Genomic DNA, 116,393 nt, shown 5'->3' with positions numbered 1-116,393 from the left:
TAAGGGGGATTTTATTCATTTATAGTTTTATGATTTTTGTATGCAAAATAAAACTTTCATTTTTATTTTATTACCTTTTCATCATTTACTTGTTATGTTCAAGGAAGAATAGTTTTAATTATTTCTTTCTTGCAAGGAAAGTAGTACAATTATCAATATAAAATTCACAAAATTTATGAGGCGTGGAGTATAATCAAGAAATGAGATTGTAAAAATTTCGGAATATTTTTTATTTGGTGTTTCCATTACCTCCAAAAATCACCTTTTCATCGAGAGTTAATCTTGTAATCTTAAATTTTATGAAAACTTCAGTGTTAAAGATGTTCATTGATATTAAGGCATCTACTTTTGCAATATGTCTTGTGATATTTAATTGTATAAATGTGTGTAAGTGCAGGGCACCAATAACACTAAACTTCATGATGAAGTTTTTCGAATAGAGCGCCACATTAACCAGTAGCAGCCTTGCTGATAGTAGTGGTAATGTTTTGGTAGTTGATAGACTGCAGCAAAAATCAAAGACAACAAACGGCAGCGTACAAAAATAGCCACAAGCGTATGCGTCAACTGCAAAAATGCGGTATGGAATGGTGTTGGTTATGATATAGTGGAAGATCCAAAAAATAAAGACCATATTATTGCTGCAGCTGTTTCATCTACAGCTCCTCGGCAACTAGCCACTCGTACAGACATACACACACACACCTATAAACACACAGCAAACGCAAGCAAACGAAAACGTAATACAAACATACATAAAAAAGTGGTGTGCTTTCTTTTTAGTAAAACACACAGAAAACACATTTCTTTCATTCGAAACTTACAAGTTTCATTCAGTACGCGACCATACGACAATACGGTCGTATTTGACGGGCTTAAAAAAATATCATCCATTCACATTGATTTTTACTGCAAAACGAGAAGAAGTTGAAAAATGTTAAGAAAAAACTAGCAAGTGAAAGAAAATTGTGGAAAAAGAAAAAATTGAAAAAAATATATATATTCAAAAGGAAAAACTTGTGATAAAATATACGCATGTGGTGTGACTTAAAGCTAATGTGAAAGAATAAGAGAAAAATAAGAATCTACGGCACAAAACTAATTGATTTTCTATCCTCAATTGGGAAAAACAAGAATATAAATAAAGAAAACGGTAGTTAAATCGTTTGCTATCACTATTGCCAAGTGTTATAATGGTGCTTTTGAAATATCAATAAATCATCTGAGAAGGAATTACTCCAACAGCAATAAATTTACACTAAAAAATCAAGGATTATAGGCCGGTATTCAGTTTGAGAAAGTGTACAAAGGTAATTAGTTTTTCTACTGTAATCAAAAGAACTGTGTCAAAGCTGTCAGCTGTGTCATTAAAATTTCCTTCATGAAGTTTGTAGCCTAAGTCTTTTGATTTTCTTTACAAAACATTATGACATATGACCTTCATCGGACATTATTAATTTCCCTGAAAAATGGATGAGATTTTCTTCGGAGAGCCACCGTGGTGCAATGGTTAGCATGCCCGCCTTGCATACACAAGGTCGTGGGTTCGATTCCTGCTTCGACCGAACACCAAAAAGTTTTTCAGCGGTGGATTATCCCACCTCAGTAATGCTGGTGACATTTCTGAGGGTTTCAAAGCTTCTCTAAGTGGTTTCACTGCAATGTGGAACGCCGTTCGGACTCGGCTATAAAAAGGAGGTCCCTTGTCATTGAGCTTAACATGGAATCGGGCAGCACTCAGTGATAAGAGAGAAGTTCACCAATGTGGTATCACAATGGACTGAATAGTCTAAGTGAGCCTGATACATCGGGCTGCCACCTAACCTAACCTAACCTTCTTCGGGGGGAATTTATTTTATTTATGTTATACTGCAAATGAAATATAGGATATTCCCAAAGTGCAATCAAATTCCTCAGAGTTGAACGTTTTTGAGGTGGTAGATTTATTCCAATTTCTACATCAATGTAAGAATTCAAATTGTATAAGATTTACATAAGAACTATACTAAAACTATCAACTGTATCACAAAGACTTCCTTAATGAATTTGTGATTTAAATCTTTTGATTTTGTTTACAAAACTATAGAATTAGAATTTCAAAGTATACGAAATTTTAAATCATATCTATAAATGAATGGTGTTTTATTTCCTCTCAGAGAGGATACTGCCCTAAACTACCATATATCGGTGGGATATATGGTAGTTACATTTAGTCTTACTGAAAAGGATGATGCAATCAGAGGGAGTTTTTCCATCGTCGTGAAATGGTTGCACTAAGATAAATCGTAGACCAAGAAACAGTCGAAACAGAGAAGTGTAGCGAATGTACTTCGAAGAAACCGAAGACTGTTCTAAACGGTGTTGGCCACCATTGTCTGGGATTCTCAAAGTACGCTTTACATCGATTTTTTGAATAAGGGTAATACGACTTATTTAGTATTTATTTCATCATCCTCTTTAATCTAAATTAGACTTTTGTTTGGTAATCAAGGAACAGATAGAAATATAGAAGAACGGACAGCAAGAACCAGGAAATGGCACCAGTTTGGTTTGGAGTCTAGGATCAAAAACAGGATATAAGAGTGAAGATACCGTTTTTATCTTAAGTTACGTTCACGGCAAGTTGTTCCCATTTTTTGTAGTTAACAGAAGATGTACTTCAAGAAATTTTAGGTGTTCTTGAAAAAAGTCAATTACGTCTAATAAATTTTCTTGAATTTGTCGACGAATATTTACTTATTTTTGTGATGCCAACTTTTGTAATACTGTTTAGTTAAAATTTTCTAAAAATAATCTACATTTTCTAAAATTAACCAAAATTTTTCTTCCTGGTGGGTTCATTGTTTTTTCAGTGAATCTATCGGTAAATTTAACTTATTTTTATTGCAAAAAAATATTTGTTTTTTTTTTTTAATTTTCATAGCTTAATGAAATCTTGTTTTTTAATGTTTGAGACACATATTATAAACTAAAAGTGGGAATAAACTTCAATGACCGTAGGCATAAGTCAATACGAACTAAAGCAAACAAACATTTTTCTACGATTCCCAAAAGTAGTAAGAATGAACTACTGCATGATTACAATGGTCATGATTTGGCGCCAATGATTTTCTTCTTTACTTTTAGTTCATTTTACAACAGGGCATTAAATTTTTCTGGTTTTGTTGAAATCTCTAAACACGAAGTACCATTTAGTTATTCTACCTACTTGCTTTCGGTGTACGATATATCATATTTTCTCTATTGAAAATTGAAGATTTTATTTATAAATGGTTCCAGACTTTCATTTTAGACTACATGGGATTTTATGCTATTCCACAACATGATGGAATATTTCTATAAAAATTATTTATTTGAAATGAATTTGTTATAATGAATTTAAGCCTTTCGAAGAATAACAGGTTGGCTGATAAGTCCCCGGTCTAACAAAGAAAAACACATTTTTTTGTCAAAATTCGTTTTTATTATTCAACATAGTTCCCTTCAAGAGCGATACCATGATTATAACGACCTTCCAATTTTTTGATACCATTTTGGTAGTACTCCTTCGGTTTTGCCTCAAAATAGGACTCAGTTTCGGCGATCCTCTTCATTGCAGCCAATTTTTTCCCTGCGAGCATCCTTTTGAGGTCTGAGAACAAGAAAAAGACGCTGGGGGCCAGATCTGAAGAATACGGTGGTTGGGGAAGCAACTCGAAGCCCAATTCATGAATTTTTGCCATCGTTCTCAATGACTTGTGGCACGATGCGTTGTCTTGGTGGAACAACACTTTTTTCTTCTTCATATAGGGCCGTTTTGCCGCGATTTCGACCTTCAAACGCCATATAATAGCCACTGTTGATGGTTTTTCCCTGCTCAAGATAATTGATAAAAATTATTCCATGCGCATCCCAAAAAACAGAGGCCATTACTTTGCCAGCGGACTTTTGAGTCTTTCCACGCTTCGGAGACGGTTCACCGGACGCTGTCCACTCAGCCGACTGTCGATTGGACTGAGGAGTGTAGCGATGGAGCCATGTTTCATCCATTGTTACATATCGACGGAAAACTCGGGTGTATTACGAGTTAACAGATGCAAACACCGCTCTGAATCATAAACACGTTGTTGTTTTTGGTCAAATGTGAGCTCGCGCGGCACCCATTTTGCACAGAGCTTCCGCATATCCAAATATTGATGAATGATATGACCAACACGTTCCTTTGATATCTTTAAGGCCTCTGCTATCTCGATCAACTTCATTTTACGGTCATTCAAAATCATTTTGTGGATTTTTTTGATGTTTTCATCGGTAACCACCTCTTTTGGGCGTCCACTGCGTTCACTGTACTCCATGCTCATTTCACCACGCTTGATTTTTGCATACCAATCAATTATTGTTGATTTCCCTGGGACAGAGTCCGGAAAAAGTTTTTGCTTCCACCGTATTTTTTCCCTTCAGAAAACAGTATTTTACCAAAACACGAAATTCCTTTTTTTCCATTTTTTCACAATAACAAAAGTTGCTTCACAAAAGACGCTCTATCTGACAAACTAATTGACTTACAGACGTCAAATTTTGACACAAATCATTTGAAGGTTGGTACTATATAAAAATAATATGCATTTAATACTAGCGACGCCATCTATGTGTCAGACCGGGGACTTATCAGCCAACCTGTTATTTCTAAAATGATTTCGCTAATAAACTTTTCTATTAAAAAATGTTGCAGTTCGACCTCTGATTCTAAAGTACACACCTGTTTGCTGTTTCAGCAAACAGTGACTGCTTTCCATTTTTCGAAAGACTTTCTGCTGTTTTAGCAGATTTTTCTGGTGTATGTACCAACAAATTTCTTTGGGTGTAGCATTACTGAGTGTACTGATATAATGCACGAAAGTTTGTTGCTTAAGTCTTTTGTTTTTCATTCATAAAGAGCTAGAAGTTGTGACCTTTGCCAAGCACCAAGTTTTTCTTCTTACTTGGTAATGAACATAAATGGAATATAGAACCGAAGAAAGATATAATACATTTTCCAAGAATATAAACACAAACTTAAATGTCTTAAATGGAAATTGCTGTACAAATACTGAAACTTTCTTAAGGGATTACTTTCAAGATACACTGACATTTGATATTTTAGTAATGTTTTTAATTTACATTAACCATTATGTGAGTTTCCCTACCAATTCTTGGAAAATTAGCTCGAAACTGTTATATGGATTCTAAATTTTCTCTACTATTTTGTTGTTATTATAGCATTCATGTCTTTTCCTCGTTTTATTTTTAATGAACCGCTTTTCTTGTGGTTTTTCTCCGTTTCAATTGCACTGTTGTTGTTGATTTTCATTATATTGTTTATTTTATTGCACTTCTGCATTCTTCAAAATTTAAAGATTTGCGTGAGTTCCTCATAACAAATTAATTTTAACATACTCTAGGCATGAGGCATCACCTTCATCAGTGGCCACTTGTTGTATGGATGTTCGTGTTAATTATGTTTTCTGGGTTGTTATTGCTTTTTTATAGTTTCCAATCATACACAGAGACAAACTGGGGCATTTTTAAAGATTATGAGATTTTTTCATTTAGGGTTTTCCGTAAAAAAGCACATACAATTTTAGAGACTAAAGAAATCGAGCGATCTTGTCTCTTTGATATACTGGTTTCCAATATAAAAAGATTTATTTTATTTAAAATATTGACTTTTCATATTTTCTGCGGTGTAGATGTAGTAGCCATTCCATTTTTTCTGATTAAGTTACTGTTATATGGTTTTATTCACACAGTTTAATACTTACATTTGCGCAGTCGTTTAATGTTATTTAGTTTATTAATAATAACATTAATATATTTCAAAATGTGGGGCAAATTAAGAATTTTCGAAGAGGCAAATTATTGTAGAAACAAGTATTCTATGGAACTGTTTAGTTTTTTTCCATAGAATTCTCATTAAACCATAATTAGATCTTCAAATAGCAACTCAAGCTATACAGAAGACTAATTGATGGACAATGCGGTTGGCATTGGTGAGTGTATTCAGTCATAAATCTCACTTTCGTAGTACAATGGATACCTACACAGAAAAAAAATATCACTGAAATTATTACAATTTCAAATTTAAATTTTAAAATAAATTTCAATGGAAAATTCAATTTATTCAACTAATATTTTAATTAAGATAACTATCAATCAGAAAAATTACTTGTATCAATTATTTTTTTTTTGTGCCTGATACTATCATTTTTGTGGTTGAAGAAATTTCAATTAAAAATGAATTGGATCAATTAATTTCGTGATTGCAGACAAACAATTTTTTGCTGTGTAGGTTGACTGATCACACAGAAAAAAATATTACCAAAATCGTTTCAATTAAAAAGCGGAATGAAGTTAAACATGTAGTCAATTAAAACATTAGCTGATACTATTAACGTTTCAATCAAATTGGAAAATATAGCAAATTTTTAAAATGATGATTTTCAATTAAAATATTAGTTATCCCAATTCTTATTTTAATTAAATAAATTAAAAATATAATTGAAAACTTTGCTCGGAAATAATTAACCAGCAAAAAAATTTGGAAGTTCTTCCAAAGGCACAACTTTAAAAGCCCTTCCAGAAGATGCACTCCCAATGATGTTCTTTATTTTAACTGCACAGGAAGTTTTTTTAATTCAATTTTGTATAACTTGGTTTTTTCATACTTTTAATGAGTATTTTTAACTTTTTTTGTTTCAAATTGGTTAAAAACAGTTTAAGAATGGTTTAAATTATGTCGAAAAAAATTCTAAATCCAATCTGAAAAAATTTTGAATTTTTGAAAATATTTAAAGTCAAACGTTTCAGACAAGACTAAAATTATAAAAAATTGTAAAAATTATTTATTTTTATAATTTTATATCACAGAATTTTTTAAATTACATCCAAAATATTGAATTCGGATCACACCTAAAAAAGTGATGCAAATTCAGTGGAACGTCTTTTGAAATGGAGAACTTCCATCCTATGACAAGCCTATGTTAAATTCATCGCTTCTGCGTCAATTTTGCACCACTTTTCATTACTTTTTGGCGACGCTTTTTTTGCTGGGTAGTTACATACTATTCATGGGATTATTAAAATTTAAATTGACTATACAAAGAATAATCAAACTAAAATTATTACCGAAAAATTCATAAGAAAGTATAAAATCTTTATAAAATTACAAGAAAATTATTTTATTAAAACAATAATTTTAAATAATAATATATACCATATATAATGGACTGTCTCAATTAAAACACTAATTGAATCCTGGGACCAAAATCAATTAAAGTTTTTATTTCTAATTAATTTTGTGATTGGTACAATTATTTTCGTGATTGAAGGAATTTAAAAAACAATTGGATCAATTATTTTCCTGATTGAATAAAAAAAAAAAACACAAAACATTAACGATGTTGTTGAATTAATCTGAAACATTTCTACGGAAAATGGATCAACCCCAGAACCGGTACGTGACTAGTGCCTGGTGTGTATGGACCAATCCCAGTTCTGGTCAAAACTTATGGAAGGAATCGGTCACTTTAACATGGGTTTGTCATGAACGGGGTAAATTTACACTTTAGGACATGACTTGGGCTCATTCCAAAAGACACGTCCTGACACAACTTAGTAGGACTACGTCATAGACAGGTCCTCATGACGTCATAGACAGGTCCTCTGGAACAAACGCTTAGGAAAACTTTATTTTGAAAATCCTGATCGCATCAGAAAGTAAAAACTTTGGGAATATGTTGAACAATAGATTTTTTCAATAAATGTGTAGATTCAATAAGATTTTATTAAAGACAGTATAGAAATTAATAAATTATATTAAAATTTAAAAATTGCGCAAAATTCGCATGGTGGGTCGGTTAGTAGCAATTTGCCCCAATTTCCCGTAAGAGGTAAATGGTCTCTTTTTTAAATATATTTCTCAATTCCAGACGATTTCGCTTAAAAATTAATTTTTCATTTCCCATTTATCTATCATGCGAATGGTTCTGTGTCTGCCACCATTTTTAATCTTTCATAATACCGATGCCCATAATATCTATACACCCAGATAAGGAGTATGACCACCTCACATATTTCAAGAGGTCCATGTTACTTTTTCACGGCAATCATGTAGCATTTTTGTCGTCAAACATAACATGCTTTCCGAAATCAGATACATAATTTGCGAGAAAATAACATGGTGTCGTCAAACACGTAACATGTTTTCAGTGAAAAAGGAACATTTTGCTCTTGAAATATGGTTGGGTTGATCATATTCCTTCTCTGCGTGTATTTACAATATTGATAAAACATACTTATCGCTTCTTTAAAATTTTTTATTAATTTATTTATAAATTTCTAAAATTTAAATTTTATATATCTCTTAAACCACTTCATCTATTACGCTAAATTTTTTAGCAGAAAATATGACAGCACTATTTTTCTAGACCAATTAGATAACGATTATTTTTGCAATTTTTGTAATTAAATAGCAACTGTGTGTTGCCTAGTGTTATTTTAATGTAGATTGATTTCAATTCCAAAAATTTTTAATTAACCTTTTTGATCTCAATTTCTCATTATGGACATCACATTAATAACCTATATAATTAAGTACTCATTTGCATAAATTTCTTTTCAACCACACCTTAGTTTGTGACACAAAAATTTTAAATGAATTATTTTCTCCAATTGGCATTTATAGACTCTCCGCTTACAGACACTATTAATTTAATAATTCTTTAAGAGGCCATAATTTCTTCATTAAAAATATTCAAGAGAAATTAATTTGCATAAAATTGTTAATAACTGAATTATGGCACTACCATATTGAAAAAAAGAGAAACAGACACACAAACATATTCCACATACCATGAATTCATTGTCGTGGTCTTTCTCCATTTCCTTTATATGAAACTAACAATAACAAACATACATACCTTCAAGTGTGAATAGACTTCATATGAAGACTGTTGGTACTTTTCTTTACTGCTTCAACACCAGAAGTGTAAAAATAGCAATGAAAGTAACAGTGCGTGTTTGAAATTCTTATGATTCACTAAAAATTTAAAAACAAAAAGCAATAATGAAAAAATACTTTAAAGCATACCTACTTATTTCAATTACTTCCATTGGTACTTAGAGCAAAAACTAAGTAAAAAAACTCATCAATGGTATAGCAACAGCAATTGCTACAATAGCAAATATGAAGATATTTCACTTCATATGATATAAACAGGTAAGCATTTAAGTGTAAAGCTTAGCAAGATTGGCATCAATAAAAAACCGTCAGCATCCACACCAGTCACAGCCCAAGTTTAAGACAAAAATGTATTAAATAAACAAAAAAACATTCAACAACAGCATTCAGTTTTTGGCCACAATGAATCCCAATAACGTCACAGCTGTTTGGTGAAATTTATTTGTGGTCTTCTAAAATTTTAATATATAATTTATATACATATATAGCATAGTATATACATTTGTATAGTTATTTGTTTACCTATGGTATAGATTTATATAAACAAATTAGGTAGCATTTGATTTTCATTGCCCGGTGTGTCGGTTTTCTTTTCTGTTTCTTATTTACCCTTTTCTTTTGCTTTATATGGATTTAAATGGCATTTCACATAATGGTCTGCTGAAAACAGAGAAACGAAACTTATAAATTTCCGCTTTGACATTTCACATATTTTATTAAAAATGCCCTTAAATATTTTGAAAGTTTTTTTTACTCATTTGCATTTTTGCCGGTGGTATGCTTTGGGAAATTTTATTTTTTAATTTTTTTTTTAGTTTTTTTGCGAATGAAAGTTCCAATAAAAGAAAAAGTAAAATTGAATGGTATTGATTTAATTTTATTTGAAACTTTTTATAAAGGCATAGCCAAGAGACCCTCGGTATTCAATGGACTATTACTGATTTCCATTTATACAATACACTTTGCTTTAAACAACTTAAATACGAGGGTTGCCTAAAATAACTACAAACTTTTTGTAAAAGTGGCGATTTATTTCCAATGTAGTCTCTCTTGAACTCGATATACTAAAAAAATGAACTCTCCATGGCACTAAAGCCAATTTAACTCTATTTTAGTTCGGGGATATTACTATGTTTTAGTTGAAATTGTTCCAATATGACAAAGTTTCCTTGACTTGAAATTTTTTTGTATACGCTATTTAAATGAACTGAAAGGGGGATAAAAAATAAATAATAACTATTAACTAAATTCGTAATTCTCACACAATAATGTTCAGACCAAAATTCAAACTCAACAACAAAATTATAGTTACCACACGAATTCTATAATCGATATTTCGACTCATCAATTTTTTTTGTAAAAAGAAAGTAAACTTTTCGATGTCGACATTTTATGATCTTAAAAACCTACTTTTTATACCCTCCACCATAGGATGGGGGGTATATAAACTTTGTCATTCCGTTTGTAACACATCGAAATATTGCTCTAAGACCCCATAAAGTATATATATTCTGGGTCGTGGTGAAATTCTGAGTCGATCTGAGCATGTCCGTCCGTCCGTCCGTCTGTTGAAATCACGCTAACTTCCGAACGAAACAAGCTATCGACTTTAAACTTGGCACAAGTAGTTGTTATTGATGTAGGTCGGTTGGTATTGCAAATGGGCCATATCGGTCCACTTTTACGTATTGCCCCCATATAAACGGACCCCCAAATTTGGCTTTCGAGGCCTCTAAGAGAAGCAAATTTCATCCGATCCGGCTGAAATTGGGTACATGGTATTAGTATATGGTCTCTAACAACCATGCAAAAATTGGTCCACATCGGTCCATAATTATATATAGCCCCCATATAAACCGATCCCCCGATTTGGCTTGTAGAGCCTCTAAGAGAAACAATTTTCATCCGATCCGGCTGAAATTTGGTACATGGTGTTAGTATATGGTCTCTACCAACCATGCAAAAATTGGTCTTTATCGGTCCATAATTATATATATCCCCCATATAAACCGATCCTCCAATTTGGATTGCGGAGCCTCTAAGAGAAGCAAATTTCATCCGATCCGGCTGAAATTTGGTACATGGTGTTAGTATATGGCCTCTAATAACCATGCAAAAATTGGTTCACATCGGTCCATAATTATATATAGCCCCCATATAAACCGATCCCCCGATTTGGCTTGCGGAGCCTCTGAGAGAAGCAAATTTCATCCGATCCGGCTGAAATTTCGTACATGGTGTTAGTATATGGTCTCTAACAACCATGCAAAAATTGGTTCATATCGGTCCATAATTATATATAGCCCCCAAATCCGGAGGTCAAATCTGGTGATCGGTTTCACCAGATTTGACCTCCGGAGCCTCTTAGAAGGCCAAAATTCATCTGATTCAGTTGAAATTTGGTACGTGATGTTAATATATGGCCTCAAACACCTATGCAAAAATTGGTCGATATCGGTCCGTAATTATATATAGGCCCATATAAACCGATCCCCAGATTTGACCTCCAGAGCACCTTGGAAGAGCAAAATTCTTCCCATTCGGTTGAAATTTGGTACGTGATGTTAGTATAGGGTATCCAACAACCATGCAGGATATATATAAACCGATCCCCAGATTTGACCTCCGGTGACTTTTGGAGAAGCAAAATTCATCCGATCTGGTTGAAATTTGGTACGTGGTAGTAGCATATGATATTTAACAACCATGTGAGTTGAAATTTGTGGATGACAGTCTTTCGTAGAAGTTTCTACGCAATCCATGGTGGAGGGTACATAAGATTCGGTCTGGCCAAACTTACGGCCGTATATACTTGTTGTATTTTAATAGTAACTAAATGTACTAATACGAGATCTTTAATGAAAACGTCGACTTGGAATTTAGAATGTATCTCTGTTTAGACTGAAAATTTATCAAAAAGTTGATGGTAGTGACGACAGAATCGAAGTTCAACTTTTTTGATTTTTAAAAAGTCAAAAAATTTACCTGCAATGGTCAAAAGTCTAAATTTTGAAAAAATAGACTTTTTGATTGTTATTACAATACCTACACATAAAAAAATATTTTTTGTCTTCAATCACGAAATTAATAGATCCAATTAATTTTTAATTGAAATGTCTTCAATCACAGAAATGATAGTAGCAATTAAAAAATAATAATAATCCAATTAAAAAGTTAATTGATACTATTAATTTTTGCTTCAATTAAAACATTTGTTGAATCAATTAAAAATATTGGACAAAGAGAAGATCAAAAATAAGAGATATACACTAGAGAGCCTACGTATACAAGAGAGAATAAAAATATCTATTAACACAAAGGAAGATGAAGACAACACAAAACTACATTATTCAGTTGCAATATTTTAATGTGTTCAGTTCTGTGATAGTAGTATAAGGGGGTTCGCTGCAATAATTTTACTTATTATTATTAATTATTGTTAAAATACTTGTCGTGATGTCCAGTTTTATTTTAATTAATAAGAAAGTGTAAAACTAATTGTAAGTAGAGCTTATTATGCACGCCATAGAACAATGTAAAAACTGTGCAATTTTGTCCCTAGGATTTTCAATAAAACACTCCTGATGAAGTTGGAAAGAACCAACGAAATGTTGAGTAAAATATGAAATAAATTAGTTTTATTTAATTCATAAAAAAAATTAACTGACCAAAAAGCCCAGTTTGAGCAACTATAATAGAATTAAATTTTTAATTGAATATTTTTTAAAACTCAATAACGATTGGAAAAATTTTCGTGAAAATTTTTTCTGCGTATGGGGTATATGCTTTAAAATATTACAATATTCTTGAGTTTTTAAAAAATTAATTTTTAACTCATCCCTTTGGGAGTTACGTTAACGCTGCATTGGGCATATGACACAACTTTTTATATAAAACTATACATAAATTATTATTTAAAAAAATCCCAATAAGAAAAACATCCAAACTAACTGCCTTAATTAAAATATAATAATAATAATAAATGGAAATCATAGTGGCGCCATTTGAAAATTAAGCAATTATATAAGGAACAAGACAAACAAATTGCTACTTTAAATTAAATAATTGGGAGAAAAAAAAAAACGAAAGTAAGTAAATTAATTTACATATAATTTCTTTTCATTTCTTTCAATGTCTTCGAAAAAAAGTATACAATAATGTCAATGATGTTGTTGTTTTCGTCAGTAATTTAGTAAGTCAAATTACGATTTTACCCTGACATTGTTTTTTGGAACGCTTTTGAAGAATAAAACAATTGCATTCACTCACTATGATTGTTTTGTAGCATTGTTAATGAATGCCTTAATTATGGTAATTTAAGCATTACCAGATTTAAAAACTTGAAAATCTCCGCAGGTACACTAGTCGTCTGTCTGTTTCATTTTTGTGTGCTTTTCTTCATTTTCATTAACGTTATTGTGAATTTTGCTAATGCGGTTGGTCGACTGTGGTCTGCTACTTACCGTATGACAATATGCCTACTTTGTCATTTTTCCACAATGAAAGAGTGGAGATGAAATATAAATAAAAAAATAAAATATAAGAAATACACATAACACAGCGGTATGTCTATCATTTTATGACACATAAATGGTAACAGCACGCAATATGAAAGTGCTTATCTTAGTGTCATTTTGTGTTTGTTGTTGCTTTTTTCTCTTACAAAACAATTCGTTCGTTTATGTTGCCGTCTTCGTCGTCCGTTGTCGTCTTGTTTAAATCAAATTATGATTCATAATTTACACTACATTTTCGGAAGAATCATGATTAATCAGCTATGATTATGTTGTCTCGGTTAGTTTGAGAAGAAAAAGAAGATGTGATGTGAAGAAAAAAGTGTAATAATGTGACAAGAAAATGAAAGTGTTTGCCTTATGTGTAAACTAGGTTTCATTTTAGATGAAGTGTTGAGAGCAATTGTAAAAACACAAATATGAAAAGAAATGAAATAAATATGGTTAATACGATAATTGTCAAAGAAGAAACAAACATTAAAGAAATTCTACAAAGAAACAAAAAAACTTAAGACACAAACTTGAGATAAATTAGTTAAAAGACTTAAGACACAGGAGATGTATAAATACTTAAAGACTTACGGTCTTATTTATAAAAAAATCATTAACGTGCACTTTAAATCAGTGATAGCTATCACAATCTTTTTATTTTATAAGTCTTATATAAAAATAGGTATTCTTTAATCATTAATAGCACTAATATAGTTATCATGCGTTTTTAGTAATCAGGTGGCAACACATGTCGTTATATCTTGTCATTTTCATCGTAGTGATGAAGAACGAATTACAACCGGTTGATCTTAATAAAAATAAAGTCACAACATTTTAATGATTTTGTGGCCAAACATAATTTTTCAGATTAAATTAATTTATGTAGAAGGCATTAATCAAAATATACAGTCACAATGGACTGAATAGTCAAAGTGAGCCTGATACATCGGGCTGCCACCTAATCTAACCTACAATCTTTTTATATTAATCGAATCGAATCTTTTTGGTATTAATCGAACCGGATTGTACTCGAATATCAAGTCGATTGTTATTGAAAGCACATCACTAATCTAAGTGCATCTATTTACTTTCTCGAGCTAATTTTTTAACGCATTTTCATTAAAGTAACAAAAGGAAGTATGAATTTTGCAGGTCTAACATATTTCTGCAGTTCTCCTATTTGGTTTAGTATTTGCAAAAATTGCATCAAAACGGGGTTTTTAAAAGAAAAGATCCCCATTTTATACGTATATATATAGTGATACATGAAATAGCATACAACTGTGACAAATTAAATTGTATTGTCCCAAAAAAGCATTTTAAAATTTTATCAAAGAGTAAGAGAGAGAGAGAGACGCGTACAATAAATTTTTGCAACTTACAATGTGCTTATTAGAGGATTGGTAACCTATTATGCTTTCTAAAAATAGTAAAAATAAATTACAGCGTGGTTAATATAGTAAGGATTTTGGATATATAGAAAACAAGTAAGGAAAGTCTAAAGTCGGACGGGGCCGACTATATTATACCCTGCACCACTTTGTAGATCTAAATTTTCGATACCATATCACATCCGTCAAATGTGTTGGGTACAATATATGAAAAGGTTTGTCCCAAATACATACATTTAAATATCACTCGATCTGGACAGAATTTGATAGACTTCTACAAAATCTATAGACTCAAAATTTAAGTCGGCTAATGCACTAGGTTGGAACACAATGTTAGTAAAAAAATATGGGAAACATTTAAATCTGAAGCAATTGTAAGGAATCTTCCCAAAAGTTTATTTATGATTTATCGCTCGATATATATGTATTAGAAGTTTAGGAAAATTAGAGTCATTTTTACAACTTTTCGACTAAGCAGTGGCGATTTTACAAGGAAAATGTTGGTATTTTGACCATTTTTGTCGAATTCAGAAAAACATATATATGGGAGCTATATAATTCTACTCCGTGTGCAAAATGTCAATTAAATCGGAGTAGAAAATTGGCCACTGTGGTCATATGAGTGTAAATCGGGCGAACGATAAATATGGAAGCTATATCTAAATCTGAACCGATTTTAATAAAATTTGGCACACTTGACTACACTATTAATTGTACTCCTAGTGCAAAATTTTAAGCAAATTAGGGTAAAACTATGGCTTCTGGGCCCATATAAGTCCTTATCGGGCGAAATATATATATGAGAGCTATATCTAAATCTGAACCGATTTCTTCCAAACTCAATAGGGTTCTATACTGAGCCAAAACACATACTTGTGCCAAATTTGAAGTCGATTGGCTAAAACTGCGACCTAGACTTTGTGTTCACGGACAGACGGACATGGCTATATCGACTCAAGAGCCCAGCCTGAGTATTTTTGCCAAAGACACCCTGTGTCTATCTCGTCTCCTTCTGGGTGTTGCAAACATATGTACTAACCCTGTTCCACAGTGTGGCGCAGGGTTTTCCTGCAGACAAGCAAGTTTTATGCTTCGCGGGACTAATGTATACATTTTTTTATTGTAATATTGTATAAAAATCATGTATTCTATTGAAGGTTTATAACGATATTACACTCAAAAAACAGTGAATCGACTGCACTCAAAAAAGGGAACCCAATATTTCAAGCCGATTTAATTCTATTTTAGTTCTTAGAATTATTACGTTTTAAGAAGGTTTTCATGACTTTAAAATAGAGGAAAAAATTATACACCAATGAATCATAAAGATTAACTAAATTCACGTTTCCCGCAAAATAGTTCAGAGTTCCCATCTTGAACTTCGTATGGCTCTAAAGACATTTTTGCAATTTTGAACTCCAATTATTCCTTTCAAGTTATGAACTTCACTTCTTTCATAAGTGAAAAATAATAATTTTGTCTAATAAATTTTCTTGAATTGGTAGAAAATTATTTACTTTTTTTGTGAAATCGGCGTGACATCTGCTACTAGAAACAGTACAGTTTTTTCTAAAATTAAACTAAAATTTTCTTTCCTGATAGGTTCATTGTTTTTTTTTTTTTTAGTGCAGGAATGATAATATTGGTTAATTTAGAAAACTTTACCTAAACTGTATTACAAAAAAGTAAATTGAAATTCAAGAACATTTATTAATAATAATTTGATAAATAACCCCAGCAAAAAAATTTGGGAGTTCTTCTCCAGACACAACTTTAAAAGAACTTCCAAAAATGCTCTGCCAAACATGTACTTTATTTTAACTGCACAGGAAGTTCATTTGAGTCAATTTTTTATAACCCTCTTTTTTCATATTTTTAATGGGAAATTTATATTTATTTGTTTCAAATAGGTTAAGAACTTATTAAGCATTAATAAACTGGTACAATTTTTTTAAATTTAGCCGAAAAAATGTTAAATCCTTTCTAGAAAAATTGCGAATTTTTGAAAATATTTGATGACAAACGTTCCAGACAAGCGTTATAATGTATTAAAAATCATAAAAAATTTTAAAAATTATCACAAAAATTCTTAATTTACATCCAAAACACTGAATTCACCTCACACCTTAAGAAGTGATGCAAATTCAGTGCAGCGGCTGTTGAAATGTTGGACATCCGTCCTATGACAAGCCCATCATAAATTCATCGCTTCTTCGTCAATTTGGCACCACTTCCGGATCCAAGAAAGAACATTTTCAATACTTTTTTGGCGACGCTTTTTTTTTTTTGCTGGGACATTTTCTAGTTTGAACAAAAAACAAACTGGAGTTGCAAAAATGTCATGTTTAGCGCCATCCGAAGTTCAAGATGGACGCATTTGTAGTAAAGTATATAAATTTTAAGAAATTCAGAACTGTTTTGTGCGAAACATTTTGTAAATCTTTATGGTTCATATAATTTTGCCCTTTTTTATAAATTTAACTAAGGAAACAAGGAAACTTTCTCAAAATGTAATAATTCCAATATGTAATAATAGGGTTAAATTGGCTTTAGTTCTAAGCCACTAAAGCCAATTTAACCCTATTATTACATATTGGAATTATTACATTTTGAGAAAGTTTCCTTGTTTCCTTAGTTAATTCATTTTTTTTGTTTGAGTGTTTTAGAACTACTTTTTTTTATTTCGAGAGAAAATAAAACAAAAAACCAAATTTCTCGAACAAAAAAACAGTATGAAAAAACCTTTAACAACTTTTCTCGCACAATCGCTAGTAATGCTCCAAAAATTCATTGACCATAAAAATAACACCAGACAAAAAACATAAACAGACATGCTCTTAGTAACTAAAACCCATTTCACAAAGATTAGTCAATCTTATAGTAAAAATAATAGTGAATCGGAGAAACGGGCGGATATATGTACGTATAATAGAAAACAAAACTTTTTCCTAAACCGCAAAAGCAACGAGAACGTGACTTTAATAATAAATCCCAAAAAGATGGATAAAAGTAAATAAACGAAAAACACATACAAATACCCCAAAAAATAGTGAAAACAAAAACAAAAAACATATTTTCACACATTTTTAGTGGGTTAAATAAACAGTCTATCGCCCGCATTTTTTGTCGGCTAATCAACGAAATTCATTAACATTTATCAACAAAAACTATTGAGAATATGAAAATAAGATTCGATTGAATACTCTTTTATATTCTTCACTATTCAAGAGTTTGCAATTCAGGCAGGTCTACACTGAAAGATGAGTTTTCTTTTCCAAGGGACGAAATTTTAGACATTTTTAAAAATTTTTCTTAAAACTAATAAAAATATTAAAGATAATACTTTTATTAGTCATAAATTTAGGCCTAATTGATATTAAGGAAAATACTTTATCACGAAGAGGAATATTGTTTGTCTAAAATTTCATTCCGGAGCAAAGTATATTGTCTTTGTGTGTACTGAGACTGCATTGCATGTACTACTTGCAATGCAGTCTCAGATTTTAGTGAATACACATTGTCTTTTGATGAATACTAAATTGTGGCTTTTCAAGACATTGAAGTAACATACGATAGGTCTAAATGGTGCTCAAAAGACACAGGAGTTGATACGTGAATTTATAAAAAAAAAAAAACATATTTAATCCACTCTAAAGCAAGCCAATATTCAAGGGTATGGGAAACTTGATTTTGCTGTCTAATCAAAGAACCTGATATCTCGCAGAATTTCTTATATGCAGAAGAGTACATGTACTACATTTAGGTCTAAATGGTGTTCAAAAGACACAGGAGTTGATACGTGAATTTATAAACGAAAAAAAAACATATTTAATCCACTCTAAAGCAAGCCAATATTCAATGGTATGGGAAACTCGATTTTGCTGTCTAATCAAAGAACCTGCAATCTCGCAGAATTTCTTATATGAAGAAGAGTACATTTACTCCATTTCGGCGATTTTTTTTCTCATTTTTGCTTTAAAAATATATCAATGATCATATTTCACATAGTTGTAGATTTTGAACGTAAAAAGGGTGTCCACATTTCGAAGTTTATGGATTTGTTTGCTTTACCATATGATTTTCAATTCGACATCATTGAGTGGCAAATTTCATTTAAAACAACAGAAGTCACACTTTTTATCCAAAAAAGCAATAAATCAATAAAACAGAAACAAAGAAGATTTATAGATTTTGATAGAGCTGCACCACAATGACAATTTATATGGCTGATGTATTCAATGAAGATTGTACCTTCACACATACGGCTCCATACATTTCTTTCATTCAAGCATGAAATGAAAAATCTTTGATGTCCGTCAGCCTTAGCCTTTGAGGTGGTCAACGATAGACACGAAAAAAGTTGATCACAGAACTTTATGGCCAAGTTTACAAAGAGATAGCTTATCAGTATCTCGCCATCATCACCAATGCCATCATTGATTGGTAGATAAATAGGATGGTTGAATGGATGGACGGGGGCTTGTTTGTTTTCATGTGCCAAAACATGCATGTAATTGCTGGCATAGTTTTTTCCCATTTCAATTCGATCGGCAATATGGTCAATTTATTTTGTCGGTCTTGGGATATTGGCTTTGGCCTCAAGACAATTGACTTCTTGTCTGAGGTTGAATATGGTAGTTTCGTTTTTTTTTCTCTTTTCGAAAATTATTGTGTCAGTTGTGGGTAACACTAAGATTGAATACTTACTAAAAGTAGAAATAATTATTTCATCTTACAGGAAGTTCAGTTAATTTATTTAAAGTTAGTGATTTACATACAATTGGATTTGTGTGTTTTCTATAATTGTCCAGGGGATCGGGGGCTACCTTAATGAATTTTAATATTAAAAATTTAAAAATTAAAAGTAACATTCTTAGTGGTAATACTCTGCATACAAAACCTTAATCTGTGACATCGAGAGTCTCTGAATTTTATCTTGATATTTTTTTGCCAACAGTAGAGGAATATTCTGAAAAAGACTCAAATCGACAAAAACGTTGCAAAGTATGAGAATGTGGAAAATTCGCCACTATAATTTAGTGCAAGGCTGGTCTTCAAGGAGTGGTGTAGAGCTTATATATGATCTTGTCTTCAGCATCCAGAAGCTGAAATTTTTATATGAATTGACTTAAATTTCGAATTGGGTGCTCTTTTGAAGATTTGTTATAATATGTTATGCTTGACATTGGAATATTTATTGATATTGCTCCCATTGATTCCCCGATTATATTCTCAATCACCATGGACTTATTAGGGTAAGGTTCACAAGTTTATATTTGTCTAAACATGACTGTTTAGACTTATTATTACATTTTATATTATGAATTTTTGAATTGTAACTGAAATTTATTTGAAAATCACTTGAATTTTTGTCTAAATATTGTTGTAATCTAAGCGCAAAAAGAAACGTCAAATCGTAATGAAACCTCAAATTGTTCTAAAATAAAAAAAGACATTAGGTTTCCTAGCTCGTAGGAAACATTCAATCTGCCACTTTTCCGGCAGCTGCATACCCAAACACTTTCTGAGAATTAACATCATCAATAAAACCTCCACTTGAATTCTAACCCACGTGTGTTACTCCTTTTTTTTTCTTCTGCGTTTGAATTATTGTGCTGGGCTATGATATCTCCTTGCTTGAGACATCATTTCCAACCATCATAACAAAGCGGTCTCGTTTAGCGTTTGTATCCACCAGTTCGTTCTGCTGACGTTACTCTTGTGGGACATAGTCTTCTCTGTGATACCTACATACAGTCCACAACAACAAAGAGAGTATTTGGAGTCTTGTCCAGCCGTCCCTCTTGGTGCTCACAAATCCTTTCATCAGCCCAGATTTATTCAATATTATAAAGGTTTATATCGTACAAATTCTCAGCTGTAAAACTGATGTTAGAATTAATTTATATTTATTGCAAAATAATTTTAGTTTAGTATTTTTATGTTAGCCTGATATCAATGCAGGCTGGTTCAATGTCCAAATCATTGAAACTAGATATTATTACTATATTTATTCGAGCTAATTGGACAGGAAGATTAAGGATATGATATTATTAAGTTACTGAAAAGAAAATGCCACAACATATTTCCTTAGTCTTTAGCGAGATCTGGCCGGGTGAGATGATTTAATTTGGGTCTTTTATGTTAATTTGTTGTGAAATTTAAATACGAGAATTATTCTTCCTAATTCAATCCCCTAATCTTATTTTTAGATTTCGGTTTGTTACTACACTACTGTAACAAAAATTATATTATAAAATTTTGTAGAAAATTTTTCCCCAACTCAATAAATATTTCTTTATTCCAAGAGTACACCCTCAAAAAAAATCGCTTCTTTAACATATGTTCCAAACATATTTTGCAGGAAGCATATATATTATTGGATACTGCCGAAACATTAATATGTTTGTTTTATGTGAACATATTATATGTTTGGAAGCATTTTGAGCCCAAAAATATTATATGCTTGGAAGAATTTTTCCCAAAGACGATTGTGCTCATTGCCTAACATACTCGTAATTTTCACTTCCACGAAATATTTTAGTTCTTGGCACCTTTTTCTGTAATACAAATAATGTTGAAGAAATTATTCACTTTTATAAATTTTTTAAATTTTACCTTTTGCCTGCACGGAGAATCGATCCGAGGACCATACAATTTGTAAGCCAACACACTATCCACTGGGCTACGTAGGTGTTATAGTCACCAGTAGATAATTATTGTTATAAGTTACATTTATATAGCATAGTTTGCAGCGCCCACGAGCCCATGCAAACATAACATTATTTAACAGAAACATACATTTTATTGCAAAAATAACAACTTTGTAACAAAAAACTGTTTTTGGTACAAAACTTTAAAATTTGGAAGGAATTAAAAAACTCTAACAAAAGAAGAACGTGGAGTCGAGTATAAAAATACACAAATAATTTTATAATATACACATAAACTTATTTAGGCGTGAACAGTTTTTTACTAGTATTTAACACCATCGCTCTAAAATTCCTTTTATTTTTCTTTAATAATTCATTTTAAAGAAAATAAACGTTTTAAATTGTTTTAGCTGTAAAACTCGAACTTAATGCCCGTCAACTCCTGGGTCATTTTTCACTATTTCCTCCATATTTCATTTTACTGTCCCAACTGTAAAAAGAGTATAGTGCCCTTTCGTTATTTTTATGAAGACCCCTGATTTCTTTTAACGAACCAAGAAAAAAATTGTGCCCATAATGCCAAAATGATAAACAAAACACATACATAAAATGCTGCTCTCAAGGCGAAAAAATATGCTGTTTGTTTTTCAAAAGTCTATTCTCTTTGTTCCGAATGTCTATTCTCTTTATTCAAATTAAATAATATTTATGGCCTTATCATAAAACAGTTTTCCGAAACAACATACAAGCGGTTTCACAGAAATTGCTCTCATTTCATTCTCTCGCTGTGTAATGTTGATATCTTTTTATTCAACCCTCCCGGTTTCCATCTCTATTTCTTTCTCTATACTAACTCTTTCTCTCTGTCGCTCTCTGAATAAAGTATCACAACATATATATGTTTACTCGAAATTTGTAAATTTATATATGTTTACATTCACGCATATTATTTTTATGAAACATTCATGCCCCAAACATAATATATTCTAACATATTAACATATGTGTCCCAAACATTTTGTGTTAGTTTAGGAACATTACATGTTTGCACTTAAATATATTGTGTTTTAAAATTGTGCCCGAAACACATTTTGTTTATATCGGAACATATGAAAAACATATTTATCTAACAGTGTATGTATCAAAAACTTTATGAACTAAACGTCAGTAACATTTCAATGACATACAAATAATTTCAATGTTAACTAAAACAAAAAAAGTTTTTCAAAAATAGTAAGAATTAACCTCAGCGTGTTTAGAATGGTAATGATCTAGCGCCCAAGATTTTTTCTTTATTTTTAGTTCAGTTTTAATTAAGTTTAATTTTCGCTCGATATAATTAATTTTTTTCTGTGTGATTAATTAATACTATATTTCTTTCCAGGTATTTGTTAACGAACTTAACGTTTATTAAACATTTTAGTAAGTACACTCAACATAATTTATTTATTTATTTATTGTTTATTTTAATCATACAGTAAATGTATGATAAAAAAGAAAAGGGAAAAGTAGCATTGGCTGCTAAGGCCATCAGCTAACACTCAACATAATATAAATTGTTATATTACGAAATTTAAGCATATTTTTGCAGAGTAATTGGGTTAAATTATTAAGAATAATGTTTAGCTTTCAACCACAAGCCTGATTTCAAATGTATAAAAGCCTGCCAAAAACAAGCAAACCTTTTGAAAAATTGCCAATGGTCAATAATAGGTACCCAGAGGAGGAATATGATCACCTCAAACATGTTCCACGAACATAATATTACTTGTTCACGTGTTTTAATTGAAAATTATGTATCTGACTACGGTAAGCATGTAAAGGGTGATTTGTTAAGAGCTTGATAACTTTTTTTTTAAAAAAAACGCATAAAATTTGCAAAATCTCATCGGTTCTTTATTTGAAACGTTAGATTGGTCCATGACATTTACTTTTTGAAGATAATTTCATTTAAATGTTGACCGCGGCTGCGTCTTAGGTGGTCCATTCGGAAAGTCCAATTTTGGGCAACTTTTTCGAGCATTTCGGCCGGAATAGCCCGAATTTCTTCGGAAATGTTGTCTTCCAAAGCTGGAATAGTTGCTGGCTTATTTCTGTAGACTTTAGACTTGACGTAGCCCCACAAAAAATAGTCTAAAGGCGTCAAATCGCATGATCTTGGTGGCCAACTTACCGGTCCATTTCTTGAGATGAATTGTTCTCCGAAGTTTTCCCTCAAAATGGCCATAGAATCGCGAGCTGTGTGGCATGTAGCGCCATCTTGTTGAAACCACATGTCAACCAAGTTCAGTTCTTCCATTTTTGGCAACAAAAAGTTTGTTAGCATCGAACGATAGCGATCGCCATTCACCGTAACGTTGCGTCCAACAGCATCTTTGAAAAAATACGGTCCAATGATTCCACCAGCGTACAAACCACACCAAACAGTGCATTTTTCGGGATGCATGGGCAGTTCTTGAACGGCTTCTGGTTGCTCTTCACTCCAAATGCGGCAATTTTGCTTCTTTACGTAGCCATTCAACCAGAAATGAGCCTCATCGCTGAACAAAATTTGTCGATAAACACATTTCGAACCGAACACTGATTTTGGTAATAAAATTCAATGATTTGCAAGCGTTGCTCGTTAGTAAGTCTATTCATGATGAAATGTCAAAGCATACTGAGCATCTTTCTCTTTGACACCATGTCTGAAATCCCACGTGATCTGTCAAATACTAATGCATGAAAATCCTAACCTCAAAAGAATCACCCTTTATATATTTGGTGAAAAAACATTATTTTGCACACAAAAAATTGTCATGCTCCCCGCTAATATGTAACATTATGCTCTTGAAACATTAATAAGGGGGGGGATTATATTCCTTTTGTGTTTTTTGTCACAACCGTAGTGGTCATAACTTAGAATGCCATAAAAAGGTGGCGGACTCTAGTGGAGTGAGTCCGTTGTCCACTATATTTCGACTATTGTCACGATTCGACTCAAAACCCCCTGCGGATTACGTTTGAATATCGTCAAAATTAGCTCTGAAAGGATTTATCCATTGCGATTATTGTATCGTGAACGAACGGTTACACAAACGACTCCCTCATACTCAAAATTACGTGTTGTCATTTATGGCGCATCTTAAATCGATATCTTGCTAATACGAGATAGTGGATGGTGGCTAAATGTGTACCCAAAATTGTAATCCTCCCTAAAATTCTTTAGGAGAGATATTTTCAATGGACTCGACAATTCCTATACAATGTATTTTACAATCTACTTCTCCAGTGTCGATTTAAACCTCTTTTAAAATAAACGCAAAACATCTGTATCACCCTAACTCTTACACATAATACAAACAAAAACTACTTTATTACGTGAAAAAGACCATTAAAACCAAACTAATTGGTTGAATTTTAAAACAAATTGTTATTAAGTAACAATAACGGTTAAAATTACTTTGAATACAGAGAGCAAAGAGGGAGAAATGTAAGCCACTATTCATTTTAACAAAATATAAAGGGTAATTCAAAGAAAACATAGGCGATGAAGACAAATTAATTCTTTCATTCATTTGACAAGACCAGAGACCTTAACAAACTCGCTCAATCATTCACTGTCAAAAAATGAACTGACTACATGGAAATGGGAGATCAAAACAAAATACCAAAAAACTCACCTCCCTTTTCACTCAATCACTTTTGTTGTAGTTGTTGATTTTAAATTTTAAATTCAACTCCAACATTCTATAAAATAATTTCCGATATGGGAGTGTTTATGGGAGTGTATGTATAACCGCACACACACACACTCCTATACATGGTCATGTATCTTACATATCATTTACAAAAGTTAACCAGAGAAGCTACTTTCACTTTTAGCCGGTCGTTCAGTTGACTATGGTAACAATCTAAGCAGAAGTTTTAAACTCAGCGTAGTTACTAAAGAGACGGCTCACATCATGTAGCCTTGAAGAGAAAGAGAAAATTATAAAATTTCTACTCCCTCTGTGTCTTTTTATACATTCAATGCTTCGGACAGTTCATATGATTACCGATCATACGTATGCAACATATTCACACTCGGGCGTATACTTGTTTACAGTAAACACCTTTTATCCTAATAGAGAGTGCTTTCTTTGGAGTCTCTTTGAGTTTGTCTATGTGAGGTACAACAGCCTTGTATCTGAATATTATCTGTTTAGTTTTCTGACTACGCGAGTAAGAGTACGTAAGTCAATATTTATGTGAGGCTGCTGGCAGTTTATGTGCAAAGCTCTTTACTGTTTAACATGTATGCTAGTCAATACAGTCTTTGATCTTTGAATTACTCCCAACTAACCTCAACAATCAATTAAAATAAGGCAACATAGTAAATTTAATTAAATATTTTTTGACAAATTGAAGAATAGTTGTAAGCCATAATTAATTTTTTTCTATGGTTTAAGAAAATTTCGTATTCTCAAGAAAAAAGTTGTATGAATTACAATATGGACACATTTTTGGTAAAATTTACATATTTAGTAAAACTTTAAAATGCTTCATTTGCACACAAAAACATTTTTCTGATCCAATCACGAAATTAATTGATCCAATTAATTTTTTAATCACAGAAATGATAGTATCAATTAAAAAATTAATTAGAAGTCAACTAAAAAATTAATTGATCCAAATTAATTGATACTATTAATTTTGTGATTGTGATTTTAATTAAAAATTTTATTGCATCAATTAAATTTTTAATTGAATATTTTTTAAAATTCAAATAAGACTTTAATTGGAAAACATTTCGTGCATTTTTTTCTTTGTGTGCTTAAAATATTTTCTCTTTTTATACCCTTCACCACTACTGTGGTACAGGGTATAATAAGTTTGTGCATTTGTATGTAACGCCAAGAAGGAGTAATCATAGACCAACCTTTTAGTATACGGATCGGCTTAGAATTAAATTCTGAGTCGATTTAGCGATGTCCGTCTGTCTGTCTGTCCGTCTGTCTGTCCGTCTGTCTGTCCGTCTGTCTGTCTGTTGATGTATTTTTGTGTGCAAAGTACAGCTCGCAGTTTTAGTCCGATTGTCCTAAAATTTGGTATAGGGTCCTGTTTCGGCTCAAAGACGATCCCTATTGATTTTGGAAAAAATCGGTTCAGATTTAGATATAGCTGCCATATATATATTTCGCCGATCTGGTCATAATTGGCGTGTATATCAACCGATCTTCCTCAAATTCCGTACATCCGAATATTTTATGGGTCTCGAAAAACTTGCAAAATACCAGCCAAATCGGTTCAGATTTAGATATAGCTCTCATATATAGCTTTCGCCCGATTTACACTCATTTGCCCAAAGAGGCCAATTTTTAACTCCGATTTGGTTGAAATTTTGCACAGGGAGTAGAATTAGCAGTGTAACTATGTGTGCCAAATTTGGTTGAAATCGGTTCAGATTTGGATATATCTCCCATATATAGCTTTCGCCCGATTTACACTCATATGACCACAGAGGCCAATTTTTAACTCCGATTTAGTTGAAATTTTGCACAGGGAGTAGAATTAGCATTGAAACTATGCGTGCCAAATTTGGTTGAAATCGGTTCAGATTTGGATATATCTCCCATATATAGCTTTCGCCCGATTTACACTCATATGATCACAGAGGCCAATTTTTTGCTCCGATTTAGTTGAAATTTTGCACAGGGAGTAGAATTAGCATTGTAGCTATGCGTGCCAGATTTGGTTGAAATCGGTTCAGATTTAGATATATCTCCCATATATAGCTTTCGCCCGATTTACACTCATATGACCACAGAGGCCAATTTTTAACTCCGATTTAGTTGAAATTTTGCACAGAGAGTAGAATTAGCATTGTTGCTATGCGTGCCAAATTTGGTTGAAATCGGTTCAGATTTAGATATAGCTCCCATATATATGTTTTTCTGATTTCGACAAAAATGGTCAAAATACCAACATTTTCCTTGTGAAATCGCCACTGCTTAGTCGCAAAGTTGTAAAAATGACTCTAATTTTCCTAAACTTCTAATACATATATATCGAGCGATAAATCATAAATAAACTTTTGCAAAGTTTCCTTAAAATTGCTTCAGATTTAAATGTTTCCCATATTTTTTTACTAACATTGTGTTCCACCCTAGTGCATTAGCCGACTTAAATTTTGAGTCTATAGATTTTGTAGAAGTCTATCAAATTCTGCCAGATCGAGTGATATTTTAATGTATGTATTTGGGACAAACCTTTATATATAGCCCCCAAACACATTTGACGGATGTGATATGGTATCGAAAATTTAGATCTACAAAGTGGTGCAGGGTATAATATAGTCGACCCCGTCCGACTTTAGACTTTCCTTACTGGTTTTTTAATATTTTCTCTTTTTGTTTTGATCGCCTAACTAAAGTAAACCAAAAATTATTAAAATGAAAAAACTATCTCATATTAGGTCAAATTTCACCATAATTTCCATGTAGCACAATAAAGTTAATGGCCTTTAGTATACCCTTGTTTTGAGTGAAGGATTCAGTTTTGCGGTAATATAATGGGAGCAACTAATATTAAGTAATATTTATAGCACAAAATTTTTATCCGTTTGGTTTATTCTTACAATTTTAGTTTTAAATCATGTCTCAAATTTTTTATAAACTAAACGTATATGACGTGGCATAACACAATTTTTCGTCTACTTGTCAAAGATAAGAAGAATGTAAGAAGAAAGCGTGGTTAATGCGGTAATTATCTGGCGCCAATTATTTTTTCTTTACTTGTAGTCCTTTTTGCTTTTACGAAAAGGAAGAAATTATTAAATGACAGTTTAAGATTCAAAAATATCAATAAATTTTTAACAACGAAAATCTCAAAAAAATTAATGCAAAGTTCAATTTTCGCACTTTTTTTTCACATAAAACAGTTTTTTTTTCGGTGCAATGGAAATATTTATGAATATTATGATGTCAATCAATTCGTCTCGCCCTCATAATTTCTCTACCATATGCTGTAGATGCTGCCTTCGTTTAAGAATTATTTATGGCTTAAAAAATTTATGCCTCAATTGTTAACTACCCACACTACCACATTTCACGTTTTCAAGCCATTTCTTCTTAACCACTTTTTGGACAACTATAAATGAAAGTAAATTCAATAAATTCCAACGATATAATCATGTGCGTCAAGGCAATTCGATTTTTTGTCTTTTATGGATGTTTTTTCTTTTTGGGGAGGAATTTATTGTGAAGCACTTACCAGAAACATACTATGAAGAAAAGTTGTTTTACAAGAATTTCAATGAAATTTCCTTGGGCATGTAACCTGTTGCATTAACTCAGAAACAAGTGGAAGTAATAAAAATGTAAATTAATCAAAATTGGCAATTTGTCTTTCTTTCGTTGGCAGTGAAATCATTACTATTTTTTAAGACAAGTGAACAAATCTTTATAGACTCAAGTCTTTAGGGACTTTCATAGTTTTCGTTTTATTAAGTATATAAACCCAAAGAAAAACTACTTTCCTCTGGGACGAGATTTCAGATAAATGAAATTTCTTTAAGAGCAAAGAAACCCAAACTTATGAAAAACGTTGCAACGATCATGGCCATTTGAACCATACAGTACTTCATTCTTACTATTTTTGAGAAAATTTTCATCTACTTTAGTTCACATTAATAATAAAATTTAACTACAAACAAATAACACAAGGAAACAAAATTGAACTTATTCTGAACTTTTTTTATTTGAAATTTTTTGCAAATTTGAGGTCGCTGAATCCAAATCTGCACTTGGTTATTTTCTATCAGCTCGGCTTTTTGAAATATACCGTTCACCTTCTTAAATTTCTTAAATTTAAAAAATCCGAAACTCCCAAACAATATTCTTTTTAAGCCCTGCTTACATTGTTTTTAAATTTTCCAAGTAGTTTAAAGATATCGTTCAATTTGACGACCTAATTCAACATGTAAGGTTAGGTTAGGTTAGGTTAAAGTGGCAGCCCGATTAAGATTCAGGCTCACTTAGACTATTCAGTCCATTGTGATACCACATTAACTAAAAGTACCTATTACATATGGGCACTTTTAGTTTTAACCGCTGAACCTTCTTGATTATTTGTCTTTGTTGAACCAACCAGATTGTTCCAAAAACATTAGCAGACTGCTTAAGTTAACGTTTTCCAGATCCGCCAGTAATCTGAAGCTATATGCTCCTAAAAGTTGCTTGCGCTTTACACAAAATGCAAGACACTCACACAAGAGGTGTTTAATTGATTCCTTTTCCTCCGCATCATGACCGCTCATACAATAGTCATTATACTTCGCGCCTACAGTTTTTGCAAAATCGCCTATCAGGCAGCAACCCGTTATTGCAGATATCAGGAGTAATATCTGACGTCTCGAGAACACTAGCATATCTAGTGTGCGGTTTAAGTTTAAATGGGGCCATATTTGCTTGGTGTCGTTACAGCCCTTGTAATTCTCCCATCGAACATTTGCCGTCATAACAGCCTTCTCACGCAGCATGAGCTTGCAGGTAGCCAGGGGCATACCAACAGATTCTAGTTCCCCTGGAATATGTAAGGTAGTCCCTAGCCTTGCCAACTCATCCGCTTCGCAGTTCCCCGGTATGTTCCTATGGTTCCAGGCACCCATATTAGGTGAATATTGTACTGCTCAGGTTGACTGTTTGAGTTTATATTAATGCCCACATTTTTGGAACATTACTTCTCAGCCAATTCGCCACCTCTCTTATTGCTAATATTTCAGCCTGAAAAACACTACAGAGATTAGGTAATCTTTTCGCTATTCGCAGTTCCAGATCATTAGAATATACTCCGAAACCCAATTGTCCATCCAATTTGGAGCCATCAGTGTAGATATTTATATATTCTTTATTCCCCGGGGTCTGTGTGCACCACGCCTCACTGTTGGGGATTAGAGTCTCAAACTTTTTGTTGAAAAGTGGACTCGCCAAAGTGTAATCCACTACGTTAGGCACATCTGGAATTATTTTGGGGACCGAACTGTGACCGTAACTTTTTTCCGACCACAGCGATAGCTCGCGCAACCGCACAGCCGTTGTTGCAGCTGACTGTTTGGCCAAAATATCTAAAGGCAATAGATGCAGCATGACATTAAGGGAATTTGTTCCTGTCTTGCTGAATGCGCCTGAGATACACAAACACGCCATATGCTGAACTTTGTCTAAACTTGTTGGCTGGTGAAGTGCCGGCCACAAGACTACAACACCATACAGCATTACAGATCTAACCACTGCCGTGTATAGCCAATGCACAATTTTTGGTTTTAGTCCCCACTTTTTTCCTATTGCCTTTTTGCACGAGTACAAAGCTACCTTTTCTCGCCCTTTCTTCAATATTAAGCTTAAAGTTCAGCTTCCTGTCCAAAATAACGCCTAGGTATTTTGCACACTCACCAAAGGGAATTTAAATACCCCCTAAGGGAATGGGCCTAACCGTGGGAGTTTTGCGATCTTTGCAGTACATGACTAATTCTGTCTTTGCAGGATTTACCCCAAGACCATTGTCTTTCGCCCATTTCTAAGTCATCCGGAGGGCCTTCTGAATAATATCTCTGATTGTGGATGGGAATTTTCCCCTGACTGCTAGAGCCACATCATCTGCGTATGCCACCACTTTTATCCTTTCTTTTTCTAGTGTAACCAGAAGGTTATTTATAGCAACATTCCAAAGAAGAGGTGATAGAACTCCTCCTTGGAGAGTGCCTCTGTTCACATACCTTTGTATGTTTGCTTGTCCTAGTATGGCTGAAATACGTCTCTTCATTAGAAGTTCGTCTAACAGCCTAAGTATACATGGATCAACATTCAGAGTTGTCAGTTCCCTTCGATGTCTAGAAACGCCACTATTGTGTATTCTTTGACAGATAGTGAGCTTTCAATAAAGCTGACTAGTTCATGTAATGCGGTCTCAGTAGACCTGCCCTTCGAGTATGCATTCAACATGTAAAAGAACGAAAACACACCAAACATGACGAAGTTGAACCCAAAATGTACAAACCCTTGACACATATTCTCGGACTTACAGAAAGATTTAAATCATCAAATATGTTTAATAAGGACAAATTTCAAATTGCACAAATGACTCACAATAATGTAAATAAATTCTTCAGTAAGACAAAATCCAAAATCAAAAAGATGATATGTCGAACGTAGTATATAGGATAAAATGTGATGGGAAAGAATCTGATACTTGCTGAAAAGTATATATTGGTACAACAAAAACCAAATTAAAAACTAGAATCTCAGGGCACAAATCTGATCAGAAAGCCACTGACAAGCCCTTGGAGCAAAAGACGGCATTTGCAGCATATTGCACTCTAACAGGACATACGCTAAATCTTGAGGACGTAGATATTTTGACGCTAGAAACCAACTATAAGAGGAGATTTACACTAGAGATGTTACATATTATAAATGTACCTACAGAAAGACGGAAGAATTTTAAGACTGTTACAGACCATTGTGCACATATTTATAGAAATATTGTACAAAAATATAAAAAATCAAATTAGCCTTTAGTTGTAGATTTTCTCATTTGCGAATAAGTTCATTGCTCTTTACTTCTAAAAGTAATTATCAATATTTTTGGATTTTGATATATATTTTTGTTTATTAATGTGTAAAATGTTTTCTGTTATTTGTTTAAAGAAATTTCCCTGAAGACGAACATCGGAGATGTTTCGAAATATTGGATTATTTTAAATAAAAATACAACTCAAAAAAACAACAACATCTGTTTTTATTCACATGACCTATAGCCGAATTAAACAAATATAATTAAAAAAATTAAATTTAAAAAAATGTTTGTTCTTAAAAATTCCTAAAAAATAAAAATGTGACAAAAGTATATTTCGACTAAAATGAGCTTTATTTCATTACAATAGGTGCACAACTTTTGATTTTGTTCACGATTTACTGAATTGATATAAATCGCGATTTCCATACATAACATTGTGTAAATAACATTGTGTAAGTTTGTATGTAATAAGTTATGTTAGTTTGGTGATTTTTCCAAAATTTTTAAATGTAAAGTAGATGAAAGTATCGGACTTATACAGCGTGAGATACAAAATTAACACCATTTATGGGGAAAATAATGGATTTTATTCACCTTATATAAAAATATGGGATATTTATATCTTGGGGAACCTAAGATATAAATTTTGTCTCTCTTACCTTCAATGAAAATTTTACAACACCATAAAATTAAATGTCCAGTTTTTGTGACAGGAACTTATGAACCATGAAAAATCCAATTTTAAAAGTTTGGAAAAATTCGACATTTTCATACTTATTAGAATTCCCAATTTGAATATTACCAAAAGTTGAATTCCCGTTTTCCAAGTTTTTTGACTAGAAATTAATTTTTAATTTTTGTATTCCTAATTTTAACCCGTTCTCATTTTATTGTAAATAATTAATCTTTGGAACAATTTCGCTGCAGTTTGTTTTAAAAATGATCATACATTTTCCACGACGTTTGACATGCCATTTATCTACCTTCATAGTAACTCCAGCAGCTTCCAACGGTCAATGATTCCCCAAACCAAAACAATTACAAGAGCATTTAATAGGTTTTGGGAAAAGACTCTATTTGTATAATTGTTCAAAATAAAAGCTATCCATTGTCATTGAGTAATGTTCAAGTTAATGGTCATGGGCAGTTAAAGTCACAGGAAATTTTATTTCGCTACTTTGGGAAATCTTCCAGCTAGGCTTACGGTTAATCATGGTCATTTGCGTTTATTTCTTTCATGGCATCCACATTGAAGTGTTTGTAATGTTTGGAGAGTTTTCGGTGCAAGAAAAAATTTAAAAATATAAATTGTTTTCTTGAGGATTTTTTTTACTATTCGTGAATTATACAACAATTTTTTAAAATTTTCTGTGGGAATTTATTTGATATTATTGTAGTAGCGATACTTTTTCTTTATAATGAGTTTACACATTATATTAATGAATGTACACTGAGAGAAAATTATAAAGTATACGTAATCTTAAAAAAAGTGTAAAGCAGTATCCAGGAAGCCATCAAATTCATATAAGTAATTCCAAGGCATAAGCGTAGAAAGGTCTCTTGGGAGAAAATTTTTAGCGCCCCCAACCCCTTTTATTTTAGGTAAGGGGCTACGGCCTCTTAACTGAAAACCTAATGTTCCTAGGAGAACTACATCTAAATTTATCAAACCTGCCCATGGGCTTCGGTGCTATAACAAAACAAAAGACTTAAGACACGAACTTAAAAGTATCACTCCAATAGGGTTTTGCTTGAATTTTTTAACTACAAGTCATTCATAATATTTTATTAACAAACAATGCTGTTTATTTTAAACTACATAAAAATAACTTTTTATTTTAATTATAGCAAAAAGCAAATTATTATTATTTTTCCGTGTATTTTATGTAAGTGTTTGGCCAGTGGTCATTTAGGTTTGCTTCAGTTGGCATCTCATCATTTTGTTTATGTATAAAGTTCAAGTAGCTGTTCATTTTGAAAACGAAATTTCACTTTTCATGAGACGTGCGTAATCTTCTTCTGTCTTTCAGCTAATTTTCAATTTCATGATAACAACTTTGTTTATAGTCTTATTTATATGCACGCTTCGTGTATTAGCCATAGCTAAAGCATGTGAATTTGGCGATATTTCTTTAAATAAATTTAAATAAAACGGTAATTATATGGTTCTGTGTAGTGTGGTAAAAAAGTCTGGAGATATGTCAATAAACCTTAATTTTTTGCGTTAACCATATCCGCAAAAGCAACACAAAATAACAACAATGTAATTGCTTTCTTCATATCCACATAACCTACATTATTTTATTGAATACGTAAAATTAATAATTTCATTATCTACCGAAATTGATTAACTGTCAGACACACTGACTGGATGTCTGGTACATGTATGGTTTTTTTTTAAATATGGGGAAGACTTTTTCTTTTCCAACCTTTCCCACCTGTATTTGTTTATAGTGGTTTTGTGTATACTATTCGTTAGCACTTTCTATAGATTTAAAGTATTGAAGCTTCAGTTTTGCATTCGTCTATGGTATTTCACTTTGTTTTTTCCTTATCGTATATTTGGTTATCAAGTTAATTTCATTTAACCCTCATATGGTGTTTGTGGCACATTGACCTCAATTCCCTATTTTCTTTAAGAAATTCTATTTCACCATGAAAGTAAATATAATTATCAAATATCGCTCACGTAAATGTAATTGAAAGGTATTGTGACTTTCATTTTTTTTCTATTTCTGGTAACATTAGTTTTTAAGCAATTTTGACCATGCTGCCGTTAACTGGAATCCAGAATCCGTTTATATTGAACAGTTCTAGCCTGTTTTTACGATAGCTTGCTTCATTCCCATCAATTGTTGCCAGTATAATTCGATCCACCAGGCTTGATCAGCTCATAGTGGATGATTTTTTTCCAAGCACACCAAATACACAGAAAAACAAGTAAGTAAAGTCTAAAGTCGGGCGGGGCCGACTATATTATACCCTTCACCATTATGTAGACCAAAATTTGTGTTACCGTTTCAACTCCTTCAAATTTGGTGGGAGTTTTTATATTTATATTCCTATATACAAATATTTATATCTGAAACGATTTGGAGACAATTTTTTGTACTTCTACAAAATCGCTAGAATTAAAAATTAAATCGGCTAACACCCTGGGATGAAACATATACATATACATTTGTATTCGAGATATAGGACAATTTGAGTAATATTTAAAATTTTTGCTACTCAGCAGTGGCGATTTTACAAGGATATTGGTCAAATCTCGCCAAGATATGTGGTCAATTGTGGGTTGTGATATATTATTTAGCCAATTCGGGTGATATTTTCACAAGCCGGAGCTTTATTTAAAATTCGACCATTCTGTGAAAAGTTTGGCATTACAGTGTGTAGAATATGACTACGATATGGGGATATCATCACAGAATTTTGTGTAAAATGTGGGTATGTCGAAACTATCGAGTCAATTGGAGGAAATTCCCATTGAAAATGGGTCTAAAATATGAAACATTCTACCATATTTCCCCTACTCTGGCGTACATATATATGGGAGCTGTTCCTAAATATGAACCGATTTTGACCAAATTTGACATGTATAGTTAGAATAATAATCCTGCTATCTCAGCAAAAAAACGTAAATGGGAGAATAATTTTGGCCTCCGTGATCATATGGGTGTAAATCGGGCGAAAGATATATATGGGAGCTATATCTAAATCTGAACCGATTTCAACCAAATTCAGCACAATTAACAATACTATTAAACGTACTCCTTGTGCAAAATTTGAAGCAAATCAGGATAAAACTCTGGCTTTTGAAGCCATATAAGTGCAAATCGGACAAAATATATATATGGGAGCTATATCTAAATCTGAACCGATTTGGCTGAAATTTTGCATATCTTACGAAAGCCCCAAAATATTTGGCTGTCCGAAATTTTGAGAAAATACGTTTATAAAGACGTCAATTATGACCAGATCGGTGATAAATATATATGGCAGCTATATCTAAATCTGAACTGATTTTTTTCCAAATCAATAGCGATTGTCTTTGAGCCAATGTAAACCTCGGTGCCAAATTTGAGGACGATCAGACTTAAACTGCGAGCTGTACTTTGCACACAAAATTACATATACAGACAGACGGACAGACAGACGGACATCGCCAAATCGACTCAGAATTTAATTCTAAGACGATCGGTATACTAAACGGTGAGTCTCAGACTTTTCCTTCTTGGCGTTACATACAAATGCACAAACTTATTATACCCTGTACCACACTACAGGTGAAGGGTATAATGAAAGTATTTCTTAATTATTTTCATTAATATTCTACTTACTTCTTCGAATTTATTGTTGTTTTCGTTGCTTGACGCTTGAAATATGATATGACACAGTGGGATTGGTGGCAATGAAGATAAATGACTACAACGATATCCATAGGCAAAATACGAGAACTTTTTGACTACCAATATTAGATAATTGTTTCACTACATTTCTATATGTATTACTAAAATAATTCACATATGTAATTAAGAAAATGGCGGAAAATTGTTTTCAGTGTACATATTTCTCAAAGGCTTCCATGCTAAAATTATATTCTACATTACAATCAAATACTACTTAAAAACTTAAATACGTACCTCACAAATGAAGTCCTATTAAGTTTTTTCCTTAAGTCTTTTGTTTTTGCAAAAAAAAAAATCAAATAAACTAATTTAGGAAATGGCGGAACATTATTTTCAGTGTACAAAGACTTCCGTCCCATAAATGATATTAAAGTAAAATCCATTCTTATTCGTTTTTACTAGAAATGTACGCAAATCAGACCTATTTAAAGTTTTAATTCAAATTAAGTTTGTTTCTTAAGTCTTTAGTTTTTATACAAAAATAAACATCAATTTATTTAAATGTTTCAATAATTATCTCATTATCTCATACTCGTATCTACTAGAATAGTGGGTTAATAGGTCAATAAACCAAATACAGATGTACTTGTCATCAGTCGTAAAATTTTATACACTCTTCAAGAGTAAATTAGCTCGTAAATATTCAAAGTTTCTTGAATTGATGTTTTGTTTATTTATTTTCTTTTTTTGACTTGACATAGCCACAAGGAAATTGTATACAATTATAAATATATATCATTGAACATACCATAATGAGCTATTGTTCTGACAATTGTTAGCTGTCATCATTACAGAGAAAGAGAATAATCCATATCTCCGCGAATACACACACATACACAAGTACCAATCCAAATGAAGTTGGGCGCGGAAAATGGCAAGTGAAAGGTGGGTGGTTTGAGCGGGATGGGGAGAGCTTTGTTATTTTCATTCATCCATCCATTAAATCAGACAGACACTCACTCACTCTCTTAGACAATCGGTAAATAGTGGCAGGTAGCATAACGTTTATGAGCTGTTAAAACGAGTTTTCCTAAATTGTGACCCAATTGCCTAGTTTGTTCGTTGTTATTGCCGCCGCAGTTGATTCGTTCAGTTTCATTTACTACTGTTGGTGCAAATGTTGATAGATATATATACGGGTAAGTGTATATGCATTTACATGCCACATAATAGCCAAACGATGGTACTTACACTGTCTTAAAGAAATAAGTGCAAGCCTTACATTGTTTTGTTGCTGTTTTTTTTCTTGAAATGAAGACAAGTCAGTAGAAGATTGGTCTCTTGTCTGGCTGCAAGTTTACTGCCATCAATTGGATGGCATGCCACAATATGCGGCAATATATACATGTGTATGAGTGAGTGTAACTGTCAAGCCATGTGCTACTAACACATTACACCGTATTGGACATGTGACAATACTATCTTTGTATCTGTGTCGCTCTGTCTGTTTGTCTCTCTTATCATATCACATTTGAAAGAAATGGCAAACGAGTTATATGTGGGTACGCGTACATGTATTTTTATACGTCTTCTTGCAAATTCTTTTGAATATGAGTCCAAATAAATTGAAGTCATACCACACAAAATTAACAACAAATAAATTGTCAACATTTCAATTTCAGAATACGTTTGCAATCAACCTAGCTATGGCATAAGCACGTAATGTGCAAATTGCACTGTGGAATTTTGGTAGACGTTTGTATGAAAAATGAAAATCTTCGCTGTTGTTGTATAAAATGGTTGGTGTCGGTTTACAAAGTATTTCTGAATTTTTTGATTACCATTTACATTCCCGGATTAATGTGGCAATGTTGCATTTTACAGAATTTCAATCTGCTATACCAAGTTATAAACCTCTAGCTTCAATTTTAAACCCCAAACATCTATCATAAAAAGACGAATTTCTGAAAAATTCGGATATATATCTCGCTACTATAAGATATCCATTGAATATGGAAAATTTCAAATTCTGAAAGAGGAAAGAACAATTTTAAAGATTTTTTAAAAATATGCCCTCAATCAGTAATGAAATTTTACATAGATTGTAGAATAAACCCCTAAAACACAAAACACTGTGTATTTGCATTGCATGTCAGTGGCACACTTGGCATTGGCGCTTGTCTCCAAAGTGACTGTGTAGGTGTTATTGCTACAAGTGCATCGTTTCAGTTATTTCTGTTATTGGCAAATATGTCTTACAAATTTATGTTACTAATGTGCGCATTATTTAAATTGCAACACAGACTTTTAAAATTTTCGTGGGGCCATATAGAAATGTGGACTGATGTAAAACATTTTTGGTGCATGCTTTTCGGGACCTAAACATTGAAAACTATATTGTTGTAGGTACAAAAATTGCATATCTTCAATATACGAATGTGAAGAGATATTCTTTGATGCATCTTTATACCCTTCACCACTACTGTGGTACAGGGTATAATAAGTTTGTGCATTTGTATGTAACGACAAGAAGGAAAAGTCTGAGACCCATCGTTTAGTATATCGATCGTCTTAGAATTAAATTCTGAGTCGATTAAGCGATGTCCGTCTGTCTGTCTGTCCGTCAGTCTTTATATGTAATTTTGTGTGCAAAGTACAGCTCGCAGTTTAAGTCTGATCGTCCTCAAATTTGGTACAGAGGTTTACATTGGCTCAAAGACAATCGCTATTGATTTTGAAAAAATCGGTTCAGATTTAGATATAGCTGCCATATATATTTATCACCGATCTGGTCATAATCGACGTATTTATAAACGTATTTTCTCAAAATTTCGAGCAGCCAAATATTTTGGGGCTTTCGTAAGATATGCAAAATATCAGCCAAATCGGTTCAGATTTAGATATAGCTCCCATATATATCTTTTGTCCGAATGACACTTATATGGCTTCACAAGCCAGAGTTTTATTCTGATTTGCTTCAAATCTTGCACAAGGAGTAAGTTTAATAGTATCGTTATGGGTGCCAAATTTGGTTGAAATCGGTTCAAATTTAGATATAGCTCCCATATATATCTTTTGTCCGATTTGCACTTATATGGCTTCAAAAGCCAGAGTTTTATTCTGATTTGCTTCAAATTTTGCACAAAGAGTACGTTTAATAGTATTGTTAATTGTGCTGAATTTGGTTGAAATCGGTTCAGAGTTAGATATAGCTCCCATATATATCTTTCGCCCGATTTACACCCAAATGATCACGGAGGCCAAAATTATTCTCCCATTTACGTTTTTTGCTGAGATAGCAGGATTATTATTCTAACTATGCATGTCAAATTTGGTCAAAATCGGTTCATATATAGATATAGCTCCCAATATATGTACGCCAGAGTAGGGGAAATATGGTAGAATGTTTCATATTTTGGACCCATTTTCAATGGGAGTTTCCTCCTAATGACTAGATAGTTTCCACAGAGAATACATTTAATATGCTATTTAAGTGTGCATCTTAATCTAATATGGCCAAAATATCCACATTTTACACAAAATTCTGTGATGATATCCCCATATCGTAGTCATATTCTACACACTTTAATGTCAAAGTTTTCACAGAATGGTCGAATTTTAAATAAAGCTCCGGCTTGTGGAAATATCACCCAAATTGGCCAAATAATATATCAAAACCCACAATTGACCACATATCTTGGCGAGATTTTACCAATATCCTTGTAAAATCGCCACTGCTGTGTAGCAAAAATTTTAAATATTACTCAAATTGTCCTATATCTCGAATACATATGTTTCATCCCAGGGTGTTAGCCGATTTAATTTTTAATTCTAGCGATTTTGTAGAAGTACAAAAAATTGTCTCCAAATCGTTTCAGATATAAATATTTGTATATAGGAATATAAATTTTGATAATAACTCACAACAAATTTGAAGGAGTTGATACGGTAACACAAATTTTGGTCTACATAATGGTGAAGGGTATGAATATAGTCGGCCCAGCCCGACTTTAGACTTTACTTACTTGTTTTAAAATGAATACCTTTACATAAAAGAAAATTTCTTTAAACTGATCACAGTAAAAAATATAACCAAAATATTGCCATATAAAAAATAAACTGAGAGTTAACTTTCATAAAATTAAAAATAATGTCAGTTATTGAAAATTTGTACATTTTTAATTTATTTTTATATAATTTCTAGAGTTTCTAGTCAGGCTTTCAAGGTCATGTATGTCAAATTTTTCGTACCTTTTTAATTTAATTAAGAAAATATTTATAATTAAAAATATAATTGAAAATTTTGTTCGGAAATAATTCGTTTTTACAAACATACTTTTCATTGGTACATTACATTTTGACTCAAATTCAGAAAAGAAAAATCAACTATAATTATAATCGACTCTGAACTCTGGATCTCGTACAAAATCACAAGAAAATAAATTCATCTAAAGAAAAAAATATTATAAATAATAATGGAATAAATGATTAATTGCCTTAATTAAAAAATTAATTAACTTTTCAAACCAAAATCAAAAGATTTTGACCCTAAAGCATAGTTTATGAGATTTCTATACTGACATCACTTCCAAATTTCAAGAGCATCGAACGAAATTTGCTCATTCACGAGGCTTCGGAATTCAAATCTGGGCATCTGTTTATATGGGGGGCTATCCATACACACAAAGAAAATTTCATTAAAATTGAGCCAACGAAATTTTTTCATTGATATAACGAAACATTTTCATTGAGACAATGAAAATATTCGTTAATAGTACGAACATTTTCGTTGGCTAACAGAATATTCATTATGGTAACGAAAAATTTCGTTATATTAACGAATTTGTTTCATTGACTCAATTTTAATGACACATTTCGCTAATATAACGAAACTTTTTCTACCAGTGTAGTTATGGACCGATATGGACCAATTTTTTGCAAGGTTGTTATAGGGAACGTACTTAAATCATATACCAAAGGTGAATCGGATCGGATGAAATTTGCTCTTCTAAGAGGCTCGAAAGTCAAACCTGTTGATTGGTTTATATGGGGGCGATATATAATTGTAGACCGATATGGACCAAATTTAAATAGGATCGTATGAATTTTGCTACTCCAAGAGACCCCGGAAATAAAATCTGAGGATCGTTTTATATCGGGGCTGTACCCAAAAGTGGTCCGATATGACCCATTTGTAATACCATCTGCTTACTACATAAGTAACAGCTACGTATGCCAAGCCTTTTGCGTTCAGAAGTTAGCATGCTTTCAAAAGTCGGATAAACGAACATCGCTGTATCGACTCAGCATGATTTAGAATTTAAAGGATCTGATACCAATATTTCTACCAGTTACAAACGAAATGACAAAGTTAGTATACCCCTCATCCTATGATAGAGTTTATAGAAATTTCAAATCATCTCACTTATAACATATAGAAAGAATGTTGATAAAAGTTGTTGTAACAAATTTCACTTTTGAAATTCCAACATGTCAATTTGAGCATAAAACACAATATTGTTCCCATGAGGACCATTAAATATCAATATGTAACAAGTTGTTTTTTTTTTGCATTGTCTTTATGACAATTTCATTTGAAAACTCTAGATAGCAACAAATTTATGAGAGAGGCGTGTGTGTTTTTTAATCATAGAAAACATCCTGCGGCTATTGGCCAAATGCCTTGTCTAGTAAAGAAACTAGACTCTTGAAGACATTGTTCTTCCTAACTGGCTTTGAATGCATTTACATATCTGCAAAGTTTTTTTTTTAATTGCTTAGGAGAAATTTTCATAAAGAATGAAAAGTTCGCTAAACAATAAAGCAGAATTCATATAAAACCTGCAGGCTCAAGTGAAAATGTAATATTTCAGCAAGTAACCATTTTTTAAAGAGAAATTAAAACAATTTTATATAAAAATAATAAAAACGATCAAATTTTCTATTTGATTTCTTCTATGGTAGAGGTATCATATATCATATCAGCCACCTGTATAGGTATGTTGGCTGATATATAAAACACTTTTTTAATTAAATTTTTCTAAAACAAAAAATAACATCAAATCCGGGCAACACTTTTCAAATAATTTCTGGTATTGTTACCGTATGTTTTCCTTCACGTTTTCGTCGCAATGCAACACTGTCAATATCACGATAACGAGCAATGGTACTAGAAACAAAAGATTTACTCACATTTAAATATAAGCAATAAAAGAGGGTGTACTTTGCTGAGATGTTGTACGCACAAATATATACTCAACCCTAGGATATTTTCCTCAACTCGAAAAAATGAAACTATTAAGCACCTCTAAAATTAGTGTCCTGCTATTTGTGTGAGCTTTAAGCTAATTAATGTTATAACACTTATAACGGAATAGTCAAAGTCGAAACAAAACGGGCATCCACTATAACCTAACTTCACCTATGTAATCCACGCTTTTTTAAAAGTATTTTTTTAACATTTCCGGCATATTTAATTTCAATGAATGACACACAAAAAGTTAAGCCACCTTATTACATTCCAATATCTGACTAACATATTTCTTGTGAAAGTAATCATCAATATTTATAAACATAGCTTGGTTCAAACACAATTTTCATACTAATATTGGATTTTCTTCCTTTTCCTTTTACAGATTGAACACGGCATACCAAAAATTGGAATTGTCTACGATATCAGGTAATTATAATTGAAAGTAGATTCCAAATCAGTCGCTTGCCATTTCCTCAATGAAATATGTTGGTTAAAATTCGAATCCACAAATAGAAATAAAATATTTCTGAACTTTTGCACGCAACCTTTAAATATATGTCTATCTGTCGGTCTGACAGAAAGCCATGAATATTGTCTGTTTTAGCCATATACATATTAACACCAGCTGTTGTTGATATTTCTTTGTTGTAGCTTTTTTCATTGATTTCCTTTCTTTCTGCCGACAACTTTCATTTTCATTAATTTATTCAAAACTAATAAAAAAGAAGAAATTTCTAAGAAATCATGATGATGTAACGAATTCTTATTATGTATTTAACTCAGCTGAGATTTGTTCACATTTCTTTCTTGTGTATTTTTAATCACTTATTACAAAACGAAAGACTTAAGACACAAGCATCTCTCTTGTTTAAAAATTCATACAATAACCAAATATAAATTGTTATAGCATATCATCTATGTTAATAGCTTGTCATATATTTTTTCTAATATTTGAAAGTTAAATATCATAGGTTGCTACTATTAAATCATTGATCTCTATATATTAATCACTTAATTTTAAACAAAGTGGCACAATATAAGATATTTATTTTTCGTTCTTTCGTTACTGACGTTTTCGTGTTTTTTACTACCATCACGATAAAAACTAAAATTAACCAAAAACAAAGAAAAAATTACCCTAAATCATTACCATATTAACGATAAAATGTTTGTCACATACTTGGTAGAAAGGAAGTGACTTTTGATCTTGCAAATACAGTTTTTGTGGTTTTAGTTTATTTCTAAAGAGGTATAAAAATTTTTCCATAAAACAATTTAATATGGTCAATAAACCCATCGGACTGGCATTATCTAGCAGTGACTATGTGGGCTAAATGACGACAGACATCTGTTCATACCATCACATCATGACAGGGGTAGTTCGTAGGCCCATGTAAAGATATGTGCGTCCGGTCTTTTAGGTTCTTTACTTTCGACTTTCCGAATTTTGGAAAGCTCAACGTTTGAAAAGGTCGACTCTTTAATTTCTCGACAAAATTGAAATTCGAATATAAAGATTATAAAACATCGACTTAGATTTTTTCACAATGTCGATTAGGCGAAAATTGTATCTTCAACTTTTGTTTCCCCTTTGTGGACCACGAAGGTAGTGGGTATGTGCTCATGGATTGAGTAGAAACTTCTAACTTTTCCTTGCGAGACAAAGACGCGGTTTCTTTAAAATAAAGTATTTTTTTTAGCGACCTATCTGTCCAGCAAAAAAATTTGGAAGTTCTTTCAAAGGCACAACTTTAAAAACACTTCCAGAAGATACACTCCCAATGATGTTCTTTATTTTAACTACCCAGAAAGTCCTTTTAATTCAATTTTTTATAACTTGTTTTTTTTCATACTTTTAATGAGTAATTTTAACTTTCTTGGCTTCAAATAGATTAAAAACAGAGTAAGAATTCATAAAATGGTACAAATCATTTAAATTTTATCGAAAAAAATGCTAAATCCAATCTGAAAAAATTGTGAATTTTGAAAATGTTTGAGGTCAAACGTTTCCGACAAGCGTTAGAATCCGTTAAAAATTACAAAAATTATTTATTTGACAAAATATCACAGAATTTTTTAATTTACATTGAAAACATTCGGATCACACCTAAAGAAGTGATGCAAATTCAGTGCAACGACTGTTAAAATGGAGGACTTCCGTCCTATGACAAGCCCATCGCTTCTGCGTCAATTTTGCACCACTTCCGCATCCAAAAAGAACATTTTCATAACTTTTTTGGGGACTCTTTTTTTGCTGGGTGGCTTTAAATCTCGTTTATCAAATGTTCATTCTTTTGTTGCGTTATATTAATAAAGCTATTCACATACAAACAATTGCCAGTTTAAAAATCCAAATTATACCGTATACTTCAAAGTAAAAAATATTTTCTTAATTCCAAAAAAAAAAAAAACTTTAAAAGAAAGATACAAAATCCTCAAATAAGTCTTAGCCTATATTTGAAGCGTTTTTATCATAAATCTAAAGATTCAATATTTCGGTTGATTTAAGGACGATTTCTTTAAATCTAAAATGTGTTTCTTTACTTTAAGGAATATTGGCCTTAGTTCAAAGACATACGTCTTTAACTTACCAAAATTTGGCTCCTACATTTGATAAAACAATTTTTGAAACAATGATTATAAACTTTCTCTTAATTAAAATTTCATTATTTTAAAGAAATTTGTCCTTAATATTGTGTAAATTGCGCTTCCTAATTTTTTTCAGGTTTTTTAAAACATTTTAACATTGGCTTCTAAATTGTATGTTAGTCCACATGAAGTCTATGTTAGACAAAAAAGGTAAATTAAACACCTATATAAGCCAATTCATTTCTTGCTCGGTTTTTCGGTAATTAGAGAGCCCAATTTCAACCGAAGCCGATGGAGTTTGTTCCTCCATGAGGATCAGAAGTTAACTTTGGAGGTCGGTTTAACATAATTATAAACTGATGTGGACCAATTTTTGCATGATTAGCTTGTACACACAAAAAAAATCTGATTCAATCACGAAATTAATTGATCCAATTAATTTTTTAATTGAAATGTCTTCAATCTCAGAAATGATAGTATCAATTAAAAAATTAATTGAAGGTCAATTAAACAATTAATTGATCCAATTAAAAAATTAATTGATACTATTATTTTTTGTGATTGATTTTTGTTTCAATTACAAAATTTGTTGAACCAATTAAATTTTTAATTGAATATTTTTTAAAATTCAATTAAAATTTTAATTGGAAAAATTTTTGTTAGATTTTTTTCTGTGTACTGACATCACGTACCAAATTTCAACCGGATCGGATGAAATGTGCTCCTCCGCACACCAAATCTCGGGTCTGTTAATAGGGAGGCTATACTTAAAAATGGTCCAATATGGCCCATTTGCAATACCATGCGACCTACATCATTAACAACTCCTTGGGCCAAGTTTCCTTCGTGAACGTGATTTCAACTGATGGACGGACGGACATTGTAAGATCGACTCAGAACTTCACCACGACCCAGATTATATATACTTTATGGGGTCTGAGACTAACATTTCGATCCTATGTTATAAAAAAACAGAAAACGAAAATCGATTTTAAAATCATGAAAAGATTGAAAATAGAATATTGATTTTGCACATACACTGAAAAAACATTAAACCAACCAGGAAAGAAATTTTTAGTTATTCTTAGAAAAATTTTGATTAAATGTAGAAATTGTTAACTAAATTGTATTATAAATGGAGATGTCACGACGATTTCACAAAAATAAGTAAAAAAAATCGACAAATTCAAGAAAATGTATTAGACAAAAGTATTATTTTTCACTTATTAAAGAAAACTTCGTAGTTTGAAGGAAAAAATTGGAGTTCAAAATTGCAAAAATGTCTTTAGGGCCATTCGAAGTTCATAATGGGCGCATTATTGGTAAAATTTACAAATATTAAGGAATTCTGAACTATTTTGTGGGAGACACGAATTTAGTTCATCTTTATACTTCATTTGAGTATAATTTTTTCCTCTGCTTTAGTTAAGTTAACTTACATACGCAAAAAATTATTAAAGTCTTGGAAACTTTCTTAAAACGTAATTATTCCATGAACTAAAAGAGAATTAAATCAGCTTTAGTCCAATATAGGGTAAACTTTTTGTTCACTTTTGAGTGTAGTGTTAAGTCAATAGTCGATTTCAGCGTTTCGAGATTTTCATGCGAAAAATGGATTTATAAATCTTTAATTTAACTTTATATTAATTCATGAAAATTTATTGATTTTAGCAAACATTTTCAAATGTGAGAAAATTTTCCATATTTTAATTAGTTTTTTCTTACATTATGAAGAGATGAACTCAAAATGAGAAGTTTTATACAAGTGAAGTACACAATTTTACTAAATTCGAAATAGTTCATATTTTTCTAAAATTAGTAAATTTGTATTCATAATTTTCTGAAATAAATAAATTTTACTTATATTTTGTTTGTATTTAACTCAATTTTTCCTTCAAAATTTGAATATATGTTTTATATATATTCAAATTTCAGAATTATCTCCTGTACCAATCTAGAGCTTGGTGTCCATCGGTTCTTATGTTCATATTTTTTATATCTTCTTAAATTCGGTTATAGTGTTTTTTTTTTTTTTTGTAAATTATTAAGATTTAACGACAACGTTTTCATGTTGAAAACATTATCCAAAATGAAAGTTGAACACCTACATGCTATAAAGTAACAACGGTGCAAATGAACAAGGCTTTTATTGGTATTTGGCTTTGTAAGGCCTAAAAGTGACAAATCTTTTTATTGTAGATTAAATGTTTGATTGTGTCATTTATCCAATCGATTGATAGTTCGATCAAACGATGATAGATCAATCGATTGATTGTTGTCGCGGTCAGTGTCGGTGATGTTATCAGTGTTTCTCGCCGTCTTTAGACGATAGTTTTATTTATGTTGTAGCATTTTGTCTTGCACACATAAACTTTGCATTATGATGGTATTGTGTATCTCGTATATGGCAATAATGCGACAAGTGTTTGAAACACACTTTCGTTGAGGAATTATCTCCTTTTTGGATTTACACAAATTCACATGTCCAATATTTGCTTTGTTGATAACATCAGCCGATGCTAAATATTTTTGAAGAGATTTTTGTTTTGGGAAATATTTGCCATATTTTATATTTTTTGGTACAAGAAGAACTGAACTGAAGCAATATTGACATAATATGAGAGATTATGTAACCCTAATTTTAAGGAAAAAATATTTACAATTAATCGATCCTCCCTAATAAATATAGGCTTCATAATATATTCAATGTTAAATTCCCTATGCTATATTTATGCTAATACTTCAATAAGGATTTCGACAATGTAAGCATGAAATTTATTTAAGATATTTAAAATATTCAATTCATAAAAGCAGGTGTTTTGCGCAGGCTTCATCTAAAGTCTGAGATTATATCAAACAGCAAGAAAATGTTCACGCAATTCTTCGGAGAAATGAACATTTAATATTGAGGTTTGTAAAATGTGGAATGTTTTGTGTGTTTCATTCACTTTTCATTTCACATACGAGTGTTTTGTGAGCAACGAACGTGTTTAACTGTCAAAATATCTTTCAAAATCAATTTGATGAGCCGCATATTTTCAATGTCAATCTTAAGCTGTTGTTTTTTCTCGCTGTTACCTACTTCTTCCTCTCCGTGTTCAAAAGATTAAAGCAAAGTGGCGCTATACCACAAATTGCGATTATATTGCAATTTTTCTTCGTTGGAAGTTTTTTTGTATTGGTTTGGTTTGCATGTTCAATTGATGATGGCCTTTCATTGAGATTTGCTCCTGTTCAGTGTCAATCAATCATTGGTTAATTTCTATAGCTTTACTTGTTACCTTTGTATTTGTATATACGTGTGTGTGTGTGCAATGTTTGTTATAAACAATTTTCAATTTCATTTCTATTCCTAGGCCGCTGAAAGGCATTTTATGTTTAATCTTTGACTTGGCCTTTTCATTTAACTTTCATCATTCAATGAGTGATTTTGAGATTTTTTTCTATGGAATATAGCCTGCCTCATTGATATATACTTTAATTTCACTATACTATTTTGTTTTCACTAATCGGAGATTGTTTATAATTATTTTCTATTTGTAATTATTGTATTGAAATGTGATATGACTCAAAATACCACACGCTAGTTGATTTAATACTTATATCCAATTAACCAATGTGTAGATTGTGCGTACCACAATGGATATTCGGATTTAATCTCCTTAATTTGGAATGTCAGGACAATTTGGCATCTTTTGAGTGTTATTAAGCTCTTACAGAATGGTACGGCAATATTTGTTAATTATACATTCGTCACATATTTTTGGGCAAAAATTCAACTTTACCCACACTCATAGAAAAAAGTCTGCTAAAATAGCAGTCGATGTCTGTTTTTATATTTCTGTACTTCAGGGTCTAATGAACAACAAATTATAACATTTATGGGTTATACATTTGTCCCCAAAGTATATTTAAGAACCAAAAGTAGTTTTTAGTCTATTTTTGCAATGTAACATGTTGGCTGATAAGTCCCCGGTCTAACAAAGAAAAACACATTTTTTTTGTCAAAATTCGTTTTTATTATTCAACAAAGTTCCCTTCAAGAGCGATACAACGATTATAACGACCTTCCAATTTTTTGATACCATTTTGGTAGTACTCCTTCGGTTTTGCCTCAAAATAGGCCTCAGTTTCGGCGATCACCTCTTTATTGCAGCCAAATTTTTTCCCTGCGAGCATCCTTTTGAGGTCTGAGAACAAGAAAAAGTCGCTGGGGGCCAGATCTGGAGAATACGGTGGGTGGGGAAGCAACTCGAAGCCCAATTCATGAATTTTTGCCATCGTTCTCAATGACTTGTGACACGGTGCGTTGTCTTGGTGGAACAACACTTTTTTATACCCACCACCATAGGATGGGGGGTATATTAACTTTGTCATTCCGTTTGTAACACATCGAAATATTGCTCTAAGACCCCATAAAGTATATATATTCTGGGTCGTGGTGAAATTCAGAGTCGATCTGAGATTTCATCCGATCCGGCTGAAATTTGGTACATGGTGTTAGTATATGGTCTCTAACAACCACGCAAAAATTGGTCCACATCGGTCCATAATTATATATAGCCCTTATATAAACCGATCCCCCGATTTGGCTTTCGAGGCCTCTAAGAGAAGCAAATTTCATCCGATCCGGCTGAAATTTGGTACGTGATGTTAGTATATGGTCTCTAACAACCATGCAAAAATTGGTCCACATCGGTTCATAATTATATATAGCCCCCATATAAACCGATCACCAGATTTGACCTCCGGAACCTCTTGGAAGACCAAAATTCATCTGATTCAGTTGAAATTTGGTACGTGGTGTTAATATATGGCCTCAAACTCCCATGCAAAAATTGGTCGATATCGGTCCATAATTATGTATAGGCCCCATATAAACCGATCCCCAGATTTGACCTCCAGAGCCCCTTGGAAGAGCAAAATTCTTCCCATTCGGTTGAAATTTGGTACGTGATGTTAGTATATGGTATCCAACAACCATGCAGGAATTGGTTCCTATCAGTCCATAATTATATATAGCTTCCATATAAACCGATCCCCAGATTTGACCTCCGGTGCCTTTTGGAGAAGCAAAATTCATCCGATCTGCTTGAAATTTGGTACGTGGTGGTAGTATATGATATTTAACAACCATGCCAAAAGTGGTCCATATCACTCCATAATCGTACATAGCCCCATATAAACCGATCCCGAGATTTGGTTTTGGAACCTTTTGGAGGAGCAAATTTCATCCGAGTGAGTTGAAATTTGGTACATTGTGCTAGTATATGGTCGTTAACAACCATGCCTAACTAGGTCCATATCGGTCTATAGTTATATATGGCCCTCAGACAAATCGATCCCCAATCACACAAAAATTGGTCCATATCAAGTTCATAATTGTATATAGCCCCCATATAAGCGACCCCCATATTTCAATTCTGGCTCTCTGCGTACAAAAAGTCCATATCGATTCGTAATTATTTGTAGACTTAACTATACATAACTTTTTTGTCTAATATATACCATGTATGGACTAAATCACAATTTAGAAAACGATGTTAAGAAGTTTTAAGATACCACAACCCAAGTAATTCGATTGTGGATAACAGTCTTTCGTAGAAGTTTCTACGCAATCCATGGTGGTGGGTACATAAGATTCGGCCTGGCCGAACTTGCGGCCGTATATACTTGTTCTTCTTCATATTGGTCCGCTTTGCCGCGCTTCCGACCTTTAAACGCTCCAATAACGCCACTGTTGATGGTTTTTCCCTTCTCAAGATAATCGATACAAAATTATTCCATGCGCACAAATAATGTCTAATATTGCCTCTTTTTGAGATTTTGAGAATTTTTAATACTAGGATAATAACAATAAATGCTAAGTGCCCAGATCATATTCTGCCGGGCTATATTCTTAAGTTTGTGGTCTGTATTATATAATTACATTCTAATGTTTGAGTTATATAAATTTATAATCATTAACGTATTATTTAGGAATAACCTAATTTAGAAATAATCTTTACATAAAGGGTGATACGGTCAAATTTTTGGTCAAGGGAAAACGCATGTAAATCGATGAAATCGTTTATTTAAAAAATCAAATTAAATTTCTTTTTCAAGTTCAATTAGTATAAAATTCAGGAAAAATATTCAGTTAGGCTTTCGCTTTTCCAAATCCGAATTGCCGGGCCTCACGCTTGACACCTGCCATCAGATTTTGTACAGCCACCTTGTCCACCTTCTTCGCCGCAGAAAGCCAGTTTGCCTTGAACTGCTGCTCGTCCTTAGCAGTTTTTTTGGTCTTCTTTAGGTTCCGCTTGACAATAGCCCAGTATTTCTCAATTGGGCGGAGCTCTGGCGTGTTGGGAGGGTTCTTGTCCTTGGGAACCACCTGCACGTTGTTGGCGGCGTACCACTCCATGGCCTTTTTACCGTAATGGCAAGATGCCAAATCCGGCCAAAACAGTACGGAACAACTGTGTTTCTTCAGGAAAGGCAGCAGACGTTTATTCAAACACTCTTTCACGTAAATTTCTTGGTTGACAGTTCCGGAAGCTATGAAAAAGCTGCTTTTCAAGCCACAGGTACAGATGGCTTGCCAAACCAGATATTTCTTTGGGAACTTTGACAGTTTTATGTGCTTGAAAATATCTGCTACCTTTCCCCTTCCTTTTGCCGTATAAAACTCCTGTCCCGGAAGCTGCTTGTAATCGGCCTTGACGTAGGTTTCGTCGTCCATTACCACGCAGTCAAACTTCGTCAGCATCGTCGTGTACAGCCTCCGCTGCTCTTCTTGCTTGGACGGCATTTTGACAACTGAAGAGTGAATTCCAAAATCAAAATAGGAACAACATTCTACACACACACCTTCAAAATGAGGAGTGTTCAGGTTTTTTAAATGCAAAATTGAAAGAAATACGTCAAGTTTATATTGACCAAATTTTGACCTATCACCCTTTAATCATTGTGGTAACAATGTTTCCAAATCTAGACTTTACTTCCATAAAGTGTGAAATGAAATAATCTGTTATTTTTAGCAGATTGACCGTAGAGCCAACTACTGATGTCTCTGCTTTCTTGTTAAACAACCAACACTGCTCAAAAGTTTGGAGCATAGGATTTGCGCTGTCATGCTGCTGCGAGCTCCAAAGTATAGACGTCCGTCACGGTCGGGCTCCTTCGGGATCTTCTTTTTCGGCCGCCATCGCATCATCATCCCTCTTCTTTTCACTCCGGAAGTGAGTGATTTTTTTCCTTCTTTGCGAATAGAGTTTTGTCTTCCTTCCCTCATATCCATCGCTTTGGCGGCAAGTGGGATGAGCCTGCGCTTTAAGGTTGAATTACACACCATACGTCAATCCGTGCGTTGATGGAAGGGTTGATTTTTTCTGTTTGCGGCAGACTATTTGAACTTTTGATTTCAGAGAGATTTCAACTCTTTAATCATCGGACGCATTGAACGCATGGTATGTAATTCCACCTTTAGTCCAACTTCGAGTGATTGTTCTTCTTCTTTAGTCTCCACCAACCAATTGTTTTTGTTCAAATTAGAAATGTCCAATTCATTATCTTTTATATTTGGTTGATATTTAGTTGGATGTGTGCTTCCAGATTCGTTAACATCTGACTCCATCTGATTTTCCTTTCCTTTTGAGGGAGTTCTTAATATTGAGATACCCTTCTCTATCTAATGATAGCGACAAATTCTAAGATATTTTTATTGTCGCCCTTATAACGTTAGTTTAAAAACGGACTTTGTTTCTGTATTCGGTTTTCTTACAAGAATGTTTAAAACTATATCAATTTTTCTCAGTTACAGTCAACCCTTACCATATTTCTCTTCGTCATATGTAATAATAATATTGGCTATCGTTGTACCCCTAAAAGAATACACTTTTAAACTAAACTGGACTCATAGGGCAAATTTGTTGGCTTTTCGTTTATTTTCCATATGGCGGTTTACTCCCATATATTCCTGTTACAACCAACGTCCATAACGACGAGCATTTGCAACGTCTAGACTTGTAATTGAATGCGATGTCAAAGTTTATAAGCAATTCAATCATACATTCATATTCATTACAGCTTAGAGTGTTAATCATACCCACCCAAGTACCATAGACTCACTCCGTCAAAGTGATGACAATACAAGTTTGTGGCTTAAGTCTTTTGTTTATTTTGTACATGTCTTTGCATTTTTATGTGGATGTTTATTTCTGGTGTTGTAGCAAAATTAAAAACCTGTCTCCAAAAATGAAAACTAATAATCCCGACTATAATATAAACAACCAATTTCACTTTTCTTTTTCTTTTTGATTTTGTTGTTGTTATTACTATTATTATCTATGTTATTGTTGTTGCTTACAATAATAAGTATCTATGACTTTTCTCAGTCAAAACATTAGTGTGGCATTAGGCAAATAAAAATATTCGCACATGCGTCTTTGTGTATGAATATGTGTTCGTTGCTGCTGCGTATCATTGGAAACTCATTAGGCAACATTGTAAAATGTATGACAAACATGAACTGTAATGAAATAAAATCCAAACGAGATAGACATATCCATCCATATAACTATAAAAACCTACAACACCTGTTTTTCTCAGCTCTTTCTTCTCCATTGCTAGACGTAGACCGAGGTACTCTCAAGTCCACTTAATCTCTATCACATTCCCATACAACAATTATCAATTATATTAAAAATCAATTAAAACATAAATATTGTATAAATCATGTATGAACCTCTATTTATTCTGAATGAGCAAATAAAAGATAAAACAATTGCTCTATAATTATCATTTAAAGACAATTAATGAGACAGTTACAGTTCTCTTCGTGTACATGTCATATAGGTGTATGTTTCTCTTTTTTGCTCTCCCCATTAGGTGTATTTACAATTCCCTCTGAGGGGGGAAAAGAATGTTTAAATGTTTGTGTGTATTAATGGTGCAAATAAATTTCTCACAACAATAACTGTGACAAATTATAATTTTATTACAACTCTACTATTATAGGAGTAACAAAACATCGTACAAGTTTCTTCATACTAAAGAAAATTTATGAAAAAATATTAAATATTATCATGTTTTATTTGGCTTTACTCATATTGTGAAATTCAACTGAATTTATTATGTTGCTTATGTGGCATTCCATAAAAATTAAAAAAAAATAACAAAAAACGTGAATTTCAAAAATGTTTTTCGATCTTTCTTATTTCCTCATAACATCATTTCCTCCCCTTAGCATATTTCTATCAAATTAGTTAACAATTTTCTATATTGCATTGTTTTTGTATTATTCTTGCATTCCATATTTTTTTTGTACCAGGGTCGACAAGCGCAACGCACTTTAAACAGCTATTGTTAATGCTTAGTTAAGGTTAGTTACAGGAGAATTTTTTTAATCAGCATTAAAACATTAAAAATGTGATTACCTTGAAGTGATACAGAATCTCACTACAGAATAGCCTTCTCAATCAGTGTGAACATGCAGTTATTGCAAACAATTTCCCGATATATTATGCAGATAATATGTCATCGGGGTCTGCAAATAGTACAAGATCGCTGACACGAATTTTTACCAGTTCAAACATTATTTTTTGTATGTCAACAAATTCGATCTCTTTTTCAACTTACTTAAAATTTTCCCAACGAAAAAAGTAAACTGTTTTATAGTAAGAATAAACTAACTCGTACGAAAATTAAACTAAATTGTACTACACATTTTCAGATTTCGACAAAGCGTTGTTAAAACCAGGAAAATTGAATGCCCTTTTGTACTTTTTAACTGCAGTTCACGAAATTATACCCTCTCATAGAAGAACAAAATTAACTAAAAGTAAAGAAGAAAATCATTGGCGCCAAATCATGACCATTTTAAAGATAGAGTAGTTCATTCCTACTATTTTTGGGAATCGTACGATTTGCTTTAGTTCATATTGAACTTATGTTCACGGCCATTGAACTTTATGCCCACGTTTACCAGGTATACCGATATGAAATGAGCGTTTTTCCATGTGACACCCATTTTCCACACTTTTGGATCTTTCCCATAGCTTTAAACAGCAAGAAATTGTTTGTGGTGTAACATTTAACATTTTTTTTTTGACTCAAAATGTCATCCCCAAGCAATATCGTTTGCAATTCGGCGTCTTCAAACTTTTTTGAGTGGTATTCCACGTTCTTCATTTCTCACATCAATATCATTATTTCTGAACCGTTTTCCGCAAATCATCATGTTCTGGTACAAAATTCGACATTTTTAACACGATGAAGAAATATGATGGTGTATACTTCAATTACTTGATGTATACTAAATATTTTTCGCAGATGTCACACTGAAAATAATATTGTCGTGAGGTCAAAGTTTTCATGTCTTTAAAATGCGAATGAAAATTTTCCTTAGCATAGAAGACGTATTTCTCTAATATAACGTTTTTTTCCTTGTCCAAAAGTCGATAAACATTTCAATGAAGTCGTATTGTCCTTATAATTAAGTAAATTCACTTAAAAATGGGTATTATAACATGAAAGACAAAATGTTTGGGCTAAGGTCAACTTGACTTTAATAATTCAGAAAAATTCTTTAAATTTAATGAAATTGTCTTTAAATTTGTTGTCTTTTGTTTTCAACACTTTATTTTAAAGACGTTTTTACTTGAAACATAGCATAATTACTAATGCAAGTCGAGTCTTAATTTGGAAAATAAAGTTGTCGTTAACTCGCTTTTAAAGGACTTTGATAGCATATGAAGAAAAATAGCCGAAAAAGCGAAAAATTAAAATTTGCTTCCTAGAAGCAAGTACATAAAACCCAAATTTAAAAAAAAGAATTATGTCTTAAAAGTATCCTTACTTGTATTCTCCGCTTCTTTGGCTCGGAATCAATACCAAATTTTTTAAAGTAAAGACAAAATCTTTGGAACCGGACATGCTTTTTTTTCAGTGCATAATAAACAAAACAAGTATATACGGCCGTAAGTTTGGCAAGGCCGAAGCTTATGTACCCTCCACCATGGATTGCGTAGAAACTTCTTCTAAACACTGCCATCCACAATCGAAATATTTGAGTTGCGGTAACGCTTGCCGATGGCAAGGTATCTTAAAACCTCCTAACACCGTCTTCTAAATTGTAAGTAAGTCCATACGTGGTATATATTAAATTAACAAAATTTTCTATAGAAATATAATGTTAACAAAATTTTCCATAGAAATACAATTTTGACAAAATTTTCTATAGAAATAAAATTTTGACAAAATTTTCTATAGAAATAAAGTTTTGACAAAATTTTCTATATAGAAATGAAATTTTAACAAAATTTTCTAAAATAAATAAATAAAATTTTCTATAGAAATAAAGTTTTGACAAAATTTTCTATAGAAATATTTTGACAAAATTTTCTATAGAAATAAAATTTTGGTACATTATTTTTGGCTTGATCAATTTTGGTATGGTTGTTAGTGGCCATATACTAATACCCTGTTCCAAATTTGAACCGGATCGGATGAATTTTGCTTCTCTAAGAGGCTCCGGAGGTCAAAGTCTGTTCCAAATTTCAACCGGATCGGCTGGCTTCTCTTAGTGGTTCCGCAAGCCAAATCTGGGAATCGGTTTATATGGGGGCTATATATAATTATGAACCGAAGTGGACCAATTTTTGCATGGATGTTAGAGAACATATACTAACACCACGTTCCACATTTGAAACAGATCGGATGAATTTTGCTTCTCTTAGAGGCTCCGCAAGCCAAATCGGAGGATGTCGACCAATTTTTGCATAGTTGTTATAGACCATATACTAACACCATGTACCAAATTTCTGCCGGATCTTAGAGGCTCCGCAAGCCAAATCTGGGGACCGATGTGGACCAATTTTTGCATGGTTGTTAGAGACTACATACTACACCATGTACCAAATTTCAGCCTGATCGGATGAAATTTGCTTTTCTTAGAGGGTCTGCAAGCCAAATTTGGGGGTCCGTTTATATGGGGGCTATACGTAAAAGTGACCGATATGGCCCATTTGCAATACAATCCGACCTACATCAATAACAACTACTTGTGCCAAGTTTCAAGTCGATAGCTTGTTTCGTTCGGAAGTTAGCGTGATTTCAAAAGACGGACGGACGGACATGCTCAGATCGACTCAGAATTTCACCACGACCCAGAATATATATACTTTATGGGGTCTTAGAGGAATATTTCGATGTGTTACAAACGGAATGACAAAGTTAATATACCCCCATCCTATGGTGGAGGGTATAAAAAGGGCTCTTTCACAACAAATGTTTCCTAAAGAGACATTTGTACCTTGACGCTCACTTCATACCAGTATACCTGGTAGTTCATAAAATGTTTGAGACATACTTAAACGCAAGAAAATTTCATTGTGCTGTGGAAAATGTCCCAAAAAATAATAAAATTAAACTACAAAAAAATAATTTTTTGCTATAAAAATAAGTTTAATTTAGGGTTAGTTTAACTACGGAAACTGTTTTCTGTGCAGTTAATGTAGATGAAGAATCTGTGGGAATATATATTCCATGGTTTTTTTTTTTTAAATTATGTTATCTTAGATTCTTTTCAATTTGCTTAAAAGAAATTTTTATTTGTTAAAAAATAATTTTTCAAATTGAGTTACCTTTGGATTTTTCGGATATATATAGTTAAGTAATGTTAATTGTCATTCGGCAAATGTTTATTTGAAGAGACAGTTGGGAAATAAAATATTAAATACTTTTATTTTATTCTTTTCTATTTCTGTCGCACAAACCCGATTTAATTGGAGACCCCGACAAGTCCAAGAACTTTTATCAATTGGCAAAAGCATATCACAAATTCACGTTAACTTATAAATTGAAAATATAATCCTATTTACTAATGGAATATCCCATATGTATTTTGTGATGTCTTATTGTTGTATTACTGATGATGATATTATTTATTGGCATCATGTGGTCGTAGCATCTATCTACGAGTATGGCTGAATATGTTCCAGTCTTGTTTTCATACAAAGTTTTGTTTAGTTTGTATTACTGCTATTGGTTGAGGTCTGAATGTGATAAATAAAAGTGTTTTGGTAAATTCACTCATCCACTGAATGTGTCGTACATTTTGTAATGGTTTGATCAATAAGTAAGCGTTGCTTCTTTTTTCCTCTAGTCTTCGTAAAATGTTGCTCCGCTTTCGTATTGAATATGGATAAAAAGAAAAGCATAAAGAAATATAGTAATAACAATTCCATTTTACAATAACTTTCCTTGTATATTATTCAATCAATGACTTAATCAAAAGAAAAACACAACATGTACATAGAAAAGAAGATGAAATTAAAATGAAATTGTTGATTTGATTTTGGGAAATGCTCAATATAAAATTAATTAGGTTTGGTTTTCTTGTATACTTACGTCGTCTTAGATAACATTTTTCTTTATGATGATGTAATTTTAATTTTTATTTTTCTTTTGAAGAATAAATAATGTTATGTGTTGGTATATATAGACGCAGTTATCCAAATTTATTATGTGCATACTTTTTTTCATATAACAATACTAAAAATGAGGTAAATATATCGAGAAGACCGATATAATAGTTATAGGCTCACTAATGGATGATCTGATGATTTATATATTTGTGAATACCCTAATTTACGAAGAATTAAGAGAAGGCTCACTGAGTTGGCTCAAAACGGGACCGGAATCCAAATATGTCATTGTGACTTCAGTCCTTATTTGAGGCAGGTATCTTTTGGCATATTAATGGAGATGATCCTATAAGTTTTTAGTCTACAAAAAACATTTGGGGTAAAATACAAAAAACATTTGGGGTAAAATAAATACACATATTCCGGCGAAGGTCAAATTTTTCTAAGATATCGGATAGTGCATATTAGATCTTCAAACACAGTACACCTGGTCTAGTTATAGTCCAACAAGCTGTTCGAAAAACGCTCGAAAAGTTACGGTTACGGAGATTATCAATACGCAGTGAAAGATTATGATCACCTCCAGTGCTGCCAGTATTTTTCTGACTCTTGCTCCAAATTAGGACACTTTCGTCCCCAAAAATCCCCAATTTAATGTTTGACAAGTATTTATGAAAAAATTAAAGAAATGAGATATGATGTAGAAAATCAGAAAATAATTTAAATAAATACAATGTTTTTGTGATACCAAGATCAAGACTTCGAAACACAATACCAGAGACCAAATGCTCGAGAAATGAAATGGGAGTTCAAACACCATGTATTTATCAACGAAAATTTGCTTCTAAATACTTAAGTATAAAAATTAATTGGTATATAAATATGAAGATGAACCGTCTTCATCTCTTCTATATTTGTAGGATATATTGTCCGAATCACTCATGAACACTGATGAGGGGGAATCACATAGTCCCGGGTCCTTATAAAATAAGTTCACAATTGTAGAAAAATGCCTTAGTCAATCTGAGTAAAATTATAAATTAGCACTTGAGGCTCCAACTATAATCCGTCACTCTGTACACCCAGAGAAGGAACATGATCACCTCAAACATGTTTCAAGAGCAAAATGTTATTTTTGGATGGTGACCATGTAACCTGTTTGTCGCAAAAATGTTATTTTCTCGCCAAACATAACATGCTTTCCGAAAACATATTCATAGTTTCTGAGAAAATAACATGATTGCGGTGAACATGTTACATGGTCACCATCCAAACATAACATTTTGCTCTTGAAACATGTTTGAGGTGATCATATTCCTTCTCTGGGTGTATTCCGTATAATTAAGAGGAGCAAAATTGTCTTTTTTTTAATTTTGACGATTGGCTGTACTTCTTATTTGATAATGTACACGCTCACAAAAAATCGCTTCTGTAACATATACTCCCAAACATATTTTGCTTCAAGCATATACATTTTTGGCTATTGCCCAAACATTTATATGTTTGATCTCTTCCAATATATAATATGTTTGAAAGCACGTTGGTCTAAACAATATATGTTTGGGTAGTCAATTTCCAAACATTTTGTATTTTTGCATCCAAATTCAATAATGTTGTCTTCCAAAAAACAATATGTTATTATGTGAACATATAATATGTTTGGAAGCATTTTGCACCCAAAAATATTATATGCTTAAAAAAATTCTCCCAAACAATATTGTGCTCAAAATTTTATTTATTTATTTATATATTTACAATCATAATGAATTACGAAAATAAACAGGTGCTATATATATAACAACATAGGTTTTCGACCTGAATGCTCAAAATTTTGTTTCTGCCTAATTGTATATTCCCCCACATCTTTCTCACTTCCACGAGATTTTTTAGTTCTTAGCACCTTTTTCTGTAATACAAACATTGTAGAAGAAATTATTCAATTTTATGATTTTTTTATTTTAATTTTACCTTCTGCCGGACGGGGATTCGAACAGCGGACCACACAGTTTGTAAGGATCAAAGAAGTAGCTGATCAATTGCCCAAGGAAAAATAAAATGTTAATTTTGTAATAACAAGCAACAACCACCAACTTAATTCAATATCGCTCCCTGTTTAATAGCGCTCCAAGCTACTAAACACATATATGTTTATAGGCTATTTCTAAATTAATATATGTTTGCATCCAAGCATATTATATTTACAAACATTTTATGTCCCAAACATAATATGTTCTAACATATTAACATATATGTCCCAAACATGTTATGCTAGTTTATGAACATTATATGCTTGCACTCAAAAATATTGTGTTTAAAAATTTGTGTTCCAAACATATAATGTTTATAGCCAAACATATGAAAAACAGTCTTTTTCATCCGTGTAGAAATAAGCAGAATTTCATTACTGCAAACCTGATTTATAATACTGAACTTAGTTCAAAAAATCCCCACAAAAATTTTCAAATTTATGAAAATTCTACAACAAATCCCCAACTCAAAAATTTCGTTCCCTTTCACGAAAAAATATCCCCAATTTGGGGACAAGTTCCCAATACTGACAATACTAATCGTCTTCTAGGGCAAAGTGTTGTTTTTGTTAATTAGACATAAAGATTGAAGAATTGTTACTACACCCAAAGAAATTTGTTGGTACACAGAAAAAAAGTCTGTTGTAAAACTGATGCTATAACGAACTAATATTTATTGCAAACATTTTATTTTGTTTTAGTATATTTTTAAAATTTTGTAAGAAATTTTCCCCAGCCCAACGGCTTTTTCTTTATTCCAAGTATGTCTCAACAATTTTATGAACTAAATGGCAGTAAAATTTCAATGACATACAAATTAGTTCAATTCTAACTAAAACAAAAGAAGTTTTTCGTATACTTCTCAAAAATAGTAAGAATGAACTACAGCTTGGTTAAAATTGGAATGATCTGGAGCCTAAGATTTTTTCATTATTTTTAGTTCAATTTTTCTTTTCGAGTGAGATGAATTTCGTAAATGTTAATTAAAAATCAAAAAATGTCGTAACATTTTCGTTAATTTAATGAATCTGAAAATTTGGAATACAATTTAGTTCAATTTTCGCACGACATAGTTCATTTTTCCCATAATGTAGTTTACTGTTTTTTGTGTAGAAACAGCAGAGAAGTCAGCTAAAACAGCAAAGAGTCTGGTGAAAAAGTGAAAAGGGAAAGCACACTGAAAAAAAGCATGCCTGGTTCCAAAGATTTTGTCTTTACTTTAACAATTTTGGTATTGATTCCGAGCCAAAGAAGCGGAGAATACAAGTAAGGATACTTTTAAGACACAATTCTCTTTTAAATTTAGGTTTTGTGTACTTGATTCTAGGAAGCAAATTTTAATTATTCGTTTTTCCAGCTTTTTTTCGTCATATGCCATCAGAGTCCTTTAAAAACGAGTTAACGACAACTTTATTTTCCAAATTCAGACTCGACTTCCACTAGAATTTATGCTATGTTTCAAGTAAAAAACGTCTTTAAAATAAAGTGTTCAAAAACATGTCCTATTTTTAAACGATTTGCTTTGTAGTCAAGATGCAAAAAGGCAACAAATTTAAAGACAATTTCATTAATTTTAAAGAGCTTTTCTGAATTATTAAAGTCAAGTTGACCTTACCCCAAAAAAATTTTCTACCATGTTATGACACCCATTTTTTAAGTCAAATCACTTAATTATAAGGACAATACGTCTTCATTGAAAAGTTTATCGACTTTTGAAAAAGGAAAAAAACTTTATATTAGCGAAATGCGTCTTCTATGCTTAGCAAAATTTGAATTCGTATTTTAAGGACATGAAATCTTTGGCCTCACGACAATATTTTTTTCAGTGCATTCACTGTCATGTTTCATCGAAGGGCAACTAGAATTTATATAGTCTTTAGTATAGATCTGGCGTGGTGAGATGATTCATTTTGTGTCCTATATGCTAATTTCTTATGGAAATACTTGCCGTAAAAATTTTGTATTCTCACCAAACATAAAATTGTGTTGTTGAAATCAGAAAATAACATGGTTACGACAAACATGTCTTATGTGCAAAAAACATTTTGCTCCTTCTCTGAGTGCACTATCCGATGGAAGGTGTTTGGCGACAATAAAAGAAAATGTAGATTTATATTAGAAAATTGAACTTAAATATTTTAGTACATGATACATGTAAGTTAATATTTTTGTCAAGTTGAAGAAAATTTATTTTTTCTGTTGTTTAATAAAATTTTTATTGAAGAAAAAATTTTATTCAAAAATTGTTAAAATGTCTTTAGCGCTATATGAAGTTCGAGACAGACACAATTTAAGTAAAATTTACTCAAACTTCACCCATTTTAGGACAAGATGAACTATTTTCATATGTAGTAAAGTTTGTATTAAACTTTTTTTCTCCATTATTAGTTCACGTCATTAAAGCAAGGAAAAAATAATTAAAATAAGAAACAACTTTCTCACATTTGGCAAAATTGAACTAAAATCAAATAATTTTCATAAACTAAAATAAAGTTAAATAGGCTATAAAAAATTTCTATTATTATAGTTTGTTTCGTTTTCTTTTTTCTGGGGGGTAGACTATTTACTCCATTGTGACACCACGGTGGTGAATTTCTCTCTGATCCCTGAGCCCGATTAGCTCAATGACAAGGTACCTCCTTTTTGTAGCCGAGTCCGAAAGACATTTCACATTACTGTAAAACTTTAATCCACGCAACCCGGGGGGCCACCGATATTGACAGTATGTAGGAGAAAAAAATTGAGCTATTCACTCACGTTATGCACATATCGAACATCCGACGTATAATAAAATATAATGATATTAACCTATTCCTTTTATTCTCTTTTCAGATAATCTCCTCCCATCCACATCATCATGATTAAATTCAAATTAAGGCTTCTTATAGCCTTCACAATTTGTGTGGGTTCAACAGCCGCTGTTCTCTCCTCAGCACAACTACCAGTTGAAGCAAGAGGTGGTACTTCCTCAGAAGAAGATGATGATCCTATTATATCGACCAGTTATGTTTTACCAAATCAAATTTTCAATGATGGAAAACCCTACTATGCCGGTAAAGATCCCATATCGGGACAATTGGATTTTAATGTGAAGAAAACGGCTGGTATAGAAACATCAGCCAATGAAGTTGTGGATCCCAATGAGAAGACTGTGATTAGTTCGTCATCACCGAATATACATGACTTTCTCAATTTGCCAGTGAAATACTCATCATCGAAATTCGTATATCCACTGGTTTCGAGTTCCTATGCGAATTTGAAATATCAGGGAAGCAATAAGAATTACATAACCAATAAAAAACCAACACAAGTGGTACAGGCAACATCGGCACCAAATGTTTACACAGCTAATTATTTCACTGTGCCAACAACAAAACTGGTGCCTGTACAGCCTGCAAGTACCACAACAACTTCAACAACATCTACTACTAAGAAGCCATCGACAACATCCACATCGACATCAACATCCACATCAACTTCGACTTCCACCTCGACCTCCACCTCGACCTCAACTTCCACCACAACAACCACTAAAGCACCAACACAACCTACAATGGCTTCATCATCAGCTAAATATACAACTTCAAGCAAAAGGCCTACCACAACTACCACTCCGGTTCCCAAAACCCCAACTACCCGCAAAAAGTTTGTGCCCACAAAGAAATACAGTCCAGCTAGTACCACAGCAGCATCAACGACACCTATGCGATTCCCACAAAATGAAAATTTCAATACCACCAAACCTACAAAGCCTACAACACCAGCTGTATTTAGTACCCATCATCCTACACCACCAGCAAAGATTTTCCCCACTGAACCTTCGACCACACAGAATTGGTATCCTGCACCACCAAGCCCGACGAGTACAAGACAACCCATCGTATTCACCGAAGATCCCACAGCTCCACCAGCATTTAGTCCCATACCAATTAGTACTCGTATACCTAATCTCGATCCAGCCGATGTCTATCATACGTTGGACCAAAAGAATACCGAAAATAAATTTGAGCAGAAACCCTCAATGACTTTGGCAGATATTTTCAATAGCTTGGCCGAGGAGGAATCAGCTGTGGCTGCTATCAGCAATCCATCACATCAAGGTCTTGATGCTCAGGGAAATTTAATGGAACCTTTGGATCCCTCTAAGCCATCACCCTTTGCTATGCAACAAAATGGTGGACAGAGGCCATTACCAACGAAACCTACATATGGGACCACAAATGCTCCTCTCCACGGGGAACATCATCAACAGCAGGCCCAAGTGATTTCAGGTACTCAAGAAAATTTGAACAATGAATATGTTTCGTATCAGGTCCAACAACCCAATATTATGCAATATCGACCAGCACCAGGAGCCATCAACAATGTAGTAATTTCACCTGGACAAAATTCAGCTTCCTTCGTTTTGGGTAGTCAACAACAAGTGGGTACTAATTCATTTGGTAGTGTGGACAAGGAACCACTCTTCTCCAAGGATCATCCTGTACAATATGGCACAGTGATTAATGAGGACATCAGTACTTTGAATAGGCAACCACCAACTTCGTATCAAGAAATGCCGAAACCAGCTCCCACTTCTAATTTCCATCAAAATGGTAATTTCGGACCCGAGTCATCGGGAACATATCAGGAACCGCCACCTCCGGCGCCATTACCTTACCAACAATTACCTTTGATTGGTTCAAATTTAAGACCTAAGACACCAGCCCAAAAACCTGTGCCTCCACCACCATCAGTGCCCCAGCAGCAACAGCAACAACAACTTCCGTCTCTCTCCAGTGGTGGTGTGGGATCCGTGCAATCCGTCAGTCCCCAGGAGGGAGCGGATAACTCTTTCACATTAGATTCCAACCAAAATACCAAAGAACTATTGGTGTCCACAAATATTCGATTCCCTGCCAATGATGAGCAATCTGGAGAAATTCCCTCATTGCCAGTAGCAAATGGACCACCATCGGGTCCCCAGGTCAATGGACATGCTCAACCTTTGAGTTTACAGCAGATACAAAATAATGCCAATACTGTTGTTTTCCCCAAGACGGAAGAGAGCACAGGTCCAGGAATATCGATTACCGAAGGAAATGCTGGAGTGCAAATTCAGAAACATGAGGTTCTCACGATGAGTCAACATCAACAAAAATTGGTAAGATCGTTTGAATATTTTTTCTTTAACGAGTGATATTTTATTTGGATCACAGGAGAGATTCCACGGAAATGAGAATATATTGTAGTAATTAAAGCTAGAAAAATAAGCCAATGACCAGCCAACCAATTATACAGTCTTTACGGACGCATCCAGAATTCCATATTAAAGAAACGCCTCAAAATTAGGTCCACGATAAAAAAGTCCATGTTGTCGAAAACATGCCGGGTCAAGTTAAAAAACCATCCGCCTAACCTCTGTATACGTCTCTGATAACTGTTTAATTTTTTTGATACGTATCCCACTCCTCTCCTATGGCCTAACTCTTCATTATTGCTCGCTTTAATAGATACCTTCTACCCATCCCTGAAATAGAAACATCGTTGTATGACTTTATCTCTGCGCGATGGGATGTTATACACCGGTACATGAAATATCTAAGATGTTAGGTGGAGAAGGAGAATTGGATCTTCCTTGCATATACCCGATTTTACCCTTTTTGTCTTAAAGTCTCCTCGATGTATTTCCCATGCTCCCAAATGATCTAGATCTTGTGATAGCAGGGAATGCTCAATAACGGAGGGAATGTCCCAAGGTATTGTCTTCCTTATCACAACTATTTTCGTTATCATTGATCACTGCTATCCAGACATCTTTACACGATGGTTGGTATAGCAAGGTACGTAAAATAGGTTAGGTTTGATATCGCTCGAGTTTCTCCATGGTTATTGTCGTACTTCCGGATTCACCTCGAGTATTCATCCGTGTACTGCTTTCCTACTCTTCACGCAGTATTCTCTGATTTTTTTGTTGTGTTGGGAGTCACATTGGTGCAATAGTGAGCATGCCCGCCTTGCATACCCATCGTCGTGGGTTCAAACCCAGTCCCGACCAACACCAAAAAATTCTTCAGCATTTGATTATCCCCTCTCAGTAATGCTGATGCGATTTCTGAGGACGAGGTTCCAAAGCTTCTCTAAGTGGTTTCACCGTAATATGGAATGCCGTTCGGACTCGGCATCTAGGATCTGGCAGCACTCTGTGATAAGAGAGAAGTACACCACTGTGGTATCCCAATGGTCTGAATAGTCTAAATGAGCCTGAAATATCGAACTGTTACTATGCCTAACCTAACCTTCGTCGTGTTTTTGTCTCTGACCAAAATATTAGCTTGGTCCCCATTGCCCGTCTTACAACAAATCACCTTACAATTTTCTGTTAGTACAGTTCCTCTCCACCAGACTATCGACGGGTATATTTCCTTCGATCTAGTTATGCATATGTATACCCAGATTAATAATTTGGGTTGAGGTCCCGTTTTTAACTTTCGGCATAGTGTTTTCAATCCTCTCTTTGATGTGGCACTTAGAATTCGCTTTTCCGTCTATGGTTGGTTACTGCCTGTCAGATGCAGGTATAGTAACATAGATTGTCCAATTGAATCAATTATGGGATAAAGGAATTAAGTTATTCGTTTCAAGCTGATTTTTTTTCACCAACATTTTATGGATGTTTATCTTTAACATGTCTTCTCTTATATTTCACAGAATTTCCCACCATCAAATGAGCCCAATACACCACCCACACATATGGTACCACCTCCACGTTTCCCTCCCCCATTGCCCAATAGTATTAACGAACACGAGCTACAAAAACCCAATCGACCCCATCCTGGAGGCCCTCAATATCCATTCAACGAATATACACGCAAACCCATACCCGGCATAACTCGTCCAAATCCCGATCGTCATTTGCCAAACATTTTACCACAATTCCGTCCGAGCTCTAAAATCTCAAATGGTCATCCTCAACAAACGAATTTTAATCAAGAACCTGGTAATATACTCGTAACTGGACCACAACCACCACACCAAAAACGTGTACCTAACTTAGGAAATCCACAATTTTCCCATCGTCGTCAACCATTGGGTCAACAAAATCGTTATCCTTTGAATCGCAATGGAGATTATTCCGCCGGTGGACCCCCACCACCACCTCCACCACCAGGATCTTTGGGACCGCATGAAATTGCCAATAGGCGAATCTATAGAGTATCACCTTATGGTGGACAGACTATGCAATATTTGGAACGACCTGCTGGTCATCCGCGTAGACCTATGCTCCATGGCTTAAGACCAGCGGAATCAATAAATGTTGAGCGACATGTTATGCTTCCGGCATTGGAGAAACTTCCAGCTTTCGAAGAGGAAGATCTGGTTATTAATGATCCTCCCCAACCAATTGCCCCCAGCAAGGAATCATCACTAATGAGTGAAGCTAAATTGGAACCTGTTGTGACCTTACAAATGTTGCAGTCTCAAAAGAAGGCCTTATCATTGCCCAATGATGATACAGGAGCTGGTGAAATACAAGTCCCCAGTTTAGATGAAACCGAATCCGAGGGAAATGCGGAAAGTTTACCCACTCAAAATGGTCTTTATGTGGTATATCCCGTCTTGGGTGGTGATAAGAAAACCGAAGGAGCTGAAGAAAGTTCCGATCTTAAGAATGTCTTGCCTGCTGTAGCCCATGTAGAGCCACCCACAGGAAGTGAATATCAAAATACCCCATTCTCTGTGGTTCGAGACCAGCAACAGGAGCCAATTTTGAAAAATAAGAAACCTCTATCGCTGCAACAACACAAGCAACAGCAGGAAAAACAAAAGTCTCAAACAGCCAAAGATAGCTTCCCTTATCCCATTGAAAAGCCAGATCCTTCATATAGTGAACTAAATGGTCAAATTCCTGCCAAAGTACCTGGAGTTTTAATAGCACCAAAAATTATTAATGGAGCTTATGGCACGGGAACCGAAGCACCCATAGCCATTGCATACACACCAACCGAGCCCAGTATGAATTTTAAATTAATGCAACAGCAACAACATTTGTATCAAAAGCAACAACAACAAGAATATCAAATGATGCAACAACAACAACAGCATAGAGAACAACAAATGTACTCCAGTGTCAATTTGGCCACACCAGTAATCAAAGAGATACGTCAATTTGCCCAACAGACTGAGGAAACCCCTAATGGTCATGATTTCGATTTGCGAGGACAAAATTATGAGAAGAATTTCATGGCACCCTTTTATCCAAGTGTAAGCTTGGATACAGTCACAAGTACCAATCAACCTTCAAATAATTGGAATGTTTTACAAACCTCGACAGGGGCCACTTTGTATGAGAAGAATAATATCGATCGGTCGGATGTGAATGGTGCAGAAGTGGATTCCTCGAATAAGGCTGAAGATGAAGAGGGGGAAGCAACCACAGTGAAAACATTTGAAATGGATAAATTCCAACCTGAATTACAGGGTGGTTTCAAACCCATATATCCACCAGGTTATAAGTTGGCCAATGAGGAAGAGGAGCAAGAACAATTACAGAGGCATGAATCCAGTAATATGCCCTTGGCTTTGGCCAGTCGTATGGAAATGCCCCAGCATTTGACAACATCCACCTCAAGCTCGTCCTCGACTTCAACAACAACCACTAGCACAACACCCAAGCCAATGGCTGAACAATCAATGGAAACAACAACAATGAAGGCCAGCGAATCCTCGGTAGCTCCCCCCACAAAACGTATAAAATCCAAATTTGAAACTAGTTTGGCCGCTCTGCTATTTGGCGAAGATGATGAAGACCAGGTGGCAGAGCCTTCCGATGTAGCTCGCAAAGAAGAGGAGCCCAAGGCCCGCAAAGAACCAACCAAAGCAATGATGAGTGGTCCAAGAAGTATACCACGCATGGGTCCTCGTAGTTTGAAAATTTGAAGAAAAATCAGAACAAATTCGTTAGGCATTTTCTTTTCTCAAAGCGAAACCACTTAATCTAATCTTAAAATTAGTTGATATTTAATTTTAATGTAAGACGAAACAAAATATGTATAATTTAAATTTAGTTATTATTTTAAGTAAGCAAGAACCACCAGTTATCCCTTGGCAGGACATACTAATCGCCACCCATACATAAACATATCACAAGAACGCCGTTTCATGTGAAACGAAAATATCCCTTCTCAGAGTTACAACTCTTGCGAGTCTAATTTGAAATTTTCTTTATAAATGCATACATGTCTAGATACTCAGATGGGCATGGAGAGTTCCTCTTCCACACTCTTGGTTTCTTATTAGACTCGCGATTTGTTGAACATTTCAAAGGCAATCAAATGTACACCACCATTTTACCATTTCAATTTCATCCAACCGTTTTCATTGATTGTATCATCATATACAAAATAACATAGAATAAACTACACAAATAGCAAGAATAATAACACATACCCATGTAGGTATGTATATGTATTTAAATTACTATATAGCAATATATAAAAGAAATTAAAACAACGAACCTAATGAATTTTATTACTTAGATACATCCAGAACTGTTAACAAAATTCATTTATAATTATAAAAAAACACATTAATTTTCATATTATTTAATGTATTTATTGTAAAAGAATAATTATATTTAAATAAACTATATAAATACATAAAAATAATATTTATATTCCTATCTTTTATCTTTTTCTTGACTGGAAAAATTGGAAATGTTTATTGGTTGGTAATATTAGGGGTTCCCGGGATCCCGCTCTACGAAAATCTTCCTTTTATATGGTATAACATTCAAACATTTGAACAAATTAAGAATATATTTGAATATTTTATAAAAAAATGTGGTAACTAAAATTCTATTCTACTATATATCTAGTAAATATATAAGGATTCTCACCAATAGTAAATTATACTCACGCAAGATATTTGTGATGAGAATACCGCTCATCACACATTTTTCCACACTTTTGGATATTTCACCCAGAAAAAAGTGACCCCTTCTTTAAGTTAAAATGAACTCATTGCGAAGAAAGTTGAACTTCGTATAGCGCCAAAGACATTTTTATTTGTTTGAACGATGTGATTTTCGTAGAAATTAGGAATAATGCATTCCATATATTAGTTAACATTTTTCTATATTTATATACCACTATACTACAGAATGAAAAAATTTAACTAATTTGAATTCATATATGGAATGATTTTATTGAAATTTTTTCATTCATTTCGACAAATCTTACACATTTGTGGTAAAACTTTTACTTCATAATTAGAACTGCTTACCTTCGTTTTTAAATACAATTTTATTTATTTCTATAAGCAATTTTATCTTCAATAAAAGACATGTTTTATTAATATATTGAATATATTTATTAAGAATCAACAGCATCGAATCTCTTTGAAATATCCCAATAAACACAGGATGAGCGTTTCTCAAATGCAACAACTTTTCAGTTTGAGGGTAAATATAATTTTCAACATAAATTCAACTTGATTTGAAATAGCTCATCTTCAATACATCTTCAAATTGTTTGCGAATTACTTCCAATTTGCCAAAATGTTGACGAAATCTTTGAAAAGGTGTTGAAGATAATATGAGAAAACTTTGACAAAACACTACCCTAAAATGCAACGAAAAAACCATTTGTGCAACGAAGTTCGTGGTCAATTGCAAGAAATTAAAAAATGGAAAATTTTGGACAAATAACCAAATAGTTTATAAAAATAGGTAAGTGAAAATAAAAAATGAAATAAAACTTTAAGGAAGTCACTAAATGTATATCTCTTTGCAGAAAACTAAAATTATGGATTCTACGTTCTTGAAAACATTAAAGCATTAAGCTGACCGACGAAAAAATGGTGGACAATTAACTGGAAATGCTTCAAATAGTTTATAATAATTGGTACGTCAATATGAAAAATTAAATCAACACTTTAGAGAAGACACTAAATTTAAATCTCTTTGCAGTAAACTAAAATCTTTGGATGCTACATTCTTGCAAACATTAAGAAGCTGACCAATGAAAAATGAGTGGCTTATCGACAAGAAAAAGTTTCCAGAAACATTACAAGTGCAACCAATTAAAGTTGTTAAAAACGACAAATTGTTGAAATCAACAACTTCTGGATGAAAATGTGCATCACATCGTCAGTTTAATTCATATGCTATTATCAGTTAAAAATGGATATTTTGTGAATTCCTTCTGCTGGAAATCAATTCTAACACGCGGTCCAGTACGTTCCTAATTTCAAATTGCCCGCATGTTAATAAATATTAATGCTGTTTTATGACACCAAAAGGAAGGAAATCGAATTATCAATGCAAAAGTGTTTACTAATAATGTTTAAGATATTTAAAGTTTTGTTGTTTGTTTTTTTGTTCTTATTTGTTGAAATGTTTAATAAGATTTTTATTTATCAATTTGTATTGTAGTGTATTATGTAGTGTAGTGTATTATTATATATTTTATTTTGATGAAAATGAATAAATTATAGAAAATTCATAGAATTTTCGCTTTGACTTTCAATTTGAAGTGGGGATATCATTCATACAAATTTAGGTTGAAAAGTATTTGCAACGATGTTAATTTTGAATTTGACTCGCATCGAAAATTGTTTGACAAATTTTTGAGTAGCGATGCATTTCAATTTGAGGATAACACTTGAGATATTATTGCTAATGTGTTGAATTTCACTGTTGAGGGTAATGTCTGTTTTTTGTTGAGAACGCGATTTTCTCAATAATTTCTCAACTTGAATATTACCCTAATCCTTTGAAAAAATGTTTGAAAAATTGTTGAAATTTAGCATTTTTCAAACGTTTGTGTTTATTGGGATTAGTTTATTATTCCACTATTTCCAATTTCCGTGTGATATTATCAACTGTAAAACGCACTTTTTCTTCTTCTTGTACTTTTCACTTTTAATAAGTTGCTGCCTAACGATTTTGTCCTCCTTTTACAATTTCAATACCTACAAATATAATAAATCATAAAACATTTTTGTTGCAAAAGGTTAGCGTCACTGAATATTACCTGATAATTGAAGATTCCAAAATGAAGACAAATAAAAGGGTTGTTATTCTGCTGGTGTTTTCTTTCTTTATACACTATCACGAACATTGATAGATTTATTAAAAAAAAAACGAAAATTTTTCTCACTAATTTAAAATAACAAATATTTTATATATTTTATTTGTTATTTATTACATTATTTTACCATATTATTTTTTAACAATCTCTCCGTATACCAAAACAACGCGATTCCAACTAAAAAACAACCGACGCGCAAAAATATATCGATTACACCCACGCGCAAACACATCGATTACGATGACAGGTATCGATTACAGGTAGACAATAAAAATTTAGGAAAATTTCCTATATTCTAACAAGTGTGTTTCCTTAAGTTTTGAAAGGATTGCATACTTCTTAGTACGAATGAACTAAAATATTTTTCTATGCCAAGTGTTGTTCGTATGTATGAAAAACTTTCTATTATAAAGGAAGTCGCAATTATCATTTTATAAGAAATTTTACTAATTTTGAGGAAACTTGGTTTTAGTTCGGTTTTTGTTTATTTTTACGAATGCTTTGTTATCGGTGAATAAAATTTTCTTTTTCAGTAGTAAATTCTTATACCCAGCGAAGAAAATAGTATGAGTAAAATTCCATGCCTTATTCTAGTTAATGAACTATTCCTAACTGCTTACAGTTTAGGATTTTTTTTACTGAAACGAGTAAATTTTATTATTTTTCACAAAAATTTACCTTAATGGAAATAAAATGGATAAACTATATTGATGAAAATTTTTTCCTTTAGTTTCGAAGGCACTTTTTTCTGGGTGTTCCCATAGCTTTTAAGCGGTCAGAAATTGTTTGTTGTGCAACATTTGACTCCAAAGTGTCCATCCAATTTGGCCTGGTCTTCCACGTTTTTCATTTCTCACATCAAAATAAGTATTTCTGAACCGTTGAAACCATCTATTGCCGTTGAAACCATCTATCGCAATCCCATGGCGGAGTGTTCTCTGTACCGGATTGACCCTATGAGTCCAACTCATCGGCCAGCGGCTGTCACATCAGTGTACGTGTTGTTTCGTCCGTCTTTTTGTGTTGGAGGTGGTGCATCCCGGGGAACCTTCTCCGTTTGCTTTTGGTCCGAGCCGGGATAGAGCAGAACCCTGGACCATGGTACTGTTCGGTCTGCCGAAACCAAATTCACCATCGTTCGGTTTCGGTGAGGTGTAACCGGTGCTTGGAATGGATGCACTTCCGGAATTGTTCCGGCCTAACATCGCTACGGGAGTATAGTCATACTAACTACGTGACAGGATGCTGTGCCAGTGATAGCAGCAGTGGGTCATCAGACTATGCGACCCCCTCGACATCTCCCGCACAACAATATTCTCCGCCGCAGCATCTAACACCGAATATTGTTGTACCAGTTCCGGAAAGTGCATCATTTTTGCAATTTAATTGCAATGGACTCCGAGGTAAGATTAGCGAAATAGTAGATTTTATGAATCGGAAGAGGATCAGGGCGCGGCGATCCAAGAGACAAAGCTAAATGAGACCTGTAGCTTGCGCCATTGTGATGGGTACAATGAGCTGCGTAAGGATCGCACTACGAATGGAGGTGGTGGCCTGGCTTTCATATTACACCGTTGTGTGCAGTATAGGCCTATCCCGCTTGTGCCAGACACTAGTTACCCCAACATGGAATGTATGGGTATAGCAGTCAAGCCTGGGGCTGCCGAGATAGAGCTATACAATGTGTATATACCGCCGGTTGGTAGCTGTGCTCCAGGTTATAGCCCAAACATGAGTGGCTGTTGTGCGGTCATAACCGATTGGTTCTAGGAGACTTTAATGCCCACCACGAACTTTGGCATTCTCTCCTGGGCAATGACCATAGAGGCATAGCTTTGTATATGTAGCTATGTATGCTAAATTTCTTTGAAATCGGTTCTGATTTAGTTACAGCCCCCATATATTTATATTTATCACCCGATATGGATTTACTTGGCGCCAGAGATATGAATTGATTTGCTTTGAATTTTGCACAAAAAAAAACAAAATTGGTTGAAATCGGTTTAGACTTGGATTAATAGTATCAATTATTTTTTTAATTGGATCAATTAATATTTTGTTGTTGTTCTTGTAACAGTTTTTAATGTAGTTTCATCCATTTTGTTCTATGCTTATGTAGTTCAATTAGTAGCCAGATCAAGGAACTCTGCGACAAGGATGGGGTGTGTCCAGAGTGATCTGGTGGTGAGACGGGTAGGTGACGAGTGTCATGTGGCCCTTGATTACAGATGGGACACACGTCAGCTACGCTGCTATCAATCACTGAATTGAAGCAGCTGCACTTGCCCGATCTTATAACGCTGGATCTCGCGAGGTGAAGATCAACCTTTACATTCCTGGGTAGAGGTTGTCTATCCACAAGATGGTGTTTTGGATGACTGCTTCGATTGCAACCCAAGAGGTACTGCTTTGACAACATGTAATTGTGTCGACGCACTGGGACGATCTTGGTCTCCGCATAAAGGTGATCCAGGGGTGTACTGCGGAGACATCCTGTTGCAGTTCTAAGGGCAGCGTTCTGACAGGTCTGTATGTTATTCCACTGCGTGTCGCTCGTTTAAGGTGTCTCCACACTGGCGCTGCGTGACCCTGAGAATCTTGGGGTTATTTGTGGTCGGAATTATTTCGCCGTCGACTCTGACATTCAACTGCCTGCGTTCTTCCGCCGTCCATGTAGTGAATAGTGTGTCTGAGGATTTGGTGGGAGATATCCTCAAATTTCTTGCAGTGAAATAAGTGGTAAGATAAGCGAGGTAGACGTTCAATCGATCGCATATGTCATCAACAATGGGTCCGGATGCCATGATTGTACAGTCGTCCACATATCATACAATCTCGACGCCGTCAGGAGGGGGTGGTATCGAGGACAGGTAGAGATTAAACAGTACCGGAGAAATCACCCCACCCTGGGGAACTCCCTGTTTAACTCTGCGGGGTTTTGACGTCTTGTCCCTGAATTCCACGTACGACTGGCGTCCGCACTGATAATTCAGAACCCAACACTTGGTTCCTGCCAATAGGAACGTATTCTCGATGCCCTCGAATAGTGTGGCATGGTTGACCGAATCGAATGCCTTCCATAGGTCAAGCGCCACGAGGACCGTCCTGTCTTGGGCTGATTGAGTCCCATATTAATGTGTGCTGAAATGACAAATCTGGTGCATCTTTTCGGATTAGTCACTGTCACGTCGCCAAAGGTGACTGCGATTCCTTGTGGTGGGGTTCGAGAGGGATCTCACTGTTGTCCACAATTTACCAGTTCCTGTGCCTAAGTTACATTGCTTCAGGTGCTCTAACCAAGTGTTCCGCTTGTGCTCGTCTTACTAATCTCTAGATTCAGTTCCCTGATTCTAGGGTTAATATTTTAACTGACTTTGGTGATTGATATTATCATTTCTGTGATTGAAGATATTTCAATTAAACATTAATTGCATAAATTAATTTCGTGATAGAATCTACAAATTTCATGTTTTTGTGTGTATATTATAAGCTGGATGAAATTTTGATACTTGATTTCTTCTTTAATTTTTGTGATTTTAACACACAATAGGCATTACAATATACTAATTTAAAGCAAAAACCTATGTTATTATCAACATGAAATCTGTTGACACAACACAACATTCGTTGCTATTATCCACTTCTTCGACTGTAAAGACGGCTCAGCTCAACACATTCTTAAAATATTTTCTAGTCCTATATATTTTTATTTTGTAATTAAATACATTTTAGATGTTTTATTTCTTTTGATGTTTATTATGCTGACGATTTTTTTATTAAAAACATAATTTTTTTGATATTTTGTGGATTTATTAAGTTGAGGGTTGGAACTGTATTTGGTGTTCACGATCACGATGCATTTGAGAAAGGAGGTGTATTCGTAATTGAACAATGTTATCTATAGGCATATCGCAAAGTTGACATGTTGTGGCTGGAATTGTACCATCACTAAAACGAAATATAAAATAGATAATGTAAAATTTTCCTTCAATATACAAATCAATCATATTTTTCAATTAATAAATATCAAAAAATTTAATCAAATTATTTTTGTATGAATCATACTTTTGAACAAAAAAACTTTTACTTTCAAATATAGACTGTAACTTACAATTGTCTTAACCGATGCAACTCGTGACACTGCATATTTAACTTATGAATACGCTCAAATTTTTCATCATACAATCGTAATTGGGGGTGACAAGGAAATATGGACCGGTGATAGCGAAGGGAATCCGGATTGGTGACTTCATTTTTGTCTAATATTTCCCATTTATTATCATTGACATCAACATGAATTTCAATATATTTACGTTGCTTACTCAAGAGTCTGTAAAGAAAAATGTATGTATAAGATCAGTGAGTAATTAAAATATACATCTTGTTTGCTGTTGTGCCTCAATTTGATAAATATTCTGATTTTTGGGCAAATACTATAGAAATTCATAAAATATTACGATAGCCTCTAAATAGACATTTTTATTTGTTTCAGTCAAGCTAAAACATGTTTTAGTGTAATCGAGCTTAAAAAATAGCAGACAATGTTTGCTATTTCAGCAAGACTGCTTGTTTGCTATTCAGCAAGACTGCTTTACGTTTTTCAGCACACTTTTCGCTGTTTTGCTGTTCTACTGTTTCTACTAACAAAATTCTGTGGGTGTACATATGCTGTTATAAAAACTGCTTACCTTAATAAAAGTATTCTAATTGTTTGTCTTAACGGATAAATTTCTTTTGGGTGTATTTTAGGACGTTCATCTTTCGGTTCAGCATAGAGTAATTTATCCATTGAACTACGTATTTCATTTATCTAGAAATAATAAACAAGAAGCATTTTCACACCAATTCAACGGCACGCAATAACAAACTATTTACCAAATCTATATCGTCTGGTAAAATATCAACATCTAAATTATGAACAATATCATGTTCTCCATATAGAGATTTATAGGTATTCTCCTCAAAACCGAGACCTGCTAGAAGTGCCGTATATTTTGTGTGAAATTTATTGCGTTTGATTTGCATTGTTGGACAAAACAACATTGTCATTAGGGCACTAAATCCATGCATATTCGGCATTTTTGTGGTTCCTCTTGCCAGTAGAGCGTCTCCATTGGCTGTTTCCGAAAAACCAGCAGCCACAATAAGGCGTTCGTACATATCATGGGGATCACTGTCAATATTCACAGAGTTAACAGATTCTCTATCGATTTGAACAGTTTTCCACGCACCAACGCGAATGGCAGAAAATACATTTAATTCAAGCGGACTGAAAGGACCACGTAGTTTAATCAACCTCGTACACAATTCCCTGGGAGGTGGTTCACAGTCCAAATCTATTTCCGGCCGAATTGAACGTAAATATTCTTCGTTTTGTTTCGTATGATCATCTTCGAGAAAACGATTTGCTACCGATTGCTTGCGAATACGAAAATCATGGTCCATCTGTAAAGAACCAAAACAAACAAAAAACGGAAAACATTTCAATTTCAAATGTTTCCATTAATTTTTTAACAAGTTTACCTTGGACATGAAACTCTCATCGGCATTTCGAGCCAAACCTTTTTCAACTAAAATGTGGTTTATTGTACTGCCATCTTTATTTATTAGCACATTTGAGACACCATCTACGACGGAGAAAACTTCAATTTCTACCACACCACTATCTGCATGCTCTTGCATGTATTCCATGGCAGCATCGGTCCACTTTCCATTTGGCGATTTTAATGTAGAAGGCTCAACCATTGCGAGACGACATTCAAATAGTCGTGGCGGTATGTCTGCCAAATATTTGCAAGTTTCTGATAAATATCGTAAATCTCCAAAATTCACCAGGGCCATATTTCCATAATCGATAAAGAAAACCTTTAATAGTCACAAATAAGAAAGTCGTAAAGTTCAGTATCATTATAATAATAGATGGGCAAAAATATAATCTATGTGGAATAATAAAGCTATCAAATTTTATGAGAGTCTAAAATGTGTTTTTTGGGCCCTAATTGAGTTGAATTGTTGGGGTTTAAATACCGGAGTTGACACAAGGAGACTCTCCTTATTCAAGGAATGAATACCCATGGGCAACACACTTGAAAAATCTAACCCAAAGGGCTACAACAGCATAGAAAAACATTACACTTACGAATCTTTTTAAAGCTTTTTTCTTTTTATTACCACATCATACCTTGCACTGCATACCACTGGATGCTTGATTATTTATTTTTATAACTTTTGCACGATGATATTTGCCATCAAATGGAGCTGCCAATATCATGCCTTTAGCAATAGCTCTTGGATGGGGAAATTTCAGACCTTCATGTTGATTGGCATCTTGTAGAATTTCCTGGATTTCATTAATGCGTACCATTTCCGATAAAGGTTGAAAATAGAATTTACTGCAAGTTTCAATCTAAAAACAAACTTATTTTAGAAAACAAATTCCATAGTTAAACTCGAAAAATCTGCAACTTACATGAGTAATATATCCACTCATATCTTTTTGAAAAACCGATGGTAAAACAATTAACTCTGCATTAACAAGAAGACGTTTGTTTGGTTTCCAAGCACCATCGTACATGGTACCCAAACCGTGATCTTCCGCGTATCTAACACCGGATCGAGGTCTAGAAAAAAAATTAACGAAATTTTTCTTAAACCTACATTTCAATTTTAAAAATACTATAAAACAACTTTCATTTGACAGTATCAATCCAATGGATTGCCAACGACAATCGCGCGATATTTTTAATCTCATACAATGTCATTGTTGGCCGATGACAAGCCGCCTTTTTTGACTAATCAATAAACACTCTAACAAAAATTGTATATACAAAAATATACTCTGTACTTACTCCATGACTTCTATGGCATTTGATAGATTTAAAGTACGCATTCGAATAGCCTTATAAATTTCAGCACAAACTGATCCAGGAGTTTTTAGGATCTCCTCATCATTATCATCATGTTCCAAATCCTCTTTGAATATCACCAAAACACGTTCACAATTAGCTTGAAAACTAACTTCAATATTATTGGGATTAATTTCGGCATATTTGAAAAGCTCTTTAATCGAACGTGAATACAACTGGCCAATGTGACGTGTATCGAAGTTGGTAAAGAATACTGTACGATTTGGATTTTGACCACATAATATATGAGAACTATCACGTTCTTTTTCCGGATATTGTATTTTCGAGTATGTAAAATAATTAGGATAGAAAGCTCCTGCAATTATTATTTTCAAAATTATAGATTTTTCCCATTCCTCCCCATTGGTGGGTTTGTGATTATCATGAATTTTTATGCCATATGGTGCTAAACGATGTTGCAACTCTTGGACAAGTAAATGCATTTCTCGAATTGATCGTAAATTAATATATTTACGATTAGCCCACTCATATTGAGAATTATCATCTTGGGGATCAATCGAAAGCCATTCCTAAAAAAAGGAATATAAGCAGTTAAGCAGGGGCTCATGCTTAAATCTTCTACATACCCTATAAGCATTTAAGATACCAATAAGATCTGACGCAGAGCCATCAACCCATTTAAGTTTTTGTATATAAGATTTAAGTTCGCCAACTTGTTTATATGATCCAGGTCTGAATATTGAACGAACACTTAAACCAGCCGCTACAAAAATAAAAATAAAAATATAGTATTTGTATGTTTTAGCTATAAATATGAGAAACATCTAAAACTTACCTATTATTATTGTTTCTTCTAACGAACTAAATATATAACCAAAAATAATAAGACGACTGAGACGTACATCCAGTGGTAAATTTGCCATAATGCGTCCTATATACGATAAATCTCCATCATATGGAACATAGATACCATCCGTACATTTATATAATGCACCCAATTCTTTCAACGTCAATATTGTGTTATGGATATAATTCAAATTTGGTGGATCCATAGCTAAGCTAAGAACGCTAGGTGGTGGTCCCATATCCAGAAGTTTAGCTTTTAGAACAACACTCTCCAGGGGACAACGTAGCATTTCCGGCACACTAAACTCATCAAGATAATTCTAAATCAAACACACACACACATTTATGGCAATCATCAAAGATAAATATTCAAATGTTCATTATTACTTGATAGAATGTTTTAGGTATCAATCGGTAAACACGGCCATTCATCACCCGTCCAGCTCTTCCCGATCGTTGGCGACAATTGGCCTTTGAAGCCCAATTTAATTGCAGAGTAGTGAAACTAGTCACAGTATCCGTAACTAAAACTTTTGTTAGACAAAAATCAACAACTGAAAATAAATGAAGAAGGAAAACTATTTCAGGAGACAAAACTATTAAGCAGATCTCGGAAACAGTAAAACGAAGCGATTTGAATCTCGTATGGCTTTTCAGTGATAGCAAAATTCTACTTTTTATACATAGAAATTTGAAATCACAGGCTTCCACCAAATTAATAAAATTAAATTCATATAAGAGTCACCAATGTAGCTAACTATTGATACATTTATATGTCCATATTTATAATTACAACAATTTTTACTAACACAATCGGCAAAATTTTGTTTTATGAAAATCGCATAAAAAACTGCCACATATCGTAAACAGGCATACCTAAAACTTACCGTATTTAACATCTGGGACGGTTATAGAACTTTCTGCAATATTCGTTGCTAGAATTACTTTGCGATAACCGGTAGGAGGCCGATGAAATACTTTGACTTGTTCATCTGGAGACACCACAGAATGTAGACGAAGACACCATATTTTTACTTTATCCCTGTAATAACAAATTATGTTAAGGTGGGTACTAAGTTCGAGTTTAGCCGCTAAAATCAAAAATAAATCAGTAAAACAGTATACAATTATACCTATTTGATACAAATTTTAATATAACTTGATATAACGCAACTATTTATAAAGTTTATTTACTAAAAAAGGATTATTAAATAAAAGTAATCGTGAAAAATGGGGATTTTAGCGCCAAAACTCGAACTTAATACCCACCTTTAAACAACATTTCAAAATGGTAGTTGATTCTATGTACCAATTAAATTAAAGAAATAGAAACGCAAAAATTTAAATAACCCAAATTAAATATAATTATGTAAAAAAAGTTATCTAGACGGCTGGTCTACTCGTTGGAAAATTGTGTTTGTCCATACCGCCAGCAATACCTTCCAATTTTTGTAATGATTTTTTCACCTCAACTATTTACTAAGTTTTTGGCGGACAGGTAAAATGTAGGATTTTTCCTTGAAATTTACATTCTAGGTTATAACACGGGAATAGAGTGGCTGGACTAATGATCCCAACATGCTACACTCAGGGAACTGAATTTAAAGACCGATAAGCGGGTCAACAAACCGTGTTTTGAACTCAAGCATGGGCTCAGATATTGAATTCGGCATTCGCCGAATTTAAGCCATAATTGGCCAAAGTGAAGTTTCGTTACCGAAATCAGACAGAGATTCGGCATACAGGTGTATTTCTAACGTCGATCTGGCAACAGAAGTTCTCATGCCTTGACCTGTCAAAGGTATTTTATACCTCCAGTTATGTAACAGAGGTATGATTGGGTCTTGAACTATATTTGGATGTCAGCCGTACGAGGTTAGGTTTTTGTTGTTTATGTATTCCCATACCATTAATAACCATTTATCATGAATGATACAGAATTCAAACAAATATTTTTGCAGTGTTTGAATTTTGCTAAAAAATGAGCTTAAAAAAACATCAAAAACTTTTTTTATTTGAGTGCCGGAGCACACATGCAGCTCAGCAGCACTGACACTTTGTTAAGAGCGACCCGAGAGCAAGAACTAACAAACTGAACAGCACTTAAAAAGTGCTGAGCCGGAGCTACGGAGTCATTTTGAACATATTAATTTTGCTTTCAATACCAGAATAGTACCTCCAATAGGAAATCACTATAACAAGAAATTATTAATAATGAAGCTATGCACCTCAAACGGGGACTAATTTCGAATGGTATTTGTTTAATTACATTTTACTGACATTGTTCTGAGCTGTTTCTATATTTTTTGTTAGTACTTTTGGGCTAGTGAGACTACCCTATAAATAATTGTACCGCGGAAAACCCCTTCAAATTATGCTTATAATTAAAATTATACCCAAACAATTGTGAACTTTTACTTTGCTCGTAGTAAATGTAGTAGTGGGCGATGGAACACAACTATTTAAGGTTGACATCGATTAAATTATAATAAAAAGAAAAATAAAATAAAAAAATGCGATCAGCCTTTGCCTAGCTTTGACACCTATTAAATTATAAAAAAAATAAAATAAACAAATGCGATCAGCCTCTCGTTTAACTTTTTTGTTTGTTTTAGTGTAATAGAGCATAAAAACTAGCTTTGCTCGTAGTAAATGTAGAACTAGGTGATGGAACACAACTAGTTTAGGTTGACATCAATTAAATGCGATCAGCCTCTACTTTAACCTTTTTGTTTGTTTTAGTGTAATCGAGCATAAAAATAGCAGATAAACTCTGCTATTTCAGTAAGCAGCATAAAATTCTTTACATTTTTCAACAGAATTTTGCTTTTTTAGCAGATTTTTCTACTGTGTCTAATAACAAATTTCAATTGGTGTAGTTAGAGTAGCCTAAAACTGAAGCACTTACTTGTTAGTTTGAGATAACAATTCAATTTTCCTTAGCATTTGTTCAATGTCATTTATACCGGGTAAAAAGATTAAAATTGATGCTTTGCTTGCAAATTCATCGAATTCAGGATTTAATGATGCTTCCTGTTTTTCAATATTGTCGATTATAACAATTAATTTCAATGCCAAATGGTACATATCCGTTGATATGCCAGGTCTTTCTAATTCAACTCCAACATTCTGCAATACGAGGATATCATTACGGTTGCTCGACTATTTCACCATATCAAAACTTACATTAGTATTCAAGTCTTTTAAATCATCTAAATAAAACTCCTTGACTTGAAATAGGCGACGTGTATCCGCCCTTACAACTGGTGCTGGTTTTTTGCGTATTGCAAAATATTTTGCAAACTGAAAATAGAATATATATAAAATAACCACAGGATATTTGATTAAAGAATAGCATCATCGTAAAACCTCCGTTGTATCCATTGTCGCCGACATCAATATAATTTTGACATGCTTTGAATTTGTAAACAATAGTCGTCTCACAACGATGAGCAAAAAATCCATCTCCTGATCACGTTCATGAACTTCGTCAAGTATTATATGGGTATACGGTGTTAATGTTTTGTCGCGTATGAGTTTTTGTAAAAGTACACCAGTTGTACAATAAAGAAGACGCGTGTCATCGCTTGTATTGGCATGAAGGCCGACCTTAATAGAATCACCGTATATAAAAGATATTTAAACTTATGTACCATACGATGTAATTAGTATCTCACTTTATAGCCAACTATAGATCCTTCTTCCCATTTACGTTCATGGCAGACCCGTTTTGCGATGGATATTGCAGCAATACGTCGTGGTTGCGTACAAATAATTTGGCAATACTCTCGTCGTCGGTAAGCATCATCAAGAATATACTGGGGTACCTTTAGAAGAAATAATAAAAAAGTGTTTAATATTTATAAATATTAAATATCGGGGATATCCGTGGAAAAATTCTAGCTCACGATTAGCAATAGTTTAGATACTAAAATAAAAACTAACTAAAACTAATTTGTCGAAAATAAAAATTAAATAAATATGCCACCCAATAAACGTAGTAAGTCTAGTCATATGAATTCGAGAGGACGTGCAAGTATATTTTTTAGCGAGTCTAACTCTGAACTCCATAAGTGACATACGTGGAGCATTCCTAGGATTCTATGTTCGGGATTTTCACCAAAACTATAAATTAGAAAAATATGGTGGAAAACTTCCATATTCTACATCAAAAGAAATTTGTTAGTAGGGACAGTATGAAAGACAGCTAAAACAGCAGAAAGTCTGCTGAAAAAGGGAAAGCAACCACTTGAAATAGCAAACATTGTCTGCTATTTTTTTAAGATCGATTACTCTAAAACATGTTTTAGTTTGGTTGAAACAAATAAAAATGTCAACTTAGGAGCTATCCTAACACAATTAAAACAATATTTTATGAATATCTATAGAATTTGCCCAAAAATCTGAACATTTATCAAATTGAGGCATAACAGCAAACAAAATGTTTGCTGATCATATTTAGATGCTTGTAAGTATATTACAGAGCAAAAATATACCAAAAACTACTGTTGGTTCTTAAATATGCTTTGCGGAAAAATGTATAACCGAAATATGTTATAATTTGTTGTTCGTTAGACTCTGAAGTACAAAAATATAACAGCAGACATCGACTACTGTTTTCAGCAGAATTTTTTTCTGTGAGTATAGTTTATCGAAGGAATTGTATATTAATAGTAGGTTTAAAGATTATCCTTTGGAAATGGACACGTACGGTCGTCTAAATTTTGTCCAGATTAGGAAGGTCTCACTTATAAGATATATAACAAACGTCTCACGGAATGAACAAATTTGACAGATTTCACAGTAACTGATTACAAAGAGAAACAATGAAAATGGTTTTAGCGAAAACCAAAGCTTCAAGGCCAGTATTAAGTTATCATTCCAACGCTAAGATATCATTTTTTATCATTTTTTATCACGGTTTAACACGAACTTAATACACTTTTTGATTACTTTCTCATGGATATGTTCTATGTCACGAAAATAACCTATTCGTGAGTATGCGTGGGTCAATTTTCTTTTGAAAAATAAAGGTAACTAAAATACTCACGTCTATAGGTGGGTATTAAGTTCGCATTCTCGCGGTAAGTTGGCAAATTTTCTCGGTTACTTTTCTTTAATAATTTATTTGAATTAAAATAGACTTTTTCAATCGTTGCTTTGGACCATTCCCCATCAAGTTATAATAAAATATGCCTAAAAAGTTATAATTTAGCTCTGCTTTTACAGATTGGGTGAGTACTATGTTCGCGTTTTCCGCCAAAACGAAAATATGTACGATGACGACTATATTTTTTGTCAAATTTGGTTAAAATATGGATGGAAATGTCCAATGCATTGATTGCAAAACATTTGATACCTTTAAATTAATTGATTCAAAAAGTAACCGTGGAATTGATTCAAAAAGAACCTTGTAAAACAAAACAAGAAAAATCGATACAATAAAACCCAGAACATGCATTTTAAAGTCTTTTTTACAGCTTTAACAACGCTTTATTTCATCACCAATTCAAGAGAATTTTTATTAATTGGATCTGAGCATTTTATTTTTAAGAAAACATCTTGGTCTTTGGTCCGGAAGGAAATAATAAATAAATAAATAAATAAATAGAACATTTTTCATTTTGGTGGGTATTAAGTTTAGGTTTGGCCGGTAAAATCCAAAATAAATCAGTAAAAATAGTATATGTTATACCTTATTTGTTGCAAGTTTTACTATGGCTTATGAGAAATAGCCTAAAGAAGCTTCTCACACACTGATAAGGTAAGTACTATGTTCAGTGTTCAAGCTGAAAACTTGTGTACTTACCTTGTAATGCGAACTGAAATTTCACGCACATTCACGAAGCAAAATATTTATTCACGCACGCTCACGCACGATACGTGTGGTATCCAATCCCACTCACGCACATTCACGAAATGAAACCCAGTACTCAAGCACGCTTACGCACGAACTACTTTTAAAGACTCACGTTCACGCATCATTCACGACAATTCACGTGATTTACGAAAAATTCACGAGACTCACGATATTTTCCAAAGGAAATCAGCAAAAGTAACAAAATTCAAAAATAGAATACAGTTCGAGAGCTAATTAATTTCAGTTAACCCTTTCACTACCGATGTCCACTTAGAAGGACATTCGCAAAAGACACCAAATTCTATTTTCCCACATAGTTTCAATTTATTTCTCGATGTTATTTTAAAGTAGAGGCTTTAATCTAAATAAGCTATAAATATTTTCCATATTGGTGAGGTCGAAAATACATTTTTATAAACTTCTTTAGCAATAAACGAAAAATATGAAAATTTGAGAAAATTTTTCTACTCTATGTTTCTAGTAAATGGACATTCATACAAAAACTATAGCCGATACTTTGTCGGGTTCTTTCTTGTATTTTATCTCACACTTTGCAGGATATTATAGGCCAAATAGCGCTTTTTTCGTAAGGCCATTTGGTGACAATTCAAGAATCAAGTTTTCAGAACAAGCTCATATATCTCTTAAAGTAATTGAGGTAGGTTTTCAAAATGGCAATTTTTGTTCTACATGCTGTTAGTACTAGTAAAAACAGAAGAACAATTAAAGCTTTTAACATTAGGGTTATTTCGGTAGTGAAAGGGTTAATATGCGAGTGTGAATTAAATCTTGATTATTTTCGTGAGCGTGATTTTGCCGGAATTTTATTCACGCATATTCACGAACCGATTTTATTTCTCACGAATGCTCACGCACGACAAATTTATTGTAGTCCCATTCACGCACATTCACGAGAGTTACTTTGAATTTTGTTCACGACTCACGTGATTCACGCGTGTCACGAGAATTTCCTATCACGCGCACACCTCTAATACCGACCTCTTAACATTTATTATCGACAGAAATTTAAGTGTTACAGCACTTTTTCTGAGCTATAAGCTTGGCAACACTGCTCTCGTCTAATTTATCGAAGAAGGCATAATTTGAAACAACACTTGGTTTAGTCCTACTTTACAAATATTTTTGCAACAATATCATATTTATTTAATGGAGGCGGCAATTTTCGCAGATTGTCATGCTCTAATAGAAGACTTCGTGAGTGGGGGATCTGCAGCTTTCGAGGTCTTTTGTACCAAATGGCATAAACATATGTTCCAGAATATTTACACTGAACATAAAATGATATATCTTATAGTGCAAGCCACTTTGGTTCTCTTCCATACGGCTAAGAGAACACTTTGCGCCAAAGATGAATATAGTAAACACATGAGCACCATTGACGGCAAAGAAGATAGCAAAATTTTGCGTCGTATTGGCGGTCTATACTTAATGTATGCCATTTATTTTAAACAACCCACAAAAGAGTATGTTAAAATATCTGTAAGTCTTGATACATGGCGTGAGATTACCACATTCATAGATTCCCTAAAATCCTACCCCGGAATGAATGAAGCTCTTTATATATTTTGGCGTTTATACCAAGCAGAAGCCTTTTTGTTCACAGCATTGGACTATCATGTAGGATTAGAAGATTTGGCAGACTATGATAAAATAGCAGAAGATTATCAACATGTGGAGGAAACAGAGGTGGTACGAGTACAAGCCAAACACAAACTTCTTCTTGTACCCGAAATTCAGGAAACGTTGGAAGAAATGAAAACACAAGAAGATGAATACAACGAGTTAAAAACCAAAATTACTAAATCCCAAAGTATGGGAGTAGAATCATTACCACCAACCAAAATATTCAGTGAGATGCACTCTGTGTTCGCAAATATAAAGGATATACTGGAAGGAAAAGATGTTAGTATTACTGAAAAGAATCAGAGTATAAATACAACTAGGAAGAATCTGAAAAGGAAAGCTGCGGGTTTAACCAATCGCGATTATTATGAATCGAGTGACTCTTCATCATCCTCAAAATCACCCTCTCCGTCCCCACCTTCACCGCCAATGCAGTTATCGTACAAATCAAAAACAGAACTGAAACAAAAGATCAGAAAAAAGGCATCTACAATGTTGCTCGATCGTCTGCCTGATATCTTAAGCAAAGACTTGGAGGAATCTAATACAGAAGAAGAGGTAACGAACCAAAGCGAGAGCGAAAGCGAAATCAATGAACCTTCAACTTCGAAATAATTATTTAGAATTTAGTACATACGAACTGTAAAGATAATGAAAACACTATCAATATTATTTCTCTTTAATTTAACAACATATAATTAGACTTTGTAACATTTTGTGAAACAAATTTACTTTCATAAAGTATTTCAAAACCAATTGTTTTCATGAAGAAAGCTGAATAACATTATTTATATTATCCTTCCATAAGAAATGCATGGGACCTCTTACACCAGGATTGTAGTTACCATGTAAAAAGGTGATTGCAAAGCATAGAAATGGGTTATCGTATTAAAACTATTCTTGTTATGATTTCAGATTAATTTTTATATACATTCCTACACTGTAACTGATGATGTAGAACCAATAACGCATATATTCGTAAGGTCGTCTAGCCACAATACAACAATCAATGTTTCGACTGAACACTGAAGTTGTTCTGTAGTGGTTTATCTCCTCTCAGTAAAGCCAGTGACGTAATGTTATACGTTGTTCGATTATAAAATGGAGGAACCTGGTTTTTGTATTTGTTGGTAGCAGAAAAATGTTTCTCCTATCCCTATGGTTATATTCACATTCATAAGGTTGATATTAAAATCGCATTATCACGCTAAGAAACATTTTGAAACAAATCTACTTTAGCAAAAGTTGTTAAAAACAAACAATTTTTTTGCGGCATTTTAAAGCGAAAATGTAAAGTAAAAAATTAGTTTTCGAGATATCAACATCTGAAAATCGGTATTTTTCTTTATATTTTTGTGAAGTTTGACAGCAAAATTTCATGAAATGAATGAAGTTTTTGTTTGCATTTTTGGTAAAACTAGTACATTTTAAAGAGAAAATATTAAGTAAACATTTCGTCGGAAGAGCGTAGTTACCCTTGAAAATTGCCGTATAGGTGGACGGCCTTTGGCCGGGGGTTTTGAGACTTTCTCTTATGTACAGGGTCCAAAGTGGGGTAACGCAAACCCAAAATGGAAAGGTGGCCTGCATTCGGCCGGGATTTGAGACTTTCTCCTATGGACAGAGTCCAAAGTGGGCTAACGCGAACCGAGGAAAGGTGGCCTGCATTCGACCGGGGTTTGAGAATTTCTCCTATGGACAGAGTCCAAAGTGGGCTAACGCGAAACGAGGACCTCTCCGAGTGTTATTCTAAATACATATATTACTTTTATGTGCGATGGATACTAAATCTAAATATACATGATAATGAAAACTTTAGGGGCCCGTGACTCGGACCACTTGTACTAAAGTAAATTTAAGCCACCAAAAATATCTCAAAGAAGTGAGACTATTTTAATTGTTAAAAAATAATCAATTTTAATGCATCAATCATTCTTGTATTTTTTTAAAATAAATTTAGCACTTTCTACTAATTTTTTTTATCTAGCTGTTTTTGGTCATCAATAGTTGGCAACAATGGCCATGCAGCCGATGCGGCTTTGTTTTATTATCGATTTATCGAATGATACACAAACAAAGCATAATCATACAGAAACAAAAATATATAAAATAAAATACTATTCCCGCAATGGTTAAAAATCAATCTAAAGAAACAGGCTTTGTTGTTGAGAAGATTGTAGATAAACGCATTACTGCCGAGGGCAAGGTAGAGTACTTCATAAAATGGCGTGGATATCCCATGTCCGAAAATACCTGGGAGCCTGAGGAGAACTGCGACTGCCCCTCAATTATACAAAAGTTCGAGGAATCCAGAGCCAAATCGAAGAAACGTGGTGAAAAGAAGCCAAAAGTCGAAGAAATCGAAAAACTTCGGAGTTACGATCGCGGTCTACCCATTGAACAAATAGTCGGTGCAACAGATGCTAATGGCGAAGTCTCATATTTGGTCAAATGGCAGTTTTGTGATGAATTCGATTTGGTGCCAGGCGAGGAGTTGAAACAAAAGAATCCGGAATTCATTATTGACTTTTATGAGAAACGTTCAATTTATCAAAGAAATATCAATGACCGTCTCCTGGGTGTTCCGGATGAACTAAGGATTCTTAACGCTGATCATCAGGCTACCACAATGTATACAAGTACTACCACCAGTGCTGATGCAGACAGGTCAAACACGGATATACCAATGGGAGAGGATTTAAATGAAAGTGGTGGTAGTGTCGACAGTAATGCTGTATCCTATTCAATCCCAGTACCAGGAGTGGGTAATATTGCTATAGATGTACCAATGATGGATTCAGATGTATAATCACAACATGCATGAATTGTTTTGGACGATAATTACAAAAATATTTTATACTATAAACTTTATTTACAAATAAATATGGACAACCGCCTCTAATAAGTTGTACATTTCTTCCTATTGTATTGCCAATGAGTCCTTATCTAAATGAATTGCTCCAAATGCTTTTGTCCGAAATAGTTTAATAAAATGACGAGCAGAATGTAAGATATCAGGTATCATAACTATTTGGCCATCAGATGTTTTGAGTTTACGTTGCACTCCCAGTTTGTTAGCGCAAGCAACCAAGACTTCTGTCACATTATCATTTGGCTGATCCAATCCCATTAGAGGCACATAGTCAAAATGTTTATTCTTATTTAGCCAATAAAGCAAGTAGTCTGCTATTAAATCCTCTCCAACTAAATGATCCGGAAGACAGCCAACTAAGGCTAATTTCATTCCCATTTCATCACTACTGATTTTAGGCTCCAATATTCCAGGTGTGTCTATCATATACATAAGCGGATCTTCGCTAATTTTTATTTTCTCCAAAACTGACCTCGTTACTCCAGCTATGCCCCCTACTTGTGATACAGCTTTCTTTTTTAAATGTCGATTACGCAAAACATTGAGTAGGGAACTTTTGCCCACATTTGGGACACCAATTATCATGACACAGTAATCTTTTTCGCCTTCACGATTGTAACGTCCTGACTGGCCAATTAATTCATTGGCCAAAGGCATAAGTTTACGTACTCCCGCACACTGTTGGTCTTTGCAGTTTGTGAAAATTACGTGATCAATCCGTTCTCTGTCTTTTACGGCATCCTTTATGTATCGTTGCTCCTTCGGCGTAATGAGATCCTTCTTGTTTAACACAAGTATGTGTGGCTTGACACCACCTCCGGCAATAGTGTGTTGAAATTCTGGATTACGTCCTGAAAGTGGTATTCGAGCATCGTGTACCTCCAGTATACAGTCAACAGATTTCAGCTTCTGTTGCATTTGTTTCAAACCCTTTCCCATGTGACCGGGAAACCATCGAATGGCTTGTTTTGTTACCAATTTATAACTTTGTCTGAAGCTCATTTTGTTTTTATTTTTAATTAATAATTATTTGAATTGAATGGAATTATTAAATGGATTAAACAATATTGCTGTTGTTAAACAGCTGATCAATTGTTATAGCGATAACTGCTATCGATAGTTTGTAAAATGAATATTGCGAATAATTATACTGTTCACTTCTACACACAGAAAAAATATCCTCAATTTAAATCTTAGGGAGTATGCTATGGAAATCGCAGAAATCGCGTCGGAAATAAGCTTATTTTCATGGTTACTTTATTGAATCAAACAATTCTAAATATGCAAGATGTTTTGGAAAGATATTTTAAAAAATATTATAATTAAACAATTAATTAAATTATTTTTTTAAGACGCCGTACATATGAGCGTGTTAGCTAGAGACTATAACCAAACTAAAATATTTCAACTATTTTTAAAATGTCGACTTTTATAAATTTTGTGAAAGTCAACTTTGTGCATACCCGACTTTTTGATTAGTTATATTAACTAGAGGTGTGTGATGGAGTAAATCTTCTCTCACGCCCACCCGCGAAGAAAGATATTTACCATGAATGAATAAAAGTAAAAAAGTATGAATGGATAAAATCATCTTTAGCTATATGAAAAAGCCTTAAAATCAAAAACGAAATAGAAATTGACACGTATGCAAGACAGTTATGGCGACATAGACTTAGTGTTCTATGTCACCTTTAAAAACAGTTGGCGTTCCACCACGGAAGTCAGACGAGAAGTAGAAGACACAGGATGATATTCATACTAACTGGCTACATTTGCTTCATATAAATTCCCCCTAATGTGATTTTTCCGAATATCAAAAGTCGACTAGTCAAAGTACAAATGGCCTTAAACACTTTCTATATTTTTCAAGGTGTCTACCTTTTTGACATTAACTGGTCGAAATAACTCACAAATCTTTATCCCAATTTAAGGTCTATTTCTATGAGAGTGGCAGTAGATTTGTCAAGGTATCACGGATTCTACACCTCATATAAAATATAATATAACAGGGCCTAAGCTTTTGAATAGAGCAGTTGTCTGGCATACGGGCGACATTGTTTCACTACCAAGGATCTTAACCAATCAAGGATGCATTTGATACATCATTAATGTGGGTCTCACCTGTGTTGTTTTTCCACATCCCGTATCGCCCTCTAATATAACAACTGGATTTTTACGGACCGAAGAAAGGATTTCATCTTTTGCATCATGTATAGGCAACGAAGTGTCACGTTCCAAATTAAAGGTATAACGATCGTAAACGCTATTATCAACATTTAAATGCATTTTTCTTTGTCTTTCCTCGATGCCATCGAAATCTACATCAACATCTTCTGGAATGGGCTCTCTTTTAGGAATAAAATTTCTAGAAGATTTCCTATCATCGTCATCTTTTTCTAGCTGAAATAATACAAAACTTGCAACAGGTTTTAAGGGACATTTTCTTATTGCTTCTCACCTTTGGCAATTTTCTGTCCTTGCGTTCGGGGCTGTCATTTTCTCGTTTTATTTTTCTTGATGTTGACGGAACTGGCTCATTCATGGGTTTGGGTGCTGGGGCACTAACCCTTTTAAATTCTTTAGATATGTTAAAAAAGTCTTCAATTTCATCCATCTTTGACTCCGGTGTTAATGTTTTGTTTAATGTTATTTGAGATGATAATACAGCGATAAAATGATTTTATTTTGGTTATCGAACTTCGATAACAAACAGTCCAAAGCTTTGCGATAATTAATCGCCAATGGTAGACATGCAACTCTAGGTCCCGTTAAATCAAAAACACTTTCGGCGCCTTTGTTTACATATCGTTCTTCATTCATGAATTGTTTGGATTTAAGGATGCATAGAATACCACTTCATTTGCCAATACCATCAATCCAATGGGAACGTAACTTACCCGAATGTATTCTTTTCGAGAAGACGTTAAATGTGTTAAATGTCCAGTAAGTTTGTATTCTGATTGTGACATTATTGCCCAGAAGATCATATCTGGTATGTCTCTCCATTGCAGCGAAGCTCAGACGATGATGAAAGTTTTGGATGAAGAAGCAGAATTCTATCATAGACAGAGTTATGGCATTGCAGAGGATTTGTTTTGCAAAGCCAAGAATTACTTTTTAATTAATAATTCAAGCTCATTTGCCCAAGTAATTTAGTGAAATATTTCGTGTTTTTCAGAGATAAACTTATTTACCTTTCATATTACAGGGTATGTTCCTAATCAGTTTAGTTATTTTACGTGCTCCTAAGGACTCATCCATGTTGGCTTCAGCCTTGAAACTAAGAGGACAACTTTATTTTCATGAATGTCGTTTTGTGGTAAGTTTCCAAAATCACCTCCTCCATCCGTTTGTGTGCCATATTGAGAACCCCAAACATATCATTTTTATCATCGGGCTGAGACCTAAATGGTATATAAATTAGAGGTGTGCACGTGAGTAATATTTTACTCACGCTCACGCACACTCACGACGGAAAAATCTTACTCACGCACACTCACGCACGAAAAATTTTCGAACCGCTCACGCTCACGAACACTCACGAATGAATTTATTTTAAAAAATCACGCTCACGCACACTCACGATAGAAAAATTCTACTCACGCACACTCACGCACGAAAAAAATTCGAGGCATTCACGCTCACGCACACTCACGAAAGAAAATTTTTGCTCGCGCACGCTCACGCACGAAAAATATTCGAGCCGCTCACACTCACGCACACTCACGAATGGATTTATTTTAAAAAATCACGCACACTCACGAAAGAAATTTTTTGCTCACGCACACTCACGCACACTCACGCACGAAAAAATTTCAAGGCGCTCACGCACACTCACAAAGGAATTTATTTTCCAAAACTCACGCACGAAAATTGTTCTTGACGCTCACACTCGCGACAGAGAATTGTTACAAATACACGAAAAATTTTGTGAAGAATTTACGCACATTCACGACTGTAGAAATGCTAATTTGACGATAAATAATATATATTCCCAGCAAAAACTAGGCAACCACATCTCATTAGAATTGGCATTACCAGGAGTAAAGCTGTCATTACACGTTGTATTAAATTGCGATGAGTTATAATGACTTACTTGTAATGACAAAAATAAATACTTCTTGGTAATTTTCCAATTGTTATTCTCAAATGTTTAGGCAGTTGGCTTAATTGAAAGGTTGAATACTTCTTAGTACGAATGAACTAAAATATTTTTCTATGCTAACTTAATGGAAATTAAAATACATATATACCGATCGACTCAGAATCACCTCCTAAGTTGATCTAGCCCTTGGTGTCCGTCCATGTATTTGTTGTTCGCAGGGTTCCGGTCGCAATTATTAACCGATTTTGATTAAATTTGATATGTGGCTCTTTATTGGCACAAGGACGAACGCTATTGAATTTAGATATAGCTCCCATATACACAGTCTCACATAAGTTTACATACCCTTGAGGTTTTTACCTTATAACTAAACATGTTTCTTGTTGTTGTTTATAATCCAGACTAAAAACATCTTCTTGAAAATGGACAAATACTTTGTTTTTCAAATTAATTTACAAAATCTAAAGCATATATATGCATATTTTATTATATTTTAACAATTAAAGAAAATACAAGTTCTTAAATTTCTTATGTAAACTTGTGTAAACTGTGTATATGTATCGCCCGATTTCGATAAATGGGGTCAGATTGCGCTCATTTACTAACCGATCGGCGTCAAATTTGTCACAATGTAATCCACTGACTCTATGTGCAAAATATCATCCAAATCGGTGCAGATTTGGATATAGCTGTCATATATATGTAGCGCCCAATTTTCAAAATTTGCCCCTTATAACCTTATTGTTGACCATTGTGGCCTCATTTATTAACCGATCTTACTCAAAGTTAGCACAAGGTAATCTCCTGTAATATCAACAAAACCTGCAAAATATAATCCAAATCGGGTCATATTTATATATAGCTCTTATATATATTTTTCGCCCGTTTTTGAAAAATGTACCCCTTGTAACTTTATTTCTAACCATAGTAGCCTTATCTAATACCCGATCTTACTCTAATTTAGCTCAAGGCAACCCTCTGTGGTATCAACCAATATATGGATATAGCTCCCATATAAATGCATCGATCGATTTTCCCAAATTTGACCACAATACTCTTATTTATTAACCTATGTTGCTCAAATTTCAAATAAACATGTATTAGCCGATCGTATTGAGACTTATATGTAGCTATTACATAAATCTATTACCCTATTTTCAGAAATTTGAATTTATTACCCACACTAATTGAGCGATTTCCAGTTTTTTTAATAAAGGACTCAATATTAGTAGCATACTAAATAACTCTGTAGGTTCAGAATCAACTATACTCCTATGTTAATATCAGACATTTCTGTTCAGATTATGATAAAACTACCATGTACCCAGTAATGTTATTAAATATGGAAATGTGGTTTTCCCCAAACCTATATCATTGATACCCTACAACCAATGTTCACTAATTCAGTAGGGGTGATTTGGGGTATGATGTAGTCGGCCCGGCCCGACTTTCTACTTTACTCGTTAATTCGAATTTTATTTAATCTACCAATTTTTTATGGTACACTTTTTCGACAATATTTCTCATTTTCGTTAGAAAAAAAAAAAACAAAGCAATATTTTATAAAAGGTTTTATTGTTTAAGGAAAGGCACTATACTCGGTTTTTGCACCGAAAACCAGCGCTTCAACATCACTTTTTTAATCAATTAATTTTAACTGAAAAACTATTACACAATCCATACATTGGAAGGTTTAGTGTGACCAAAGTCGTGAGTGTGACCAATTTCGTGAGCGCGATTAAAATCGTGGGCGTGACTGACATCGTGAGTGCGATTGACATCGTGATCGTGATTCAAATCGAGATCGTGATTCAACTCGTGAGCGTGATACAAGTCGTGAGCGTGATTCAAATCGTGAGCGTGATTAAAATCGTGAGCGTGATTTAAATCGTGAGCGTGATTAAAGTAGTTATCGTGATTCAAATCGTGAGCGTGATTTTGTTTTCGTGAGTGTAATTATCAAACATTTTTACTCACGCACATTCACGAAGAATTTTTTTTCGTGACTCACGCTCACGCACGAAAATTTTCAGCTTGATCACGCTCACGCACGCTCACGAGATTGACTCCATCGTGACTCACGGCTCACGCGTGAGTCACGAAAATTTTCGTGAGTCACGAAAATTTCGTGTCACGTGCACACCTCTAATATAAATGTGAATGCTCATCTTTTACCATATGACCTTGGTAGTTGTCACATTTCTGTCGTGGAACAATGTTTGGTATATTCGGTATTACAGCAATTCAGACGATTTTTGTATTCCTTTATTACTAATTTTTCAGATATAGGTGGCGCTAATATAGATGCATCGAAATATAATATACGGATTATTTTCCCTTACATGCTCCATAGGATGGGGGTAACTAACTTTCTCATCGTGTTTAACGCATAGAAACTCACTCCATAAAATGAATATTCTACATCGTGGGAAAGTTATTATCAGCATATAAACTGATCCCCTGATTTCTCTTCTTAAGACTATTCGATTTGGTTAAAAATCGAATGATCACATTCACCATCATCGGTAGTAATTATATAGCCTCCAATATAAGTCGATAAAGTGTTATTTAATCTTCCATTTTTTTTATCCAACACTGACTCCATATGAACTAAAAATTTTAAAAACAATGATACCTTACCATTGTCGACTGTAGCCACAGCCCATGAAATTCGATTGTGGATGACTGCATTTAGTAGAACTTTGTACGCAATCCATGGTGGAGGACAAATAAGATTCGGCCAGGCCGAACATTTCCTAGCTTTTTTTTTTTGTTTGTAAATTTATCCATCTTTTCAGAATGCCTCAAATGATTTTGAAATGTTTTTACATGTTATGGAATGTGTAAAGTATGAACCAATCGTAGATACATGTGAAGTATACGGGAAATTAACACTTTGTATGTACATGATGGGACAGATTATGAAAGCAAAAATGTATTTCAGAAAATACAATACCTTTAAAGGTAAGAGTTCTTCGCAATTAAACATCATCGATAAATTATTTTCTTCTTTTAAGATTGTTTGCCAGACGATATGTTACTCAAGGAATGTATAGGTAAGTTTCGTATTAATTTCTCACAAAACTGTATTTTATCGAGATAGGGTTACGAATACCGAAAGTGATTTGTTACTCCTAAAGAAAAGTTAGTAGACACAGTAGAAAAGTCAGTTTTTTTAAGATTGATAATCGTAAAAAGGATTTTAGTTTGGTTTAAAAAAACAACAAATTTAATCAAGGGTCTTATAGCAACATATTAAGAACTTTTTGAAATTGTAAGCATGTTAGAGTGCAGGAATATACAAAAAACTAATATTTTTGATTTTTAAATTTGAATTTTAAAAGTTACGAATTTTACAATTTGTTGTTTAATGTACAAAAATATAAGCTTATGTATAATAGAATACTGGAATGCTCATAAAGAAACATTTTTGCACTACTCCGAAATGTCAATATGTTCTCTCATTTCAGAGAAAACTGATAAATTTATATCTCGTTTCCTTAATGAGCTAAATGATCTTGATAATGACCACCAATATTTGCAAGTGGGTATTTATTCAAAGGCGCGGGGTAAAAAATGCAATGGAAATATTGGACATAAGTATGCACCTATTTTGATTGAATTTTTGGTTATATTAAATATGTATATTCTTTTTCATACAGAGGTGGCATTTTCGCACAATGCAAATATCAAAAATCCGAGGATATATTTGTTGATATTCCAATAATATATTCGATAAATGCACCATTACTACGTTGTGAAGTATGCCTCGGTCAAACAATGCAGCATGCGTATACCTGTTTAAATTGTCGTTATAAAACATATTGCTCATTAGATTGCATGGAAAAGGACAGCCAAGAACATGCCATCGAATGTAATGGTTACAAACAACTCACACTACTTATGCTCGATGCATGTTCATTATTTCGTATATTTACAAAAATTGCAAATGCCTTGGCAGAAGGTATTTTTAAAAATGAAAATTTTCATAAAAACAAAACAGCGCTGGACGTTTGGTTTGGTATACTTGAAAGCCTAAAAGAGGATGGAATAGAAGAAGACAAATACCTTTGTGTCTTAAAAATGGAACCCATGTACAATATCTTAACAAAAACACAATACTCCACAATGATTGCTACTGCATTTCGTTTGGCCATATTTATCGATACCAATACCTATCTATTGGAGACATATTTCAGCCAATTGAATATTTCAAAAAAACAGAAATTAATTATCGTTGGTAGCCTTCTCATGCGCCTACATACGAATCTATTGCTGAATACTTTCGATTGTGATATTGGAGAAGGGAATACGGCGAACTTTCAAAATTTGTCGGATATAGAACAAATAATTCGTTCTGATAAATCTTCAGGTGAAAAACATGATGAAATCATAAGCGATCTAAATCAATTTTACAATGTTGATGTCAATAAGGATATATGGGAATATTGTCAAGAAGTATTAAAAACGACAAAGGATAATACTAAGATGAAACCTCTCTTACCAAAGAATCGCATTGAGCCACAGCAATGTCGACGCTTCAATCATTTAACGTCCGTATATAAAGACCACCTAATTGAAATTTATTTTAATCCGGAAGTAGTTGAGACGGTTCTATATAAATCTAATGCCAAAAATCCTGTCAGTGAGGAATCTTTAAGAAAAATTAATACTAATTTGGCTCAAATGTCAGTGGTACAAAGGTGTTTCTTTGTGAAACGGTTTGCCCGTTCATTTCACAATCATTATGGCCAACACTTTACCATAGTCGATGAAATTGTGAAAGATATAAACCATATTTTGCGAGTTTACTCACCGACTTTGAGTCAGTTCAAACACTCATGTTATCCAAATGTTGAAATACTGTAAGTTGAAAAGCAGAAAATTTTGAAAACCTTCTATAAATTATTTTAATTATGGGCATTCTAATGTAAGATTTATTTCTATCATTTTTGCAGTATAACAAATGATGGCATAGTTGTTGGAAAAGCTTTGAGAACCATTGAATCTGGAGAACAGTTATTCGTATCATTTAATAATGCTCATTATATGCGTAACAATTGTGAAGAAAGGATGTTATATCTTAAACAACTTGGCATAGTATGCCTGTGTAAATTTTGTAGTGGCGAAGAAAAACTAGAACCGACCGTAAGTATATATAACTTTCCATTATTTTCATACATTTCGACAAAGGAATTTGGAATTTCAAAGACGAGGTCTTATTTCTAATTTCAAAGAGATGAACCGAATATTTGTTAAAAAAGTATATTTTGATGTAGCTCGTATTTCATAACTAATTGAACATGATAAAAACGAAATTTTTCACCTAAAGATGGCTGGCTATTGTGTTTAAATTACGAGCCGAAACTCAGATTGTTTTCGCGGTTACTTTTTTTAATCAATTAAATTAATTTAGAAATATACCATGTCTCCCAATCAATGCCCTGCATTTTTCCATCCATAATTTGACAAATTTTCATAAAAAAATATAATCGCCGTCATATTTATTTTTGCACTTCTAATGTAGTGTGTTGGTGGAAAACCCGAACCTTCGAGATTTGCCTTTTATATTTCGGGATTAGAAACCCAAAACAAATATTAATCACCGAAAATCGCTTTACTGTTTTTGAGTGCAAACCAAATAAATAAAAATAAACTGAATATTCTCCATTAAGATCTATACACTTTTGCATGTATTTGAACCAATAACTGTCATGATGTCATAGACGATGTGTCGAAGCAAAACGATTGTATTTTTCGAGTATTTCTTTGGACCCTTTGATGTTCCTTGACGGAGGTTCATCGCCAAAAATTGAATTGCACTGTTGTTGAGTTAGGTTAGGTTAGATTAGGTGACAGTCCGATGTATCAGGCTCACTTAGACTATTCAGTCACTGAGTGCTGTCCGATTCCATGTTAAGCTCAATGACAGGGGACCTCCTTTTTATAGCCGAGTCCGAACGGCGTTCCACATTGCAAGTGAAACCACTTAGAGAAGCTTTGAAACCCTCAGAAATGTCACCAGCATTACTAAGGTGGGATAATCCACCGCTGAAAAACTTTTTGGTGTTCGGTCGAAGCAGGAATCGAACCCACGACCTTGTGTATGCAAGGCGGGCATGCTAACCATTGCATCACGGTGGCTCCCACTGTTGTTGTTGAGTTAATGCACGTCGAAAGTTGTAAAGAATAATTGCAAGAAAATGATTTTATTCCATTTTTTTTTGGACGAGATGTATCTTTTAAGTTGTTCTAAACAACATAAGTAGCGCTCGTATATCAAAGCATTCCGATTATCTCAAAAATGTCTAGCTTTACAATAGAGACTAACCATTATTATTATTATTAATTTATTTATTTAAAATCATAATAAATTATGAAAATAAATAGGTTAGGTTAGGTTATGTGGCAGCCCGATGTATCAGGCTCACTTAGACTATTCAGTCCATTGTGATACCACAGTGGTAAACTTCTCTCTTATCACTGAGTGCTGCCCGATTCCATATTAAGCTCAATGACAAGGGACCTCCTTTTTATAGCCGAGTCCGAACGGCGTTCCACATTGCAAGTGAAACCACTTAGAGAAGCTTTGAAACCCTCAGAAATGTCACCAGCATTACTAAGGTGGGATAATCCACCGCTGAAAAACTTTTTGGTGTTCGGTCGAAGCAGAAATCGAACCCACGACCTTGTGTATGCAAGGCGGGCATGCTAACCATTGCACCACGGTGAAAATAAATACAAAAAATAGAGTTACTAACAACTAAGGCTTTCGACCTAAATCTATGTTAAAATATTGATATGTAATTAAATAAGATTCCATATACTTAAAAGGATGTGAACATTTTGGATATTAACTGTTGTTGTTGCCTTTAGAAGAAGGTGAGCCAAAATTGTAAGTTGAGCTTCGATTATCTTGGTACAACTGAAAATAATGTGTTTAATGGTCACTTGCTGCAAGGCGCATGCCGGACACAATTCCGCAGGTTCAATATTGAAGATTTGCTTGTGGATTAGCGTGGTGTGGCCAAGTCGAAGACGTATTAATTTTTTAATCCATAATCTAGATTAATGAATTAGGGGAAATTGTGGTAGTTCTGTATGCGTTAAATTGCTTGTAGTAGTGACTAACCTTAATATACCATATAGATCCTCGTCTGAAATTTTCATTTTAATTCCTCTATGAAATTGAACAGTGTTGCATAAAATATAATTTAATATTTCCTTATTTACAGATATTACGTAATGAAATCTACTGCAATTCATGTACAAATGTGTCCGTTACTTCAAATATGAAAAAGTGCCCAAAGTGTAAAAAGAGCTTCGTAACTATGCGTAAGAAATATTTAAATGATATGCGTATTCTAGAAACCAAACTTATTCATGATTTGAAAAATTGGAATACTAATGGAATCGGCGAACGTGATATTTATATATTACACACTATGATGCATTTACATGCTAGAAAATATTTTGGACCACAAAATGACCATAGAATTAACATAGAATTAAAACATGCTCGATATTTGGCCTATAAAAGTAAGTCAATCTTATATCTCTAATGAGTTTATATAACATTATCCATATACAAAGCGATAAACTATTTTTTTTTATCTTCAATTTATCAGTTCAATTTCTAGTGAGTAACTAATTAGAATTTTATTTTTTCCATTTTCTCCCATGTAGATTTTATAATACAATCATATCAATTATTAATGAACATTCGAACAAATATACTTAATGTTTACGAGGAACATTACATTTGGTTTACATACTATACTAATATGCTGCAGACAATCAAAATTTTACTCATTTACAATACCGAAAATTCTAAGAGGTAAGTTTACATTGTTTTACTGTCCTTCTAATCATTATTTTGTATTTTTATCCACCGTATAACTTCGTATAGGATTAATGAGAAAGTTGTTATAACTCTACTACAGCTATGTGATTTTGGCATTTACATCGTTAAAGGTCAACTAGATCTTTTAGAGTTTTATGAAACATATGACACAAACTGTAAATCTATTCTAGACGATTGGAAACTTTTGGTGATGTGGAAAAAAATAATCGTTTGTAGACAAGTTTCTACAAAACAAAATATAATTAAAAATTATAAGATGTGTAAATCACAATTGGAGGATCCTCAGCTCTTCAGTGTTTTGTAGACATATTTGGTCCATAAGAAATTTAAGTATATATTACTATTCGTTTTACGTAACGTGAAGTGTTCTTTTAAATTTTCGTTTTTTTCCAAAAGGGAAAGATATATAAAAACATTTTGTCTTTAATTGCCCATCGCGTCCTTATTTAAATTTACAAATTCTTGAACAAATTTGTATTAATTGTTTTAGTTTTATTTTATTTATTTGTTTTTATTAACTATACAACAATATGTTGCAGTCTTTTAATTAGAGTACTTGAGTTATATTGGTAACCACATATAATCAGTTTGTCACGCGTTTTAATCAGTGAACAATATTCGCACGCGGAATTCGAGAAATATTTGTTTTTAATTGCACCATTTTTTTCTTTAGTTACGTTTTTGAATATCGAACTTTATACCCACCTTGACGTGAATAAAACGGTTTGTTTATGTTTTTTTTTAATATTTCGTCCTTCATCAACAATTTTCTGCTAACCTAAGATAGTTTAGCTGAAGATATGTATTACCAGAATAGGTATATTTGATTTATTTGTTTTTTGAATTTTGTATGCTATACATAAATGTCTAAAAAGTTTAACTGTTACAGATGGTATAAAAAGTTTTTAAGTTTATGTTAATTTTATAAAAGTATATGCTTTTGTTTTTTATTTACTAGTACATATTGAAATAAACATAACATCTATACATACCATTACCCGGTATCATCAAAAATTTATTTCTTAAAAGGTATAAGTTAGGACGGACCTAATCTATATATATTCAAGTCGGCAATAACAGAAACAACGTTGGTTGTTTTAGATAAACTTTTATTTATTGTGGAGCAAAAAAAAAACACATTTCAAGTATTCATTTTCAGAGAGGGTGCGGTAAACTGCTATACGTCTGTCTAGGGTTAAAAAATCGAACTGAGTACTGCTGTTTTTCCTATTTTTCTATTTGTTATATTTAGTTTCATCAAAAGCGCTTGACTGGCGATCAATTCATTTTCGATTTCTGTTGAATACTTTTTTCTTGACACATATTGTATACGTTCGTTTCCTATAATCTTGCCTTTCGACCTAGAGCTACCCAAAGAATTTCTTGGAAGTGCCACAAGCCATAAAAGATTTCACATTCATTTTAAAAAAGTTTGCACAATTCACCAATTAAACGCTCTTATATCAGTATGTTATATAACGCAGTAAAATAACTTTTTATAATTTAGATAACTAGTCTAACATTAACTTTAACTCCATTTAGTTGATAATCTTTGAAATTGAATATTCAAAAGATAAACCTTGTTTTGACTACTTTAAAAAATTGCGTGCATACTTTTAGGCGGTAAATGTATACACTGATAATGGCTTGTTGTCTTTTAGTACTCGGTGCACCATTTGTATGAGCTATCCAGAACATCCTTGCATAGGATCATTTAAACAGCTGATTCCAGTGTTGCACATCTGTTTTCTTTTAGTATTTCACGGCTTGGGTATCCAGTACTAAAAGAATTTGAATTTATTTCAATTTTCGAGTTTCATATACAACAAGATATTAATAATCTTATAATTACTAGTTGATTGCTAGTTAACAAAATGATAGTAAACAAGGAATTTAGAAAATAATTATAATAGAAAATATAAATTAGTAATAATAAATAATTAATTTAAACAAAATTTATGGACAAAAACCAATAAAGTAAATAAATGAAAATAATAATAATAATAATAATAATAATAATAATAATAATAAAAACAAAAATTTAAAGGTAAAAATAAATGTTATCAAAGTTAAATTTAAAAACTTAGTGAAGACAATGGAATGCTATGATGAGTCTGAAAAATAATTAAAAATTGATTTCTTGAAGGTATTAGCGTCGCCAATGAATTGGATTGATGTAGGTAATGAGTTCCAAAGAGGGTAGCAGTATGGAAGAAATGCCATTCGGACACTAAGAGTTTGTACATTAACATTCTTCTGTTTGTTCTTCCAAAACGTAATTTGCTGTACAGATATAGAGGATCTTTTGTGTAAACGATTTTGTGCAGGAGGATTAAAATTCTTATTTTCAAGAGTTGGGAAAAGTCAACGCCATATAAGTTACTTTTGAAATTAGGTATATAGGTATATCTGATAATGGGACTAAATGCATTTTCAAGGCGACGTTTACTAACAGTATCAGTGTTACAAAATAATTCACATCCGTAGAGAAGAATTGGCATGAAGTAAGACTTTGCTAGAAGCATACGTACATGTTGAGGTGTATAGAACTGAGTTTGGCGAAGAGTGCGTAGCATACCAAATACTTTCCCAGCAATAGCACAAATATTGTCCTTCCACGTTAGTGATTCGTTGAAGATTACGCCCAGATTTTTGGAGTTCTTAACGCGTTCAATATGTTACAACTATGTTTTGCTATGAATCCAGATTGCTTATAGTATAACAAATTATAATTTGTAGTATAATCTGACATTTGCGAGTGTATTAGTCTTTCAAATACCTTAGAAAGGTAGGGCAAAATAGAGATTGGGCGATATTCAGTTCCATCTTTATTCTTCGGTATAGGCACGATTTTCGCATGCTTCCAACAATTTGGTAAAATGCTTGTTGTTATAATTTGATTGAAAATATCAGTAATAAATGGAAGTAGCAGTGGCAAACATATTTTTATGAATTTTTGTGGAATGCAATTCATTCCCACAGCATTAGATTTTACAGATGAACAGCTGTTAAAAACATCAACTGGTCTAATACACGCAAATTCGAAGTCGGAGTAAGAAGGAAACGTATGTGTCTTGATTGTTCGACAGGTAATTGTAGGTGCAGTACGAATTGGTAAGTTTAAGAATTTTTCATTGAGTTCGTTTGGATCTGTATTTATTTGTTGCTGTTTCGTACATCCAATCCCAATTTCACGAATAGCCTTCCACTTTTTGCGAGAATCTATCGCCGACTCAAAATGTTTTTTAAAATAATTATTTTTGGCTCTCTGAATAGATTTGTTTACTTCTGTTCTTAGTAAACGGAATTCGTAATGTAGCTGTGGCGTTTTAAATCTTTTCCAGCGTTTATAAGTCAGATCCCTTTGGTTAATTAATGCTTTAATAGTGGAATTTAACCAACATTTACGAGGTTCACAAGAGCGAGAAATTTTAAGTGGCAATGAACGAGCCCACTATTATGGTAAAAAAGAAAATTTGCTCACAAATATTATATTCTACTCGTGAACTCGATTATTTGTTAGGAATCTAATGATATCTGTAATATTCCTAATGCTATTTGTTGAAATGTGTATAATATATTACAATATAAAGAAATTTGCCACTAAAGTAGCGCAACGGTAACTCTGGATAAGGGAACAGGGTATAAGTGCAGTAAATTAGTATATTGTCTTACCTTCGAAGTATTTCGTTAAGTATACATAAAAGAAGAAATTTTCATATTTTGTATAATTCGAAACTGCAGTCATTTTCAGCTAATTAATACGAGTCTTTCATATTACTAAATTTCAGATGTTTTGCATTTAAGGCAAATTCTGCTAAAATAGCAATAATTCGTTTGTTTTTTTTCGACTATGATTTTCTGCGATTATAATTACAATCATTCTAATATCAAATTTAATGCTTTGTGTATGGATATTCCGTTGGAAATATATCCATATCGCTTCGCTGATTTATTGTGCAGCATATTCTATTTGCACCAATGGTGACACTGTATAAATTATCGTAAATTTAAATAAATTTGATTAATTTTTTAGATTACAGAATAACAAATTTTTTGAGCGTAGAATTTCATATGCCAGACCAGATTTCTCAAACTCTTTCATTTAACTAATCCGGACACCCGCAAATCTAGACATCCAGTAGTCGGGACAGCTCAATTATTCGAACATTTGTTTGTATCGCAACAATTGTTTGTTTTATTTTATTGTTTAGAAACTAAAATAATATTAACAAAAGTGGACATATGAGGCAAGCAGATAAAAATGTATGACATGACAAGTTTTCTGCTAACAATAGTTAGTTGGTTGCAAAATTTAAATTTTTATGTAAAAAATGCCTAAAAATGTCCGGTGAACAATTAGCAAGCCATTTTTAACCTCTCGAGACGTTTAAAACAAAAATTCATAAAAACAGTCAATGTGACGATCAAATATATAAGGCAGATGAGTCTGCTCTATTTTTGATACAAATCTCCTATGGGTTCACCCCACAGAGACTTCAGCACCTGGAACAAAACTACCATAAATGTCACACCCCCACCAGATTTGTTTCAATATTTAATAGCAAATATGTGTTTGCAACATTTATTTACAGTTCGTAAAGTTATTGTGATATATTACCCAAAAAAATAAACAGTTCATAATTTGATCTTGTAATAGTCTTCAGGCTTGACATTGTTAGCACCACCATAAAAGTCCAGAACGAAGATATTTGTAATTTCCAATTCGCACAAATAGAAGTTATGTTCTGGAAAAAAGAAAAAAATATATATATTATAATGGAATAAGCAAATTTAGGGAAAATATTGTACTATCTATCCATTTCTGTGCTGCAGGGTGGCGATCAACGAATGAAGCTACAGAGGCTTGATAATCCTTAGTATTTTCATCCAACTAAAATGTAAAAACACCATGTTTCTAATAAATTTTTAACAAAAAATATTTCATGAGATATAGCAATCTTACCTTCAAAACTTTACCACTGATAATAGTGCGGGCACATGTTGGTTCCATAGGATCCATATTTTGTTCAGAACAATGAAGTAGTTGTTCATCGGAGAACAGAAGTGTAACATTATTATTTTGTTTTACATCTTTACCGGTAAAATCCAAGTTGGTTAAAAGAAATTGAATACGGCCTAAGGATTCTTTTTTCTCATTATTATCATTGACAGCTAGGACATTGACCATTGGATAATCCTTTAGTTTACGATGGGTAGAGATAGATCCAACTGCAGCCCAATTCGCCTGATGTACCAATTTTCGGGCAACTAAAGCATGATCGGTCTTTTTATAAGTAGAGAGTCCACAAGCAATGTTAAGACATAAAGCCATTAAAATGGTGACAATCACGGTGTTGGAAATCATCGTTCACTGGAGAAGAGGAAAGGTTCTCATAGAAACTAATCTTATATTGCTTCGAAGTATTTCGTGTTAAATTTAGAGGGCTGTTGCTAATAATGAGACTTACGTTAGAATAATTTTCTCACACAATTAAAAAAAAACGAATATTGTCCTGCAATCCTATATCTTAGGATATTCTGTTTCTCTATGTTGTTTCTTTGCAACTGAGTTCTTCATAAGAAATACATTGTTTATATAGTATTGAGTATAATATAGGTCGTTGTTTCTAAAGATAGTTTTAAGTGAAATCAAATAACTTTCTCCATTTTACATTGAGAAAGTCCGAATTGTAATCAGACAGTCAAACTATTTTATCTCTAGAAATTAAGTGCAAATATTCTTATCTGATTTTATAAAACTTACAAATATTATTGGGGCTACTTAATGTTCTGTTGCAATTCAACACGCACGTACCGATAATACATGAGTGGAAATCCTTTATCAGCAAATACGTGATGCATAATTTGTTTCTCTAATAAGACCTTTAATAAGTACGAGTACTATGCTTTAATAAGGGAAACAATGTAATAAAATGAAATGGTGTAGTTGGAAGTAAACTACCCCAATTTGCCGTTGTGTTCAGATGTTCTAAATGTTGTATTATTAGAGATCTATAAGCTAAACGTTTTCAAGTGTTTTTAGACATTCGTGCCTATTCTGGGACACACATGTATCGCTTTCTTGAGGTGTCACACTTAAGAGGTGTTCAGGACAACACTTTACACGAACATTTTTTCTGTCTGGGCCAAATGTACAGATATCGTATGCAAAGTTAGAAGATTTTTAACTCAAATAAATAACATATTTCGACACTTTAATGTGTGTTTTATGTATCTTGCACATCTTATTAAGCAAAATCGAATATGCCACGAAATATAATTTTATAAAAACTATCTAAAATTTGAATGAAAAATTCTTCTGAATGGTGTATATGCACGGATGAAAAAGACTGTTTTTCATATGTTTGGCTATAAACATTATATGTTTGGAACACAAATTTTTAAACACAATATTTTTGAGTGCAAGCATATAATGTTCATAAACTAGCATAACATGTTTGGGACATATATGTTAATATGTTAGAGCATATTATGTTTGGGACATAAAATGTTTGTAAATATAATATGCTTGGATGCAAACATATATTAATTTGGAAATAGCCTATAAACATATATGTGTTTAGTAGCTTGGAACGCTATTTAACAGGGAGCGATATTGAATTGGTGGTTGTTGCTTGTTATTACAAAATTAACATTTTATTTTTCCTTGGGCAATTGATCAGCTACTTCTTTGATCCTTACAAACTGTGTGGTCCGCTGTTCGATTCCCCGTCCGGCAAAAGGTAAAATTAAAATAAAAATAAAAAATCATAAAATTGAATAATTTCTTCTACAATGTTTGTATTACAGAAAAAGGTGCTAAGAACTAAAAAATCTCGTGGAAGTGAGAAAGATGTCGGGGAATATACAATTGGGCAGAAACAAAATTTTGAGCATTCAGGTCGAAAACCTATGTTGTCAGCACCAATATTACCTGTTTATTTTCATAATTCATTATGATTGTAAATATATAAATAAATAAATAAAATTTTGAGCACAATATTGTTTTGGAGAATTTTTTTAAGCATATAATATTTTTGGGTGCAAAATGCTTCCAAACATATTATATGTTCACATAATAACATATTGTTTTTTGGAAGACAACATTATTGAATTTGGATGCAAAAATACAAAATGTTTGGAACTTAGACTACCCAAACATATATTGTTTAGACCAATATGCTTTCAAACATATTATATATTGGAAGAGATCAAACATATAAATGTTTGGGCAATACCCAAAAATGTATATGCTTGAAGCAAAATATGTTTGGGAGTATATGTTACAGAAGCGATTTTTTGTGAGCGTGTAGGTAAGTCTACAAATAATTACGAATCGATATGGACCTTTGCACGGTACGTAGAGAGCCAGAATTGAAACATGGGGTCGCTTATATGTGCTTGATATGAACTTGATATGGACCAATTTTTGTGTGATTGGGGATCGATTTATCTGAGGACTATATATAACTATAGACCGATATGGACCTAGTTAGGCATGGTTATTAACGGCAATATACTAGCACAATGTACCAAATTTCAACTGACTCGGATGAAATTTGCTGCTCCAAGAGGCTCCAAAACCAAATCTCGGAATTGGTTTATATGTGGGCTATATATAATTATGGACTGATATGGACCACTTTTGGCATGGTTGTTAAATATCATATACTACCACCACGTACCAAATTTCACCCAGATCGGATGAATTTTGCTTCTCCAAAAGGCACTGGAGGTCAAATCTGGGGATCGGTTTATTTGAGGGCTATATATAATTATGGACCGATTTCGACCAATTTTTGCATGGGTGTTTGAGGCCATATATGAACACCATGTACCAAATTTCAGCCGGATCGGATGAAACTTGCTTCTCTTAGACGCTCCGCAAGCCAAATCGGGGGATCGGTCTATATGAGGGCTATATATAATTATTGACCGATGTGGACCAATTTTTGCATGGTTGTTAGAGACCATATACTAACACCATGTACCAAATTTCAGCCGGATCGGATGAAATTTGCTTCTCTTAGAGGCCTCGCAAGCCAAATTTGGGGGTCCGTTTATATGGGGGCTATACGTAAAAGTGGACCGATATGGCCCATTTGCAATACCATTCGACCTAAATCAATAACAACTACTTGTGCCAAGTTTCAAGTCTGCTTGTTTCGTTCGAAAGTTAGCGTGATTTCAACAGACGGACGGACATGCTCAGAATTTCACCATGACCCAGAATATATATACTTTATGGGGTCTTAGAGCAATATTTCGATGTGTTACAAACGGAATGAAAAATTTAATATACCCCCATCCTATGGTGGAGGGTATAAAAATAACTGTGTTTGGTCCTTGAAAATCGTTGAGTAATATTGTAAAACTTAACATTTTACAAATTTTGTTTCGCTAGACAAAGAATCGCATATTTTTTTGCAGCCTTTTTCCTATGAGTATAGCGAACCAATCCACAACCAAAAAAATGAACCCACCATGAAAAAAAATTTTGGTTTATTTTTTCGTAAAATTGTGCACTATATTTGTATACAACTTTTTCTAATTTTTAGTTCACGTCACGTAAACAAAAAGTTATTCAAAGAAGGAAACATTTAAACTAAAATCAACAAATTCTCACCAACTAAAATAAAGTTTAGTTGGCATTAGCGCCCCGTTTTTTGAGTGATCGTCTTGAAATGCGGTATCAGCTATATCAGAAGCGATATAGATGTAGCCTCCATATAGACGATTTGTCTAGAAAATATGGTATGGCAACTTATAAAATCATGGCAACTTCTAAAACCACCTTTGCACTCAAATGAACAAGTAAAAATTTCAGCAGCAGAAGGCTATAGCTGAGTATTTAAATTTCCATCGAAATCTGAAGAAATCGCGAAGTCAAATCGGGTTCATATGAAGACTACATCTAAACATGGGCCGATATAAACTCTCTTTAAATTAGGTATTTACACTCAAAAAACAGTTTACTTGGATCCAAAGATTTTCTTCCCCTAAGGATTTTGACATTCCCAGCCAGAGATGCGGATTCTTTAAAATAAAGACAGTTTTTAGAGATCTATGTAGTCTTAAATCTTGGATCAATAAAACTAAAATTAGGATACAGATCTCGTTTATCGAATTTTTAATAGCTATTTGCAATATATTAATAAAGTCCACGCCCAAACAAAAGGCAGTTAAAAAATCCAAATTATAACAAATACTTGAAAATAAAGAATATTTGTTTTAATCCAAAAAAAAAAAAAAAATATAAACCCAAAGATGATGCAAAATGCTCAAAATAAGTCTTAGCCTATATTTGAAGCGTTTTTATCCTAAATGTAAAGATTCAATGTATCAGTTAAGTAATGGCGATTTCTTTAAATCTAAAATGTTATTCTGTACTTTAAAGAAAGTTTGCCTTAATTCAACGACATACGTCTTTTACGGATGGAAGCAAATTTCCAAGATACGTGTCCTAATTTTAATAAACAAAATTTTTGAAGCAAAGATTACAAACTTTCTTTATATCAAAAAAGTATCAATTTAAATACATTTTTCCTCAATATTGTGTAAATTACGTGTTAGATCAATTACATATTAGGTCAATTTCGGCTTCTCTGTCGTCAACGTACTAAATTGGGAGATTCGTCTATAAATAGTTGTGTATATATAATTTCAACAAAGCACTCACTTATGGAAGTTAACCACATATGTTACCACAATAAGGGGATGTCGCTACACTGATAGAAGAAGCTTCGTAATATAAACGAAAATTGTCATTAAAAATGAGGCAGTGAATATTTTATAAATTTTACTACATACTCGTACATGCTTTTATCAATTTTATTTAGAACTCGAAAATTTCGTATTAACAATCCACAATATAACTACATCAAAATATTATTTGAAAAAGTTCACAATTTGATCTTGTAATAGTCTTCAGGCTTGACATTGTTAGCACCTCCATAAAAGTCCAAAACAAAGATATTTGTAATTTCCAATTCGCACAAATAGAAGTTATGTTCTAGAAAAAAGAAAAATATATATATTATAATGGAATAAGCAAATTTCGGGGAAATATCGTACTATCTATCCATTTCTGGGCAGCAGGGTGGCGATCAACGAATGAAGCTACAGAGGCTTGATAATCCTTAGTATTTTCATCCAACTAAAATGTAAAAACACCATGTTTCTAATAAATTTTGAACAAAAAATATTTTATTAGATATAGCTAACTTACCTTCAAAACTTTACCACTGATAATAGTGCGGGCACATGTTGGTTCCATAGGATCCATATTTTGTTCAGAACAATGAAGTAGTTGTTCATCAGAGAACAGAAGTGTAACATTATTATTTTGTTTTACATCTTTACCGGTAAAATCCAAGTTGGTTAAAAGAAATTGAATACGGCCTAAGGAGTCTTTTTTCTCATTATTATCATTGACAGCTAGGACATTGACCATTGGGTAATCCTTTAGTTTACGATGGGTAGAGATAGATCCAACTGCAGCCCAATTCGCCTGATGTACCAATTTTCGAGCAACTAAAGCATGATCGGTCTTCTTATAAGCAGAGAGTCCACAAGCAATATTAAGGCTTAAAACCATTAAAATGGTGACAATCAAGGTGTTGGAAATCATTGTTCTCTGGGGAAAAGGGGAAAGAGAAGAACATGTATTCACATGAATTAATCTTATATTGCTTCGAAGGATTTCGTGATAAATTTTGAGGGCTTTTGCTAATATTGATACTTACGTTAGAATAATTTTCTCACACAATTAAAAAAAACTAATGTTGTCCTGCAATCCTATATCTTAGGATATTCAGTTTCACTATGTTGTTTGTTTGCAACTGAATTCTTCACGGGCAATACATTGTTTATATAGCACTAAGTAGAACAACGATCGTTGATTCTAAAGATATTTTGAAGTGAAATCAAATAACTTTCTCCATTTTACATTGAGAAAGTCCCAATTATAATCAGACAGTCAAAGTATTTTATCTCTCGAAATTAAGTGCATATATTCTTATCTGATTTTGTAAAACTTACAAGTATTATTGGTGCTACTTAATTTTCTGTTGCAATACAACTAGCACGTACCGATAGTACTTGAGTGGGAATCCTTTATCAGCAAATACGTGATTCATAATTTGTTTCTCTAATAAAACGTTGATAAGTGCTATGTAATGCTAAAGGAAACAATGTAATATCATGAAGTGCTGTCATTTCAAGCGGATGTCACTAATGCATCGAGGCATTCAGATATTCTAAACATTGCAGTATTAGAGTTCTAATAAACTGTCCAGCAAAAATGTTCGAAACTTTAGAAGTAATAGAAGAATTGCTCCGCTAACTAAAACAATATATCGTAATTAAATCCCTACTTTAATTTTCGGCAAATATCGCAAGTGATACTCTAAATATTGTTATGTAATTATGATATTCTGCCTTACCATTCGTACAAAATCGCAGGCTGTTTTCCTTTATTAAACATACATTTATTCCATTTCAGGAGAAATGTATGAAGCACATATTACGATCTAATAAAAACAGCGCTTACTTCGGCCTTGCTTTATTGTTCATTAGAGCGGGTTTTTTAGGTTAGATGTCCCGACTTATACATTTCATGATCAATGAAATGAAGTAAAAACAAGTATATACGGCCGTAAGTTCGGCCAGGCCGAAGCTTATGTACCCTCCATCATGGATTGCGTAGAAACTTCTTCTAAACACTGCCATCCACAATCGAATTACTTAAGTTGCAGTAACGCTTGCCGATGGCAAGGTATCTTAAAACCTCCTAACACCATCTTCTAAATTGTATGTAAGTCCATACGTGGTATATATTAAATCAAAAAAGATCGATCCAATACGTATATAATTCAGTTTGACAAAGTAGACATACAATTTTGGCAATATTTTCTACAGAAATAAAATTTTAACAAATATTTCAATAGAAAGAAAATTTTGACAAAAATTTCTACAGAAATAAAATTTTAACAAAATTTTCTATAGAAATAAACTTTTGACAAAATTTTCTATAGAAATAAAATCTTGGTAGATTATTTTTGGCCCGAGTGGCAACCATGATTATGAACCGAATAAAATTTGAACAAAATTTTCTCTAGAAATAAAATTTTGACAAAATTTTCTATACAAATAAAATTTTGGTAGATTATTTTTGGCTCTAATGGCAACCATGATTATGAACCGATATGGACCAATTTTTGTGTGATTGGACCAATTTTGGTATGGTTGTTAGCGACCATATACTAACACCACGTTCCTAATTTGAACCGGATCGGATGAATTTTGCTCCTCCAAGAGGCTCCGGAGGTCAAATCTGGAGAACGTTTTACATGGGGGTTATATATAATTATGGACCGATATGGACCAATTCAGGCACGCTTGTTAAAGATCATATACTAACACCATGTTCCAAATTACAACCGGATTGGATGAAATTTGCTTCTCTTAGAGGCTCCACAAGCCAAATCTGGGGATCGGTTTATATGGGGGCTATATATAATTATGGACCGATGTGGAGCAATTTTTGCATGGTTGTTAGAGACCATATACCAACATCATGTACCGAATTTCAGCCGGATCGGATGAAATTTGTTTCTCTTAGAGGCTCCACAAGCCAAATCTGGGCATCGGTTTATATGGGGGCTATATATAATTAAGGACCGATATGGACCAATTTTTGCATGATTGTTAGAGACCATATACCAACATCATGTACCAAATTTCAGCCGGATCGGATGAAATTTTCTTCTCTTTGAGGCTCCGCAAGCCAAATCTGGGGATCGGTTTATATGGGGGCTATATATAATTATAGACCGATGTGGACCAATTTTTGCATGGTTGTTAGAGACCATATACCAACATCGTGTACCGAATTTCAGCCGGATCGGATGAAATTTGCTTCTCTTAGAGGCTCCACAAGCCAAATCTGGGGATCGGTTTATATGGGGTCTATATATAATTATGGACCGATGTGGACCAATTTTTGCAGGGTTGTTAGAGACCATATACCTACATCATGTACCAAATTTCAGCCGGATCGGATGAAATATGCTTCTCTTTGAGGCTCCGCAAGCCAAATCTGGGGATCGGTTTATATGGGGGCTATATATAATTAAGGACCGATATGGACCAATTTTTGCATGATTGTTAGAGACCATATACCAACATCATGTACCAAATTTCAGCCGGATCGGATGAAATTTACTTCTCTTTTAGGCTCCGCAAGCCAAATCTGGGGATCGGTTTATATGGGGGCTATATATAATTATGGACCGATGTGGACCAATTTTTGCAGGGTTGTTAGAGACCATATACCAACACCATGTACCAAATTTCAGCCGGATCGGATGAAATATGCTTCTGTTAGAGGCTCTACAAGCCAAATCTGAGGGTCCCTTTATATGGGGGCTATACGTAAAAGTGGACCGATATGGCCCATTTTCAATACCATCCGACCTACAGCGATAACAACTACTTGTGCCAAGTTTCAAGTCGATAGCTTGTTTCGTTCGGAAGTTAGCGTGATTTCAACAGACGGACGGACGGACGGACGG

The 116,393-nt window shown here is 33.3% G+C and overlaps 8 protein-coding genes and 1 long non-coding RNA gene across 10 annotated transcripts; 5 read left to right on the top strand and 4 right to left on the bottom strand.

The window, feature by feature from the left end:
- The first annotated feature begins 847 nt into the window (after positions 1-847).
- LOC142220284 (uncharacterized) lies at positions 848-70,167 on the top strand. The gene is made up of 4 exons (XM_075289368.1): positions 848-1,310; positions 43,046-43,089; positions 63,521-65,831; positions 67,379-70,167. The coding sequence occupies exons 3-4, from the start codon at positions 63,546-63,548 to the stop codon at positions 69,605-69,607; spliced, it is 4,515 nt and encodes a 1,504-aa protein (XP_075145483.1). The 5' UTR covers positions 848-1,310; positions 43,046-43,089; positions 63,521-63,545; the 3' UTR covers positions 69,608-70,167.
- Positions 70,168-71,458: 1,291 nt separating this feature from the next.
- On the top strand, positions 71,459-72,176 carry LOC142219516 (uncharacterized). The gene is made up of 2 exons (XR_012717613.1): positions 71,459-71,571; positions 71,637-72,176. It is a non-coding gene; the product is annotated as an uncharacterized LOC142219516 (long non-coding RNA).
- Positions 72,177-76,494: 4,318 nt separating this feature from the next.
- On the bottom strand, positions 76,495-93,496 carry LOC142220081 (putative ATP-dependent RNA helicase spindle-E). The gene is made up of 18 exons (XM_075289043.1): positions 93,306-93,496; positions 92,969-93,247; positions 84,149-84,298; positions 83,841-84,080; positions 83,658-83,774; positions 83,380-83,600; positions 81,359-81,513; positions 80,859-81,025; positions 80,461-80,791; positions 80,252-80,388; positions 79,608-80,194; positions 79,229-79,379; positions 78,941-79,165; positions 78,283-78,624; positions 77,635-78,204; positions 77,448-77,569; positions 76,871-77,089; positions 76,495-76,707 (listed from the first exon to the last, which is right to left on the bottom strand). The coding sequence occupies exons 1-18, from the start codon at positions 93,459-93,461 to the stop codon at positions 76,572-76,574; spliced, it is 4,305 nt and encodes a 1,434-aa protein (XP_075145158.1). The 5' UTR covers positions 93,462-93,496; the 3' UTR covers positions 76,495-76,571.
- Pbp45 (proximal sequence element A Pbp45) lies at positions 87,410-88,748 on the top strand. Its single transcript, XM_075288912.1, has one exon. The coding sequence runs from the start codon at positions 87,499-87,501 to the stop codon at positions 88,588-88,590; it is 1,092 nt and encodes a 363-aa protein (XP_075145027.1). The 5' UTR covers positions 87,410-87,498; the 3' UTR covers positions 88,591-88,748.
- Positions 90,025-90,880, top strand: HP1c (Heterochromatin Protein 1c). Its single transcript, XM_075288791.1, has one exon. It carries the CDS (start codon positions 90,104-90,106, stop codon positions 90,782-90,784), a length of 681 nt encoding a protein of 226 aa, XP_075144906.1. The 5' UTR covers positions 90,025-90,103; the 3' UTR covers positions 90,785-90,880.
- LOC142219869 (mitochondrial GTPase 1) lies at positions 90,801-91,942 on the bottom strand. Its single transcript, XM_075288670.1, has one exon. The coding sequence runs from the start codon at positions 91,847-91,849 to the stop codon at positions 90,896-90,898; it is 954 nt and encodes a 317-aa protein (XP_075144785.1). The 5' UTR covers positions 91,850-91,942; the 3' UTR covers positions 90,801-90,895.
- Positions 93,497-93,620: 124 nt separating the features above from the next.
- Positions 93,621-103,813, top strand: LOC142220156 (uncharacterized). Of its 2 annotated transcripts, XM_075289167.1 has the most exons (11): positions 93,625-93,790; positions 93,859-93,994; positions 94,056-94,166; positions 97,751-97,916; positions 97,970-98,008; positions 98,423-98,552; positions 98,615-99,817; positions 99,911-100,100; positions 102,188-102,491; positions 102,639-102,789; positions 102,862-103,813. In XM_075289167.1, exons 1-11 carry the CDS (start codon positions 93,666-93,668, stop codon positions 103,118-103,120), a joined length of 2,814 nt encoding a protein of 937 aa, XP_075145282.1. In that variant the 5' UTR covers positions 93,625-93,665; the 3' UTR covers positions 103,121-103,813. The 2 variants fall into 2 exon arrangements, with proteins under 2 accessions (XP_075145359.1, XP_075145282.1); XM_075289244.1 differs by lacking the exons at positions 102,639-102,789; positions 102,862-103,813 and having other exon boundaries at positions 93,621-93,790; positions 102,188-102,263; positions 102,321-102,461.
- A 3,574-nt stretch (positions 103,814-107,387) lies between these two features.
- On the bottom strand, positions 107,388-108,436 carry LOC142219753 (protein CREG1-like). The gene is made up of 4 exons (XM_075288613.1): positions 108,288-108,436; positions 107,783-108,190; positions 107,629-107,710; positions 107,388-107,564 (listed from the first exon to the last, which is right to left on the bottom strand). Exons 2-4 carry the CDS (start codon positions 108,182-108,184, stop codon positions 107,455-107,457), a joined length of 594 nt encoding a protein of 197 aa, XP_075144728.1. The 5' UTR covers positions 108,185-108,190; positions 108,288-108,436; the 3' UTR covers positions 107,388-107,454.
- A 4,196-nt stretch (positions 108,437-112,632) lies between these two features.
- Positions 112,633-113,724, bottom strand: LOC142219452 (protein CREG1-like). The gene is made up of 4 exons (XM_075288451.1): positions 113,565-113,724; positions 113,048-113,455; positions 112,894-112,975; positions 112,633-112,831 (listed from the first exon to the last, which is right to left on the bottom strand). The coding sequence occupies exons 2-4, from the start codon at positions 113,447-113,449 to the stop codon at positions 112,722-112,724; spliced, it is 594 nt and encodes a 197-aa protein (XP_075144566.1). The 5' UTR covers positions 113,450-113,455; positions 113,565-113,724; the 3' UTR covers positions 112,633-112,721.
- Between the last annotated feature and the right edge of the window lie 2,669 nt (positions 113,725-116,393).

The sequence above is a fragment of the Haematobia irritans genome, chromosome 1 (assembly GCF_050003625.1).
Source record: "Haematobia irritans isolate KBUSLIRL chromosome 1, ASM5000362v1, whole genome shotgun sequence".
NCBI classification, from domain to species: domain Eukaryota; kingdom Metazoa; phylum Arthropoda; class Insecta; order Diptera; family Muscidae; genus Haematobia; species Haematobia irritans.
The sequence above is the reverse complement of the archived record's forward strand: the minus strand, read 5'-3'. Positions and strand labels throughout refer to the sequence as shown.

Excerpts from the sequence above, each read along its gene's own strand:
- LOC142219869 (XM_075288670.1), bottom strand. The coding sequence starts at position 91,849 with ATGAGCTTCAGACAAAGTTATAAATTGGTAACAAAACAAGCCATTCGA.
- LOC142219452 (XM_075288451.1), bottom strand. The coding sequence starts at position 113,449 with ATGATTTCCAACACCTTGATTGTCACCATTTTAATGGTTTTAAGCCTT. Across the intron at positions 112,976-113,047 it reads TCAGTGGTAAAGTTTTGAAG|TTGGATGAAAATACTAAGGA; the intron begins GTAAGTTAGCTA and ends TTTACATTTTAG. Across the intron at positions 112,832-112,893 it reads TGCCCAGAAATGGATAGATA|AACATAACTTCTATTTGTGC; the intron begins GTACGATATTTC and ends TCTTTTTTCTAG.
- LOC142220284 (XM_075289368.1), top strand. The coding sequence starts at position 63,546 with ATGATTAAATTCAAATTAAGGCTTCTTATAGCCTTCACAATTTGTGTG. Across the intron at positions 65,832-67,378 it reads GTCAACATCAACAAAAATTG|AATTTCCCACCATCAAATGA; the intron begins GTAAGATCGTTT and ends TATATTTCACAG.
- LOC142220081 (XM_075289043.1), bottom strand. The coding sequence starts at position 93,461 with ATGGATGAAATTGAAGACTTTTTTAACATATCTAAAGAATTTAAAAGG. Across the intron at positions 83,775-83,840 it reads CGACAATGGATACAACGGAG|TTTGCAAAATATTTTGCAAT; the intron begins GTTTTACGATGA and ends TTCTATTTTCAG. Across the intron at positions 79,166-79,228 it reads TGAGTGGATATATTACTCAT|ATTGAAACTTGCAGTAAATT; the intron begins GTAAGTTGCAGA and ends GTTTGTTTTTAG.
- HP1c (XM_075288791.1), top strand. The coding sequence starts at position 90,104 with ATGGTTAAAAATCAATCTAAAGAAACAGGCTTTGTTGTTGAGAAGATT.
- LOC142220156 (XM_075289167.1), top strand. The coding sequence starts at position 93,666 with ATGAATTGTTTGGATTTAAGGATGCATAGAATACCACTTCATTTGCCA. Across the intron at positions 102,492-102,638 it reads TCGATATTTGGCCTATAAAA|ATTTTATAATACAATCATAT; the intron begins GTAAGTCAATCT and ends TCTCCCATGTAG. Across the intron at positions 102,790-102,861 it reads AATACCGAAAATTCTAAGAG|GATTAATGAGAAAGTTGTTA; the intron begins GTAAGTTTACAT and ends AACTTCGTATAG.
- Pbp45 (XM_075288912.1), top strand. The coding sequence starts at position 87,499 with ATGGAGGCGGCAATTTTCGCAGATTGTCATGCTCTAATAGAAGACTTC.
- LOC142219753 (XM_075288613.1), bottom strand. The coding sequence starts at position 108,184 with ATGATTTCCAACACCGTGATTGTCACCATTTTAATGGCTTTATGTCTT. Across the intron at positions 107,711-107,782 it reads TCAGTGGTAAAGTTTTGAAG|TTGGATGAAAATACTAAGGA; the intron begins GTAAGATTGCTA and ends TTTACATTTTAG. Across the intron at positions 107,565-107,628 it reads AGCACAGAAATGGATAGATA|AACATAACTTCTATTTGTGC; the intron begins GTACAATATTTT and ends TCTTTTTTCCAG.